General features: G+C 49.3%; 2 protein-coding genes and 1 long non-coding RNA gene across 3 annotated transcripts; all 3 read left to right on the top strand.

The window, feature by feature from the left end:
* The first annotated feature begins 45,123 nt into the window (after positions 1-45,123).
* Positions 45,124-51,589, top strand: LOC106728835. The gene is made up of 3 exons (XR_004314611.1): positions 45,124-45,386; positions 47,319-47,405; positions 48,506-51,589. It is a non-coding gene; the product is annotated as an uncharacterized LOC106728835 (long non-coding RNA).
* Positions 51,590-79,651: 28,062 nt separating this feature from the next.
* Positions 79,652-92,908, top strand: PRELP (proline and arginine rich end leucine rich repeat protein). Its single transcript, XM_032466714.1, has 3 exons — positions 79,652-79,829; positions 86,530-87,515; positions 90,314-92,908. The coding sequence occupies exons 2-3, from the start codon at positions 86,546-86,548 to the stop codon at positions 90,487-90,489; spliced, it is 1,146 nt and encodes a 381-aa protein (XP_032322605.1). The 5' UTR covers positions 79,652-79,829; positions 86,530-86,545; the 3' UTR covers positions 90,490-92,908.
* Positions 92,909-96,135: 3,227 nt separating this feature from the next.
* OPTC (opticin) lies at positions 96,136-104,349 on the top strand. The gene is made up of 8 exons (XM_032466731.1): positions 96,136-96,229; positions 97,360-97,567; positions 98,298-98,433; positions 99,943-100,101; positions 100,831-101,033; positions 102,352-102,447; positions 102,908-103,098; positions 103,989-104,349. Exons 2-7 carry the CDS (start codon positions 97,367-97,369, stop codon positions 103,076-103,078), a joined length of 966 nt encoding a protein of 321 aa, XP_032322622.1. The 5' UTR covers positions 96,136-96,229; positions 97,360-97,366; the 3' UTR covers positions 103,079-103,098; positions 103,989-104,349.
* Positions 104,350-142,547: the final 38,198 nt, after the last annotated feature.

Genomic DNA, 142,547 nt, shown 5'->3' on the forward strand with positions numbered 1-142,547 from the left:
ACAACCAGTTCTCGGGGAGGGGGTGCCGCTCTGCAGCGTCTGCTGATTCCCATGGCCTGTCCGGAACTGCCCAGTGAAGGCCCCGGGCACGGAGTCGGGGAGAGCTGTGCACTGGCATTTCCATTGTATAGTACTTCCACTGCATGAGACAATAGACGTGATCACAAGTGCAGTAAGATAATGAGCACGAGATGAATCGTGAGTGTCTATTACCTTTGCTTTTAATGTGATATCATTGCCAGGTGTTATCACTTAATTTCAAATGCTGTAGTGTGCCTTTAACAACTTGCTCACAAAGTTCTGGAAAGCTGGACAGGCCCTTCCCACAGGCCCATGTGGGCTGGTCCCAGGCACCGCGGCTGGGACCCCTCTTCTCCTCAGAGTTGGAGGATAAATGTATTTGTATTAAGAAACAGACTCACAGACATAGAAAACAATTTTACAGTTACTGGGGGGAAAAGGGGGTGGGAAGGGATAAATCTGGGAGTTTGAGAATTGCAAATGCTAACCACTATATATAAAAACAGAGAAAAAACAAATTTCTCCTGTGTAGCACAGGGAACAATATTCAATATCTTGTAATAACCTTTAATGGAAAAGAATATGAAAACGAACATACGTGTATGTATATGCATGACTGGGGCATTACGCTGTACATCAGAAATGGACACGTTGTAACTGACTACACTTCAATAAAAACAAACAAACAAACAAATAAATAGGTGTTAAAACCACTCCGAGTTGCTACCTAATAAAACTAAAAAAGGAATAAGTAAATAAAAATTTTAAAATTTAAAAAAGAAGGGAAGAAAAAGGAAGTTGAAAGGAAGGGGAAAAAAAACCCACTCCCAGTCGAAGCAGGGCCACATTGCCAGGGGAGTTTTAAAGAGCACTCCGTTTCCTTAAGGAGAGTCTGTCTTCAGAAGAAAGAACAGATAATTGCTTGGGAGAGAACAGAGATTGAGAAACACCACGTGGGTTTTTTGTTGTTATTCTACCCATACTGAGTGCCTGACCAGAGCAGCCTGACACACAGGTCAGGGGTCCAGCTCCCCCGGGCAGCTCCTAATTGCTCGTGTCTCAGCGCACACAGCTGAGATCGTTGGACAGCTTCTACTTTTGCTCCCTTAACATCCTTGTGCTCTCAGGCTTTCCCACTCTCCTGTGGGAAATCTTCATGCAAAAGAGAGACAATATTTTACTCAGTTGGGGTCAAGGGAGGCCACACATCTGCCCCAGCCTCTGATGTGAAAAATTGCTGAGCTTTATCCAAAGTACACAGGTCCAAAAGTGGCAAGGTGAGGGGAAAAAAAAGCATAAGGATTGAAACGTGGGGAGAAAATCCTATTAGAGGTGCTGCAGGGCCAAGAACTGAGGCCGATTTACAGCTCCAGCAGTTTGCTGAAGGACGTACAGAGGGAGCCAGGGACAGAGGTCAGACAGCAGATTGCAGGAAGCTTCTGAAGGGTTTAAAAGATGGAGAGGTGAGAGTGAACAGTGGTTATAGGTTTGTGTCTCCCATTTTAGGGTTGTCTGCGGTGGCCGCCTACAGACAATCAGTCTCACAATTCTTCATACTCATCAGGACCTTAGCTATGTTGGCCCTGAAATTCAGTGTCCCTCATTCCCTTCCCGTCATCGCTTCCCTCCTAACCCAGGGTAGATTCTGTGGTCCTTTAGTGTCATCATCCCTTTGTGTGTGTCTTTGTCTTTCTCCAACACACTGACCCAGCAAACCCTAACCTTAGGGAGACCCAGAACTCTATTCTGTACCATTCCCAAGCGAGCAAACGGGCCAGAGGGAACCCACAGCTGCATGAGCGGGTCTCCCACAAAGTCAGGACGACTTGTCTGTAATGCTGGTCAGCACTGCCTGGAAACGCACCTGTGCCTCCCAGTCCAGTCGCTCTCCCGAGCACCTGGCTGCAGTGGGGGTCCAGCCCCTGCTCCTATTGAGGCAGTTTCCTCCCCAAACATTGGGTGCATCCCATTTCCCCCGTCTACTAAAGACTCAGCCTACGTTATCCCTCTCTCTTCTGAAGCATCAACTATTTCCTCTCTATTTGATCAAAACTCTAAATTTCTTTCCTTTTTTTTTTAATTGAAGTATAGTCAGTTACAATGTTGTGTCAATTTCTGGGGTACAGCATAATAGTTCAGTCATACATACACATACATATATTCATTTTCATATTCTTTTTCATTATAGGTTATTACAAGATATTGAATGTAGCTCCTTGTGCTGTACAGTAGAAACTTGTTGTTTATCTATTTTATATGTAGTAGTCAGGATCTGCAAATCTCAAACTCCCAATTTATCCCTTCCCACTCCCTCCCCCTGCTGGTAACCATAAGTTTGTTTTCTATGTCTGTGAGTCTGTTCCTGTTTTGTAAATAAGTTCATTTGTCTTTTTTTTAGATTCCACATATAAGTGATATCATATGGTATTTTTCTTTCTCTTTCTGGCTTACTTCACTTAGAATGACGATCTCCAGGTCCATCCATGTTGCAGCAAATGGCATTATTTTATTCTTTTTTATGGCATTATTTTATTCTTTTTTAGTACATATACCACAAAACTCTAAATTTCTTATGTTAAGACTTCTCTCAGTCTCTCTTAGCCCTTCTTTTCTCTCTGCTTCAGGCCAGAAGCTGCAAGGGTGGCAGGGATGGAGGTCAGCTTATCTTCTATGCCCCACCTTGTGCATTTCCTCATCTTCCCCACCCTCACTAGGCTGCCTCTCTTTCCCCAAGGCTGTTGCTCAGGGAGAGGGAGGAGATGTAAGGGGCAGGGAAGCTCTTACTTGACTGATCCTGTTTAGTACAGTGCTGATGTATTCTGGCCTTGGTGGATGTTTAAAGGTGACTTTCTTCTTTTGGATCTTACACGCATTCTTGGTGATGCCCCCTCCGGGGTCCTTTGATGGTGCTTCCTCCGGCTGCCCATTTGCCATCCCTCCCTTAGCTCCTGGGTAACCTTTGGGCCACAGCACACATACTCTTGTTTGGGGCTACAAAGTTCCTTCAGGGAGTCATCATGGGTAGGGTCACCATAGAAAGTCACAGGCCACTGTCCCTGTTCCAGTCTCCAGCATCAGCCTTCTGGTCCTACCATCATGAGAGTACGGCTAATTCTCAGCACAGCTCTCTCTGCTCCACTATGCCAAGGCACTAGCCAGCTGCAGCCTCTTGCCTTCAGGTAGGCACTCAGCACCGGTCTTTTTCTCTGTCATATTCCCCAGGTGGTCCCTTGAGTCCTAATCACTTGGTTTCACATGAAAGCCAAGCTTCTCCTCCCCCCCCCACAACACTCCTACAACCTTCTCCAAAAAATCCTCAAATCGCCTCTCCCTCCATGTCAATCTCAAGGCTTTAATACCCTCAAGGTGGCTGAGGTGCTTAGGGTTTTAAAACAAAATGGGTTTTAAGATATCTTATTTGCGAATCCTTTATAGATGGTTTAGCACCTCACTCTGGAATGCGGAGTCAGTTTGCACCTACAGCCTTGTGCAAAGGCTTCGGGCTCTCAGTCAAAACCGAGGGGGAAAGAAGTATTTTAACATCTTGTTACACATCTCCACGCCTATCTATAACTAAATCCACATGATGCAGCGTCATATAAAGCTTGTGGGTTGAGAAAGAAAAGACGACACAAGCTAAGCAGTGCAAGTATTTGTTAAGTCACCATCTTGGTCTGCTTGGGCTGCTAAAACAGAACACCACACGCTGGGTGGCTTATAACAACAGAATTTTATTTCTCGTAGTTCTGGAGGCTGGGAAGTCCAAGATCAGTGTGCTGACAGGCTCGGTGCCCGAGAGCCCACTTCCTGGCTCAGAGACAGCCACCTTCTCGCTGTCCCTCACCAGGCAGAAGGGGCGAGGGAGCTTTCTGGGGCCTTCTTTAAAAAAGGTACTAATTGCATTCATGACGGTTCCACTCTCCTGACCTAAACACCTCCCAGAGGCCCCGCCTCCTAACGCCATCGCATTGCGGGGTCAGGATTTCAACGTACATGCTTGTGGGGACACATTCAGTCTATGACAGTCATTTTCACAGCGGATCACCAGAGCATAGGGGCACGGACACCCTCCAATTTCTGCTTCTCCTGAGGCCTGGCCATTCATCTCTTCCTGGGTTGCTGTGTACATTTCTTGAGACAACTCAAATGAGCTTCTTTTCCTTGCCTCCAAAAGCCCATCCAGGGCACCTTCCGAAACTAGGTTTGCTTCTCGCCACATACTCCTCTGCAGGGCTGCTCCTAGCATGCCCCGGCTTCATCCCATCCAGCCCTGCCCTCCAAAGCCAGGCCAGGGGGCAACGAGGGAGGCGTCACACCCAGGACTCGAGCAGGCTGGCTGGAACCTCTTTGCCTAGGATTTCCTGATTACTTGATAGGAAATCACTATTTCTGAGCGACACCCAAGGGGCGCGCGGTAGGACCGTTCCAGAGGACCTTGACGCAAGAGCGGCGAGGCTTCCCCCAGGCTCTCCTCCCAGAGGGCACTCCTAAGACGCGTTCTCATCCCCTGAGTTAGAGTGGGTGCTACCTTCTTTCTTGGGATGAGCTTTAATTTCTCCTTACAGCCCGAAAAGATGTTGCTCATTCCTCAGACCCTTTCCCACTGTTGATGGTTCCTTCCTCTTTTTGGTGGCATCGCCCCACCTCCACTCTGTGTTCTTTAGCAGGTTTTGTCTCTTCCAGTTTCCATCTTGATGGATAAGTATTTTCCCTCCCTGCCTATGTCTAGCTTTTTGGTTCTTGTTTCTTTACTAAAGACATTTATCCTTTTATTATTTTTTTCCCTATTAAGTTTTTGTTCCTTTGAAGGTCTTGGCTTTTACTTGCTTTTACTTATTCATGTTGCTTACTTTTTACACATAATTTTACTTTGTCTCCATATAAAATATGTAATTTTTATTTTGAAAATTCTTAAATGCCTAATTTTAAAAATAATTATTCTTAAGGTTTTTTTTTTTCCTGTTTTATCCTTTTCCAACTTCTGTTCTTGGCTCTAAATCTTTAATTTGCTTCTCTTCCTCTGATTTTTAAATTTATATTTAGTTTTATGATTTGTTTCTATCATAGGAGTAAGAGGGGTGGGTGCAGAAAGACACAGTGCAAGGGAATGATGGCCCCCCTTCCTCCTGTCCTTCTGAGCTGCCCAGAAGTCACCCTCAAAGCCTCCTGAAATGACCCCCCATCCCTCTGTGATTGACCTTTGCCCTGCTTTGGGCAGTCCAGCATCTTTTGAGCGCCCTCTCTGGCATCTTTAGGGTATCAGCTTTCTTATTCACATTTGTCACACAGTGCTGTGAAACCCACGATGCTCTACATTGGACACCGTATCTATGTTCCGGGCAGAAGGAAGGATGGAGGGGTTGAGTCTGTGTGCAGGAAGCATAGCTTCCCCATGAATTCCCTGCATGTTTCTGGAGAACTGTGCATCCCTAGCTCTGAGGGAGTCTGGGCTAGTAAGAATAATGTAAAACTCGCTGACTTTCTCAAAGCCTTTATTTTATTTTATTTGTTTGGTCTTGAAATAATCTCAGATTTAGAGAGAAGTTGCAAGTATAGTACAAAAACTTCTTTTCCCTGAGCTGCTGAGTGTAAGTTGCCAACTGATGCCCCAACATCCCTGAAAAATTTAATGTGTGTTTCCTACAAACAAGGATATTCTCCTATGTATTGCATACCTACAGCAGAGCTGGAAATCAGAAACCTGACACTGGGATAATTCATTTCCATCCCGAGATCCTGTTAATGTTTTGCCATTTGACCCAAGAGTCTCCTTTATAGCAAAAGTATCCAGTTTGGAATCACGTGTTACATTTAATTGCCGCTTCTCTTTGGTCTCTTCCATCTGGACCAGTTTTTTCTTGACTGTGAAATTCATGACTTTGACTCTTTTGAAGATTACAGCCTAGTTGTTCTGTGGATGTCTCTCCCTGTTTCCTTCTGATTAGATTCAGGTTACACATCTTTGGCAGGAATATCACAGGAGTAATCTGGGTTTTTTCCTGTTGCACCCTAAAAGTGTTACTTTATCCAAACTTGTTCTGCTCGCTGAACCACAGGCCAGTAAATCAGGGGACGAGATGTTGGGGCGAGGAATAGCAACTTTATTCAGAAAGCCACCAGACCAAGAAGATGGCAGACTAACATCCTGGAGAACCATCCTCCCCAAGTCAGAATTCAGGCTCCTTTTATTACTAAAAAGGGGAGGGGGTCTGGTTGGTTGTCACAAACTTCTTGGTGCAGGAATCCTTTGTTCTTGGAATTCTTTGTTCTTGCAGCTGTCCACATGGGTCAGGTCATGGTGCCCCTGTGAAACCTCTAACAAAACAAATGTTATTTTCTATTCTGCAACTTGTCACCTTTATATAAGTGCAAAAGTGTTAATATCCTTAAAGGTCAGAGCCTTGAGAACAGGCTCTCCTGTCTATTTCAGGCTAAAGGCAACATTGTTTTCCAAAAGGTGCAGAGCTAGCAAGACTAAGCCTAGGAAACAGGGCACAGGGTTAAAGTCAAAGGAACAGATGTAATATGGAGTCAGGTTTGTTCTTTTCTGTTACAAAAGGTGAGGCTTAATTTCAATTTGTCCCGTTAATGAAGAGGCTTTGATAACTTAAGTTGGTTTCTGCTGGGCTTCTCCACTATGACATTTTTCTTTTTACCTTTGTAACTAAAAATGAATGGCAGTACTTTGAAACTACTTAGATGTTCCATTCTTTATCAAACATTCAATTAATTAATTATTTGATTAATTGATTAATATTAGTTTAGACCAGGAGTCAGCAAACTCTTTGTGTGAAGGGCCAGAGACATTACTATCCAATAAATACTTTCAGCTTTGCAGGCCATGGAGCCACGTTGGGGATATTATGTAGCTCCTTTTAAAATGAGAGGGAAAAAATTTTCCACAAAATTTTCGCTGATGAAATTCAAAATATAATTATTGAGTACAATTCTATTTTAAAATAATGCATGTCTCCTAATAAGGATAAAATTCTTTTGGGAGCAGGGGAAAGAATATATTTAATTGAGGTTCAAGGTCAGTGTTCCCGACTATCAAATTGATTGCAAATATTCCCTACAAAAATCATTCTGAGCTGGTGGGCCATAAGAAAGCAGACAGCGGGCTGGGTTGGGTCCACAACCCATAGTGTGCTGACTCTCGGATTTGCCTTTTACTCTATATTAATGTGTATTTTCTTTAAACAGAGGTACTGGGGATTGAACCCAGGACCTTGTGCATGCTAAGCACACACTCTGCCACTGAGCTATGCCCTCCCCTGTTACTAACATGGATTTCGATGTTCAAATTGTCTGTGAGCTGACTAGTACAAGCCCCTTCAAGCTGGCCTCTGTGTCCTTTTGCCGCATCCCCATCATTCTTTGAGCACTTACTTGCTTTTGGCACAAGATGTTCTAGGCTTCTTTCGTAATTCCTCCACCCCAAATGCCTTGGAAGCAGCCTAGTGTCTTTCAGTGGAGGATGACATGCAGAAGCTGAGCTCTGGGTGGCAGGTGTGCTCCTGGCTCCTGGGATGTTACTCTTCCTGGGTCCTCTCAGGGCACATGGCTGGGATGTACACGTGTGTTTCCCAGCGCCTTTGGACCCAGGCGCACACCACAGGGCTGTTTCTACTTTCTCTCCCTTTCTGAAAGTTGTAACTCCCTTTCCAACAGAGAGAAACCTGGCTCCCTCTATAATTAAAATACATTCTCATTTAATCAGTTCCCCCTATTAGTAACCCCTTCCCATCCCTGTTGCCAACCCCCCTTATTAATGCCCTCTTCATCTTGCTCGGGCTCTGATAGCCTTCTTTGGGCCACCCCTGTGTGTGGCCATCTGGTCATCGTGCCTGGGCTCCGGCTCCCCGTGGCAAGCTGCCCTTTCACTTGGAACCTCTACTCGCCCTGTTTGGGCTGATGTCCCATGATGGACGCTACCTTCGTACTCATGAATACCTTTCTCACACCCCTCCCCTTGGATTCCAACACCTCTCTGGGGCTGTCCCCACTTCGCACTTTGCTTGGGCGCTGACTCCCCACGTCAGTGTTCCCCCTACCCGAGTGGATGCCCACTACTCTGCGCTGGCTCTGACACCCCATGGCAGGCTGTCCCTCTCCATGGATGCCCACCTTCCTCTGCCTTACCTAACAGCTTCAGGACTGAATTGTTCAGAAAGAGGAAGGAGTAAGACTGCTTTCAAAAATCTTTGCATAGTTACTCAGATTTTTTTTTAAGACATAATAATAGCTAATGCTGACGGAGCTGACTGGGTGCCGGGCATGGTTCTAAGCACTGTACCCTGAACCCAGGTAATCCTCACAGCCTCTAGGAGGTTGTATAATTACAAGCTCTAGTTCATAGATGAGGAAATTGAAGTGCATAGAGGTTTAGTGACTGTCCAAGGTCACACAGCTCATCAGCGATGGAACCAGAACTCAGGCAAACCAGTTCTGGAGTCCTCACTGTAAACCACCATGCTATACCGCACGCCACAAGCAAAACCCTTCACATACAGGTAAGTTCCCCAGTGAACTGTCTCTGATTTCATTCCCTTCCCAGTGCTTCCCAGAGAAACACTATGGTCATTTGTAATAAGTTATCCCTATGCATGCATTTATACTTTCATTATGCATTTAGTACTACTTTGCATGCTTTTAAATTTTATGAATATTATACTGAATGCATTCTTTTAACAATTTTCTTTTCTTCTCGCCACATCATGATTTTGAGATTTATCCAAGTCACAATGCATAGTTTTAGTTCATTCCTGGAAATTGCTGTGTAGTCTATTGAATGATTGTACCACAATTTATTTATCCAAATTCCTTTGGTGGATAATTTAGGTTGTTCAGAATTTTTCACTATTAAAAGCACTGCTGAAATAAACATTTTTGTCTTTCTATGCAATCATGCAAGTTTCTTTAGAATATGTGCCCAGCAGTGGAATAAGCTATGTGCATCTGCAACTGTGCCAAATTATTTTTCCAAAATGGTTTTACTGGTTTACGTTCCAATGAGGGATAACTGAGATCACATTTTCTTTTCACTTTCCTGCCAGTGTCTAGTATTATTAGGCTTTAAAATTTTCCAGTCTGACTGGGTATATATATTCTTATTAAGTTTCTAATTTACATGTCCCTGATTATTAGTGGGGTTGCAAATATCTTCACAAACACACAGAATTTGGGATTTTCTCTTTGGTAAACTGTCTGTTCACATTATTTATCTATTGGGTTTGTAATTTTCTTGCTGATTTTGAAGAGTCTTTCAAAATATAATATGGGTGCAAATCTTTTGCTCAGTTGTATGTGTTGTAAGTAGTTCTCTGAAAATGATTGCCTGAAAATTATAATCCTTTGCACAACAAAATACCATCTATTAAATGAAAAAACAAGCCACATTAATAAGAGAACTATACAGGAAGCAGTACAAATGGACCAGTCAGGAGTTAGCTCAGGGAACCAATAGAATTTTAGGGGTAAGTTCCACTTTCCTAGAAGTAAGCTGGTTCAGAGGCAAAAAGTGAGATAAAGCTGCTGGGCCACGGAAACGGATGGTGCTGGCAGGAGAGTAGTGGCCCTGCCTGGGTCTTTTTTATGGGGCTTCCCACCTCAAAATAAATGTTGTTTATAACTCACCCAGTTATGCTATTTTGTCACAGCAGCCTGAAGGGATTAAAACAACCCCACTGTGTGAACCAGACCTGTGACTTGTTTCTACCCAACAGAATGCAGTAAAGAAGATGCTATGTCATTTCTATGATTTTGTTCCATAAAATTGTAATTTCTGTCTTGCTAGCAGACTTTCTCCCTTACAGGCTTTGTTGAAGCAAGCTGTCATGCTGTAACCTCTCCTATGGGGAATGTCCACATGGCAAGGAACAGAGGGCAGCCTCCAGCCAATAGCCAGTAAGAAACTGAGGCTGTCAGTCCCACAACCCACAAGGAGCTGAACCTGAAAACAGCCATGTGATCTTGGAGATGGGCGGTCCAGCCAACACCCTGACTACATCCTATGAGAGACCACTGAAACAGAGGACCCAGCTAAGCCATGCCTGGATCCCTGACCCATGGAAACTGTGAGCCAATAACTGTGTTGTTTTAAGATGCTATCTTCGTGGTAATCTGTTACACAACAATAAAAAACTCATGCAACATCCATCATTCCCCAAAGTTTTCTTGTGCCTCTTGGCAATCCATCCCGTCCTTCCTCCCTGACTCCATCTCCTGGTAACCACTTGTCTGCTTCCTGTCACTACAATTTAAATCTAGTTTCTAGAGTTTTATGTAAATGAAATCAGACAGGATTTTGTTCATTTCTGTTTCGTTTCTTTCACTCAAGGTAATGTTGAGTTGTAGGATGTATCAATGGTCTGTTTCTTTTCATTGCTGTAGTATTCCATTATTTGAATATACCACAATTTGTTTATCTGTTTATTTCTTTGTTTTGTTTTGTTTTGTTTAGGGGGAGTGGAGGTAATTAGATTTTTTAATTTATTTTAATTGAGGTAATGGGGATTGAACCAGGACCTTGTGCATGCTAGATATGCACTCTACCACTGAGCTATACCCTCCTCCCATCCTTTCTTTTCTTGATGGATATTTGGGTTGTTTCCAGTTTGGGGCTTGGACTAGTGTTCTTGTTGTTTCTATAACAAATGTCCATAAATGTAGTGGCCTGAAAAACCAAAGTTACTCTTTTACTGGGAGTCAGGAGTATGAAATGAGTGCTAAAATAAGGTGTCAGCTGGGCTGGTTCCTTCTGAAATCTCCAGGGAAGACTGCTCCTTGCCTCTTCCAGGTACAAGAAGCTGTCTGCATTCATTGGTTTGTGGCTTCTTTACTCCAGGGTCTCACTTCTGTGGTTGCATCTCTTTCTTCCCTCTTATAAGGATATCCTTCAAAGTCCAACCACCCCCACTATAGATTGAATTCAATTACCAATGACCAATGATTTAATCAGTCGCGCCTGTGTAATGAAGCCTCCATAAAAACACAAAAGGACAGCTTTCAAGCTTCTCAGTTGGTAAACACGCGGGTGTTTGGGCTTGTGGAGAGTGGTGCACTTAGGGAGGATGAAAACTCTGAGCCTTTTTGTCGTACCTTGCCCTGTGTATCTCTTCCATCTGGCTCTTCCTATGTCATAGCCTTTTAGAATTAACTAGTAATATAATGAATAAGTGAGTTTTCTAAGTTCCGTGAGCTGCTCTAGCAAATCAGTCGAACCCAAGGTGAGAGTACTGGGAACCTCTGATGCATAGGTAATCAGCCATGAGTACAGCTAACAATCTGGGCTTGTGACTGACATCCTGAACTGGAGGGGGTCATTGGAACCTCTGATCTATAGTGGGATGGTCAGAAGCACAGGTGATAATCTGGGACTGCAACTGGCATCTGAAGTAGTAGGTGTGGGGAGTCTTGTAGGACTGAGACCTTAACATGTGGAGTCTGATGCTACCTATAGGTGGATAGTGTCAGAATTGATTTGGGTTTGTTACCAAAAAATCAGCCTCTGCACCCAGAAAAGTGAATCCAAACTCAGAGACAGAGTTTGGGAGCAAAGAAAAGAGCAGCTTTATTGCTTCGCCAGGCAAAGGGGAGTCACAGCAGGCTAATGCCTTAGAAACTGTGAATCCATTTTGGGGTTGGGCCTCAGTGATTATATGGGGAAACCAGACGCGGTGTAGCAGTGATGTCAACCAATGTTGTTCTTTTACAAGGTTTCATCAGGCATCACAAGAACTTCAGGTGGTCTGCCAAAGGGTCACCCGCCCCCGACCTCTCCTATCTTGATCTAATCTATTTGACGTCCCTGGGGCTTCTGGAAGATCTGAAAAATTTTCCTAAGGTTATCATTCTGTTACCTTCTTCTTGGAACATAGCTTCTGGATTTAGGTGCAGATTATTTAGGGTGAGGCCTTAAGTCACAGGGTTGGGGGTGAGAAGCATGTAATCAATCAGGCAAATCAAACAATGGTAGTAGCAGAAGGGAAAGCAAGTTAGTCAGCTAGAAAGTGAAGAAAGCAAGCTAATCAATCATAGTATATTCTTTGAGCTGCCTTAGCATCAGGAAAGCCATGTTGACTCCTTCAAATTCTAGGCAACTGGGGTTTGAGAATTGCTTGTTGTTGGTGTGGAGAACACTCCCCGCAGTGAAACTGGGTCCCAGAACCCCCAATATTCATGGGTAGGTATATATCTCTCCATTTGTTTAGATCCTCTGTGAGTTCTCTCAGCAATGTTTTGTACTTTTGAGTTTAAAAAGGTCTTATACTTTTTTTTTGGTCAAATACATCGCTAGGTTATATTTTTTATGCTGTTATACTTTATATTTTAAAATTTCAGTTTCTAGTTGTTTGATGCTAATATAGATACACTTGATTTCAACCTTGTATCATGCAGTCTTGCTGAGCTCACTAAAAAGTTTTATAGCCTCTTTTGTACATTCCCTAAGATTTTCTACATAGAATATCATGTCATTTGAAAATACAGTTAGTTTTACTTCCTTCTCTCCGATCTGTATGCCTCTTACTTCTTTTTCTTTCCTCACTGCATTGGCTAGGACCAAATTGTCCTATAAAGTCATTATGGCACCAAATTTACTGTCTTAAAGTGATTCATAAATCCCCATATTAACACTTTAATGTCTGTAGGGTCTGTAGTGCTTCCCCCTCCCTCACTTTAAAAAAAAAAATTGAAGTATAGTTGATTCACAACGTTCTGTTACTTTCAGGAGTACAGCAAAGTGATTAAGAATATATATATATATTCTTTCCAGATTCTTTTCCATTATAGATTATTACAAGATGTTGAATGTATGTGCTATACAGTAGGTCCTTGTCATTTATCTATTTTATACATAGTAGTGTGTATATGTTAATTCTAAACTTCTAATTTATCCCTCCCCAGCTTTTTCCCCTTTGGTAACCATAAACTTGTTTTCTATATCTGTGAGTCTATTTCTATTTTGTAAATAAGTTCATTTGTATTTTGTTTTTAGATTCCACATGTAAGTGATGGTATATGATATTTGTCTTTCTCTGTCTGACTTACTTCACTTAGTATAATTATCTCTAGGTCCATCCATGTTGCTGCAAATGGCATTATTTCCCTCTTTTTTATAGCTGAGTAATATTCCTTTGTGTATATATACCATATCTTTTTAAAAATTTTTATTTTCCATTGAAGGTAGTTGATGTACGATGTTAGTTTGCAGTGTGCAGCAAAGCAATTCAGATACATACATACATACATACATATATATATATATATATATATATATATATATATATATACACACACACACACATATTTTCAGATTCTTTTCCATTATAGCTTATTACAAGAAATTGAATATAGCCCCCTGTCCTATACAGTAGGCTTGTTGTTTATCTATTTTATATATAGTAGTGTGTATCTGTTAATCTCAAACTCCCAATTTATCCCTCCCTACCCACTTTAAACCACATCATTTTTATCCAGTCATCTGCTGATGGACTCTTCAGTTGTTTCCGTGTCTTGGCTATTGTAAACGGTTGTGCTATGAACACTGGGGTGCATGCATCTTTTCAAATTACAGTTTTCTCCAGGTATATGCCCAGGAGTGGGATTCCTGGATCATATGGTAACTCTATTTTCAGTTTGGTAAGGAACCTCCATACCATTCTCCATAGTGGCTGCACCAATTTACATTCCCACCAACAGTGTAGGAGGGTTCCTTTTTCTTCACACCCTCTCCAGCATTTATTATTTGCAGACACTTTGATGATAGACATTCTGACTGGTGTGAAGTGACACCTCGTTGTAGTTCTGATTTTCATTTCTCTAATAATTAGTGATGTTTAGCATCTTTTTATGTGCCTGTTGGCCATCTGTATGTCTTGTTTGGGGAGATGTTTATTTCAGTCTTCTGCCCATTTTTTGATTGGGTTGTTTACTTTTTGATATTAAGCTGTATGAGCTGTTTGTACATTTTGGAAATTAATCACTTGTCATTTGATCCCTCAGTCTTGATATTGCTAATTTGTGTCTTCTCTGTTACTTTCCTGATCAATCTGGCTAGAGATTTATCCATTTTATTGATTTTCTCTAAGAATTAGATTTTGGCTCCCTTGATTTTTTTCTCTGTTGTATTTTGATTTTCTATTTGTTTTCTGCTCTTTATTTTATTTCTTTTGCTTTGGGTCTAATTTTTCTTTTTTCCCGTAATTCTTTAAGATGGAAGTTGAGGTCATTGTAAATCTGTATACCTTTCTAACATTAGTGTTCAATGCTATAAATTTTCCTTTAAATATTGCTTTAGCTACACCCCACGTATTTTTATATGTCTTGTTTTCATTTTCATTCAGATCAAAGTATTTTTTAATGTCCCTTGTGAATTTTTCTTTGACACATGGATTTTTTCAGAAGTGTTGCGTAGTTTACAAAATACTTGGGGATTTTTCAGGTATCTTTCTGTTCTTAATATCTAATGTAATTCCTTTTTGGCCAGAGAACAAACTTTGTATGATTTGAATCATTTGAAATGTTTCGTGACTTGCTTAACAGCACAAATTATCTGTCTTGGTCAATGTTCCATGGACACTAGAAGGCAATATGTATTCTACTGTTGTATGGCAGAGCGTTCTCAAAATATTAGTTAGATCTAGCTGGTCAATAGAGTTGTTCAAGTCTACTATATCCTTGCTTTTATCTGTCTATCAACTATTGAAACAGAAATGTTGAAAACTCCGAAGCTAATTGTGGATTTGTCTATTTCTCATTGTATTTCTATCAGTTTTTTTTTCATATACTTTAAAGCTCTAATATTAGGTGCATAAATATTTTAAGAGTTTTTGCTTTCTCTTGAGGAATTAACCCTTTTATCACAATGAAATGATTCTCTTTATTCCTGGCGATATTTCTTGTTCTGAAACTTACCTTGTCTGGTATGAGCGTAGACATTACAGATTCCTTTTAAAATAGAAACATGATATATCATTTTCATCCTTTACTTTAATATGTCTTTGCCTTTATATGTATGAGTATCTTACAGACAGAAAATAATTTTTTTTAAAAAATCCAATTTGACAGTCTCTGCCTTTTCATTAGAGTGTTAAGACTAATTGTATTTAATGTGATTATTGATATTGTAGGGTTTAAATCTGTCATCTAGCTATTTGTTTTTTATTTTTCTCTTCTTGATTGTCTTCATCCTTCTTTTCCCATCTTGTTGATTATTTTTATGACTCTGCTTATCTCCTTTATTAGCTTATTAGCTATACCTCTTTGTATCATTATTATTATTATTATTACTGCTTTAGGATTTTTAGTATTCATTTGTAACTTATACAGTCTACCTTCAAGTAATATTTCACCACTTCATGTAAAATATAAGAACCTTACAAAGTATATTTGCATTTCTTCTCCTAAATTTTGTGCTATTATTGTCATACATTTTACTTCTACATATGTTGTAAGCCCTATAATAAATTATTATGATGATTTTTGCATTAAATAGTAACATTATCTTTTAAATGTATATTTTTAAATTATTTAAATTTTATATTTACCCAAGTATTTAACACTTCCAGTAATTTATTTTATTCTTTTATTTAGGTTCAAATTTCCATCTGGTATCATTTCCTTTTGTACTTATGTTAACATTTCTTACCCTGCTGCTCTACTGGTGATTTTCTCTCTTTGCTTTAGGACTTTCTCTTTATCACTAGTTTTAAGCAATTCAATCATGATGAATCTTAATGTGTTTTTCTCCATGTTTCTTCTGCTTAGGGTTCATTGGGCTTCGTGGATCTGTAAATTTATAGTTTTCATAAAATTCTGAAAATTTGTATTCACTATTTCTTTAAGTACATTTTCTGCTCCTCTTTTCTGGGACTCTGATTACATGTATATTATGCAGCCTGCTGCCATCCCTTAGTTCACTGATGGTCTGTTTATTTTTTATCAGACTTTTTCTTGGTGTTACATTATTAATTATTTCTATTGTTATGTCTTCAAGTTTTCAAAATCTTTTCTTCTATAGTGTCTACTAATACATTGTCAATCTCATCTAATATCTTTTTCATCCATGGAATTTGATTGGGTATTTTCTTTGTCCTCCAAACCTCTCCTTATCATGTACACTCAATTCTCTACATTCTTCAACACACAGAATATATTTATCATCATATTTTAATTGTTCTTGTCCACTTCATTCTATTACCTGTATTATTTATGAGTTTGTTTCAGTCAATTCATTTTCCTCTTCATTAAAGGCCATATTTTCCTGTCTCTCTGCATGGCTGGTAGGTTTTGCTTGGATGCCAGACATCATGAGTTTCACACTGTTGATTGCTGGATTTTTTTTTTTTTTTATGTATCTAAATAACTTTGAGTTTGTTCTGGGATGCAGTTAGGTCATATAGAAATAATTTTATTCTTTCCTGACTTGCTTTCAATGTTTTTAAGCAGGTCCAGAACAGCCTTTAGTCTAAGGCTAATTTGGCCCCACTGTTGAAGTAATACCCCAGTGAGGACTTGATTCTATGCCCCATGAGTCAGGAGATTTTTCCTTCTTGCCACTAGGAACAAGAACAGACTTCCTTGGGCTGTGTTAGCAATGGGGGTTGCTCTGCTTCTTCCTTTAAGTGATTCTTTCCCCAGCCTTGGGTAGCTCCCTCACATGCATGCACTGATCAGTACTCAGCTGAAAGCTTGAGGGAACCCTCTGCAGCCTCTGAAGATCTTTACGCGTGTATGTAGCTCTCTCCTCCCTAGCGCCCTGCCCTGCAAAATCTGGCAAACTTGGACTTCCAAAGCTGAATTCTGATCCTTAAATCAGAGATCACTTCACTTGTTTCCCTTCTCTCAGAAGTCATTATCCTATGCTGCTTGTTGCCCAAGGTCCGAAAACCATTATTTCATGTTTCCATTTTTTAAAAGTTGTTAAAGGTGGGAGCACAAATCCAGTCCCTGTTAGTCCATTACAGACAGAATGGAAGTCTTCACTATCTTTATTTGCCTGGTTGTCTACAACTCCAAGTACTGAGGAAAAAAATAAGATAATACATATTTGCAGAAGTAAATGTGACAAAATTCTAATACATTAGTACATAAGTCCAACAGTACTACCATTTGTGATCCTCCTCAATAAATAATGATCCTGGGGATGGCTCCTCCAATGGGGAGGATCAGGTAAGGTATGCAGCTTAGGAGACAGCCTATGATTAGTGAGAAATTTCTGCGCCTTTCCCACTCAGATCCTACCAGACTATAAGTAAATGAGTGTGATGTTATCATTGGGGAACTCTTAAAATGGCTCAAAATGCAATAATAGCTCCCATTTAAAAAACTAAACAAAAAGCCTCTCCCTTGGTTGTACATTCCTACACTCTGTTCTTCTTACAGCTAAACTTTTTTTTAAATTGAAGTATAGTCAGTTTACAATGTTGTGTTAATTTCTGGTATACAGCAGACTGATTCAGTGATATATATATTCCTTTTCATAATCTTTTTCATTACAGGCTATTACAAGATATTGAATATAGTTCCCTGTGTGATACAGTAGGACCTTGTTGTTTACCTGTTTTATATATAGTAATTAGTATCTGCAAATCCCAAACTCCCAATTTATCCCTCCACCATCCTCACCCCCTCCCCATAACCATAAGTTTGTTTTCTATGTCTGTAAGTCTGTTTCTGCTCTGTAAATAAGTTTATTTGTATCATTTTTCTTTCTCTTTCTGGCTTACTTCACTTAGTAAGACAATCTCCAATCCATCTATGTTACTGCAAATGGCATTATGTTATTCTTTTTATGGCTGAGTAGTAGTCCTATTGTATAAATATACCACAATTTCTTTATCCAATCATCTGTCAATGGATATTTAGGTTACTTCCATTTGTCTTGCCTATTGTAAATAGTGCTGTTATTAACATCTTTTTGAATTAGAGTTTCCTCTGGATATATGTCCAGGAGTGAGATTGGTGGATCATATGGTAAATCTACTTTTAGCTTTTTAAGGAATCTCCGTACTGTTTTCCATAATGGCTGCTGTGTAGGACGGTTCTCTTTTCTTCACACCTTCTTCAGCACTTATCATTTGTGTACTTTTGAATGATGGCCATTCTGACTGGTGTGAGGTGATACCTCATTGTAGTTTTGATTTGCATTTCTCTGATAATTAGCAATATTGAGCATTTTTTGCATGTACCTATTGGCCATTTGTATGTCTTCATTGAAGAAATGTTTGTTTAGTTCTTCTGATCACTTTTTGATTGTTTTTTTGTTATTGAGTTGTATGAGTTGTTTATATATTCTGGAAATTAAGCCCTTGTCAGTCACATCATTTGCAAATATTTCCTCCCATTCCACAGGTTGTCTTTTCATTTTGTTTATAGTTTCCTTTGCTGTGCAAAAGCTTTTAAGTTTAATTACGTCCTATTTGTTTATTTTTGTTTTTATTTCTATTGCTTGGATAGACTGCCTTGGGAGAACATTGCTAAGACTTACATCAGAGACTATTTTGCCTAAGTTTTCTTCCAGGAGGTTTATAGTGTCCTGTCTTATGTTTAAGTCTTTAAGCCATTTTGAGTTTATTTTTGTGTATGGTGTAAGGGAGTGTTCTAACTTCACTGATTTACATGAGGCTGAATACAGTTTTCCCAACACCACTTGCTGAAGAGGAACAGCTAAACTTCTTGAAAGAGGTATCTAAACTTGCTTCCTCATCTTCTCTCTGTTGCGTCCTTTCTGGTCAGGCTTTGGCTTCACCATCTCACTGAAAGTGTTCTTGTCAGAGTCACCAGTGTACTCCATGCTGCAGACCCAGTGGCCGTTTGTCATTCCTCATCTTCTGCAGCTTCTCATTTGGACATAACTTATCACGCCCTCTTTCCTGAAATCCCCTTTTTCCTTCGGCCTTTGGGAAATGACTCTTCCTACTTCACTGGCATCTCCTTCTCGGTCTCTTTTGCTAGTTCCTCCTCACCTTCCTGGCCTCTTTTTTAGCTACACTTAGTCCCTAGCTGATCCACCAAGTCCATGGCTTTAAATACCATTTATATATTGATGATTTCTAAATTGACATGCCCATTTCCAACCCCTGTCCTGTATTTAACTCCTCTCTTCAATTCCTTACTTATGATACACCTCCACTGGATATTCAATAGGTATTATAAACTTAACTCTCAAACTAAACTTGATCTTCCCCTTCAAATCTATGTACCCTGTAGTCTTCTCTTCCATAAAGGCATCAACACCCTACAAATTATTCAGGAAAAAAAATTGGAGGTTAGCCTTTTCTTCTGTCACATGCACATGCAATCCCAGCAAATTCTGTCAGCTACACCTTCAAGTCCAAAAATTTATTACCACTTCTACCAGTGCAGTCTAGTCTAAATTACCACCAAATTCTCCTAAAAGCTTCTTATTTCACTCAGAGCATACTCAAAGCCTTTCCTGTGGCTCCCAAGGCCATTCATGATTACTCAACCCTGCTAATTCTCTGACTTCGTCTCCGGCTCTCCCTCCTTCCCTCTGATTCTCACCACTCTGACCCCTCCCCCTGTTGCACACTCCCTTCTTGTGCATTTGCACCTACTATTTCCTCTTGCTGGAACATGTGTCCCCCAGCTAGTCCCATGGCTTGCTCCATCACTTCATTTGGATCTCTACTCAAGTATCACCTTATCAAAGAAATTGGATCATCTTTCTCACTGTATTCATCTTTCAACATTTATAACCACTTGCCATGTTATTGAGTAACTGTTTCAGCCCCACCTCCCAGCCCGACTAGAATGTACCATGACAGCATGACTGAGAATTACTACCATTGGCTATATAGTAAATTACTTAAACACACACACACACACAGTAGCAGAGAGTGATCAAGAGGACCCAATGCATTAGTGAAGTCCAAACTGGTAAGTATTGGTAACAAAAAAGTCTTTTGGATTGGGCAGCTGGGGGGGACTAGCACCTCTGAGGGCAGTTTTTGCAGGTTGCTGTTGGGTGGAGTCACCAGATTGCAGTGGGTCGAAGACATCCTTTCCTTCAAAGTCTTCTAGTTCCCTCAGAAAACTCTTCCTCATCCTTCACAGCTCTCAGTCCTAAAAGTCACAGCCATACCTGCGTACTAAACACTCCCCAGGGGCGCTGTCAGTCCCTGCTCCCCAGCAGGACACAGTCTGGTGGAGGAGGGCTCAGGGGGCTCCCAATCAGATGGGGTGTGTGTGTGTGTAGAAATAATAATAATTACTTAGTAAAATATAAAGTAAAAAAGAAATCAGGAATGCACCTAAAGTCAAATGAATGCATGCTAAAAGAATGGCAGAGAGAAGAGGCTGACTCAGGGAAGGAAGGCAGGGAGCCCCTCGCTGGCTCTCGAGCTCCGGGACCGACTGGGATGTGACGTCCATAACTCATAGCCGATCAGTCCTGGGGGGCCCAGTGCTCTGACCTCTTTGGAAACTGCTCTCTTCTCTGACAGCTGAGCTCTTCTCCTCAGAGGCCCAGGGCAGGAAGTTTTCTCTGTGAGATGTCCTCTTGTGCCCTGCAGCCAGGATGATGGATGAGGAGGAAAGAGCTGCTCAGGGAAGTGAGACAAATGGGGGGCTGAGCAGAGAGGGAAATATGACAGCAACATGGCTCTGTGTGTAGAGAATGCTGAAGGCCAAAAGGCAGAACCCTGGGGAGCACCAGGGTTAACAAGGGGAGAGTATGAAGAAAGCAGAGAAGCTCTGTCAGAAAAAGATGGAGAAAACAAGAAATGTGAAGCAAGAAGCACAGAAGCCAAGAGAGAAAACAGCTTCACTGTGAGAGGGGAGACACCAACCGTGACCGTTGGATGCTCCAGAGAGGTCCCCGCTCTAAGGCCTGGAAACACCTCCTTTGGATTTGATCATTAGGAGACCCTGGGGAAGTTGGGGTGAGCAGTATCAGTGGAGAGGAGACAGTGCCAGAGACCAAGTTTCAATGGGCTGAGCAGCAAATGGAAAGGAGGAAGGGGGACAAGGTTAGTGGGATTCCAGATGTAGCAAATAAAAATGGAGGCTGCCCAGTTAAATTTGAGTTCATCTGAAATTTGAATTTCAGATTAACCACGAACAATGTTTTTTTAGTAGAAGTAGAATAAACTAATTATTCATGGTTTATCTGAAATTCAAATGTAACTGGGCATCCTTTACTTTGTGCGGCAATCCTAACAAGGTGGCATGTGGACTTTGCTCTCAAGCAACGTGGCTGGGAAGATGAGTGTTAGGGTCACAGCTGGAAGGGGACCCAGGTCAGTGGAAAGTTGTGTCTAGGATGGGATTGCCTGAGAATGTAGAGCTGATGACAACGTAGCCTGACAGGAAGGAGCCCACAGTGGAAGAGGCTAAAGGTACAGTTAGGGGAATAATTGATTATATAAACTATGGGCTTCTAGCCAGGAAGAGAAATCACTTCCCATCCAGGAAACGCCGACAGCTCCTCCCCAACCCTCCACTCCACAAAAAACTCAGGAAACACACATTGACAATTTTAATTCGCCGTGGCTTGCTACTACTTTGAAACTGTGAGATTGTGGATTTAATACAAGATCTTGCCAGCAACATTTTTTTCTTTTGTTCTGTCTTTTTCTTGGTGTTTTGCTGAACCACCATAGCTGAAAACATTTTTCTAAACAGAGCAATCCACTTTGCCAACTTCACTTCTTAAAATTCCATCACCAGAGCGAATCATTTTTAATGGCTAGATTCTATTGCCAGCTCAGGCCACAAACCTGGGTTTTTTAAGCAAATGAATCAGATTAGTGCTGTAATCCAGCTCCTCCTTCCTTTTTCTCTATTTTTAATACTACAAGCAGTGAAGTTGTCAAAGCCTCTTTGGAGGATGAAAGCATGATACCACTGGCATCTTCTCATGATACACCAGATTGCAGGGTCACATCTGGTTTGGAAAACTGGACAACTGATGATCCTTTGTTTATTTTTGCTCATTGTCCTCTAATTCCTTGGATTTCTGCCAAATTGGTAGCCTGTCTGAGTCTTTTGTTCCTATGCTTGTGTGACAGAAAGAAAAAAAAGGCCTTCTTTCCATAAATACTAACCCTAAGCCTGTCTGGGTTTGGGCCAGCCCACCAAGTCTGAGTCTCTGTTTGGATTTAGGCATGTAGACCCCACAGCAGAAGTAGCACCTTGGCTCTCACTGCCTTTCCCAAGAACGTCCCTGGCTGCTCGTCAGATGTTAGCTAATGTCCCTCCTTCATGAAGGTCTCTGAGACTTTTAGTAAGAAAAAAAAGAAAAAGAAGACATGGGGTACACAAATTCCTTGTTTCCCAAATTACTTGTTCTATATTAGCTTCAAGACAAGAGTTCACCAACTTTGTGTTAAAGAAAGCACAGTGGACTGCCCCAAATACTGCTTGTTCCGTTTCTGATCAGCTCCAGGCTTTGGCAGGATCCATGTAAGTGAAGAACAATTGTTTTGAACACCTATTCTCAAGATAACCCATAATTTTGTCATTTGCTTCCTTTCTGTTAGTACTCTGGTTAGACGTGGTCCTCTTTGATACCTGGAATTCAGGATTGGGTAGGGGGAGGTTATTTTTGGGACCTGATCTCAAATGAAATATCTCCACCCAGTTAAAGAATACTTTAAGACTTTCTGTGGTGCTTTCCCAAAAAGTAGACAAGTGCAGAGGAGGCTGGAGCTAAAGCTGGGGCCAGGACAGGGCAGGAAAGGAAAGTTTCTTTATGGATCAAAATATTTGCAGAGTTTCAAGCAGGTGTGCCCCTCTGGGTGGCTGCTCTCCTGCTAAGCTCACCAGGGTGTCAGGGTGGCGTGGCTCAGGGTCAGGGAGGACGTCTCCTGGAACATGTGGCCTAAAGCACCTTATCTGGAGGTTGAAGATCTTAGACTGTCCAAGCCAGAAAGGGCTTTGAAGTCTCTGTAGCCAGACTTTTAATTTCATAGTCTATTACGACTTGGGGATGGGGTCGGGGAATAATGTTAAAAACAAAACAAAACAAAACATACTGTCAATTTTTATTTTGCCAATGGAGCAAATAAAATATACATCTTCTGTCATCATTTCAGAAAAGGACACTTTAACATAAAAAATATGAAAGACTTACACTCTTACTCTTAAAAATTATTTCTGTATTTATTTATTTATTTAATTGAAGTCAGTTGTAATGTATCAATGCCTGGTGTGCAGCGTAGTGCCCCAGTCATTCATATATATACATATACTCAGTTTCATTTCATATTCTTTTTCATTGAAGGTTTTTACAAGATACTGCATACAGTTCCCTGTGCTATATTCTCTTAGTCTTAACAGAAAGAGTATATCCCAGTCCTTCCCCAGAAAGTCAGTGTCAAACTGACGCCAACGTGACACAAATATACTAGAATACGTGTGTGTGGCATCCAAAGGCACATGCTCGTCATCATCCTCTTTCATTCTTCCTTATCACACAGGCAGCTGTAGGGCGCTGATTTAGCACCTGGGCTCGGGGGCCAGGATAGCTGAGTTCAAATGCAGGCTCTAATACTCACGATCTGAAGACCTTCGGAGGAGTTACTTAACTTCTCTGAGCTTTGGATTTACCATCTATTATGAGAAGATGATTACACACTTTTTCCAGAGTCGTTATGAGGATTAAATCAGTTAATATGTGAAAAGCACAGCACAGAGGAAACATCCAGTAAACGGCCAGTATTACTGAATTTCCACAGACCAGGAAGTCTTCATTAACTGGTCTTGTTACTGAGTCCAAACTCATTCTGCTCACTTCAGGACAGGCCAATAAATCAGATGAAGTGTTGGGGCAAGGAATAACAACTTTATACAAAAAGCCGGCAGACTTTAGTACAGCACAATGAGGTTAATCAAGAGTCACCAGGAAGTCTGGCCACTGTTGCCCTCTTTTCTCTTTCCTCCAACCCCAGAGAAAAATGAAAACAGGAGTAGGTTACTGCCTGTGGGTCAGGGGCAAGGGAGTCCCTACTTGAGGCAAGAGTAGGTGGGTAGCAATGCACTTTGCAAGTCTTCCTCCTTCTGTGTTTAGTCCTGTCACAGAACACCCACTGAGCTTCTGAAGTCCCACCTCTCACAACTCCGCTGGTGGTCCCAACTGTGGGCACAGTCTGCAGCAAGGAAGTCCTGCCCTCCTAGTCACCATGTTACTGAGTCCAAACTTGTTCTGCTTGTTGGAGGACAGGCCAATAAATCAGGAGATGTTGGGGCAAGGGATAATGACCCTGCTCAGAAAGTTGGCAGACCCAGAAGATGACAGACTAATGTCCTGGAGAACCCTCTTACCCAAGTCAGAACTCAAGCTCTTTTTATACTTAAAAAAAAAGGCGGGGGGTGTGGTCGGTTGCTGCAAACTTCTTGGTGTCGGAATCCTTTGTTCTTGCAGCTGTCCACATGGGTCAGGGCATGGTGTCCCTGTAAACCTTCAACAAGACAAATGTTATTTTCTATTCTGCAACTTTTCATGTTTACATGAATGGACAAAGTGTTAATACCCTTGAGAATAGGCTGTCTTGTATATTTCAGGTTATTGGCAACATTGTTTTACAAAAGGGGCAGAACCCCCAAGACTAAACCCAGGAAACAGTGCAGGGTTAAAGCCAAAGGAACGGATCTAATATGGAGTCAGATTTGTTCTTTTCTATTACAACCAGTCACAGAGAGATGCTCTGACACTCGGATTTGTTTTTGCTGTTGTGGTTCAGGGGCTAGTCCTATTCCCTATTTCCTGAGCCTTGTCAAGGGCCAATGCGGGGAGCGTATAGCTCAGTGTCTATAGAGCACATGCCTAGCATGCACAAGGTCCTTGGTTCAACCCGCAGTACCTCCATTAAATAAAAAAATAAATAAATAAATAAATAAATAAACGCTAATTACCTCCCCCTCCAAAAAAAAAAAAAAAAAAAAAAGGTCACTAGGTCAGGTAAGATTGTGCTCTGTGGCTGGTAGCAGACCCCTGTCAGTGAGGCTCCTTTTTGATTTCACGTAGCAGGAAACCAGGCTGCCTGAGGCAGACTCCTTCAGTCTCTCTGCTCCACCATCCTTTGCTTATGACTTTCATCCTCATGATTGCCTCCTGATCACATGTTCCAGGCAGGAAGACAGAAAAAAAAAAGGAAAAGGAAGGGGTGGGTCTCTATCAGGAAATCCAAACTTTCCCACAAAACCTCCAGCAGCTTCCGCAGATGCCTCATTCATCGGGCAGAGCTGTGTCACAGTTCCTAAGTGCAGCAGAGGCCAGGAAATGTCATGTTGTGTCTGGGCGACAAATTGTGTTTTACCAGGAAGGTAAGAATGGATAATGGGTAAGAAACACTGTCTGCCAGGAAGGTGTAACCAGAATAAAATTGAGCCTTTTTGTTTCCCTTCATCTCCACAGTCTGCTTCAGCAGGTCCATCTGAAGGAACCATGAGTCCAGCTCCAGAAACCTTAACTGAAACCCCTGTGCACATGTGCAGTCAGTCACACAGCACACATCACCCAGCCAACCTTTTTCACGAATCTCTTTATTTTTTCACCTGCCTCCTCCCAGGATCTGCTCCAGTCTCCCTCTCTGCTACACAAAGTAAAACAGACCAAAAAAAAAAAAAAGACCAGCCCACAGCTTGACCAGCTCCTCCCTTCAACTTCTCACACCTCCAACCTCCTCTTCTATTTTGTTTTAAAGAAGTGGACATTTAAAAAAAATTATTTCTAGTCTTTTTTTTTTTTTTTGAGGGAGGTGATGGTAATTAGGTTTATTTATTTATTTAGTTTTAATGGAGGTACTGGGTATTGAACCCAGGACCTTGTGCATGCTAAGCACTCACTCTACCCCTGAGCTATACCCTCTCCCCCCAAACTCCTCTTCTACGTTTCCATGTTTTCCCTCATTGGTTTCCATGCCCTTTCTTGTGGAAATCAATTTGGTCTCTCAGCTTTTACAAATCTAGGCCTCTACCCATTACCCCTTATAAGTACAACCAAGACTGAAAACAAAGACTCTGGGAGGTTATATTAAGGCCTATGAAATATCCCGAGGTTTCCCTGCTACCCAGGCAATGTGTGGGCTAGTGCAGACTCCTGCCCTGCTTACATGCATGCAAAACCTGTAGACACCTGTCAGGAGGCACCAAGCCCCTCTCTGCATCCCCCTGGACACCTGCCCCATCCCTCCCCCTCAGCCTCCTTCTCTCCTTGCTCTCAGTTTTAGCCCGAAGTGCCTCCCTCACCCGTGTTCTGTTGGTTTCAGCCAAGTAATTTTCATCTGCTCCTTCAAAGGCCCACTGAAGACTGACTCTGAGAAGGCTCTCTCAGTTAACCTCACTGCCTCTAAGCCGGCCAGTCCTCTGTGCTATGCTGAAAGTCAGTCCTTGGTTTATAGCATTTTTATTTGACTTGATATTCAACTTCTGGATCACAGGTCTGTTTTCTTGGTATCGGTTCTGTCTCCACCGTGAGGCTGGGAGCAACCTGAGGGTAAAGGTAGGACCTGGGTGGAGACCCCTCAGAACAACGGTTATTACTCTTTTTTTTTACCCCCCAGCTGGTGTGTTTTGGACACCTTCCATGTGTCAGGCGCTGAGGTAGGTGCTGAGGACGTAAGGCCTCCCTCAGGGTGTGACTCTTCTGGTCCTTTTCCTGTCCCCAGGACAGCGCCCTGCCTGATCCACGGGACGACTGATCACTGTCGTGACAGAGATGAAGAGGGCCGCTGAGATTCAGCCCCAGACATGAGCCCCATCACTGCCTTCTTGGACTCCAAGTTCATACCACTCTGGCAGCTCCTCTGAAAAGGCCCCAGGCCTCCTCCCAGGATGCCGGTGTTACTGTTGGCTCTGCCTGCCTACCTGCAGCCCAGCCAGGCACTGAAGGAGCTTTTATTCCAAACGAGGGCAGTCAGCTGAATTTCCAAATCACAGATTTTTTCCACTTCAGTTTTTCTCCTTTGCCCAAAGAACACATTCGTTTCGTGGAAAAGGGATGGGGCAGTTCTCCTGCTAAGGGTTAAAGACTTGATGAGGAATACTTGGGGGGATGGACAGGGCTCAGCCAAAGCCCTTTTCCCGCTGGGAGTGGAGGAAGAGGGAGGAACAGAGGACGCTCCAGCTCCCAAGGAAGATGGAGGGGATGAGATCAAGTCAGGGGGCCACGCCTTTTCTCCTCCTACCCTGTTGTCCCCCCACCATTCTTCCATCTCTTACCCTTTTATCTTCTCTTTCTCTCTCCCTTCTTGTTTTCTTCTCTCTCCTTCCTCTTTATTCGTGCATTCATTCATTCATTCATGCATTCATGCATTCATGCATGCATTCTCTCAGCAGGCACTGCTTGAGCAGCCGCTCCGAGTCAGACACTGTGCTGGAGGCTCAGGACACAGTCAGAAAGTCAGGGCTCAAGGCTCTTGACAGTCTGTGGGGGGTGGGGCACACAGATGACAGGCTGGGGTGGGGAGTGACACTTGGCAAAGAGAGCTAACTGGTAAGCCTCCAGGCCCACTCAGAGTCGTAGGCAGGACATCTAAAGCGGGGGAAACTGTGGGATGGAAAGAGACAAGACTCAGAGAACCTCTGGTGGGTGTCTGTGCAGCCTGGCTCATTAACCTCTCCTATCCCATCCTAGACAGAGGCATCTCAGTGGCAGCGAATGTGGACTCTGAGCAGGCTGTCCCCCTATTAAAATCTAGGTCTACCACTTTCTGCAACCATAACAAGTCACTTAATCATTATTATTAACTTATTTATAACAGATTTTCTTTTTTTTAGGGCCATTTTAGGTTCATAGCAAAAATGAGCAGAAAATGCAGAGTTCACCGTATATACCTGCCCCACCATGTCCACAGCCTCCCCCGCTATCAACGTCTTGCCAGGGCAGGACATTTGTTACAGTCGAGGAATCTACGCTGACACGTCATTGTCATCCAAAGTCCAGAGTTCACCTTCAGGTCCACGCTTGGTGTGGTACGTGCTATGGGCTTTGATAAATGTGCGAGGACGTGGACCTACCAGGATGGTGTCATACAGAATACTTGCGCTGCCCGAAACCCTCTGCTCTGCCTTCTCTTTGGTCCTTTTATCCTCAATTTCTTCTTCTTTGAAATGGGAGAAATAACTGTCTCGTGGGGGCGATCATGAGGATAAAACGTGATAACATACACGAGTGCCTTGTCCAAGTGTGCATTCTTTATATGATATTTCCATGGAAAGCCAGTGGTCCTCACACGGGGGCCCTGATGACAGTGCATGGTATTGGAGGAAGGTATGAGCCAGGCAGCGAGGGGTGAACTTTCTCAGAGCAGCAAGGTGACCTGCTGCCTCATCTGGTTTGGGTGGGAGGCTGCTTGGGGAGCGGCAGCGAGAAGTGGATACTCAGGAGCATGGGATTCCAAAGGGACTCTGGACTGTTCTCTGCTCCCGAAGGAACCCATCCAGATTTATCCAGGCAGTCCTCTGATTGCTCTTGGCAGGAGTTTAGAGAGCCTGCGTGAGTCAGATCCACGTGGCTGCTGTGGGGAGGGAGGGAGGAAGGGACAGCGCGGGCTCATGCCCAGGCTGGGCCACGCTGGCTTGGAGAAATTGTTCCTGAAAGTCCCTGGCAGGAAGGGGGCTGCCGTGGGCTGTTAACCTGCCTTGCAAATTGACGAGTAAACAGTCTCCAATGAGAATCCCAGATGCCTGCCTCGTTCATTCCAGAGACCCAGCCGCTCATTCCGGGCCCCAGGTGGGGGCCATCTCGAGGGAGCCCTGCGCACAAGCCGAGGTGGGGGTGCTGGTCTCTGGCGCCTCCCGTATCCAGACAGCGATGCTGCCCTGGGGACCTCAGTCTCCTGCACGCAGACAGGCACAGGGAGACGGAGCCCTGGCAGTAGAGACGACGCAAATATATCGCCCTTCCTTCAGACGGGGCAAATCATTCTGGGGTCTGCTTGGGCTGTCTAGACAGAGCAAATGAACTAGAAACATGGGTGGGCTGTGTGGTGGGCTTGGTGCGCACCCCTAGTCACCACCAGTCGGGTCTGTCACCAGGCAGGGCACAGCTGGGTCTGGAGGGGTGCCAGGTGCTTGCTGTATATACACTCAGAATTTATTGGCCTGTGGTTAGAGGGGTGTGGAGGGAGAGGATGGAATGGAACACATCTGGTGACCTGATTTTTTTGTTTTTGTGCTCTTGGTTAAGGGCCCTGGCTGTGCTTAGGGCCGGAGGAAGAAGTCAGGGATGAGGCCCTGGAAGGGAAGATGAGAGCAGGGAGCGCGTGCTCCGTGGCTGGGCTCAGAGGGAGAGAGCTGGTCTGATCCTGGGAGGGCCTCTACACCTATGCAGTTTCTCAGGGTGAAGATTCAGTGAGGGAAGAAAGCGTGATCACGTGAACATTTAGTAGCCTCTCCAACAATTACACATCTTGCTTACACACAGAGCGCCACTGAAACACACACAGACGTGCTCATCGAGACCAGAGGGAGCCACACTGACCCTAAAGGGCAAAACCAGTGTGCCTCGAATCATCATCACCCCTTGGATGTTGCAAAGTCTAATGCCCACCTCAAGTCTTCTGCATTCTTCCAGAGGGCCTGCCTGCTTTAGAGGAACCATTCAGGCGAGGGTCCTCCGGCCGTTCCTCCTCTGTTCCACACTGCCCCCATGCAGACGGAGAACACGGCAGAAACACTCACAAGGCTTCCTCGATGTGGCAAACTTAGGGAGATATGAAGACATGAAGAGATTGATATTATAGCAACGCATACAACGTAAACAATAAGATATTTCTTTTCTTGTTTTAAAAAACCCACGATCATTCTCACAACTTTGGATCCAGACTCTCTCCATGTTATTCAGCAAATCTTCTTTCCTTTCTTCTCTGTTGTCTTCTTCTCAAGGGCAAAATCCAAATTCCTCTCATTTTTCACAGGGAGCAATCCAGCTGTCTCCAACCTCTGTCCCCAAACTTGGCTGCTCCTGAACCCCCTTCGCATAGCCCAAAACCCACTGGAGACTCTGAAAATAGCCCCTGTGGCTTGCTGATTAAACTTCTAATGCAGAAGCCATCTGCCTCTCCCATATTCCTCTAGCAGGGGCAGTTTATATGTTTCTAGTTAGACATAACTATGCAAATACAAGACACAGGAACCCAGAACTCTTTATCCGGTCCCCAGAGGGGTTAGGCAGAGGATGATCCTGCCTGCGTCACGCTCGGGCCAGTAGGCTAGGTCTAACCTTCTGCCTCCTCCCCAACCCCTGTCCACTCCCAAGCTCAAGGCTTCTGTGGGCTTTTCTCACCACGGACATATTCACTCATGAAGTCAGCTATCACTGAGAGCCAGTTTATGCCAAGAACTCTTCGTGGAATACAAAAATGAATAAAACAAAGCCATGTAACACAAGAAGCTCAAATCTTAGCTGGAGGGGCAGGTAAGTAACATGCAATCATGATGTGATGAGAGTCAGCCTGTGATAGGGAAGTAAAATGCTGCTGGAATACAGACAAAAAGCAATTTAAACAGCCTGGCGGTGAAAGTGTGAGGAAGGGATGCAGGATGAGTGAAAGGTTGTCACTTAAAGAAGAGGGGGTGTCACTGGGGACCAAACCAAACCATCGTTCATTCATTCATCCATTCGTTCATTCACCCACTAATTTTTAGTACTGTCCTAAGCAGCGAACAGGACAGATACATTACCTGATAATGGAAACTGTGGACTTTAACCAATGTGTGAGTGTTCCGGAAGGGGAAGCTGAGTAAGATCAGCCTCTCTAAGCGGGTGACATGCAGGCTGAGACCTAGAAGAAGGAGAATTAGCTAGATGAAAGAGAGTGGGAACACATTCGGGCAGAGGGAGGGTCATGTTTGAATCTAAAAGCGCGAAAGGCTTTCATGCTCATGAGAACCAGCAAGAAGTCTGGCGTCACTAATGTGATGCTAAGAGACATGGAAGAGGATGGCATGAAATGAGGCTGAAGTAGGCAGGGTCCAGGCAGGGGCAGGGGAGTATTAAGGGATTCCCCCAACACATACACTTCGTCCTGATACGGAGAGCTCAGAGTTAGGGGGAACTCTGAGAAGGCAGAGGCTGGAGTTCAACGCTCTGAGTTGGGTTTAACTATGAGAGTAAGAGGCTTTGGGCTGGGAGCCCCTCTGCTCCCAGTCACCGCGGTGTGGGAGGCATGACCTAGGAAGAGTACAGGTGAAAGCCGGCGGAGCTGGAGCCCTGGGTGTGCTGTAGCCAGGGGTCACGTGGAGGCATGGGATCCTCCTCCCCTGAAGACTCACCATCACGGCTCGTGCAGGGACACGGATCCGCAAGGATGTCATGCAGCATCAGAGAGGGATGCATCAGTCAAACGTGACCAGCCTACAAACAGAGGCACCAGACAACACTCAATGGTGGCCAAAAGAAAGGATCTGCTGGTGGCCTGGCGTATTCGCAAGTGCCCCCGTCTGTCAGCGTTTGAAAGCAGACTGACTCTTTTAGACTGAGCAACCACTGTGGTCTTTTGGCCTCAGAGGGATACAGATTGGAACTCAAGCGGTTAATATGAATAGTAAAAAGAGGCAAGTTCTTATTTTTATTCCATGCTGGTAACGTTAGTCATACGAGTTACAATGTAATCATGGCCTGATGGTGTCCCATCAAAAGCATTTAGGCTAGAAAATGTGAAGATTAGAATTATGTTTGTAAAGGATTACTTTGAGTACTGTGTGAGGAACGGATGAAAGGAGAGGAAGAGAATAAAGCCAGACAGACAAATTAGAAGGTTTTATGGGTTAGAAATGCTTTCGGCTTCAAGTAAGAGAATACCTAACATAGTTTTAAACCTGTAATGACGTTTATGGTTTACCAGTAAGAAGTCAGAAAATAAGGCAACCCCAAGCGGTGGTTGCACAGCTCAGTGTCATTAAAGACCAGGGCTTGTTCTACCCTTCCACCCCACCCCTCTCCATGTGTTGGCTTTTTGTTCTCTTGCTTGTCCCCTCATGGTTGCAGGATGGTTGTCTTGCCTCCAGACACAATAGTCTTATTCAAGCAGGGAGAAGTGGGAGGGAATAGTGCTAGCCACCATCTGTTCCTTTTCTCAGAAAAGCAGAACTTTCCCAGAAACTCATCACAGATGTCTTTTTTACAGCTCATTGGTCAGAACTGGATCACACTGCCCCTCTCACTGCAAGCAAGGCTGCCAAATCAAGTATCTGGGTGGTACATTATAATTTGGTACCTGAAGCTAGATATATTGCTGGCTGGAGCAAAACTGGGGTTCTGATGGCCAGGTAAGAAGAGAAATGACCGTTGGATAGGAAATAAACAGCGGTGGTCACAGAGGCAAGAGAAGAAGTCCCCGAATAAGATGGTGACATTGGAGACAGAGACATTTAAGTGGAATTTACAGAACTTGGTGGTGGGATGTGGTGAATAAAGGAGGAAAAGGGGAAAGGATGATTTTCAGGGTATCAGTTGGGGCAGCCAATGGATTATGATGTCATCTTCCAAGATGGAAAATATGGGGAAGAAAGACAGATGTGGGAAAGATGAAAAGTCTGCTTTTAGACATTTTGAGTTTGAGGTATTTGCATACATCCAAGTATTAATATCACATATGCAGCTGGATAGATCATTCTGGAGCTCAGGAGAAAGGTCTGGGCTATAGATACGGACTTGAGAATCATTAGAAGCTACGGGAGTGAGGACTTTATTAGAGGGGATGCTTTGGGTTACACAGAAAGAAATACAACTCAGCCAAGGTTAAGGAGAGAAAACCATAACATTTTTGGCTCACACAGCAGGAGATGCATAGGATGGGGCTACATTTTGGCCTAAGAGCATCTAATTCTCAAATTGGAAGTTGGTTTTTTCCCCTTTTCCTTATCTTTTATTAGATAACAAATCATCCCTGTGTGTATTATTTTATTATATCCTCATGATTATCCTTTGAAGTAGGTATATTATTGTCCCCATTTTAAAGACGAAAAGTCAAAGTCTGGAAGATTAAGTGGCCTGTTCTCACTCAAGAGAGGAATGGAATTTGGATTTCCAGTCTTCCAGGATCTTGAAGAGCTCCTGGACCTTCAGCCCTGAGCAGAAAGGGGCTTTCAAAGATGCTGTAAATTATTTCCCCTTGTAGACAAGCATGACTGATCATTGTCTCTCTGACAGCAACTCACTGAAGGTTGGCAAAAACTGACCAACACAATTCAATGTCTCGACATTTTTATACCAAGTCCCCTAAATCACCACTCCAAGAGTTATTCGATTTTTTTTTTAAATGGGAGTGATTTGAGCACATACAAATAATGAATAGGATCCAGGACAGCAGAAGAAGGTTCAGAAAATAGATGTGCCAAGGTGGTCGAGCGTGGGATCCATAAGGCCAGTGGGAAGACTGGCCTCCCAGGTCACCTTCCATAATCACAGGGAGGCAGAAGGAGAGAATGGGAAAGGATGCAGGGAGGATTGTGCCTGTATATATTGGCTTAGTCTTTCCTGTTTCAACCCCTTTTTATATTACTTTCCTCTGTTATAGAGGCTGGAAAGGAAAAAGCTGAAATTTCTGGTGTCCATGGGATGAGTTCTAGTCCATGGGAGTAACAGAAATCCCAGAGGAGGTCTTCCCTTCCTGAATCAAATGGCAAAGCATCTCTAGCGGTGGACTTTTCCCTTCCCACCTTTTTATTTCCTTTCCTTGTCTTGCCTGAACATTGGCTTTGATGCCTGGAGATCCAGCAGTTATCTTGCGATCATGAGGAGAAAGGTCACCCACTAAGAATGATGGAACAGGAAGATAGAAAGAGCCTGGTGTCTTAATGACCTCCCTGAGCAGCTTCCCATGCCCTGTGCTGTCTACCTCCATATTTCTTGGTGCAATGGGGAAGGAAGGAAGGGAGGAAGGGAGGAAGGGAGGGACAAAAGCACTTTCTTAATTAAGCCACTGTCTGTCAGGGTTTCTGTTACTAATAACTAAACATGAACCTGGCTTCTGTATCCCCCTGGGGTCTCTGGGATGCCTCCTTTTATTTGTAGATGCACTCCCCTGGCAGCTGTGGATACAATACTGATGCCAGCAAGTGCTGGAGATGAGCAGGGCACTGTGGAGAACATGTGACTATCAAGACTCCTGTAGAAATACAACAGGAGAGCAGAAGGAGTTAGGTTAGCAGACCCAGAGGAGCCTCTCTACCGGAAGGAGTAGTGTAGTGAAGTCAGCCTCAGCCTCAATCTGTCCATTGACAGATAAAAAAGTTGTGGTACATTTATACAATGGACTACTACTCAGCCATAAAAATGACAACATAACGCCATTTGCAGCAACATGGATGTCCCTGGAGAATGTCATTCTAGGTGAAGTAAGCCAGAAAGAAAAAGAAAAATACCATATGATATCGCTCATATGTGGGATCTAAAAAAAAAAGAAGCTAAAAAATAAAAAGAAGGAGAAGAAGAAGAAGACAAATGAACTTAAATATAAAACAGGAACAGACTCATAGGCACAGAAGACAAACTTGTGGTTGCCAGGGGGGAGGGGGGTGGAAAGGGACAGCCTGGGAGTTCGAAATTTGTACTGACAGGTATATATAGAATAGACAAACAAGTTTATACTGTATAACACAGGGAAATAGATGCAAGATCTTGTGGTAGCTCACGGTGAAAAAGAATGTGACAATGAATATATGCATGCTCATGTATAAATGAAAAAGTCTGCTCTACACTGGAAATTGACACAACATTGTAAACTGACTATAACTCAATAAAATAAAATTTAAAAAAGAGAGAGAGACACACTGGGGGTTGGGGTGGAGGGAGGATATAGCTCAACTGGTAGAGTGCATGCTTAGCATATACAAGGTCCTGGGTTCAATTCCCCAGCACCTTCTCTAAAAATAAAACAAATAAATAAACCTAATTACCTCCCCCCAAAAAGAGAGACACAGTGTGTAGGAGAAAGCAGCTGACTGGGATTAGCCGTCCTGGTCCTGGCCCTCAGCTTGTCGCTAACCAGCTGTGTGACTCTCTGGGCCTCAGTCTACAGAACAAAGGATGTGAGCTGGAGCAGGGGTTCCTACTTTGTAACTGTCAAAAAAAAAAAAACCAAAAAAAACCCCATATATTTTTAAGTTTTTTAACTTACCTAACTGCATTTATGAAAAAATCATATTCCCATGAGACTACCCTGTTGCTATAATCCAGCCAAACACAAAGAAAAACAACCTTTAAATTTAGCCTGTTATGAGACTGACAGGCATAGAAAACAAACTTCTGGTTACCAGGGCGGGGAGAGGGTAGGGAGGGATAAATTGGGAGTTCGAGATTTGCAGATACTAATATACATGAAATAGATAAACAGCAAGTTCATACTGTGTAGCCCGGGGAAGCTATATTCAATATCTTGTAGTAACCTATGGTGAAAAAGAAGAAGAAAACTAATGCATGTATATTCTTATATGACAAGCATTGTGCTGCACACCAGAAATTGACACAACATTGTAAACTGAATATACTTCAATAAAAATACATTTTTAAAAAAATCAGTCTGTTTTCTTTTCTTTTGGTTGGGGTGGGGAGGACTAGGTTTATTTATTTGTTTGTTTGTTTATTTGATGGAGGCACTGGGGATTGAACCCAGGACCTCATGCATGCTAAGCACATGCTCTACCACTGAGCTGTCCCCTCCCCCCTAAATTTAGCTGTTTAGTCTTAACATAGGATGAAATTCCCATTAGTTCTTTGGAAAGTTGGGAAGGTCTCTCAGGTCCACGTGATTAACTAATGATTCCTACAAGATCACTGGCCCAGGAGCTGGCTGGGCCCAATTCCATCCCCCATGACGCTGCAGCCTGTGCCCTTTAGCAGCCAGAGGAGGTACAGTTCCACCCTGCTGCTAGGCGCAGTTCTGATTTCCAGTGCCAGGAGCTATCTCATTTCCTTTATGAAAAACCAGCTTGTCCCAACGGCACATTCATACTGGCCTGAGGGTACCTCATTTGGCCTGCGTTTCTGCCAGCCCTCCTCAAAGGCCATCTTCTCCCACCCGCCTCGTCACCCCAGGAGAAAGCTGTCTCACCCAAACCTTCGTCTCAATTACCCTGCTGTGCGACCTCCTGACCTGAGAGAGCTGGAGACCCTCTCAGCCCTGGTCCTTTCCCTCAAGTAGCTCCATCTACTGCTCAAGAGAGAGGGCAGAGGCTCCACCCAGCTGAGTAAATGCTTGGTGGAGAATCCAAGATGCTGCTGAAGCACTGAATGGTCAGTTCTGCTCGGACAAGGGAAGGCCAGGGAGACATGGGAGAGGAGGTCAGTTTCTGAGTAAGGCCTGAAGGGAGAAGGAAGCGCCAGGGCGACATCTGAGGGCCAGTGCCGCACAGCAAGGCTGGGTGGGCTGGGAAGGGCAGGCCTGGCTTGCTGGTTTGTAACTCGTTTGTCTCGTTTCTTTAAGATCTCCTTCCCTCCCCTCCTTCCTCCCATAAATATTTATTAAGCATCTTTTCTGTGCCAGGTATCCTGTTAGGTGGTAGAAACAAATAGGAGGAACACACGCCCTGTCTTAAAGGAGCTCGCAGACCAGTGGGGACACAAGGATGCGCACCATCCAGCTCCTGGTCCTACAAGTAAGGGAAGTCTTTTCAAAGAGACAAACCTTAGAGCCCAGATCAGCACTGACATATCCTTACGATGCCATCAAACCTCAGAACAGCCTCAACAGGTCCTTCCTTGCCCCAGGCCCTCCTACAGTCTGCATTCGCCCCGTCTAGGTTGGAGAGTTACCCCGAATCTTCTCTGTCTGCTCTGGAAGCTGTAAAATTGTTTTGCTTGGAGGCTGGAGACTGGCCAGATGACCTCCTCTGCTCCGTGAGCATCTCTGTAGGGAGAGGGGCTCTCCTGAGCCTGCCTCTGCCCTCACGCAGCCGTCTCAGGGAGGGGGAGGGAGAAGACACTCAGGAGGCCAGGATGTAACTGCTCTCTCTAATCCTGCTCCTTAGAAGTGGGTGCTGAGGACTGTTCTTCCCCACCCGCCCTGGCCCCACACCTCACTGCCCTGGAAGAATCTAAGCCTGGACAGAGGATGGGGGACACACTCAGGAGGTATGGGCAGCTAGTGGAGAGCCCATTATGCGACCACCACAAAATAATCCTCAGTGGGAGGGGGCGGGCATAGCTCAAGTGGTAGAGCACGTGCTTAGCATGCACAAGGTCCTGGGTTCAATCCCCAGCATCTCCTCTAAAAAAAAAAACAAAAAAACAAAAAAAAACCTAAATAAGCAAACCTAATTACCCCCCCCCCCAAAAAAATAAAAAATAAATAATCCTCAGTGGGGCCACAATCCTAGTAAATCCTGGAGGAGAGAGACCAGAGCTCATCAAGTGTGATCAACAGTCTTTACCAAGGATCTCGTAAGGCCAGGGCTGCTGTGGGGGTCCCCGGAGAGAGGACAGATCCCTTGCCCCTCAGGCGTGCACACTGAAGTTGTTGAGACAAACATGTAATGGGAATGTAAGAGAACTTCCCTTGGAGAGGCACAAAGAACCAGGTGAGCTCAGAGGCGAGGCGAGGAGGAGCCCACCCAGTCAAAGTGGTTAAAAATGGTGAGAGCAGCTTTTGAGAGGAGCCTTCATGTCGGTTAGGATGGCATTTGGCTGCATGTAACAGAAACCTGATGACTGGGGATTAACACATAGAAGTTTATGTTTCTCTTGTAACAGGGGAGGCCAGTGCAGGTCTCCAGGGTGTCATCAAGGATGCTGTCTTCCGGACCAGCATCCTTAACATGTGGCCGTCATGGGTTGCAAGCTGGCTTCTCCACCCCCAGACTTCCCATCCGACTTTCTAGGGAGCAAGAAGGGAAAAAGCAAAAGACACATCCCTGACACATGACAGCTCTGACTCCTCCTTTTTTGTTAAAAACAAATGTGGATTTCATTGCCCAGAACTGTGTCCCCTCACCCCCTCTAGCAACAAGGAAGCCAGGAAATCAATATTTTTAGGAGGGGACATTGATGTCCCTTCTCCAGACCAAATCAGTGTACTATAAATGAGGCAGAGGGGGAAAGACATAAAGGCTGGACACTGAGCAGTGGCTGCCAGAACCCTAAAGGACCGGTAGAATCCACTGGGATGAAGCACAAAAAAGACTTGCCGGCAGAGGAAACAGCAGGAGCAAAGGCTCGGGGGGGGGGGAGCACCCCCGGAGCATCTGGGGATCAGGAACAGCCCAGTTCAGCTGGAGCTTAGAGCGTGACTGGTGGGAAGCACGGGCAGGGGCGGTTCACGTCGCCCTCCCATCCAGACACGTGCTGTGCTGTGCGGTCATCAGCCCTGAGGGCAGCAATGGCAGACAACAAGAAACGTCCTGGGAAAGTCAAGTTCACCTTCAACAGGAGACAGTGACTGAAGTTCCCAGAAAAGTAAATGATGGCAAATCTCTTGAGAGCCTGGCAACGACAGCTTCGGACAGAGGGCTGCTGGGCTGGACGCCTGGACACTTTCTAGCCAAAGCAGTGCCCCCAAAGCTACCCTAGTGCCCCTCACTTCTGCCTGAATCAGCCTTTAAATTAAATACATGCATTGCCTCTAGCCTGAGGTCTGTTTATCATTGTCATTCTTCCTCTCCCGTCTCTTCTCCACGTCTTAGACCTTCCAGGCTGCAGTGACAACAGGGAATTAGGTGGCACAGAAGGATTAGTGTGGAGGACGGTGAGTCCGACACTCGGGTGTGGGTCACCCCTTCCTTGGACTCTTCCCAGAGATTCCTGATGGGGCATCTAGAGTGCAGAGGAGATGCAGCCACTCGTGGCGGAACCCGCGTCACAGGCTCCTGGCTTTCTTAACTAGGAAGCATCTGAGCTGCATCCTCCCCTTGTTACCAGCGATGCTTCTTCCTCCTGCTGGCCTCCCAGGAGGCCGACAACAGCGGGCCAGCATCCCCACGCAACACCTCCCTGCCGCCGGGCGTGCCGTGCGCCCTCAGCCTTCCCCTTCCCAAGCAGATTGCTCCTCTTCCTGGGTCCTCTTCTGACCTTTGCATACTTTGCATTACTTTGGGGGGGGGGGCCTCTTCAGTTTCCCACCTTTCATTGAAGGACAGTGCCCAGGTGGTGGGACAAGGAGGGGTAGGGGCATCATTTAAGGTGCAGGGAGTGAGGCTGTGGTGCCACTTTGATCAGGACTCGCTCATCAGGTCTTTGGTTTCCAGCAGGGTGCCAGCCCTCTGACCCATGGCGGCGCTGGGCTGGGGTACAGATGTCAGACTCTTCCTCCTGAGAAATGCCGGAATGGGGGGACCACATGACAACACATCCCATAGCAGAATTTCCCACCTGTTCCAGAAAACCCTCCACAGCATCCCTGCTGATTAGAAGGAAGTAAAATCTTCTTCATGCTGTAATAACAGGCACTATCGGGGCACATCCCCTATAGCAGGCACTTGACTGACACTACGTGGAAAGGCCCCACCCAATGGCACCCTGGCCCTGAAAATTCAGTCTGATCCCCACTTCACAGATGAGGACACGGACCACAAGAGAGCTTGAGTAACTTGCCTTGGTCTCAAGGCTGGTGAGCGGCACTGCTGGGATTTGAGATTAGAACCCAAAGCCTGTTCTCTTTCCACTACATCCATGACATTGACCACGGCGCTTCTGACATCTGGGCCTGGAGAATCCCTTTGTAGAGGGGCTGTCCTGTGCACTGTAGGCTGTGTGCCAGTGCCCTGGCCTCTCCTAGCCACTGTATGCTGCTAACAGCCCCCTCCAGCTGGGACAGCCAGTCGTCTCCAGACAGTACCACATGCTCTCTCGGGGGAAACCCTGATTGATTTCCCTGCATTACGTGACATGTTTTCTTTCTCTCTGAGCTCAGTTACTTCCCTTCCACTGACTGGCCCCCGGTCTCCCCACTGGAGTCCCATGGAGCATCTACTTTGTCTTTCTATCCTTCATAGTCCTTCAAATAACAATGAGGCTGTTCCTTGTCTCCAAGTCTCATCTCCTGATCAAACAACAAAGTTCCTTCATCTTTTCCCGATACACTCTGGTTTCCAGGCCCTTCCCCATGCCGGCTGCTCTCTGCTGGAAGAGCATCCATTCTAAGGAGAATTGGGAGCAGAGAAAGGTTTACTGCAGGGCCGAGCAAGGAGGACAGGGTGGCTCATGACCAAGAGAACCCCAAACTCCCTGAAGGGCTTTCAGCAAAGCATATTTAAAGGCCAGGTAAGGGAGGGGGGTCGCAGGGTCGGTGATCAGCTCGTGCACAGTTCTCTGATTGGTTGATGTCGGGGTAACAGTATGGTCAACACTATCAACCCTTAGGTGCTGGAAGGTCTGGGGCCGCTCATTCTTTTTCTTTTCTTTCTTTCTTTCTTTTTTTTTTTGGAGTGAAGGTAGATTTATTCAGAGAGATTGAACTGAAAGGCAAGAGAAAGGCCACGAGGTGTGGGGGGTGGGTGCTCAGATTAAAAGTAGGTACACACTCCATAGGCAGAGTGTGGGCCGTCTCCGAAGCAGGAGAGAGAGGGGCGGCCACGAGGCGCTGTGCTGCTGATTTTTATGGGCTTGGTGGCTTCATATGCTAATAAGCAGAAGGACCAGTCTAAGGAGAAGGGGCTGGGATTCCCAGGGAGGTGGCCATTTCCCACCCTGTGACCTTTTGTGGCTAGCCCTGGGACTGCCACGGTGCCTGGGGGCGTGTTATTCACCATGCTCATATGTTACAATGGGCATATAATGAAGCTCAAGATCTGCTAGAAGTTAAATCTCTTCCTCCTGTACCTCAAGGCCTCCTGGGGGTTGAATCTGTCACCATTTTGATGTAATTGCTTTGGCATTCCTTGAATGGCTGTGCCCTGCCCCCTTCCTGTCTCATTCTCCCCTCAGAGATTTTACTCCCATAATGTTATGGGGTTGCAGAGGGGCGAAGGTCCGTCTTCTGAAACTGCTTCCAGGCTGAGTAGGGGCGTTGACCCTGCCTATCAGGGGGTAAAAATCTCTGAATGCCTAATCTAGGGGGTGGGGCCAATCACTCTTGATCATCAAGTAGTTAATTTCTTCCCTTTGGTGGTGGTTTTAAGCATCTGAAAAACTCAGGAAATATACGTGATATACTATTATCTGAGTACTTCAGAGAGGAGCCGCAGCAGGGGCTATGGGGGAGGGGTCTGAATCTGGAAGGCCCCCCAGGGTCCTGCTGGGTTACACTCCTTTGGTCTCCATTACTCTTTTTGTCCAGCTTGAGTCCTCATCATTTGTTTATTCTGTCCCCCACCCCACCCCGACTGAGGTTTTTCTCTCCTTCGGTTCTAATTCATCAGTACATTCCTCTTAGCACCTAGCAGGTGGCCTGGCACATACAGGCTCTCACTAAAAGTCTGACAGATGAATGGGTATATAATAATAGCACATCTTGAAGGTTGAACTCATAGAAGCAAAAATGCTTAGAAAAGATACAAATCACTCCACAGATACAAAGGGTTTGCATTTTTCTTCTCTATCCTGTCTCAGCCCCTCTCTCCCCCAAATCTTCTCCAAGCCAGACCAGCAGATTGGCAGAGGAAATTAATCAGGGTTTACTCGAGGGATGAGATACTTGGGAAAGAGGGTACCTTCTAGAATTTCTTTCTCATGCTCGTCTTGGTGAGTTGCTCCAGCAGGGTTAACGTGTGGGTTGCCAGCCTTAGAATGTAACAGTATTGGCCTTCCCCTGTCTCCCCACCCTCCCAGTTACTTGTAAGCCTGCTTCTGAGGGAAATTCAGTTCTCCCTAGAATCTACCATTTGGAAAAATACCTCTCAGCATACACGGCGAACAAAGAGTGCATTAACAGGAGACAGAGGCTAGTGGCAGGCCCTGGACGAAGGCGCCCATCAGTTCTGGAATCTGGGTGAGCCTTCCAGTCGTACCAAAGGCATGTTGTTGTGCCTGGCCCGGAGGGCAGCCACACGCGCCTGGCGTCCGGATGTGTCCCTCCACTCTCCACTCCCCCAGAGCCTGCAAGGACTGCAGAATCAATGGGTCATTGCTTCGCTGGGCTTCTAGGTTTGGCTCTCTTCACAGGCCTTTGCTAAGCGCCAGGCCTTCAAATTCTGCTCTGTCCATGAACAGAGCCCGATTGGTGCTTGGAGAGCCAATGGAGAAGCAAAGGAAGTCCTGGGCTGCACGGCCCTGGGGGCTCTCAGCCTGATGGGTGCCCTGTCCACCCTCAGGAAGTTAGGGAGGAAGGCTTGTGGAGAAGGCATCCAGGATGGTTGTGCTGGGCCAACCTGAGGCCAAGGCAGAGTCCCGCTGTGTCCCCAGCACCATCTCGGCCCTGACCTGCCCCTGCCTCGTCTCCAAGGCCAGGGCCTCTAACCAGCAGGCAGAAGCACCATTCATGGGCCCCTTGTCGCCCCTAAAATAAACTCAGCCTGCATTACGCGACCTCTCTCTCACTGCAATGAAAAGGAAACTGACAGGGGCTGGGGCCAAGGGCTGCATTTAACAAAATGAGATTTAACAGGGATCAGTGTCAGGCCCTGAACTTGAGTTTAAAAATACAAGTGCGTGAGCCCAGAATAATGGAGGTAGGGCTTAGAAGTGGCACGTATAGGAAAGCTCGAAGGGTTTTCGGGGATGATAAGCTTACAGTGACTTGAAGTGCTGGCAAGGATGAGCATTCACCCTATGAATGGTTATACTCCCAGCGCGCCCACCACAGTCTTAGACTATCCGTAGAATAACCAGCGGGGCAGGTGCTCCCCTCTTGTTTCCACTTTGCAGAAGAGGAAGTGAAGGCACAGAGGGATTTAAACAGTTTTCTCAAGATCTCACAGCTAGTAAGTGGCAGAGCCAAGATTCATCTGGACCAGACCCTGAATGCTTTGGGGTGGAAGCGTAGATTTAGATTAGAGAGGCAACAGTCATTTTGTGATCTGTGCTTACAAGAACCCGTGTTCAGGAGTCCTCTATTTTGTTCTAAGACAAGTACTCCAGGTCCTCATTAGAGGCAAAATGGAGCATATTCAGACGAGAGTGTCTAAGAATGTTGAAGAAAGGACTGCTTGCAAATGTTACATTCTCCATCTTCATCCACCCAGGTGCCCCAGCCACAACTTGGAGAGGCATCCTCGACACCACCTTCAAACCCATTACCCCCACAGCCACCCATTCCCAGCCCCTTGAAACACACCCGGCTTAACACCTCTTAACCGCCTGAAAGCTCTCTCACACATGCTGCTTCTAAACCCTGCTCCCTACTTTCGAAACGCATCTCCACTTGACCCATTTCTCTGCACCCACAGCCGCTTCTCCAGCCGGTCACCAGCACCTCCCGCTTCGATCACTGTGTACCCCTCTAACCACTCCTTCCACCCCTTCGCTACCCAGCCGCTCTCCACACCACAGTCCGAAAGTGGGTTCCAAAAACCAAAATGGGGCTGTGCCCCTTCACCGCATAAAGCCCTTCCATGCATCACATTCTACGAGAGAGGCAATCTCAAATCCTAACTCGCATTCTACCTGACTCTCAGCATCCTCTCTCACACCCCCACTCCCTGGGCTCGAGCCACGTTGCTTTCCTTCATTTCTGCTACACGTCAGACTCCATCTTGCCCCAAGGCACACCTCCTCCCTCTGCCCAGAATGCTCTTCCCCATCCCCCAACTCCTGTAGCCACTCCTTCTCATCCTTCAGGTCTGGGCTCAGTGTCATTTCCCCATGGAGGGGCGCATAGCCTCCTGCCCGCAGGTAACTTTGCCTGGTTAACCTCTTGCCCAGCACCCTGCTCTTTGCTTCCTTCCTGGCACACCGCACAGTTTGAAATGATGTATTTATTTGTGCATTTACTGCAAATTCCATGAGCACAGGGGCCATTTAGTTCTGTTCATGTATCCAACCCAAGGCCGAGCATACAGGCACATGGTAAGTGTTCAATAAATATTTGTTGAGCAAATAGAAAGTCTGGAGAAGAAGAGATTCGGGGAGCCATGGACACTGACCGCACCTGGGGGAAGGGCTGGGATCTGGGCCATCCTGTGTCTCAGAACTGGAATTAACTCACTGGGCAAACACCAACATGGCTCTTACTATGGACCCGGCACTGTGCTAAACACTTTCTAAATAGCAATCAATTAGTCCTTGTAACAGCCCTGTGCTACAGATAAGGAAACTGAGGCACAGAGAGGCTAAGTAGCTTGCCCAAGTTTCCACAGTCACTCAGAGCAAAGCAAGATTTTGAGCCAGAGTCCATGCCCCCAGGGAACCTCAGTAGGAGGCCAGTGTGTGGAAGCTTCTGGAAGTCCTCTGGATCCAAGGAAGGCATGCTTTCTAAGGGGACGGTCCAAGATGCCAAGGGTTAGGCAGGCATTAAGCCTGGGGACAGCTGACCTCCGTGAACTCTGAGGCCTGTCTCTCTACCTTACACCCTATCCAGCGCTGCTAGGGAGCTAAAATGAATGGGAATGAAGGTGCTTTGACAAAGTTGGGCCAAGGTCGCGCCATTCCCCCGGCTGGCCAACACCGGAACATCAGTGAGGTCTTCTAGTGAGACGGAAAGGCAGGGACACTGCCAAATCAATCGGTTACTTCCCTGCCCTCCATCCCCCACCTTCCCCAACTTGGGGAGGGGGAGGGGGGAGTGAGGCCAACAAGAAGCAAAGAGGCAGTCAGTACAAGAAAAGACAGGCTGCCCTAAACAACACCCCGAACTCCCCTCCTAACTGGTGAGGTTTAGTCCACGGTCTGAACGTTTGGGTTAAACGGAAACCCTCTGGCCCATCCTGCCCTGCTCGGCACAGGACTTGTTTTCTTGGAAGATTGCTTTGACCTGCCCTGAAATTTTTCTGACAAGGGGTCAGTGCTGCCCAGGAAGAGGGCCTGGGCCAAGGAGGGCTAGTCGCACCCATCTTGCAGAGTGGGTGGGGGCCCTGGGGATCACTGGTATTTTGTCTGAGGAGCCAGGAAGGCAACCTCGATTCTTACTTGTTCCCGAGCAGACATCAGGGTGAGACAGCTGGCAGGGCCCCGCCTGCAGACTCACTTCCGTTGTTCTGTTTCTGCTCTGTCCCAGACTGGCTGCCTCGGGAGCTGTCATGTGGGCGGCAGAGATAAGCTTTCCGCCAGAGGCGGCCCCAAGAGCTTGGCTGGGACAATGTCTGGGTCTTGGTGGGGTGGGGTGGGTCCCCGTGGGACCTGTGTGCAGGAGACATCAGCTGCCATCTACAGGCGAATCACAGGGACGGGGAGGATGGAGAGAATGGGTGGAGGTGGCTCCTGAAGCCTTGGGGAAGGAGAAAAGGAGGCTAAATCTTGCAAGACAGTGAAGAATAAATAAAGACGCAGAGCAGAAAAAGGAAGGAGTGGAATCCTCCTGGAAGACATCCTCCTGGAAGACAAAATAGAGAAGATGGCTTCACTCCTAAATTGCAGCGAGAAGCATCAGGTTAGATCTTACACGTACAGAAGGTTTCCCCCCAACTTTGTCTGCTGGCTTGGCTATTTCCTTAGATGCTGAAGGGAGGATGGGGTGATTTGGAGAGGTGGGAGGGATGGGCCCTGAATACATGCAGGGAAATGGGCCTATGGACCTCCAGGAGCCTTTCTAAGTAGACTTCATGATTTTCTACGAGCCAGAGAAAGGACAGAAGCAAGAGCTGGGAGGAAGAAGGGCAGAGCTGACACTGACTGAGGGCCACCGTGTGGGCTCTCTGCTGACGCTGTGTCATGGAAGCCACACGCTGGCCCCTGTGCGGGGGCTGGATCTCTCTGTCACAAGGGATTCATCTGAGTGCTAGACAAGGCCAAATGGCAATTCAGTAGCAGAATCAGGATTTGAACTCAGGTCTGGCAAATGCCTGTGATCTTTCCACCAGGCTACTTCTTGGCAAAAGGCTGTGGGAAGAGACTTAGTGGTGGTTGAGGAAAAGAGCCTGCCATAGTGGAGAGAACGCTGAACCTCAAAGACCAAGGCCAAAGGTCTGGGTCTGACATGCAAGACATGTCCTGTGAACTTGGACAAATAATGTCCATATCTTGGTCTCAATTTCCCATCTCATAAAGTAAGAGCTTGGACCACTCTTGGGTGCTCTCTAAGGCCTTTTCTACTTCCAGACATACAGTGTTTATTTGGAAACTTGTCTCTCATTTACTGCAGTAGCCTTCTTTTTCCTACTTCTGGTATTATATTCTATGCTGGTCATATGTTCTAGGCATGGGTACCCCTTCCTGCAGCCCATTCAGGACTGGGGGCAGAGACTGGAGTTATGACAACAACTTCTCGAAGTGGGTGTGATCAATTAATTAACCAAATAAATAAACAATTGTTTATTAAGCTTATCATGTGCTTGGTGTGGCACTTAGTCGGTGACACAAAGAATGAGACTTGATCTCCAAGTCCAAGGTACAGGCTAATGGGAAATCCGCACCCACCAAGGATGCTTGCCAAGCGCGATCAGAAATCGCTAACGCTTTGTGGAAAAGCCTGGTAAGCCATGCCCATTTCAGCCCGGCCTCTTCCACTTGGAGAGGAGAAGGAACGATCTGTGGGCGCTAAGGTCAAGGGTGCCTGGGACCACACCTTTGTTTTGTCAGCTGCGCCTTCAGCTTCTTGGATGCTGGCCGCCTCTGACGTTGGCACCCACGTTGATGAAGTTGTAGTTAGTCGCCTCTGATTGTGGTTGGCAGTCTCTGGGGGAATCTGGGGCAACTTGTACATGGCCACTGGACAGTGATAAGTGCTGGCGTGGGGCAAGCATGGAGTGCTGTGGACACACTTAGGACGGCTGACCAACCTGACTGCGGAAGGGAAGACCCTGGGAGGAGAGGCCACTGATGTAGAAACAGAGGTGGAGGGCCTTCCTGCCAGAGGGGATGAGAATGTTTACGGGCCTGGAGGAGAGACAGCACGAGTCTTACTCTAAGGACCTCGGATACAGACTTGAGTTGCCTGGAAGGCAAAGCCAGCTTTGAAGGGGCTTGTGAGTGATGCTAGGGGCTTGCACTGTATCCTGAGAGTAACAGGGGAGCTGTTCCTCCTGCCCTGGTCCAAAGCAACCCTTCTGTGCCCAGTCCCCTCTCTTGTTTTTCTTTACAAGGTTTGCAGATGCCAAGCATAAGCTCCCTTTAGCCTGGCCTATCAAATCCTGCCCATCCTCCAAGGCCTTATTCAAAGTCCCTTTCCTCCAAGAAGCCTTCTGGGACTGCCTCATTTCATTTATTCATTAATTCAACAAATGTGCCGTAATCTCCTCTTGTGGGCCAGGTGCTGTGCTGAGCACTGGCAATGAACAGCAGATATGGCTCCCAGTCCCGTGCAGCCTAGGGGGTACAATGGTTTGGAAGCCTCAGTGATATCTCCTCTTTTGATCTCCTCTAGGTGCCCAGCCAATGAGGCTGTCAAGGACCCTTCCGTGAGCAGTCTTCTCCCTCCTCGATGCACATGGCCGCTCAGGGCAGAAACCAGGTCTCCTCATCTCTGTATTCTGGGGGTGGCTAGCACAGCGCTGGGCACTTGGGGTGCTCAGCCCATATTTTAGAGAGATCTGGTTCTCCAACAACCTTAAACAAAGCAAAAAGCTCTCCCGGCCGACACCCACCCCTTTCCCTACTCTCCCCCCATTGCAGCACAGAGCCTCTGCAGGGAAGGGAGATGGATGCTCCAGCTGAACCTTTGGCCCCAAGATGCAGAAAGAGAAGAGAGAAGGGAGGAAGTAGGGGAGAGGGGAGGAAGTAGGGGAGAGGGGAGGAAGCGCCTGGGCTGGATTTCAGCCCGGATGCCTCTGGCCAGGCTGGGGCTTCTTGGTCCTCGGTGCTCTGGAATGTGACAAGGGCTTGCCAGGGTATCTTGGAGCAGCTCCTCCCCAAGCCACTGGCTCCTCACCCTGGACAGAGCCACGCTGGCAGCGTCCCCTAGGCTCTCCTTGTGGTGCTCTGGTGCCCCACGGTGGACAGAAAGCAGACCCTGATCTATTCCTGAGGGTTTGTGTCTCGCTGATGGAGAGGGCCCAGAAGCCCTTGCATGGGGGTGAGCCTTGGGCATGGCCCCTGTGCTCTGTCCACTCTGACCTCTGCACTCACCTGGGCTCTTGGGGTTTTTGCCTGACAATGTGGCATACTCATCATCAGGAGAGGCTGACCCCATCCCGTGTTGTCTTCCTCCAAATCAGGCACAGACCTACCACCTGCTGGTGGGCAGCAATCTTACAGGAAAAGCAGGCTCCTCGGAGGTCAGTCTAGATGCCCAGAGAGGGGCTGGGGCACCCTGCATAAGCCCCCCACCTTCAGAGGTTGGGGAAGATGAGAGTGGTCATGCCGGCAGAAACCAAGGCTTCTGCCCACCTGCAGCTCACCGTCGCTGGAGCTGGTCCTCTGCTCAGGCAGAGGATGGAGGGCAGAGTCAGGGGGGCTGATGACTGGGAAGCCATTGAAGCTGGGGGTGCAGAGGTGAGGTGGAAGGCTGGAGAAGGATGGGGTTCTCTTGTGGCTCAGACGGAGCCTTGGAATGCCATGGACTGGAGAAGCATCAGTTTAAAATTTTTAATTTATTTTTTTCCTTAATAACAGGCTGTGTGCAGCTGCTGGAAAGAGATGGGTGTTAACCTTCCAGCAGCCACCGAGTGGACAGCCCTATCTCTACAGCTCATCTCTGGGCTCTGTGCTGGCCCCTCATCTCCCATGGCCTGAGCCTCGTGGAGGGACACTGTCACAGTCCTACCAAGGAGGCTGAGTTGAGCGAGGTACATACTGCGGGGAAATAGAACCAGGGAGCAGTAACCAAGACCGGAAGATGTCAGGAGGGAACGAGGCCAGAGACGAGAAGGACCGTGCAGGAGGGCAGCTAGAAGAGAGAAAGTGTGAGCAGGACTGAGTCCACCCACCGAGGAAGGGACACTGAGCGTCCGAGCCCACGTGTAAGGGCTGTGTCGGGGCCTTTTGGACACATACCATTTAACCCTCGTTGCAGCAAGTTCCCGACCTCTTGTACAGGAGACTGAAACTTTCGTAAGGAATCTAAGTCACTAGCTTGAGTTTCCATGGCTACAGGGGCAGAGCAGGGATTGGCCTGCAGATCTGTGGGGTTGCAGGTGGCTTCCCCGTCACTCCATCTTCACCGTGAGAGGAGGCAGCGCTGGGTCACAGGAGACAAAAGGGTCTCCAGAACTCTAGAAACTTAGGACTGATTTCAGGGTCTTTTTTGATTTGTTTTGTTTTCGTTTTCGTTCGTTTGTCTCTTGTTTTTCACTGAAGTCCGGTCAGTTCCAATGTGTCAATTTCTGCTGTACAGCATAATAATTCAGTCATACATGTACATACATATATTCGTTATCATAGCCTTTTTCATCACAGGTTACTACAAGATACTGAATATAGTTCCCTGTGCTCTACATGATATCAGGGTCTTCTACACCAACTCTGCCTCCTGGAGAAATTAGATTTCAGTGAAAAAAATATCATGTCTTAATTGTAGCCAATTAATTTTGAAGGGAGATCACAGAACCTACCAGCTTTCCTTCCTTCCCTCCCTTCCTCCCTCTTCTGTTTATGGAGCAATAACAAACTGTCAGCGATGGTGTTAAGTCTGAGGGACAAATAAGAACCAGCCCTTGCCCTTGGGGAGCTCACAAGCCCTTGAGAAATTCCAGGCAACTGAAGCAGCTCTATACACAGCCCCTTCCTCTCAGGATAAATTTCCCCTTTGTCTTTGCTTCTGAGTTCCTAGTAGGGGCCCAGCAAAGCTCCTGTTTCTCCCTCCAGCCCAGCTCCCTCTGTTTTGAAAGACAGACAGTCAAACTCCCACCAAGCCCCTCCTCTCCCAGGGCCGCTCCGGGGGTTACAGCCGGAGTGGTCAGTGATGCCACAAACAGATCTGAGCCTTTGGGTGCCTTTCATACATCTGGACATAGCTTGGCCTGGGGCAGCCCAAATTCTCCAGCCGTAAGTCACACTGACTTCCAAGCCTGGAACAAATGAACATTTCCTTGGCTTCCAGCCTCTTCCCCTCACAGTCGCTGACCCAACCATCTCCTCTGCGATTAAGCACACTCCCCATACCCCGCTCCTCTCTGATGTGAAATCACAGCACAGCACCCCGCGAGCCATCTACCACATGGTCCATACTCACAGTGGTTGCCTTCAGATAAACTCAGTCTGGCAACCAAAAAATGTTTCAAAATAACTCAAGTTATTTGGATGCATTCTCAAATACTATGAAGGCAATCAGAACAATATTTCTCAAAATCCTGCTTTTCCTCTCCCATTTATTTCTCTGACATACCACATCCAATCCTGGACCTCTCCTTTCCAAAACTCCTGTCTCCCAAACCCCCCTTCCAGCTCTAGCCACACACCCCTTCTCCTTCTTCACTCCACTTTCCTCCTGATCCTGTCGACCCTCCCTGGGAAGAGGGCAGGGGAGGAAGATGACAGGTAAAGTCCTCTCTCAGGCAGGGGAGAGGGCAAAGGCTGAAAACACTCATGCGGTTGTCACTTTCCCCCATCACAGTAGCTGTCACTGATACAGGAAAATGAATGTGAGGTGAGAGGATGGCCGTGTCCCAGGTCTCGGTTGAGTCCCTAGGACAAACCCCGCCGAGTGCAGGTCCTTGGCTTGCTGCAGGAAGAATTCAAGAGCTAATCACAGTTGAGTAAATGTAGGTTTATTCAGAGAGATACATACTCCATAGGCAGAGTGCAGGCTGTTTCACAAGGCAAGAGAAAGGCCACGAGGTGTGGGGGTTGGGTGTTCAATTGATACACACTCCGCAGACAGAGTGCCGTCAGTCTCACTTAGGAAGGAGAGGGGCTACAAGGTGTGTGGGGGGGGGGGGTTAGTTTTTATGGGCTCGGTAACTTCATATGCTAACAAGCAGTAGGATTGTTCCAACTACTCTGGGGAAGAGCTGGGATTCCCAGAAACTGGGCCACCGCCCACTTTTATGGTCAGCCTCAGAACTGTCATGGTGCCCGTGGGAGCCATCTAGCATGCTCGTATATTACAATGAGGGTATAATGAAGCTAAAGGTCTACTGGAAGTCAAATCTCCTGTCATCTTGGGCCTCAAGTCCTGTTGGAAGTTGAATTTTCCACCACCCTGGTGTTAATTGCTGTGTTATTTCTTGACTGGCTGCACCCTGCCCCATTCCTTCCTGTCTCATCACTACAGATGGGCATTACAGATCACACCAAGCCCCAGCTGGCAGGACAGCTTCTGCACCAAGTGCCCATACCAGCCTGACTGCTCTGGTCAGCCCTGGTCTAAATATTTTTTTCCAATTCCAAGCTGCAGTGCGCTACCATTAGTTAATCGCCCCAATTTTGAACTGGGAAAATATGGTCACCGTATCTCTAACCCACCCTTCCTCTTGGCAACCCTAATATATCCTGACTGTATGAAACACTTTCTGTATTGCTATAGACTGAAAGTTTTTGTTCTCCCCTCCACCCCACCACCACCAAAATCATATGCTGAAATCCTAACTGCCAGTGTGATGGTATTTGGAGCAGGGGAGCGTCTGGGAGGTGACTAGGTCTAGTGAATAGATTAGTGTTCCCATAAAAGAGACCCCAGAGGGCTCCCTTGCTCCTCCTGCCGTGCGAGTTCACAGTGAGAGGACAGCTGTCTATGAGTCAGGAAGTGAGATTTTACCAGATGCCAAACTGCTAGTAACTTGATGTTGGACTTTCCAGCCTCCAGAATGATGAGAAATAAATTCCTGCTGTTTATAAGCCACCATATCTAAGCCCAAATAGACTCAGACACATATCACTGCTGATTCCATCAGTGTCTGCTTGGTCACCTGGAGACCCAGACTATGTTTATTCTCATTCTGTCCTAAGCCTCATGAGCCAGTCTGCTGCAAGAGTTAGCTAATGCTGCATAACAAATCATCCCAAGTATTAGTGACTTAAAACAACAATAATCCTTTATTATCTTTCATTGTTTCTATGGATCAGGAGTCTGAGAGTGGCTTGGCTGGGTAGGTCTGACTCAGCTCTCATGTAGTTTTGGTCAAAATGTCGGCCAAGGCTGCAGTTTCTAAAGGTGTGACTGGGTCCGGAGGAGCCACTTTTGAAGTTGTCTATCACATGGTTGGTGAATCAGTGCTGGCTGTTGGGGGAAGGCCTTGGTTCCTGTTCGAGGGGACCTCTCTGTGTGGCCTGGGCTTCCTTACAACATGGTTACTGGGTTCCAAAGGTGCCCATCTTGAGACAGAGTGAGCCAAGCAGAAGCTGAATCTTTTTGTGACCTCATCTTTGGAAGTCACATGGCATCACTTCCCCTGTGCTCATTGTTCAGGGCAGTCCCAAGCTACCGCTAATTCCAGGAGAAGGAAGCATAAACCCCGGCTCTCACTGGGAGGAGTTCCAGTCACTTGATAAGAGCTCGTGGGATGGGATAAACATATCGGTGCGGCCACCTTGGGAGAACACAGAGGGTTTCCATGTCTCTGGCCCTTGCGAGTCCATAACGAATGCTCATTGGTGGACTTTGTATTCACTGGTACCTGGAACTGAAACAACCATGTCACAGGGGGTGGTGGAAAATTAATTCAGAGTCCTAATTCTTCGCCCCTCTCTGTATCCACATCTTTTGCTGTGAAATCTTAGGTGTCCTCCCTACACTGATCCCGGCCCCAACCACACAACTTGCCTTGACCAGCAGCTTGTTAGTAGACGTGAGTCCAGCAGAAGCTTCAAAAAGCACTGCCACATTTCTCCTGGGGCTCCTGTCCTTCTGCCCTTGCCGTGAAAGAAAGCCTGGGCTAGCGCATGAGGGATGTGAGATGGGCGGACAGTCCCAGCTGAGGAGGGCTGACCCACAGATATGTGAGCAAGGCCAGGGAAGATGAGACCCCTCCCCCCCAGCTCCCCGCAGGCTTGTGAGCCAAACAAATGCTTATGGTTTGAAGGCCCAAGTTTGGGGGTCGGTCAGTTATGCTGCATTTTTGAGTCAGTAAGTAACCAACATAGCCCGCTCTTCCTACTGGCGCAGGAAACACCTTATGAGCTGGGCCCCTGCGCGCCAGGTCAGGCTCACTATCTGGACGTAGCAGACAGAATCATGAGCTCCCATGTCTGCGTCCTGATCCTGGGAAACTGAATATGTTACCTTATGTGGCAAAAGGGACCTTGCCAATGGGATTAATTTAAGGATCTTGCGGTGGAGAGATTATCCAACATGAGCTGGGTGGGCCCGATTTAATGACAAACATGCTTATGAGAGGGAGGCAAGAGGGTCAGAGTCAGAGAGGAGGCGCGGCGACAGCAGAGGCTGGAGTGTGTACTCCAGTGTCAGAGGCTGGAGTGTGTACTCCAGTGTGGAGGACGGGCCCGCAGCCGAGGGCTGCAGGCGGCCTCTAAAAGCCCCGAAGGCAAGGGAACAAATTCTCCCCTGGAGCCTCCAGAAGAAACACCATTCTGCTGAAACCTTAATTTTCACCTGTAAGACACCCTTCACTCTTCTGGCCTCCGGAACTATAAGAGAAGAAATTTGCTGGCTGCAATCACGATGCTTGGGGTGAGTTGTCATAGTGGCAATAGGAATCTAGCACGGGGTCCAACAACTGTATGTCCTGGAAGCAGTCAGGTGCCACTGTGAGACTCACTTATTCTTTCTGGCAAATGGGGATGTGTGGTAGATTACAGATGGTCACAAATCTTGGCCTCTCCTCTTTTTGTGATCTGGGTTGCCCTTCAAGGCTTGCTAGACCCACAGAATGTGGCAGAAGTGATGCTCTGGAACTTTCAAGGTTTCTAACAAGAAAACTAGCTTCTTCCTAGGTCTCAAATCACTCTTTGAGGAGCCCAGTCAGCAGCCCCTGTTTCAAGCCAGGTCTGTCTGCTAGGCTGCTAGTTACTCTTCCTCAATTTTTACCGAAATTTTACCAAAGTGTCTGCCCCCTAGTGAGTTACTGCCCCCCCTACGCCCACCCCCCTTCAGCCCTTTCAGATTTTTCAGGGAGGTCCCAGAGTCAAATCTTCGGAGAAGTGGCCACTGATGAACTGGACAGAGAGTCCAGCTTTCCCCCCAGGTAACAACTTAGCTCTCTTCCTCTGTGTATCATTCCTTCTACTGGCTTCTGGAGACAGGGCAGCACTGACAGTTGCCCTTGGAGCTGTCATCCTGGCCTCGGCCCCACCCTGCCATTTCCCTGGAGGCCAGTGGGTTAGGTCTGGAGTTTGGTGGGGTTGAACAGGGAGGGAAGTATGCTTCAACAGAAGATCTGGGAATTAGAGAGTTTAGAATTGGAGCTGGGCTGGGACAAGGGGGAGGGGAACAAGCTCCCGCCTTTACTTAGAGGAAGTGTTGGTGCATTCCAAACCTTCCAGCTCATTTACTCCAACTTCCCTTTTCCACAAGCTTTTTCCAGCCATGACCTCCATGTCCGTATTTGTCAAAGGGAGGAACAGCCATCACCATTTTCAACAATGAAATTTTCAACCTTTCCCAAAAGATGCCACCTATAGTTTAAAAATAGATTTTCTACCTCCCTTCTTTCCATGTGCTAGTCTGACGATTTCCCAGTTTTAGGTAAGTTTTGCCTCTCTGCATTCTCTTTAGGGAATGGTAGCATCTAAGTGTTAGATGGTGGGCTTATCATTCAAAAGTCCACAAACAATAAATGCTGGAGGGGGTGTGGAGAAAAGGGAACCCTCTTACACTGTTGGTGGGAATGTAGTTTAGTGCAGCCACTGTGGAAAACAGTATGGAGATTCCTCAAAAGATTAAAAATAGGCTTACCATATGACCCAGCAATCCCACTCCTGGGCATATATCCAGCGGGAACCTTAATTCAAAATGACTCCTGCACCCCAATGTTCTTAGCAGCATTATATACAATAGCCAAGAGATGGAAGCAACCTAAATGTCCATCAACAGATGACTGGATAAAGAAGCTGTGGTATATTTATACAATGGAATACTACTCAGCCATAAAAACCGACAACATAATGCCATTTACAGCAACATGGATGCTTCTGGAGCATGTCATTCTAAGTGAAGTAAGCCAGAAAGAGAAAAATACCATATGATGTCACTTATATGTGGAATGTAAAAAGAAAAAAAAAAAGACAAATGAAGTTATATACAAAACAGAAACAGACTCACAGACATAGAATACAGACTGGTGGTTGCCGGGGTGAGGGGGCTGGGAAGGGATAAACTGGGAGTTCGAGATTTGCAGATACTGACTGGTATATATAAAATAGATAACAAGTTTATACTGTATAGCACAAGGAACTATATTCAATATCTTGTAGTAGCTTATGGTGAAAAAAGAATATGAAAATGAATATAAGTATGTTCACGTGTGACTGAAGCGTTGTGCTGCACACCAGAAATTGACACAACGTTGTAAACTGACTGTATGTCAATTAAAAAAAAAAGAAGAAGAAGAAAGAGAAAGATGGCGGGCTCTCGAGCCAGAGGGACCTGGGCTTACATTCCAACTTGCCCCTTAACAGCTGAGTTACTCAGCATCTGTGAAGCCTTGGCTTTCTTTTCTGGAGAGTAAATGATTGCCCCTACCTCACAGGGCTGTTTGGAGAATGAAATAAGTCAGACGACATCAAGGGGTGGCATATCGCAGGCACTGTTATTCAGACTCGCTTTGCTTGCTTAGCTCTGAATAAGTCATCACACAACTGACTTCCTCCCTGGTTCTTTACCTGGAGGACAAGGACCTGGGGAGACGGGGAGACAGGCATGAATGGCCTTGACCCAAGGCATCTCTCGTTCTCCATTCCCACCATGGGTAAGGTCACAGGGGGCGGGCTGGTGAGTTCGGAAATATTCCTGAATTTGACGAGAGACCCTGGGACCTGGGCTAGGCTGCCATCCTCCCTGCTCTGTCCGTTTCTCTCCTCTGGTGACAGACCTTCCAGCCTCAGTCTGCTATTTCACAGGGCAGGAAAAACTTCTTCAAGGCGGGGCTTAGAAAGAAAAGCTGGCTTTGGAAGACTGAGCATCATTTAGAGGTTTGGGAGAATAAAAATATATGCCCGTGTGTATGTCCGCATCTGTGGGTGAATTTGAAAGTGGAAGAGACTTGAAAAAATGCAAAGCTGAATGATGGCGTTAACTGAGTGAGTCACCCGTGCTTGCAGGCAATCTGACCTGACTCCCAGTACCCATCAGGTAGGTAAATCCTGTTTCCCTTTTTGTGTTTTTTGGTCCAGATGATGTGGAAATGCTCCCCTACATTGAATGTAAATCCTTGCCATGCAGCCAGCTTAAGCACGGTTCTCCCACCCGAGATGTCAAGACAGAGAAGAAGGAGTCAGAGGGGCCCTCTTCCTCAGCAAGGACGTCGTCCAGGTCCATGGTTGCAGCTCACCACAGTGGGAAGCCACTGAAGACAGGAGACTCCATAGCTCCACCTCACAAATTGTTAGAGGAGGGATGGGTCCCGGACTCGCCAGGACGCCCTTCAGAGGAGCGGGTGAGACGGCTACTTCAGACATCACGGCTGCTGGGGCGTTAGATGCATAAAGGTCAGAGGAGCCTGCGTCTGGAGCCTCCTCTGGGCTCCCCATAGCAGCAGCACCAAACACACTGTGTTCATGACCCATTACACCAGCGGAGGAGCCACGGCCATGAAATTGCAAAACATTTTCCGTCCTCAGCCCCTGTTCTGGTAACTTCACTTCTCATCGCTCAGATTTCTAGATTTTCCATATTTGCCTGAGATGAATGAATGACTAGACTCAAGAGTTTTGTTTGGGTTTTTTTTTTTTTTTTTTCAGTGGAATGTTTGGAAAATTACTGCTAACACTACAATGATCCTCTTTCTCTGGTTTGATTTTTTTTTTTTTAAGAAATTGGGGTTGGAATAATTTTTTCTTCTTCTTCTAAAAGGTACCTAAAGATTTAGATTTGTAGTACAAGGACCACCTGTCTTATATTTTCTCAAAAGCCCTAGTTTTTTAAAAAGGCAACTTGTGAAATCATACTCATAATTATGATTTAAATTGTATAAATCGTTATTCACAAACTCATGTGTACAAGAGATGTGTGACTCTTTTTTCTTTCATTTCTATTTTGAATTTTTATTCAGTTGGGCTGGCAGAATCAAGAGCCAGCCCCTTTCCCCAGGGTGGTGTCTAATGTGCCTGGATCCGATTCTCCACGTGGCCTGTTTGCAGAAGCCTCCTCCGAGACCTTGGCCGCCCTACCTGGTCTTGGTGGGTGGGACTCTCAGATCTCAAATAGATAGATGCCCTTTGGTCTACCCCCTGGTCCTTTCAGGCTGATGGTTCCCCCTTCTATTCTCTGCCACTTTGCAATGATTCTGGAGCTCCAACCACGTGCTGGAACAAACAGCAGATTCTTTAGTCCTTTATCTGTCCAGACGTTCCATGAAGCGACTGACCCAGTCTATGAAGCCCAAACCCCCTGTTCTTGGATCTTTCTTATCTCCCTGGCATTGTCCCCTCTCTGGGGCTCAGCCCAGTCACTGAGTGAAGAAATAAGTGCATGGCCAGCTTCTCCAAAACTCATCAGTTTCTCTGCTCTTTTGTCCCCTTCCCCCAACCCCATACACCTGAATTTTAGGAAGTGTCACCCTGGGCAGGATGAGGGGAATCTTCTATTTCTTGCCCTAGTCTTTTATCTAGCCTGCTTTCTCTAGTCAAGGGGACAAAGCTGGGCAGAGGGTGAGTTTTGCTCTGATGATACAACCTTACCCGAGGCAATGAAGCAAGAAAGATCTGGCTTTGGAGAGGAGGAGGGCAAAGAGGAGAAGGAAGTGGGGACAGAAGTTAATAGTTGTGAAGGTCTTCCTACCCCGCCTAAAGACTCACAGCCCTTTAATATGCTGACCCATATTTTCTATGACAGTTCCCAGTTTGAGTCATTTTATTCTTTAAAAGGAGACTCTGTCAAATCTGCAGCTAAACTTGTTTTAAATTGCATCCTTTGGCAGGGCTTTGTATATAGGTATGTTCAAGAGTGCCAGTGCAGGGGCGGTGGGGGCGGGCAGGAGGACGCTGAGGTCTGCTTCTGCCGGCGCGGTGCTTCACGACAAAACCGAAGCAGCGAAGCAGGGTGCTGGGTGGACCCGACTGGAATGAGACATTGCTCAGAAACTCTTCCAGAGAATAAGGGAGTGTCCCTGAGCTCCCGAAGGACAGTGCAATTTCCCTCAGTCTCCTTTGTATCCCATATTCTGCTGTGTCACATCCACCAGTGGTCTTCAGTCGGTGCATGACAATGGATGGACTTGGCAGCGGGGCGGGGGATGTCCATGAACCTCCTGAAATTTTATGCAAGATTTTGGGTGTTTATGTATTTTTGTTACCAAACACAAGTTCGTGTGCCCGCCACACCACGAGGCCAAACAAACTGAAACACTGAAGTTTGGAGTAGAGAAAGGTTTATCGCATGGTTGAGCAAGGAGGATGGGGTGGCTCATGCCTAAGAAAACCCTGAACTCCCTGAAGGATTTCAGTGAAGCCTATTGAAAGTCCAGGTAAGAGGAGGGAGGTGGGTCACAGGGCACCTGATCAGCTGGTGCACAATCCTCTGATCGGTTAATGTGGAGGGAACAAGGCGGACAACACCATCAACCCTCAGGCGCCAGAAGGTCTGGGGGCATAGTGCCCTCAATCATCAAGTAGTTAATTTCCTCCCTTTGGTGGTGGCTTTAAAGCCTCTGAAAAACTCAGGAAATATACACGAGATGCTGTTATCTGAGAACTTCAGAGAGGAGCTGCAGCGGAGGACAGGGGGAGGGGTCTGAACCAGGGTCCTGCTCGGTTACCTTTCCTTCCTGCAGAAAGATATGGGAGATTTTTTTTGCTCCTGACTGAAGAGCAAAATGACCCCTGAGCTACAGAGTCAAGGCTCTGTCTGTTTCACTGGCTTCATCTGTTAACAGTCCCTCTCTGACCCCCAAGCCCCACAGCTCCTCAAGCTGTGCTCCTGGGCAGTGACTGCCTCTTGCGGTCCCTGGAAAATGCCGTAAATGTGATGTGTGCCGGTCTCCTGCTGAAGGGTATCGCCCGCCCTCTTTGCCTGCAGCCTTCGGGCAGTACGAGAGAAACTAGCAAAACAGTTCTTGAGTGGTTCAGGCCTGTACTTGCAGCTAAACTGATCTCACGACTAGCACGCTTCCCGCCCTGTGCACTCTTTTCTTAGAAGAACTTATCCTTTTACGCTAGACGTCTTGAGACTGAACATCAAGAAAACGGGCAGATCCTCCTACATTCCTCCGTAACAGCAGCACGTTCTTATCGAGATGAAGAGACTGTAACAGCCTGTAAAGTGCCCTGATTGCTACCAACTTTTCTGTTCCATCCAGCTTTTCTATAAAATCTCAAGACCCCCAACCCCAAGAGGGGCTCACTGCCTCTAGGGCATGAGGCTGCCATGGCTCCCCTCGCCTGGCAAGGCAATAAAGCTGTTCTTTTCTATCCTCCCAAAATTCTGCCTCTGACTCTCTGTTTGGCTAGTGCAGAGGCTAATTTTTTGACAACAGTATCACCTCCTCCAGGAAGCCTCCCCTGCCTGACTCGGGCAGAGCTGATCAGCCCTTCCCTAGCGTCCCACCTCCATATGGCATCCATCATACTGTAGGGCAGCCTCTTGCACCCTGGGTGTGCCTCAGAATCCCCTGTGCATCTTTTAATAACATGCAGATGCTCCAGCCCTGCTTCCTCCCCAGTGAACCAAAATCGTGATGAAGAGAAGCCCCTAGGGGACTCTGAGGTACACACCACATGGGTGGCTTAGCCACAGTTGTTGGGCCTTTCTTTGTATCCGTGTTACGTGGATGCACCAACTAGGAACTCTTTGAGAGCAGTGATCATGCCTCAGTCACCTCTCCCATCCCTGTGGCGCTTAGAACAGTCAACACACGGTAGAATGAGCCAACCTTCACACGGTGCTTCCTGGGCGCCAGGTACAGTTCTAGGGTTTTCCATATCCTTCCCATTCACAATTTCCCCATAAAATACATCACTGATCTCACTGAGGGATGAGGAAATATTTGTGAATGAATGAATGAGTGAATCATACTTTCTAGAGAGCTGATTGGCTTCGAGAAATCTGAATATGATTTATTTCATAAACATGACTTTTTACAGGGGCAAAAAATTATCTCACTCTGCTCTGATCATGTCCAGGGAGGGGAGAAAGAGAGAATCCGGTTAGAGATGTGGTTATTTTATGGAAAAGAGACCTACTTGTGTAGTGGCAGAACAAGACCGGGGCTGCCGGAACCTCCCCCAAGAAGCCCCAGCCCAGCCCAGCCCAGCCCAGCCTGAGCCCACCTCTTCCCAAACACAGGGGGGTTGGCGCAGGGCAGACCGAGAGGACCCCCGTGGGAGGGAGGGCGGCATCCCCGCTTCCCGCCTCCTCCTTCTCACGGGGCTGAGCCCCGAGGCCCAGCCTCTGGCTGCCATTTGGCCTCAGGAGCAAAGTAATCAGGAGCGTGATTTAAGTCATAAAGTTATTATAAAGCCCCTGCCTACATAGGAAGCAGGCCACTGTGCCCGTTCACAGCTGCCCGTGAGCTGAACACGGCTTCGGAGATCACAGATTCCTGCTTCTCACCGTGGAAGTAACGGTGGCAGCGCTCCCAGCCAGAGGCCCGTTGGAAAGGGCAAAGGGCTCAGAAAACAACGCAGAGAGGTGGGCGGGCAGCGCCCGGATCGCACCGCAACCACGGCACCTGGGGGACTCCCGTTTTTGTTCCCTTCTCATTTTTCAGGGCTCTGTGCTGCAGGGACCACCTCCTCCAGAAGCCTTCCCAGAAAGTGCACACGGTCTCCTCTCTCAGGCGCGCCACCCGCCCCCTACTCAACAGCGGGCTCTCCCTCCTGCGGACCCTTCTCTCCTCCCAGCCCGCGGGGCGCAGCTTCCCCCGCCAGCTCCGAGCTCCTCGCGCCTCCTGGGCCTCCTGTGGGAGCTGGCGCCCCCGTGGGAGCGCACGGAACCTGACGTCCTGCTTACCGACGGGCCTTAAAAACTAAAACCGCTCCCTGTAAAACAACAGCCGGGGGTGTCTGAGGGAGCAAGTGGCCCTTACGTTTTTAAAAATTATTTTTTATTTTTATAAATAAATATAGGCCGAATGACCTCCCTCTCCCCAGTCTCGCTGCATTCTCTAAGCAGCCCTGGGGTGGGAGAGAGGTCGGTGCTGGAGAAAGAAAGGAAGGAAGAAAGGAAGAAAGGTGAGACTAGGGGGAGGATGTTAGGTCTATTATATTTACTTATTATTAGGGATTTTTTTTTCAGTGGAGGTACTAGGGATTGAGCCCAGGATCTTGTGCACGCTAAGCACGCGCGCTCTACCACTTGAGCTGTACCCTCCCTCCCTGCCCTTACATTTTAATGTCAATTTTAGGGTTATCCCAGGAGATTTCTAGAGAAGTAACATAGCAAGGGCTTAAAAGGGTCCTGAATTCTAGACCTAGGCTTCTTGGGTTCAAATTCCAGCTCTGCCACTTACTAACTGTAAATTCACAGGCAGAGTCCTTAACCTTGCTGTGCCTCAGTTTCCGCATCCATAAAATGGGTATAATAATACCACCTGACGCATAGGCACAGGGCTGGTGTGGGGAGCGGATGAGTTAATGCAAAGGGCTTAGGACAGCGTCTGCCACACAAACAGGAGCTTCTACTGGGATCCTCTCGTTAATTAAACGGATGTGATTCTCACACGACCTCACGTGATTCGCACAATACTAGAAAGCAGGTAAAGATTTCTCTTCTTCACAGAAAAGGAAGCCAGGCTCAGAGAAGTCACAGCTAATACAAGAGCACATGGTTACTCAGAGCCAGGATCCTGAGCCCCACAGACGTGGCATAAAAAAGCCCTGAACTCTGGCATCCCCACCGTCTCCCCCTTCCCTCCCCTGGCATTCCTGTGGCCTCCCCACACGTTCCTGAAACCTCCCAATGACAGTTGGCTTTCCCACCTCAAGCCCACCATGGGCCAGGCAGGGGGAATGGTGTCCCACCCGCCACACTTACTTTCCCGGTCCTGGGCAGGGAGCCACACAGGAGCCACTCTGGGCTCCGATGACAGCGCTGGTGGGCGCTGTGGGCGGGCAGGAGCCCTGGCCCTCGCTTGGCTCTCCCAAGATGTGGCCTACACAGGATCCTGTATCTCCCGGCATCAACCTGCCAGGCTTTGCCAGGCTTTGCGGGCGCAGCTGCCCACGGCCCAGGGCAGCGGGGCTTGTCAGAGGGGGATGTCCTGGACCACCATACTCTGCCAGGGAAGGGGGCTGGGTTTGTGTCCTTGGACAGGCTGAGGACAGAGAGTGAGTTAAGAAGCTTGCTTTATATGGGAGCCAGATGTTATCTGAGAGGCAGAATGATGTTAAGTAGAAGGCTTAGGTGGGACCCTCAGACTGGGCCGACCTGGGCAGGGACACACCAGCTGTTGTGTGAATGCTGATCCCTTCAGGGCATCCTGGGCTTTGCAGCTCACACAGTCCGTTCTTAAATGTTGCCTCGCTAGGTCTCAGATGCCCTCTGAGGTAGGTATGGTTACTACCTCTGTTTACAGAACTGAAACTCAGAGCTCCTGTCTCCAATTTAGGGTCTTGCTACTAACCTCACCGTTGGAGAGACACAGACCTAAGCCAGGAGACCAGGCAGGTCCCAGACACACGTGGGAGCGGGTGACAGCGGTGGGGACAGGCGCTGCTCAGGGCCTTGCAACTGTTGCCAGGTGGTTGTGCAGCCCCAGGAGCACAAGGTCTTTGGATTTTTCCAAAGAGGCTGGAAATCTGGATTTTTAACATGTGAAGTTGCCCATTTTTTAATGTTGGCAACTAATTTAATTTAGTTTAAAATGTCTAGTGGGCTAAACAAAACACATTCTTGGGCTGGACTCAACTGAGGCTGCCAATTTGGAGACTTGGGCCAGCACACTGCCTCTAAGATGCCAGTAAGGCTGGGATAAGCCCCCACCCTCCTCAACTGAATTAAAATGTCCAAATGCCCTGGGAAGGGGGTGGTTAATACACAAATACTGGTCAACACAAACCAGTGAGTGAGCAATTATTTACTGAGTGTCTACAGGTCAGACTTAGCCTTGGGTATATGGAATATATCTCAGAAAAAACAGACAAAACACCAAACTTACAGAGTTTATATTCTAATTGGAAGACAGATGCTAAAGATAAATTTATAAAATGTATAATGTGTTAATAATAACCGCTAAGGAGAAAAAGAAGGTAGAAAGGGAACTTGAGAAGTTTTGTGCAGGAGTTTCAGTTTCAGAGACAGCCCCTGAGAAGGTGAGATGTGATTAAAGACCTGAAAGGGAGGAGGGAAGGAGTCATGCAGGGGGAATGTACAGAAAGAGAGAGTAGCCAGTGCAAAGGCCCTGAGGCCCAAGGAGAGTAGTGGAGGGGCTGAGAAACAGGAAGGGAGCAGGAGTGCCTGGGAGAGGGCTGAGCAGTAGTATTAGAGGTGAGACAGGTGAGAGGAGTGAAGAGGAGGAAGCCAAAGTAATTTGGACCCTGGGCCTCACTCTGAGTGAGCCAGGATGCTCCTGGAGTGGCAGCATCGTTCTTGCTGCTGTGCTGAGGCTCGACTCTAGAGAAGCAAGGGATGAAGTTGAAAGAGATTTTAAAAGGCTAGTGTGATCATTTTGGTGAGGAAATGGTGGTGGCTGGGGCCATGGTGGTGGCTGTGAGGTGAGAAGGGAGCAGACTCTGGACATGTTTTGTGGGCGAGCCCAGTGGTGTGCTGGTACAGGTTTAACCCAGCTCTTGCAGGGTGCTGGCTGGTGTCCACGGCATAAATATTCCTAACATGGCTGAGTCAGGCTACCAGCAGGCTGTCAGCCGGCCCCCAAGATTCCTAAAAGTTTTACGCTTGGCTCTTGCAAGCTGATACAGGCCAGCTTTGTCACACTTGGGTAGAACTAACGGGACTTGCTAATGGGTTGCATGTGGGAGGTGAGAGAAAGAGAACTCTGAGCTTTGGGCAAGTGATAAAAAAGTTACCATGTATTTAGTTGGGGGAAGAACACAGTGGGGTTTGTTTCAGGGGAAATACCAGAGATCTCAGTTTGGACATCGTAAATTTGAGAAACCCAATACATTTTCTTAAGCTTCACAAGACATTCTTATTACTGTGTCATATTCTCAGGGCTCATTTAGATGTACGCACACATTTGCCATTTTATTTGCTCTTCATTCCTTCTTGCCTCTCAGACCTTCCATCTGGGGTCATTTATTTGCCTTCTGTCTAAGGAGCAGAATTTCCTTTAGTGAGAAACAGTTGGTAGCAAACTTCCTGCTTCGTTGGGATTTTCCACTTTATTTTTATCATCTGAAAGCGTCTGTATTTCACGTCATTCTCCAAGTGTGTGTTCACCTGGGAAAAGGATTTTAGGTGGGCAGTTACTTCCCTTCAGCCTATTGAAAAAAAAATGTTTAAGATACACTTTCTTTAGGGCGAGGATGTAGCTCAGTGGTTGAGTGCAAGCCTAGCGTGCACGAGGTCCTGGGATCAATCCATTAAAGCTAAATAAATAAATACAAATCCAATTACCCCCGCCCCACCCCAAATCTGTAAAATACATTTTTAAAAAAGATAATCCGTCTTTAATATTTTTATTCATCTTTTGAGTCACTAACATTTCACACTGATGTGTCTGGCTGTGGATCTCCAGCTTGAGATTAATTTGTTTTCTTGAACTTGTGATTTGTTGTTTTTCATCAGCTCTGGAACAGCATTAGCTACTATCTCTTTCCATGTTGCTTCTGACGCAATTTCTCTCTCCTGTATTTCTGGGACTCCAGTTAACCGTATGTTGGTTCTTCTTATTCCACCCTCTGCGGCTCTTCCCTTTTGTTTTATAGTTTCCATCTTTTTGTTCTCCTGTGCTGAATTTTGGATAATTTCTTCTATCTTCTAGTTTACTAATGCTCTCCAGTTGTATCTTTTGAGCTTTCGTTTTTAGTAATTGGATTTATTACTTCTAGAAGTTTGATTTGGTCTTTTTTCCAAATGTAAATCAATTGTTATAGTCTCTTATTAACTGCATATATTTTCATGCATGTCTTTTATTTCTCTGAACATAGTAATAATAATTACTGTACAGTCTGTGCCTGATAAATACAAACCCTAGACTTCTTCCAGTTTAGCGTCTGCTGTCTGTTGTATCTATAGGTTCTTACCCATGATGACTGTTTCATGGTATATTTGGTTATTTTTTGTTTGCTACTCATCATATTGAAAAATCAATTTGGTAAATAGTTTGAGACATAGAGGATGAGAGTGCCTGGCTCCAGAGAAGTGCTATTTTTTGTTTGTTTGTTTTGTTTTTCGCTTTTCCCAAGCACTTACGGGCAGTATGTATCAGGACCCACCTTAAATCAAGTTCAAGTTCTTGAGGCTCCCTGAACCAGACAGTGACGAGATCGCTACTGAATTGTTACCACTCTGGCTTAATTTACCTTCAAGGGATCATTCTATGGGGTTCTTGCTTTTGAGGAAGAAGATCTCCCCATCTCCTTCAGATCTCAAGCTTTGATTCTATCCGCCTTGCCCTTGCAGGTACCAAAACAAAAGTTCAGATTTACTGGAATCAGCAGATACCCTCAGGGCATACTTTTAGTTTCCATTTTTCCTTCAATTTGTCCTGATTGTTCCATTCTGTCTTACTCTTTTGTTAAGCTCTTATTTTTTAGGGGAAAAATATTACTATTTTATCCATCACTTCTACATGTTTTTGATGGTTGTGTTGGTCTGAATAACCTAGTCCACCTGGCATAGTGCCGGCCATATAGTGGGTGCTGGATGAGCACTTGCGGGAGGAAGGGCCAGCCTGGGGGTGGTGCTGGGACACCGCATAAGCCTTCACAGGGCTTCTCCTCTCAAGGAGAAGCTGGAGTGAATTAAGTAATTCCTCTGAGGGCAGTTCTGAGATCTTATTGAGAGCAGAAGGTATCAGGCAAAGGGCCTGAGGTGAGGAGAGAGGGACAAGGCAGCAGAGGAAGACGACAGTGAGACAGGAGGGAAGGGGGCAGGGCAGAGCCATTAAAGGAATGACACACCAATTAGCACCAAGATGGCAGAAGAGTCAACTCCCAAGAAACCCTGAGGCCCAAGATGGCCAGAGAGTCTGCCTCCAGTGGACCTTGAACTTCATCAGACACATTGTAAATGTACTAACATGGTGAATGCACACCCACAGGCACCATGACAGTTCTGAAGCTGACCATGAAAGGTCACAGAGAGGGCAGTGGCCCAGTTCCTGGGACTCCCCACCCCTTCCCCAAAGTAGTTGGAATAACCCTCTCATTTGTTAGCATATAAAAACTAGCCACACTGCACCTCTGATTTCTCCGTCTCTCCTGCCTTCCAAGTGGGCCCCACTCTGTCTTTGGAGTGTGTCTACCTTTACTTCAGCTCCCCATCTTGCTCTCCGTGTACATCTCTCTAAATAAATCTACTTTTATTGCACTATGGCTCATTCTTGAATCCTTTCCTGCATGAAGCCAAGGACCCTCACTTGGTGGGGCGCATCCCAGGGACTCAACCTCCTCCAGCACAGCCCACTTTTCCCTGTATCAACAGGGCTGGCACAAGAGGCTGATGGGGAGGCAGCAGGGGCACCAGAAGACGGGGCAGCAAGAGAAAGGGCCCAGCGCTGGTCTTAGAAGCCGGGAGTGGGGCCAGGAGGGTGGGGGTGAAGTTCCCAAGAGGGAGGTTTGAAAAGTGAGCGTCCTGGAGCCACCTTGGCCCCCACCCACTGCAGGCTTGCGACGGGGGGAAGGGACCCAGCTCTGGGTCATAGGCACTGGGTGGAGTTGAAGGGGCCAGGAGCTGAACTGAAGGGTCGGGTCGGGAGAGTCCTGGCAGACCTGCGGGGCTTGGAGGCGCCTGGGGCTCTCAGGGCCTGGTGCAGAGGAGAGTGGGGAGCGGCCAGGATGATTTAATCCCTCAGTAACGTGGTGGCTAATGAATTTCATATCCCCTCCCTGAGCTCAGCCACAAGAGGAGCTTGAAGAACAGGGAGCCAGGACTGGAGTATAAAGAGGAAAGGAGGGGAAATGGAGGGATGGGTGGAAGGGAGGGCAGGACCAGAGGAGAGGGAAGGGGAGGGGGGGGGGGGGGAGCAGCAGGGTCTCCTGACAAGAAGGATCAGGGTGACAGCCTCACAGACCAAGTTATCCATGCCACACTCCTGTGCCCCAGCGGGAGGGGGACCATCCTAAATCAGGTTCAAAAATGCCAGCGTGATGGGGAGACACAGCTTCTGTCTGGGGCAGCATCCAACCGCTAGTCCAAGGGCAGAGCCGCACCCTAGGGCAATCATAGATGGCTCCCCCCTGAGTCTTCCCTTCCCCCTTCTGCCCACTCCTCCCCACCTCCCCATCTCCCCTCTCCCTTCCCCTCCCCAGAAGAAACAGGAGGGAGGTGGCTCCCTGCCCAGAGAGCTACTGCACTCAGAAGAGCAGACGGATGAATAACATTCATGAAATAAAAGCGCTGATGACAACACCTCCGTTTACCCAGCGCCGGTCTCCAAGGAACCCAAAGCTCCCTTCATATCCAAGTCCCACTTAAGGCGGAAGGGAGCTTCTCTGTCCTCCAATAAAGATCTAAATACATGAAAGGAGCCCCCATTCCAGCATGAGAGAGGCAGGTAGCCTGAAGGAAGGACTTCCCCACAAGGTCATGTCAGCTTGACATGCTAGGCTGATGAGGACTCTGGGAATGAAGGCAAGGTGGGGTGGGAAGCCTTTACTTCCGGGGGTCTCCAGGGACAGCAGAGCCACCCCTTGCCCACGCTGCCCCCACAGCTCCCCATGCCTCTTCCCTAACTCCATAGCCTCTCACTGAGCCCCGGCCCACGGAGCAGACAGTCGGGGCTGCCAGCCACCTTCCAAAACATGTTTTGCCTTCTTGCCTTCATTCTGTGGCTTGGCTCAACCAGGCCTGAAAATTCTCCACACCTGGGGTGGGCCAAGACGGGATGCTCCGCTGTTAGCATCACTGTTTCCAGCTTGAAAGCCCTGCTCTGTCCTCAGAACAGCCTTATGGGACAGGACAGCATGTCCTGAGGCCACAAGATCTGTCAGGGGCAGCTTCCAGGGCCACACGGGGGAAGGGGCATCAAGAGACCACGGCTTGGAGGCCTTGGGTCTTGCTGCACAGCCCCGAGTCCCACCCCAGAGAGCCTCCCAAGGAGCATCCATGACGGTCTCCCAAAGCCTGGCTGGGGGGGCTGCCTCAGCTCACCACCGAGAGGGGACAGGACTGGAGGGGCACCATTTGTGACCAGCAAATTACTTCCCAGCTCCCAGCCCTCGGCCCAGAGCTCCCTTGGCTAAATCTTCCGTCGATGGACGCCAAGGCCAGTGTAAACACGACAAAGGAAACACAGTGTCTCTTGGCAAAGACACTTCATAACAATGCTCTGGATTCTTCCACGAGGCTATTTCATGAGCCGCAGACATAAAAAGCCTCCTTTACTGTGAATCTTTGGGTTCAGACAGCCCTTATGGGCCTTGGTGCCCCGGTTGCCCTGTCTATGTGTGTGTCGCCCGTTTTAGACCGAGAGTCCGTGAAGCACTTCAAACACGCCCTGAGGCCCCCACTACCTGCCCCGGGCACCGGCTGGGAGGCAGCGATGAAGCCAGTCGTGGCTCCTCTTCCCCACACCCGTCGGCTGGGAGAGTCCCTTCTCACACTGCTCGCAGGCAATGCCCGTCTGATGGGGAGACACAGCCTCTCTCTGGGGGAACTTTCAACCTGAGAGCTAAAGGCAGGGCCACACCAGACAGAGAGCAAAGGAGACTCAAGAAGAAACCATAGACAAGCAGGTGTGAGCAGAAGGCAGGGTGCGCGCGGGGCAGAGGGGCCCAGGGAGCTGCTCAGGCGGGCTGCCTTCCCTGCAGGCACGAAGGATGCTTAACACAATATCCCAGGCCAGATGGTGGCTCCACTGCGGAGAAGCAAGCTGGGGCCCATGACAGCTAGCGAAGGGCGTTCTCCTCTCTCTCCCTCTGCTTCAGCCTCCTGCCCTGTGTCGACAGCCTCAGGAGACACAGAAGCCTCAGGCAGTGGGTGGGAGTTCATACACGCATTGCTGTGACAACCCACAGTAGCCTGTCTGAACCCAGCAGACTGAGAAAGGAGAAAGCTGGGGCTGAGAACATTGGCTTCCACCTTTGCCTCTGGCTGGGTCCTTTCCCTCTGGTGGGGCTGGAGTGGGGGGGGGGGCCAGGGGTGAGCAGCCACGTGGCTCGACCTCTGCGCCCTGTGATTTGGCTCTGAATAAGGCCAGGGCTGTTCACGGGAGCAGGGAGGAGGGGTCCGGGAGGCAGGAGGGAGATGGGGCACCACTCCCCGAGCTGCAGGCCAACCAGTCATTTTTCCAGACTGGGCAAGCAGAGCAGAACATAGGAAAAATAAAAGGAAAGGAGGCTGAGGCTTGTGGGTAACGAGAGGCGTGGGCAAGGGTCATACCACCTGCTGGAAAGGAGAAGACCACTCTGTTATCTCAGTAAAAGCCACAGACGAGGTCTCAGGAGAGCAGGATTCCAGCCGAGCCTGACACCAGGAGTTGTGTGGGTAGGAACTGAGTTATATCATGTTTCACTAATTAATACCACCACCCACCCAGACTCACCGTGAATTACCATTCATTCTGCAAACATCATCAGCACGGTACAGGCAGCAGGGACTTGCAGCCAGGCTGCCTGGGTTCAAATCCCAGCTTTGACACTTAGAGACTATTTAATACTCTTACTAAATGAAAGAAGCCAGTCTGAAAATGCTACAAACTGTACGATTCCAACCAAATGACGTTCTGGAAAAGGCACAGCTACGGAAACAATAAAAAGGTCGTAGTTTCCGGGGTTTGGGGAGAGGGAGGGAGGGAGGGATGAATAGATGGAGCACAAGGGATTTTTAGGGCAATGAAATTATTCTGTGTGATACCATAGTGGTGGCTACATGTCATTATGCGTTTGTCAAAACCCACAGAATGTCCAACATCAAGAGTGAGCCCTAGTGTAAACGGCGGACTTTGGTTGATAATAATGTGCCCACGCTGGTTCATTGATTGTACCAAATACGCCACATGGATGAAGGATGCTGAGGGTAGGGGAGCATATACGGTGGGTGGGGAGGGCTGTGTGCAAACTCTGTATTTTCTGCTCAATTCTGTTGTGAACCTGAAACCGCTCTAAAAGAAAAAAGTCTATTGGAAAAAAAAAAAAGTAGAGGAGGGAGGAGCAGAACTCATTGAGAAGCACCCAGGAAGCAGGAGAAGATTGTGGGAAAATGCACAAAATCTTAAAAAAAAAATAAGACTGTCTAATACTCTGTAAAATGGGGATGATAACAAAAATACTACTGTGGCGGTTATGAGGATTAAGGGAGCTGATGCACTGTAAAGTCATGGCACAGAGTAACCTCTTAGGAGTGCTAGCTAGTCTGACCATCACTACTTCTGTGAATGAAAAATATTGCCAGTCATGCCAGTAAACAAAGCACACTGCGGCCATCAAGCCATCAGCCACTGCTGCCCACCCCCCCCCCCCGACAGCGAGCGGTGGGAGCTCAGGATGGAGACCAGCAGGCAGCCCCCTCTGCGGCCGCCCCCCAGTGGTGCCCCCTGAGGGAACTCAGGACGGGAAAGAATAGGACACTGGCCCTAGATAGCTGGGCACGTATCAGAGGAATGATTTCAATAAGCCTGGACCTCTGCACCTCCCCATACAGTAGAAAAGCACTAAATTCTTCAGCTTGATGTATCTGGTTTTCTTTTATAAACAGTAATCCTTTGATGTTCCGACTACTGGGTCTTTGTTGCAAAAACCCATATATCCTGGCTGCCTCCTTGCCACTTCGGAACAGTCTCTTAGACCCATCTGAGAGGCTGCCTGCTGGGCGCAAGTCCTCAGAAAGTCCACCGAATAAAACATAACTTTCAACTTTTAGGTTGTGCGTTTTTTTTATCAGTTGACACTTGTCTGCCAGATCCTTGCCGGGAGCTGGGTTCCTTGCCTTGGAGACCCTCCGATCACACAAAGGAGGCAGGCAGGGAAACCAGCAGTGCCGGCACGGTAAGCGCAGTACCAGAGCCGCAGCCCAGGGGAGCAAGCTCAGTCCGCCTGTGGAAATCGGGGAGAGCTTCATATAGGAGCTAACACTTGATTTGGGTCTTGCAGGGTGAATAGGAGTTCCCCAAATGGAGAGGAAGGAAGAAGGACATCGGAACCTGCACTGAGCAAAAGCCTAGACACACGAAAACCCAAGAACACCTGACCTCGTGAATCTGGCTCTCAGGTTCTGGAGGAATTATGGAAGGAAGTGAGAATGGCAGGAAAGCCAGGTCAGGCTGCGGGGCCTCAGGGGTCATGCTAAGGCATCTGACCTTTGTTCTGTAAACAACTGAGATGCCGCAGAATTTTAAGCAGGGGGGGTTACGTGATCAGGTTTGTGTTTTGGGAAATAACATACTTGGTGGGTCACGGAAAATAGATTAGAAAGTGAGAAGGCTGCAGAAAAACACGCAGGATTTTGCAATGGCTTGGACAAACATAAAAGAGGAGAAATTATTCTAGAGCTTCTGGGCTGGCTGCCTGGTCACACTGGGGCCAGGGTGCAAGATAGTGACTCTACTGTGTGTCAGAACCATGCCAGATCCCAGGGCTCCAAGTAGGAGTCAGATTCAACATAGGCCCCTGGGGAGCTGGTGGACCAGGCAGACAGGAGGACATAGGAGGGCAGGGAAGTGGCACAGGTCCTGGGTTGGACACACACTAGGGGACCACTGGAGCACATCTGTCAGCGGATGGAGGGACCCTTAAATTAGGAAGCCCACCAAAGTGTGGGTCCTTGCTGCCGGCTGTGAAAGAATTCACGGAGCAGAGGCAGAGGGACAAAGTAAGAAGCTGCTTTATTGTTCAGAAGGGGAAATGTAAAGAAAATGCTTGAGCAGAGAGAAGGAAAGAAAATCACTTGAGTGAGGAAAAGACACTAGAGGGGGAGCCGTCAGCCGTGGCCGGGAGACACAGCTCCAGCCTGAGTCCAGCCACGTGGACTTTTACGGGAGGCTTCTGCCGTCACGTCCTCCTTCTGGGTGTGATGGAGCCAATCAGTCCTCGTTCGAGGTTTTCAGTCCTTGCATGGGCTTTTCCGGTTGTTGTCATGGCAACAGTCAACTGTCATGGTGCTGGTGGGTGTGTCATTTAGCATGTTAATACACTACAGTGAGTGTGTGATGAGGCTCGAGGTCCACTAGAAGTCAAGTCCTCCACCACCTTGGGCTCTGTGTTCTAACCAGTTCTTGCGTCTTCTCTGCAGCTCCCTCCTGAGACTTGGATAAGAGTAGTTGGTTTCTAGTCGAGGGAGGGGCAGGGGTATGATCCTGGGAGCAACAACCTTGGAAACAAAAAGGAAAGTTGCTTTTCACTGGAATGGCTGCAGTATGGTGTAGTCAGCATTTCCTCCGACCCCAATCTCCAAAGATTCCGTTCAGCCCTGGAAGTTCTAAAGGGAAATGAGGGAGTAATCACAGTGAATTGCTGAGTGAGGTGGTCAGAGTCATTGCCATCCCCCAATGTCTGCAGGCTTGTCCTCGTCAACTGCTTGAATCTGCTCTTCTAAGACTCAGGGAGGCCTGGCGACATCAGCTTTTCTATAAACAAGAGGCAGGGGAAGGGGTGGGGGAGCACCAGGTCCTGCCCTCTTTCACTTGGACAAGTGCCATTGCCACCCCCAGGGCTGGAGAGAGAAGTGCTGTCAGGAGAGCATCCTAGAAGGCGCAACCCCTGGGGGAGGGAGCGGAGAGCAGAGGTGTGGAGACGGGAAGCAGCCTGGAGCGTTCTGGTTGTGGGGAGACAGTCACATGGTTGGGGCCTAGAGTCTGAGCAATGGGGCTGGAGCAGTAAGCGAGGGTCCAAGTGTGGAGCCTGGGCTGCGTTCTGTAGGCCTATAGTTCTCAGCCAAGGCTGTGGATCCCATCTCTCTCACTGTGGCAGCCTTTAACAATATAGATCTACTCAAATCAGCATCTCTAAGAGTGGGGCCTCGGGCATTTTTAAGAGCTCTCAGATGAATCTGACAGTCACTGTGGACTAGAAACTATAGTTATGGGGACACGTGGCCGCTGAAAGGTGACCTGGTCAGATCCATGCCTGAGGAAGAGGCAAGTGGAGGGTGGAGAGCAGAGGGAGGGGCGAGGCAGGAAGACCCATTCAGGACTCCAGCAGTGGTGCAGTGCCACTGCAGGTAAGAGTGGGGACACTGCCAAGGCCATTGGAGAGGGAGCGGTACAGCTCAGTGCTAGAGGGCATGCTTAGCATGCACAGGGTCCTGTGTTCAATCCCCAGGGCCTCCATTAAAAAAGTAATAATAATAAAAATTTAAAAATCTAATCAGCCCCCCCAAAATTTTTTTAAAAATAAAAAGCCATTAAGGAAGTAGACAACGGACAACTGACAACTTGGGGAGTCCATGTGGGGATGCGGAGGGGTGGGGGGCAGTAAGGAAGAGAAGGGTTGAGAATAACTCTGTATTTTAGGAATGAGAAATTGAGGCCTAGATCACACAGTTTCAAGTGTGAGGATTTCTTTTCAACATAGAAAGAAAGAAGGAAAGAAAGAAAGAAAGGGAAAGAAAGAAAAAAGAAAGAGAGGAAGGAAGGAAGGAAGAAAGAGAGAGAGAGAAAAAGAAAAAGAAAGGAAGAAAGGAAGAGAGAAAGATGTGATGACAGTTAAACTGCATTAATAGAAAATACCCAAGGACACCAGCTACATGGACTTAGAGATTATGTTAAAGATTCTGCATTTTATTCATCACAACAGCAGGGATGAACACAAACAAGAGCACTGGAAGCAGAGCAGCCTGGGTTCAGTCTTATCTCTGCCACAATTCGATGTGTGATGAGGCACGTTAACTACGCCTCGGTCTCTCACCTGTAAGATGGGTATTTCAGCGGGGAAGGTCTCTCACCCGGGGAAGGACTGCCGCGTTGTGCGTGTAGAGGGCTGAGAAGGATGCTTGAGCTACAGCAAACCTCAACAAGCCTTAGCTGTCACTGTCACTGTCACTCCGTTTAAAGATGGTGCTTGGTGCACATGCGGATGTGAGGACCGCCAAGGTCATATGTGGTGGTCCCTGGCAGGGCGGCCTTGCTCCTGCCCTCCTAAACTTGGCAACATGGGGCGTAAATAACCACATATGTCCACGTGCTATCACCACATGGCTGCAGTGTGACCGTGTCTACGGAAGGCAGTGTCGTTACCCGATACTCTGTTGCGCGGAGCAGGATGGCATCGGTGACTTATCAGAACTATACCTGGAACCTGGATACTAGATCCAGGTGATGTGACTTGCAAAAGGCAGTTTTTACAGCATAATAAAATTAAGTTAGACTGGATTTCCAGGATGATGTAATCGGAGGGCAGAAGAGGCATGCAGGACCTTGGAGGACCTCATCTTGGAAGACAGAATGCCACTCGTTACCCCTCCCCCGAGCCTGGCTTCTCGATGCTCTGGGGAGCTCTGGAAACGATGCTGACCGAGCAGCTCCCAGGCCAGCGCTGTCAGTCACACCAGCTGATGGTGTAGCGGGACTGCTCAGCTGGCCCACAAACCGACAGCCTGTAGACAGGACAGTGGACGAAGAGCGGAAAGGGATTTCAGGGTCCTCCTGCCCTCCCTGCGTGGCGGCAGACACGTCTCATTTCTTCCCGCCGTCTCTGCCCCTCCATTGGGTTGACACGAGCAGGTCAGCTCTGAGCAGGTCAGTCCCGTGCTCCCCGCCTCAGCGGAGGGGGAAACGGAAGCAGCCTAGGAGTTCTTTGGCTTCATTTTCCACAAGCCAGAGAGCCCTTGGGGGCTTCTGGGCATAAATACAGTGTCTTGGCCAGAAGGAAGGGGGGCAAGGAAGCTTCCTCCGGGGAAGAAATGGCCCAGGTCAGAGGAGAATCTGGGGTGTGTGGGGCCTGCACCCCTGGCAGAGTGCCAGGCAGCCAGCATGGCTCCAGAAAGGAAATGAGAGTTTTGCAGAAGGTTCCTGTCCTCTGAACACAGCCTCAGAAAGTGTCAGAGGGCTGCTGGACCAGAGGGGCCTCCCAGCACGGCGGGCGTGTCCTGCAGCCCTGGAGGCCAAACATTAACTGTCTCAGGGCCTGGACAGCCCTGGGGGAGGGACACCCAGGACTGCGATGGAGTTTTCCACCATCCCAATGGCACGCATGTTCAGTTTCAGAAATTAAGTTAAAGTTTAAATTACAGAATAATCTCTACCTAATAAAACTGAAAAAGGCAAAAAATAAAAATAAAAAAGATGTATTAAAAACTTAAAAGAAAATTTAAAAATACATTACAGAATAATCTGATAGACTGAGTCAACAGACTGCCACTGATGTCTGCTGCACACAGATGAGAAAACTGAGGCTCTGAGAGGGCCGACGAGTAGCTGAGGCCACCCAGTTAGGACGGAAGCGAGGCCGGACCAGAACAGGACCCCAGTTTGTGAGACTCCAAGCCCAACACTGCCCACCTTAAAGATGGGGTCGGGTGGAGAGGAGCCCCAAGCCCAAATGTCCACCAACAGGGCCTGCTGAGAGGGGGGAGGGTATAGCTCAGTGGTTAGAGTGTGTGCTTAGCATGCAGGGGTCCCAGGTTCAATCCCCAGAACCTCCATTTAAATGAAACCAACCAACGAACCACTCTAACTACCCCACCCCCGCAAAACAGAGGCTGGTCAGACAAATATGGGGCAGAGAGAGAGAGAGAGAGCTTTAGGTACCAACATGGAGTGATTATCAAGATATCCTACTGAGTGAAAGCGAAAGTCCATGGTTACCTGTACCTGTTGTTTGTAGGGGCATTAAGGCAGCCCAGCAGGACACAGGAAACCGCGATGCTGATCCTCTCCTGGAGGAAACGATGATGGGGAGACCGGCAGGAGGGTAACATTTTCCCTGGTGCAACTTTTTTGTACCCTTTGGATACTTTTGACTCAAAAGAAAGCATTACCTATTCATATTTTTAAAATAATAACATTTTAAAAAAGAGAATCTCCTTGTTCAACCCTCTTAAATGGGATGAAACAAACTCTCACTGAGCACCCAGGGAGTGCCAAGCCCCGGGTGGGTGCTGTGGGTTACGCCGTGATGAGCCTGTGTTGTCTCTGCCCACCAGCAGCCGCTCACCCCGGGCAACCCGGACCCCCCAGGCTGAGCGGAGGCACAAGTGACCACAGGACTCCCACCACAGGTCCTCCCTGTTGAGCTCATGCCCAGACCCCTGGCCACCCCAGGCTGTGAGCCTCAACTGGGGAGGGGTGAGGGTCTGCCCCAGGTCCAGTCCCCGTGGATCTGATGAGGACAGAGCACGCTGAGCCAGAACCCCTCAGGGCCACACTGCTCCTTCCCAGCAGCAGCGTCTGCAGACAGGGCCGCAGCCCATGGAAAGGATCAGACAAGACTGCGCCCTTTCTTCTCTTGCTTTAAGCTCTCACTGCTCGTCATCAAGCAGCAGTTACTGTGCAGATCAAATAAGCCATGAGCCGCCAAGATGGGATTTCAGCCTGGGTGGGAAATGTGAGCAGGTCCTGACTGTCTGGAAATGTAGCTTTTGTCTACCACACTGGGGAGCCCCCTCCCTCCCCTGCCTCGTCCTCCTGCACTTTCTGCCCCCGCATTGTGCCCCAAGCCCCATCCTAGGAGGCGGCAACCGCAGAACCCCAGTATCTTGACTTTCCACCCCTTTCCCCAGCAAGGACAAGCCTTTCTAAGGATCTGGCTTTCTGAAGCCAATGAGTCGCAGAATGCTCTCCCAGCCAACGCTTCCAATGGTCGTCGTGCTGCCCTGGGTGTGCCCTGAGCAGGCGATGGGGCAGGGTTATTACCTTTGTCACGGGCATGTTTGAGACCTGCTCACCGCATAGGCAGGGAGCAGCAGACCTAAAATTTTAGCCCCCGTGTCCAGGCCCCAGACCTCAAGCTCTCTTCACGCTGCTGCTAGAGGAGAACTCAGAGGTCCCTTAGTGCAACCTTGAGTTTTCAAACAATGAAGTGAGGCCAGAGAGGGAGAGGGACATCTCCAAGGTCATACAAGCTGGAAGAGGCAAAGCCAGGTCTTAGACCCCAGTCCCCTGCCTCCCGCTGTGGAGGCTGCGTTGGCCTCTGTCCCGGGATGAGAAAGGTCGGTTGGCTGAGACAACCTGACACCGTCCCTCTTCATTACAGCTCCCCGATTTGTCCCAACTGCATTTCTCAGTGTTGCCCCTAGACCAGTGGTTGTGACCCCGGCTGTCTTCAAGGCCTGGCAGGTGGGTACCTGAGTGAGGCAGTCTAAGCCCTCAACCCCAGGACAAGAGTGCATAGAAGGGCATGACTGCATTCACTGGGAAGCGGTCTCCTGGGCTTAAAAGCTGCAAATCCAGTTTTCTTAAAATTTTAATGTTTCAAAATATACCAGTGGTGTTTGTGCCGGGGGGTGGGGGCAGGGGGTGGGCGCGGACAGAGCGAGCTGGGCCGTGAGTTAGTGACTGATGGGGCTGGGTATCGGGTCCAGGGCATTAGTAACACCCCTCTGTATACATGTGTATATATTTAAAATTACCAGAATAAAAAGTTTATTACTATGCTATCAAAAACCATATTGTGTCCTCAAGCCCTATTAGAGCCACATGCTCCCAGTTAGAAAAGTCTGCTCTTAACATTTCCGAACACCTGCCTGGCCATCTCCAACCTTCCTTTCTTTTTTTTTTTTAAACTTTTTTTTACTTTTTAAACTTTTTTTAAACTTTTTACACATTTTTTACTTTTTAAAAAATTTTAAAACTTTTTTTAACTTTTTTAAAACCATTTTTTACTTAAAAAAATTTTGCTTGTTTGTTTCTTTGGTAGGGGAGGTAATTAGGTTTATTTATTTTTATTTATTTTTTAATAGAGGTACTGGGGATTGAATCCAGGACTTCCTGTGTGCTAAGCATGCACTCTACCCCTGAGCTATACCCTCCCTGCTAACTCTCCTTTCAATTCTCTCTGCACAGCCTAGGACAGGGGAGGGGAGGGAGAGACAAAGGAGACGTATAGGCTTGGTGAGGGCTTAAAGCTGGTCACCATCGATGCCCAAGAGCAGAGACTCTGGGGATTCAGATAAATCCCATAAAAATGGATGTGAACCACACCACCTGTTCCCCATCTAACCCCACCCACCCCTAGCCCCTACCCATCCTTCCTGCACCTCACTGTATCTCGCTCACCTTTCTCAAACTCCGCTCACCACCCACCACACCAGAGGAAACAGGCAATTCTAGGGTCTGATGTTCTCAGTCTGCAGAAGGGGACATTATCATTTGGGTGAACAACACAATGATGAGTAGCCCGACACATACAGGGTTAAGGTGACATGGAGGGCCGCTGCACTGTCTCCCAGCAAGACCTCGCCAGCCAGCGCCAGCAGGTGTGGAAGGCACAAGGTATGGGGTGGAAGGTGGATGGGAAAAGAAGGCACAGGTTTGATTTTTTTCTTCCCCATTTCTTAGGCTGACACCACTCACCATAATCCCTCTCCTAAATCCTGACGTCTTCCTAGTTTATAAAGTGCTGTCACGTTTATATCATTTAAACCTCCCAATACTGTGAGGTAGGGATTATCCCCATTTTACAGATGAGGAAACTGAGGCTCCACATGATCAAATGACTTGCTCAAGATCACATAACTTGTAAGGGGCAGAGCCCAGGGCTGCTGACCCTAATTTTAATGTTCTTTCCTCTACCCCAGACTGGGGAGGGGTGGAGGGAGCTCCCCGTCCCTGGGCTCTGCGGCTCTCCGGGGACCTGATGATAGAAAAAGTAAATATCACTGAGTTTTCTAAGCAGTCCACGAGGTAGCAGGATGTTTTGATGGGCTGCTACTTAACATTTAGCTACAAATGTACTGCAGTTTTTAAATTGAGGAGGATTGTTAGGGGTAACGGTTACTTGAATGGGTCTTCAGGGATGACACGGACAGGGGACATTTGGATTTCCCCACGCACTTTGTGTGATGACCTTACAGCCCCCAGATCTCTTCTGAGTGTGACCTGTATGCAGAAGCTGAAAGAAGACACTGACACTGTGCACATGGACAGTGACTTTAGGCCTGACATCACATCTGAATTCCGCCTTACTTTGGTGGTGTGACCCCAGGCCGGACTTCACCCTCGCTGGTCCTCACGCACCCCTCCTGCAGCCAAGCCAGGCTGTCCTCTTGCAGCGCGTGCACTGCGGGGCTCCGTTCCCCTGGCGACCTCCTAGGGCAGGTGGCTTAGGGAAGGGCTGCCACTGCTCTGAGAAAACCTCCCACAACGACTCACATTTGGGAATTTAACACCAGGGGAGCAGGAGGCATCAGAAGCAAGGCAGTCATTAGGAGGAGGACCGAAGCAGCCTGGGGCTGGACCCAGCCATCCAGCTCTCCGCTGCACAGAGGTTGCTTTTCATTCCTTCTCCTCTGTTAACTTGGCTTGTTTTCCAAACATGGGTCAAACAACCTCCCTCCCAAAAGCAGCAGCAGAAGGAAATGTTATTAAAAACGGGTCTGTTAGTGGGCATGGTGTGTGGATGAAGTCTTTGGGAGTTTTGGCTGCTAAATAAAGACTTTATTGTTGTCATTCCTCCTTTCCCGAGCTCCCTCCCTCCCCTCTCTCCTCCCTCCCTCCCTCCTCCCCTCCCTCCTTACGATCTGCCCCGCCCTCCCCCTAACCTAACCTCCCCACCCCAATAGGATCCGGTGGAGGGAAGCCGGGCAAACTCAAGCACGCACACACCACTGGGAGATCAGATCTTCTAGCTGGCTCTCTGCTGCCACAGCTCCACCGAAGGGTGGGGGGAAGCGGAGGGAGGCTTGTCGGAGACTAAACCCCCCCGGAACCTAGAGGAGAGGCAGGTGGTGCAGGTAAGCCCAGGCGGGGGATGAGGAGGAAGACTCCTGCCTCCAGCCAGTTTCCTCCTGCTCCGCCCATCCTAGGTTACTGATCTCACCTCGAACTTCTTCCTTCCTTCCTTCCTCCTTTCCTTCGTTCCACCAAAATTTTCTCCTTTCAAAGGAGCTCAAATTAGTCTCCCTCATTTCTTTGACACCCTCTTCCTCCCCCTTCTCTTCCTCCTTCCACACCTATGTAGCTGCTTGCTGCAAAAGTTAAACTTTCTTGGTACAGACGACTTGGCGCGCAGTTGTGCTGGACACAGTTATTTCTACAGATCAGGTTCCCCTAGAAACCCAATCCTAGAACCCATTCCTCTGCACCTTTCATGTTGTGTCACACATTGTCACAGGCACACACACGTGCCACACAGAGGCTGCACTGTCACATCACCTGCACACACACAAATTACACACACGGGATGAAGGCATCCTGTCCATTCACCTCCATCCTGACTGCGTCTGACACGCAGAGCTAGACCACGTAGTGAATAAACACTAGCAGACACACACACGCGCTGCATCTTGTCTCTCTCCCTCTCACACGCTCCTCAACTGTGAAAAAGAAAGTGCGTCTTCCCACTGAGATGGCTGAGCCAAAAGAAAGTCATGTGTCCAGAGTCAAGGCCGAGCAGGAGGGGATGAACGGGAGCAGGCTCTGGGAGCATTTCTTGGTTCTTTAGAACCTCCTTGGGTGGGAGAGGGAAAAGTAGCTTTCCAACCTGCACAGTGTCTTCCCAGTAGCTCTGGATTTTTGTGTCTCACTGGTCCAGACCACTTGACATTTGGGGAAAAAAAAAAAGAAGAAGAAGAAAGAAACCCTGTTTCAAGCTTTGGAGGTACTAATTCCTAGCTCTGGGGCAATTTATTTATTTTTTTTCAGCAGGCAGCTAGGAAAGATTCCTCTTTAAAATCACTTTGAAATTATCCCAAGCTGGCAAGGGGTCCCTGTGGGAGAGGGAAAAAAGAGACAGTAGTTCCTTAAGCGGTCAGGAGGGGGAAACTGAAGTCAGTAACTCAGGGGGAAGGGTTTCCAAACAGGGTGGACCCCCTCCACCTCCCCAGCTCATTCCTCTTCAACCACAGAGAGCGTGCTGTCCCCAGGCAGACAGGGCATGGGCCGGATCAGGGTCCCCAAATACAGATGATCTTCAGAATCACCTGGGGGGGGGTAGTAGGGGGCTTACGCACCTACTGGACCCTTTGCCCAGACCCACTGGCTGGAGACCCAGGACTCTGTTGCTGTTTTAGGACTTGAGGGTCAGCTAGGGCTTGAGAACTTGAACCAGGGGCCTGAGAGAGACCTGTGCGGGGTTGAGATGGCAGTGCTAGCTGGGCAGAAGGCTGTGCGGTTTCTGGACAAGGGCTGTCTGATGGAGGAGCTCCTGAATGTCCCAGATGGGCCACCCTCTTCTGCAGAGTGTAAGCAAGCACCCGAGGGGTCAGGAAAGATCTGTGAGTGCTCCCCCTCCTTTGTCCTTACAAGCACTGGCAGCCATATCACCGGAGAAACATTCCAGAAAGCAAGTACCCCCAAGATAGCTCAGAAGAGCTTTTGTTTCCTCTCACCTGTGGATCTGCCTGCCCTGAGCCCCCAGGAGCACCGCGCTGGGCTCCTCCCCTTCCCTTCTAGATTCTTCTGCCTCCTGCCCAATGGCTGTCTGTCCTGCTGGGCTCACACGGAGGATGAGCTGAGCAGCAAGGTCCACACTCCCCCTCCCCGGGGTGCAGCCCCCTTTACTGGGCCTGTGAGGGAAGCATTTGCGAGTTGGAAGGGGCAAAAAGGCAGGTGCAAAAGTTTGGGAGGAGAGTCGGGGAGTGTACAGCCCAAGTGGTAGGGTGCATGCTTGCTTAGCACATATAAGGTCCTGGGTTCAATCCCCAGTACCTCCTCTAAAAATAAGTAAAAATAAATGAAACTAATAACCACTCCCTTGCCAAAAAAAATTTTAGGAGGAGAAGTCATGGATCACAAGGGGACTCCAGGGCCCGCTGAGGAAGGGGACTCCCCGGCCAGCATCCCTCACCTACTGCACAGAGCTCGGAGTAGGGTCAGTGAGCTGGAGGGGCAGAGCTCCCCAAATGGCTGAGAGCTGCTATGCTGTCTTTAATTAGTTGCTTCTAATTAGTCTTGTCTCTCAGTCCCTAAAGGGAAAGAAGCCGCTCCGTGTGAAGGAGCTGGGGGAAGTCCATGAGATGTACCCACCTGCAAGGACCCCTGCCTTCCGGTGGACCTCTGGCCATTCTGAAGGGAAAGAGACACTACTTCCTTTGAGATAATGCCAACCACAGCTTAACATTCACTGAGCAGCACTCACTTTTCCCACATTCACTCATTTAACCTTCAAAACAACTTGATAGGAAGGTGTTAGTGTGCCCATTTTACAGATGAGGAAGCTGGAGCTTAGTAGAGGGGAGAGATTTCTCAGGAGCACCCAGCTAAACAGCTGCAGGGTTGAGACCCAGATCTACAAGCGCCCAAGGCATCAGATTTGTGAAGGCTTTCTTCAGGGGGTGGAGATGCTAGGGGACGGAGGCAGAGAGAAGGACATGGTGAGGTGACAGTCTGTAAGAGGACTGAGGGCCATCTCACCCTTGTTTCTTCCCCGGGCCCCTGGAATGGAAAACTTGCTCCTCTGGACTAGTGGCCTGAAGCCAAAAAAGCTTCATTCTGTTTACACGTTGCCTTGTGCTAGACACTGGGGAGACAGATGGTCTCTCCGTGATAGTTTTACATGTATTTTTAGCACTTTTGGATCTGCAGCACATTTTAAAGTCACTTAGCACACTTGCTTCGGAAAAAGGCTGGATAAAGAAGACAGGGATGGAGAAGATTTTGTTCCCCGTTTTACAGATAAGGAAACTGAGGCTGAGAAGAGGGTCGCGTCACTTGGCGGTGGGGGCCCGGGCTGAGACCCCCACCCCCTGTCGAGATGCACAGGATGCTCTCCCACCACGGCCCCAGTCAGGCTCGCGCCTGCACTGCTCTCATCCCCCAGGAGAGGGGACGTGCTGGGTTCACGCGCCTCCATGCCAGCCCTTTCCTTGCCGCAGGGCCACACAAGCCCTGCTTGGCGGCCTTGGAAGATTCTCGGGCTCTGAGTGGGCCTGCTTCACTCCTCTGCTAACAACTGGGCAGAGACCACCTGATCCTCCTGGCTTCCGGCTCCCTTCCAGGCCTTAGGAAGACACAGAAGGAGCAGGATGGCTCTCAGAAGCCTAAGCTTAGGGCAGAAAGCAGGGAGCAGAGAAGGGAAGGGCATGGCTCAAATGGTGGAATGTACGCTTAAGCATGCACAGGGCCCTGGGTTCAATCCCCAGTACTGCCTCCAGAAATAAAGAGATAAATCTAATTACCGCCCCCCAAATAAAATAGATAAATTTTTAAAAAAGGGAGCAAAGAAAGAGGGTCATCCCCATGTGCGAGGGCATGGCCCTGTAGCAGGGGCAGGGGCAGCCCTGTCCTCCATGGGAGGGGTCACTGGCTGGGTTAAGCCACAGAGACTCAGGGGTGATCAGCTAGATGGGAAATCTGACAAGAAAGAACACCAGAAAGTAGTGTAGAGTCAGGGAGACACACCCAACTTCATTCCCAGCCCGGCCCCAACCCCAGGCTCTCTCCATACAAAGCCAGTTACTCTTAAACTTGCCCTAATGACTTGGCAAACCCATACGGACCTCTGCGCAGCCCTGCCCTGAGGCTAACCATTGCAAGGGTCCTATGCATCTGAACCTCATGAGCGAAACAGGGACAGGGCTATCTCATTTTAAAAGTCAGAACCTCTCTAGAGAATGTGTTCTTTTATAAACAAAAAAATGAATAAACAAAACCCCTGCCATGTGAAGAGATTTTATGCTCAACAGCATGCCTTCACGCACGTGATCTCCTTTGATTCTCACACAGTTGGGGAGCTGGAGTTAGAGTAGGGTCAGAGCCAGGATTCAAGCCCAGATCTCCAATACTTGGATCTGAAATTTGAATTTAAAACTCTCTTATGGGGGGAGGGTATAGCTCAGTGGTAAAGTGCATGCTTAGCATGCACAAGGTCCTGGGTTCAATCCCCAGTACCGCCAATAAAATAACTAACTAAATAAATAAACTTAATTAACTCTCCCCTCAAAAAAACAAACAAAAAACTCCAACCTCTCTTAGAAAACATTCTTAAGTGAGAAAGTGAATTTGAGGTTGGGCAAAACAATTGCTCTTCCCCCAGGAATGAGCAACTTTTGAGAGCCCACACTGGTGAGCAGGGCTGTGGGAGGTCGGTGGTGGCAGGTGGTCATCATGTGTTCATTGACTGAGCGGTAGGCACAGCCCAGCAGAAAGCTGGGAGGTGGGGAGGTGTGCTTGCAAAGGGATAAGAAATTTTAAAATCACACATGCTTATGACCCACCCTAAGGGAGCTTATGACTGGACAGAAGGTTCTGGAAGACAGAGAGCTTAGGGCTTTGTGGGAAGGACTGTGATTCCCCTGGAGTCCAGTCTGTCACAGATTCTGGTTTGGTGACTTAGGCTGCGGGGGGACTGGTCAAGCTCTAGCAGGAAGGGGCAAGGCCCGATGAGAAAAGCCTTAGAAACGAACGCTATTTCCTCAAGAAAGAAGCGTGCTGCATACACACACGCACACAAACACACGCGCACACACACGCGCACACACGCACACACAGAGTGGTTCCATCACAGGGCTCAGAGAAGGGCAGGTGAACAAACCCAGTTTCTCCACGGAGCAGGACCACGGAGCTGCTCCCCGGGAACTGCCCCTCGCCCTGAGAGGAGCTTGGCCAGCCCCCAGGGGTCTGGAGTGCAGATGGTCAGAGGACTAGAGGGAAGATGAGAGAAGCTCCCGAAAGGTCTGGTGCGGGAGATGGGGGACAAGGAAGGCCTGCATTCACCGTGGACGGAGGGCGAGGGAGGCAGGCCTGCCAGGAGGAGCTGTGACTGACCTGTGCCCCCGTCACCCCTGCCAAGGGGGCCAGGGGCTGCCCGGGCTCAGAGCCACCCAGAAAGGCCCCCTGCAAGGACCAGCTGCCTGAGTCACTGTGCCTCCCAGAGCGGTCTTCTGCAGGGAGCTCTGCTAACCTCAGGGCCCAGTACCTGGCTGATGCTTTTGGTGACAAAAGCAATGAAGGGACAGAGGGAACCACAGCCAGGGCTGCTCGCAAGAGATCTCTTGCTTATTGTCAGGCTTCTGGGTGGTCAGAAAATAAAGAAATGCCCAGGCGAGAAAACTCAAGGTCACCGAGATCGGATGGCTTCTAAAGATGCTTCCTTTTAGTCACTAACGCTTTACCCACTCCTTCAAAGTCTACGTGCAATACGGCTGTGCTATTTTCAAGAAGGTTTTGGGACTTGTAAGATACTAAGTCATGGCTCACGACTTACAAGTGGCATGGAGTCAGGTAACAAGACTCAAGTTTAGTTTTACAATGAATGTCTTCTCTTCTCAGTTCTTTTGGTGTATCCCCAAGACTGTTACGTCCTCAGCTGGAGATAAAGTCAGGAATCTAGCTGCAAGGTCCTTCGTGATGGGAGTCCCAGGGAAGATGGCAGTCCTGGACCCCCCTTGGAGAGGCCTGCCTGGGAAGGGACCACCTCAGAGGGAGGTGGAGAAGCAACAGGCTGCAGGACAATTTCCTCCTTCCTCCCTCCTCGTCTGTCTTCCTTCCTTCTTTTCTTCCTTCCTTCCCACACTCAGTATTCTCTATGGGGACTCACACACACACACGCAGAGGACAGGAGACCGCGTGTTTGCTTATGTGAATGGTTCAGGCAGAGGAGTGCTGTGTGTGTGAGAGCATGCAGGCCGGGTGTCCAGGGCGTGTGCAAGGAAGATGTGGGGAGACACCCTCTGCCCCTCCGAGGCTGAGCAGGGCTGACTGCAGCACCTTCCTTCCTTCCCACGCTCTCCACGAGCCCACGGAGCCCTGGGGTTTTGTCCCAGGTCTGCTGTTAAACAGCTTCCTGGCCTTGGCAGGTCCCTTCTTTCCCTCCAGTACTCAATTTTTTATAAATAGTCGAGCCTGGATTTGATTGGTGAATTTCAAAACATTTTTAGCAAAGCAACTTTTTTTTTTTCAACTGAATGCTTTGGCTAAACTTCAATATATAAAACAGATTCAAAAACACAGGTTGCTTAGGCTGGCATGGGAGTGGATTGGGGGTGCCCATGAACATCCCCTCGGTCTCCCTCCCTCAGGGGGACTCCACAGAAATGAGGGCACAGTTTGCAAACCACTGAGTTACGGGATCTCTAAGGACACTTCCAGATGTAACATCTCACATACAGCTCACATGTCCTAACATCCCCCCATCAGGGCAGGGGTGAGTTTCACATGCTGCAAATAGGGAAATGGGGGGCTAGGGATCTGAGGGTCTTTTCCAGGAAACCCCAGGACTCCTGATTCACAGCCCAGTGGGCTTTCTGCCAGGATGGCTCACACTCTCCAGAGCAGGCTTAGCACCTTCAGGGGCTAGGCCCCTGGGCAAGGGATGCAGACCCTCAAGCCCTCATTACTTTCTCACCTGCTGGATGCAGGCAGACAAGGAGATGCTTCCGGAGGTCCCTCCCACAGCTCCCCTGGAGCCCATCCTGGCCAACTCTAGCTGTAAAGACATGTCCTCTCATTACTGAGGCCTGGCAGGCTGATAACTTCCTGTGTTCCTCCCCGCAGGTGCATCATCTGGATCATGAGGTCATCCTTCTACTGGCTCCTCCCACTTGTCCTCATCTTGGCCTCAGAGGCCCAAGGCCAGGCAACAAGACGACCAAGACCCAGACCAAGGCCCCGGCCCAGACCCCGACTCAGGCCCACACCCAGCTTTCCTCAGCCCCATGAGCCATCAGAGCCTACAGACCTGCCTCCTCCCCTCCCACCGGGCCCTCCGTCTGTCTTTCCTGACTGTCCCCGGGAATGCTACTGCCCCTCTGATTTCCCGTCTGCCCTCTACTGTGACAGCCGCAACCTTCGAAAGGTCCCGGTCATCCCATCCCGCATCCATTACCTCTACCTGCAGAACAACTTCATAACTGAGCTCCCACTGGAGTCCTTCAGGAATGCCTCCGGCCTGAGGTGGATCAACCTGGACAACAACCGAATTCGCAAGATAGACCAGAAGGTGCTGGAGAAACTGCCCAGCCTGGTGTTCCTCTACATGGAGAAGAACCAGCTTGAAGAGGTGCCCTCCGCCCTGCCCCGGAACCTGGAGCAGCTGAGGCTGAGCCAGAACCAGATCTCCAGAATCCCGCCCGGCGTCTTCAGCAAGCTGGAGAACCTGCTGCTCCTGGACCTCCAGCACAACAAGCTGAGTGACGGCGTCTTCAAGCCCGACACCTTCCAGGGCCTTAAGAACCTCATGCAGCTCAATCTGGCCAACAACATCTTGAGAAAGATGCCACCCAAGGTCCCCACGGCCATTCACCAGCTCTACCTGGACAGCAACAGGATCGAGACCATCCCCAGTGGGTACTTCAAGGGCTTCCCCAACCTGGCCTTCATTCGCCTGAACTACAACAAGCTCTCAGACAGGGGACTCCCCAAGAACTCCTTCAACCTCTCCAACCTGCTCGTGCTCCACCTGTCACACAACAAGATCAGCAACGTGCCTGCCATCAACAACAGGCTGGAGCATCTGTACCTCAACAACAATAGCATAGAGAGTGAGTGGGGGCGGGGCTGGGGTCAGCGGGGCGGGGCGGGGCTGGGGTGGGCGTGTTCCCAGGGAGGGAGGTTGGAGAGTCTTCCCGCCTCTACACGTTCGGTTCGTTCGGTTCGCAGGGACCTGGTGGGAGTTGCAAAAAGCACCCAACTTGGCCCTGGTCTTCACGTCTTGGTCTTACCACTTACTATCTGTGTGACCGTGAAAGGATACTCCACCTCCCTGGGAAGTTTCCTCCCCTATAAAATGAGCATGGCAGTAACACCCTCCATCACAAAGTCGACGTGAGATTTAACAGTTAAATTTGGAGAAAGTGCACAGAATACCATACTTGGAGGGTAAATAGCTTTTCTTCCTCCACCCCTTCTCATCAGCCCCAGCTTCTTTGCCCTCCAGATCTATAGGTAGGGTAGACATGGAATACAGTCCTGGACATTCTCCTAAAAGCAGAATGGTGACATTTAAATGCCCACTCTGGAAAAAAACAAATAAACAAAAAACAAGGTTAGTATAGCTAATTTTTATAAGCATATTTTTCATTTTACTTAAATACATTTTAAGATGGCAAACTAAATTATTTAATATCATTTAAAGACATTTTTATATCTCCTTAATCTGTAGTAATTCTCTCTATAACAATAAATAATAAGTGAAATTTAAAACCAAAAAAAAAAAAAAAAAAAAGCCCACTCTGGGGACAGGCCCAGGACATTTCTGTCCCCTGCAGAAGCTGGCAGCTGTAAGAGGAAGTTTCTTCCCAAGCCTGAGCCTAGGTTTTAAAGAGTCTGTAAAAAGCATACACAGAGCTGTATACTCAGGGCATACCACTGGTTAAAAACATGGCAGCCAGAAGAACATGTCCGAATGGGGATGCTTTCCAAGTCTACCTGGAAAGCTGCAAGACTTCAGTCATATAGGACAGTACGTTTAAGGCAGGATTGCCTAAGCTTTACAGGGTCCTGGGCTTGGGGTAAAAATTTTAGGCCAGAGAAGAGGCTGGAAGTCACAATTTTGCTTCAATCGAAAATGTGAACTCTGAATAGAGCATCAAACATTTATAAGTTTATAACTTATAACAAAGTTTATAAACAAGAGAGAGAATGTTGTCTGACCCCTAGACAAAATCAGGCTACATCCACACAAGGAATGCAGCAGCTGTAGGGATGAAGGAGACCCTGGGAAAGAGGGGCGCTCTGAAAATCATGCTGGAATCCCCAGTTTCCAGCCAAAGGACCAGAGGGAGCTTTTTGAATTTCTATAGTCTTGAAGAACATGGATAGAAGAGTCTTGTTCACTCATCTGCAATAATTACACAAAGTGGGGGAAGGCTTTTTAAAATCTTGCAAGAAACAAATTCAGGAAGAGGGAAAAGTGTCTGATTGTCCCCTGCAGGTCGTAAACTGATGGAGCAGATTACCTCTAGGAGGCTGTAGAAGCCAAAATTACAGATGGAAAAGATAACTTGATTAATAAATGCCTACAGATCTCGCCCAGATTGTAGAATAGGATGCAGGGGGTGCGATCCAGCCTCCTGAGGTGGAAGACAGAAAACTCACACACACTCTCACCGTTTCACAGACCTGGGAGCTGAGCACCAGGGGGGGAAATGATGGTCCAAAGTCCCAAAGGCCATAGGAAGAAAATCCGGCAGTGTCAGGGCTCTTCCTGCTTCTCCCATGTTAAAAAGAGAAGAAAGGGGAGTGAGGGAAGACGAGGAAGAGGAAGAAGATGAAGGAAAATGGCACACCGACAACAGTCCACAGATGACAGGAGAAGCAAGGCTTAGGGAGAACGAAGAGCATCACTTAGAAGATGACGTACCTCGTATCCTCTAGTAAGACGAGAAGGTGCAAACGGAAACTCATTTTCCATTTGAAAGCCCACCAAAATTTGTCCATAACTCACCTTTCCAGCTTACTTTCCCCAGAATCAGTAATCACTGGAGATTCTGTAGGTTCATCACGTTCTAGGGCCCCATGCCCTTCCCAGTCCCCCTTTTCTCTTCCTGTCATCAATCTTTCATTCAGTTAATGTAACCATCTTCTGTCCATGCTCATGCCTCACATCCTGTTCACAGGAAACCTCCAGAGTCATTCTCCCATCCACCTGCTGGCTTCAGATCTTGCTTCATTCACCCATTGTTCCTCCACGCTGTAGCTAGATTCATCTTTATACTGTATAAAGCTGATCAGAGGACCCTTCCAGATTTAATATCCAGGATGCTACACCCTACCGTCATTTATCCTACTACCTATCTCATAACAGCAGTCCTGCCCAATGCCATTCCTCAGGCTGGAAACCAAAGCCCCCATCCCTGGTGACATTTTGGAAAGCCTACCGTAATTGCTGGCCATGACTCACCTTCCCAGCTTACTCTCCCTAGTACGTCACATTGTATTATTTACTATTCCCAGACTCTGTCATGAGCTTTTTGGCCTCCACAGCCTCATTCATGTAGGTTACACCATCAGAACACTATCCCCAGGTGCTAATCCTGTCTTTGAAGGTTCAGCTCCAAGTTGACTTCCTCCATGACTCCTCAGAGTGAATTTCCAACAACAATTGTTGGTCCTTTCCAACTTAATTCATTTTACAAATGAGTAATTAGAGGCAGGAGGCTGGGGTCGACTCATTCGTGGTCATATGTTCCCAAAGTCAGCCAGTTCCAGAAAGGAGAACTCCAGAGCCGTCATCCTCAGTCGTCCACCCTCTTCTCCTTCCTCGTCTTTGCCTCCAGCCCTGTCTGTCCTGACCCCCTGCCCATCGCTCCTGCTGACTTCTTTCCTTCTTTCTCCATAGAAATCAACGGGACCCAGATTTGCCCCAACGATGTAGTCGCCTTCCACGACTTCTCCTCGGATCTGGAGAACGTGCCACACCTCCGCTACCTGCGGCTGGATGGGAACTACCTGAAGCCGCCCATCCCGCTGGACCTCATGATGTGCTTCCGCCTGCTGCAGTCCGTGGTCATCTAGGCCTCACTCCACCCCCGGAGCGCCTCCGACCGCACTGGAGTGCGGTGGTCCAGGCGCCTGTGCCCATCATCTTTTCTCTGTCTCCTCTTCTTGCTCCCAGCTTCGCCTTTCTTATCCCATCTTCCTGAGGCAGGGACAAGCCACATACTCTGCTGCAGCCGCAGCTTCTAGAGCAAGACTCCTAAAGGCTTGATTTGGTCCACCCAGCTCAAAGCCACCCCCTGCACACCCAGATTTCTGGCCCCACAAGCACAGATGTGTGTCTAAAGATTTCATATTCTCTTCTCTCTCCTCCTCCCCTCACCACTCCTGGGTAAGTCTGAGCCATGGACTGACATCTGGATCTTGGTCCTGGCCAAAGCAAACAGAAGACAGTCAGGGGCAGCCTGGAGGTGAGGTTTGGAAAGTCCTGCTGGAAACCCCTCATCGTGGGCAACTCTGGCCCCAAAGGGCCGAGCGACCCGGGTCCCCTTGGCCAAGGATTCCACCTCCCAAAACTGCCGCTCCACCGCCCCGTTTGCTGGCTCCAGAAGTCTCACCGGCTCTCTGCCAGCCTGTGTTCTCCAGAAGAAAGTGCAAGGGAGCAGCCGAGGGAGGGTGGAGGGTCAGGGGTTTGCACAAGGGCCTGCATCCGGCCTTCTCTTCACAGGAACGAGATGGGGCCCTTCTCAGCACCCAGCCTCCTGGCTGGGCCTCTCTATTCCAAGAGTAAGAGCAGGGAGGAACAGTCAAGAAGAAGGATGACTCAAAAAACTAGGAATCAGCCAGTGGGAGAGGGGTGGGAGTCAGGGCCCCAGGGTGGACCCTGGTGAGTGCAGATGAATCTTTCAGCATCCTTGGCCACTCTGGACAGGAGCCCTGATGCCCTGGGGAACATAATGTCCACAGTGGAGGGTACAGAGCCACCAACCTCGCCCCACCATCTGTTGTCTATCAGTGGGGATGGCCCAATCCTTTCCACTCCCGGGGAAGCAGCTCCCACGCAAGGGGCGGAGCACCTGGAAATCTCCCAGAAGCCTCTGCCTCTCGTGCAGATCGGCTTCTCCTTCTAAGACAGACACAGCAGTGACACCTGGTGGCCGGTACAGGTCACAGCTGGCTCCTGTCTTGCTCCACATCTCTCACTGGTGTCAAGGAGTTGGCCTCGGGTTCCAACTTGAGACCCATGGGCCATGGACATGGTCTCTATCTCCTCTGGGGTCTAAAGGGGACAAAGATACGGGGGCGTCGAGGGGGGGGCCCTGATTACCATCATGAATGAGTGCAGGTGGGGAACCTGCAGGAACCCAGGTGAGGATACAGTTTGTTCCCATCTGCTGTCTGACCTTGCGGGTCCCTTCTGCTCTCAGCTTCCAGATCTGTCAACGATGGAGGTGGATGAGGCCCCTCCAAGGACGCTCCAGCTCTCCTGCTCCTGTATGCAGCTCCGCCCTTTAGACCATGTTCTGATGCAGGCCAAGTACAAAGGATTATCCCCTTCCCTTGCAATAATTTATTCCCTGTATGGGCGGTCCTTCCCTCTAAGCTCCCACGCTCCCCACTGGCCCAGGTGAGCACTGTGACAGGCCCCCAGGTGGAACCTGGATCCCGCAGGGCTGACTCACCTCCGCTGTCCCCTTCACTTCCTCTCGGAGATGCTGCCCCTCTACAGAGCCTTGAGTGTATGATGGTGGGGGGGGGTGGGGAATGTTCTAGAAATGAGTAGGATACAGGGCCCACTCTCAAGTTGGGTTGAGAAAAAGTTCAGAGATTCTTAAATTGGATTAAGCTGGGTCCCCAGCTTCAAGAAATTCCTATTATACTCTTTTTCACCTCTCTCTTTTGCTAATTTACAGAAATGGGGGCCCATTTCATCACAGCCTCCTTCCCCCATGCTCCCACACAACTGCTTCATTCCTTCTAGCTGCAGCTGGTTTCTCCAAGGCTCCTGATTAAAGTCAATATAGTATTGTGGCTGGAAGCAACCTGGTGCTATGGCCTGGATAAGCCCCCCTTCCCACATGCTCCATGGGCTCCCTGGGGCGGAGGAGTCATTCCCCTGCTCCTGCAAACCTGAACAGTTTTCTTTAAGCAACGCAATCATCCTCATCCCATTGCCCCACCAGAATATGTCTGTTTCCTCCATTGCTCTCTGCAGCTGTAAACCAGAGGAAATTACATTGGCTTTACAGCATCGCCACCCTCACCATACACAAAATGTGCTGGTTTCCCTTGGATTTAAGGAGGCCCCCTCCTCCGTACACAAATTCATTCCTTCAGTGCTGTTGGCATTTGCATATACAGGTGTGCAAGTAAGTGCATATGTGTACTCTGTACATGTATCTATTCATTCTTACAGACCACGTTAACTTTGTGGAACAACTTTACATTCCAACACGCTTCACAGCAGAGGAAATAAAGTAATATGAAAAATGCCCAACTTGAACTTGACAATGTGAACAAGTCGAGAATAGTACCTTAAAGCCATCTGGCCGCCCTTCTCCCCCAGCATTCCACCATTTACTTGCTCTGAGAAGATGGGTGGAGAAAGGACCTTATTCTTAGGAAACTTTAGAAAATGACTCCAGACTTTTCTTGGTGAATTTCCCCCAAACTCACAACCGTCATGAAACATCTTCCCTAAAATCTGACAAGAAATCTGACAGCTACATTTGAAGCCAAAGCCTCAGGTTCTTTCAACCCACAGAGACCAAATTGTTGAGGGTCTCCCAGATTCTCAGGACTGAGCCAGATACAGAAACACACAAAAACAGACAGCGTTCCTGACCAGAAAAAGCTTACAGACTAATTGAGGACGTGTAGGGTGAGACACACAAAACCGTGGCAGATGTTAAGGGTGGAGAACAAAGGACAAGCCACCCCATCTGGAGTGGTCTACAGGTCACGCAGATGTCCACAGAAGGGCAAGAGCAGGTGCACCGGACTCTCTCTCCAGATAGGAGGTTGGTTCCAGAACCGACCCAGTAATCCTCCCGGCTTACTGCATCTTCTTTCGGATGAAAACTGCCAGATGCTGTTCCATCCCTCCCACTCTGCCTCCTAAATTCCCACTTCAGTGCAATTCAGCAAGTTTTCAGCAGGTATCAACTATGTGCAAGGTTCCCAGCTAAGAATTCAAGGAGAGGTAATATAGACCCCGTGCCCTTGAGGAATTCATAGCTTGCTAAAGGGAAAAATCCATGAATTAGTCATTGCATGTCTTCAGTGTTTGCAACAATGCCGAGTACAAGGAGCGTGGAGGACAGGACCGCTGCCCCTGCCTGGGAGAAACAGAACAGCCCCTATCATTTGAGCTGCGTCTTAAGGTTTGAATCAGATTTTGCCAGGTGGGAAACGAGGAAAAAGCACATAAACGGGAAGGCAATCAGCATAAGAAAAGGTTTGGAAGACACGGAGTGTACCATGTATGGGTGTGTGTGGGTGTATCTGTGTGTCTGTCTGAGGAAGGGCGAAGAACACGTCCCAGTCAGGGTCGCGTGGCTACAAGCCCTCAGCAGGGAATATGCCCCTAAGCCCAATTTCCCTGAAACTTCCAGCCTCGCCTCTCTCCCTGCCCTCGAAAGGGGCAGCAACAGGGTCAGCTGGCCAGACTTCTGTCCCCACGGCCTGCCACCTCCATTCCATCATCATGCCTCGTGCTTCTCCTAATGAGATTCGGATTAGACCGGCTCCCCGCACCTCCCGCCCCCCTTTCCGGGCTCCGTGGGAGCGGAGCTGCCTGGAACAAACAGCACGATGCTCAGACGGTTCCCACGCAAGTCACACATACACATCCCATGGACCCTCCCCGAAATCCATGGGAACCAGAGCGGGTGACGGGCGTGCTTGTGAAAGGGAGAGTAGAAGCTGGGAGAGGGTCCAGGATGCGCAGCCTTCGTCAGAGGCGGCTGGGTTCCGGGGGTGGGGGTGGGGGAGTCGGCGCATGCGCGCCTGAAGCCGGCTGCGCGAGTGACGCAGGGCTTGCCAGCGTGTTGGGGAGTCCGGACTGCAGGGGGCACCTCGTTAGAGCCCGGGTAGCAGGGGTACTGGCGGGGGTGCACCACTGAGAAGGTGGGAGGGAGAGTGGGAGCAGACTGCAGGGGAATGAATGAACAGCCGCTTTTGCATTCTTCGCGGGGAGGTGGGGGGTGCGGGCTGGGGGGTTGTGGGGGAAGGCATCTGGCTGCGAAGCCCGGGCTGTGGAGAGAAAGTAGAGGAAGACAGCCCGCTTCATGGTCGATCTGCTCACTGGGCGCCCTCCTGGCTCTGGGGCTCTCTCCTTCCACCCAGCAGAGCCCTTGTTTTTGTCTCTCCCCAGGTGGGAGGGCGCTGTCAATGGCACAGGAACAAGTGTTGCTCTGGTGACCCGGTGCTTGGGCTGGGGAAGGCCCTCCAGACCCGCTGGTGCCCGGGAACACTGTGGGCCAAGCCCCTGCCCCTTGGGCCAGACTGTTAGCTCTGCACCTTCACCTGGTGTGTCAGGGCAGAGCTGAGCTCTGCCAAGGCCGTCTGTTCTGAGGGCGCCAGAACACCTGGTCTCAAGACTCACGGGATGAGGCAAAGACGGGGAGGGTCGTATGAATGCAGGTGACTTCTCTGGCCCGAGAGTCGGGAAATCTGGGAACTGGGCCCGTCCCTGTGTGACCTTGGACAAGTAACCTCACCTTACTGGGCTTTGGTTTCCCCACCTGTACAATGAAAGTTTTGGATTAAATGATCTTAAGGGGGACCTTGCAGCTGGAATTCAGTATCTGGTCAGTGGGAGAAAGGAGGGTGAAGGAGCATCATTTGAGGACCTGGGCAAACGTGTGCAGACTGGCAGGATCTTGGGGACGACATCTCAGCCCCCTACCCCTGCCTTCAGCAAGGGCTTGGCCTGCAGCAGCCTAAGGCACCAAAGAAAGCAGAGTCTCTCCTGATGAACACGTCTCTGGTACAGGACCACGGAGGTGGGGGGATTCCCCTCAGCCCCCCAAGGACCCCACACAATGCCTGCTGGTGTGTATGATCAGGAAGCTTTTTCCTAGGGCCCGGCCTAGCAGACCTGGAGAGCTTCCTGTCTATTCCTTCCGATTGTCATCAGAGAGCTTGAAGTTGGCTTTCAAATCCTACCCCATCCCCCATTCACCTTCTCTTTGAATCTCCCTCCCTCCGGTGACTTTTGTTCAGTTCTGGTTCCGTACTGGGGCTCCAGGTGGTGGGTGGCAGTTCGGATCAGAGCACCGCAGCTTAGCCTTTTAATCTTCGGATTCCATCTGTGAAGCCAAAGCCTCATCGTTCTCTGGCAGGAGAAAAAAGCTGGAAAGGCAAGCCCCACCTATCCACATACCCTCATGCTGCTTCTCGGAGGGTACAGAATCTGAGGGGTGGGGCTCCCCTTAGGGGATGGGAGCTGCCTGCCCCTCAAAGAGAGTGGGCCAGACAGAGAGAGAGGGCATGGACAGAGAAAGAGAGGAAAAGATGAGGATGGGAGGTGGGGAGAGGTCTGGGAGTGGGGTGGGTGGAGGGAGGGAGAAAAAAATTCTCTGGAACCAAGAAAAGGAGTGGGATGGGGGGGACCTGCTGAGAAAAGAGGAGGGGAATCAGCTGGACATCAGGAAAAAGAGAAGTCTGATTGGCCACACACCTGCCTTGGCCAACTCCCCCATCCTCCCCAGGCAGCTGTCTACCCAGGCCCCTCTGTGTGTCTTGACTTGTCCATCGGAGTCCCCACCTCTCTGGAAGCCTTGAGGCTGGACTTGGAACTTGAAGAGTCGACGAGGTAAGGTTCAAGATCTTGAGGCTTCAGGCCCATTGGCACAGCAATGAGGGGAGGGGGCCTGGACTGGGCAGGAGAAACCAAAGAGAGGTTGGTGGGGAGGCAGTAAACTGTCTTAGGACTATTTGTTTAAGATTTTTTTTAAGATTATATAATTTGGTTTGAAATAAGTTATGGGAGGTAAATTGAAGAGACACCTCTTGCTACTGATGGGGGCTTAACCCCTTGCCCAGTTAAAATTAAGAAAGGGAGAGAATGTACTGGAAACTCTGGGGAGGGGGCTGCATTCTCAGAAATACACTGGGTTCCTCACACCCACACCACACACATTCCCTGACCCACTTGTGCATACGTGGATGAACTTAGGTGAACATTTGAACTCACCTGTACACACTTTCTGGCTGTGTACACGCTCCCACAACCACTCACAAAGGGCTCTTTTGTTCCTGTACTCATTCATTTCTTAAAACCTGCATTTATAAATCTATTTATAAACTAACATTATCTTTTACACTGGAATAGGTTTTTAAGCCTATGTCGCTTAAATGAATGGAGTAATGCCGGGACCACTGGTCTGTTTCTGCAGCCCCAGAGACAAGTCCAGTGCCTGCGGCTAGTAAGAAACCCACACGTGTTTGTTGAACAAAAGCACGAATGAATAAATAACCTTTTTAAAAACCACAGGACTCCTTGATGGTGAATTTTCTCTAAATCTAGTTAGTGGCTAATGGCTGTACTCTGAGTGGTTGTGTAAGAGAGAGCATCTCTGTAAATGCCCAAGTGTGTGCCTAGTTCGCAGCGAGGGATGTAGACAAGGGGACATGCATGAGTGTGTCTGTGCTGAGATGGAGAAACCAGCCTTTGCCAGGTGCCTGCACGCATACGTATCAGTGTGTGGATGAGCATGTAAAGAGACTTACGTGGACTGAGGGGGGCTGGCAGGAGATACCGGCCCGGTAGCCCCAGCCTTGAGGTTGCGTGCACACGCAATGAAGGCACTGAGTGTGTGACAAATGGCTTAAGAGTCTGCAGGTGTGGGAGTGGGAAGGGGGGGTGAGTTTGTGAGCTCCTCCCTCAGGAATGGACACCAAAGTGATTTTTTTCCCCATTCTCATCCCACGCCCCACCCCCAGGCCCGCCATGAAGCCCCCGGCCTTCCTGAGCCTGCTGGTCCTGATGCTGCAGGGAGCAGCGTCTCTCCCAGAGGAGGAGAGGGGCAGCAGAGAAGGCCAGCTGGGTGGGGAGGGGGACTCCGACACAGCTCTGCGTCTAGGGGACGGCGTCCTCGCTAACCTGAGCCACTATGATGAGCCCGCGGACTCCGAGGACCAGCTCCTCAAGGTGAGCGGTGTGCAGCAGCTCGGCTGCCCTCCCTGCAAGAAACGCGGAGCCAGAGGCCTGGCGCCTGTCCACCTCCATGATGCAGGTGCCTCAGGCCTCCGTCTTTTCCTCGGAGGTGGGAATTCTTGTCTCTCCAGAGTACCCACTTAGATATTACTCAGACAGAGGGCACAAAACTTCCATTTTTGTGTTTGTTTTTAGCAAATTTGGTGGGACTTCCCTTAGAAGTCAAACATCCCCCCCCTCACCTTCAGGTAAGACCACCAGGCCCCGCTCACTGGGACGCCAGCCGTCTCCCGTCTCCTTAGAAAAAGAAGTCCCGCAGCCCCTCTTTTCTTAGACCGTCTTCAGTCTGAAGCTCTTCCTCAGCCCTTGCTGGCCTTCTCGGGGCTGCTCTGAAGCCCGAGCTCGCCGGCTGTCTGTGTGAGCCTGGTCAGCGCCAGGGAGAGGGAGAGAGTCCTGGGAAGTCTGCAGATGTGGGTTCGGGCTCCTCCCCCAGCTTGGCCACCAGCTGGCTCCTTGGTCTCAGTCCCTCTCTGGGCTTCCATTTCCCCAGCTGTGATGTGAGACCCGATGCTGAGAAGGTCCTGGCCCTGCTCACTCCTTCTGCCGCCCCTCCCTCCTTCTCCACAGTGACTCTCGGTCTATGAAACTGGTTGCTGAAGTTCCCAGAGTCCAGAGTGAAGTCCCTCTCAGGCAAAAGCTGGCTTATCGTGTGCTGTGTTTCCAGGTCAAAGGGACCAGCCTGGCTTCTTCAACTGGGATGAGTTCTGCTCAGAGCACGAGGGCTCCAGGGACAGCCCCTTCAAGCCCCACAGTGGCCAGGCCCACTGTGCTGGGCCTGCCGGCACCGCCGACCAGCCACGGTGCGTTCACGGGCACAGGCCCCCATATCCACGGGTCGTGGGCCACATAGCCGTGACCCAGCACCAGGGCACCAAGGAGGAGTGGAGTCAGGGCTAGGGAGTGGGGGGTCAGGGCTAGCCCTTGCCCACGGGGAGAGAAGGGGAAAAAACCAAAGGGAGAGGCTGGCTGTCCCTGCCACTTCTGTCTGAGCGCACGTACTGGCCAGGAGGCAAAGGAGTGCAAGAATTCTGCTGTGCTGAGCAAAGCCACCTACCTTAATTAACAGCACCGCTGGGGGAGCAGGTTGAGTGGTAATTAGATTAGAGACAATTAAAAGCCTGTAGAGAAGAATAAATAACTTCACGGCTGCCATTTGGCACAGGGGCCAATGAAGCAGTCACACTGCTTGTCAGCTGGAATTCCCTCCTTAGCAGTTTCCCCCTCCCTGAGGCCCTCCCGGAAGCCCTCCTGGAGCCCAGGATGCTGGGGTATCTGGAGGAAGGGGTTAGCACCCTGCTGGGGATCAGAACTGAGGCGGAGCGGGATGCAGTTAGCTCCTGACTTCCTTGCTCTCAGGTCCCAGTCTCTTGAGATGTTCACTTTGGGTGGGCAGAGCTTACTGGGGTATCAGGAGAGAAGACACTTCGGTCAGGATCCTGGGTTCTCCCAGGCTTAAAGAGACCAGAAAGGGCCTCAGCTGGACCTGCCATTCAAGGCCTGGGGATGAGAAGGTGCTGGGGCCTCTCTGCTCCAGGCACACTGTCTGGTCACGACTGGTGGAGAAGAGCTGTCTCTTCATCTTGGGTCTGTGTCAACGCCGACTGAGCTCCCCCGTGAGTTGGGCTAACGGTGTCTCCAGTCATCTCTGTCCCTTGTAATCACAAGAGATGGAAACCTCCTGCCTATTCAGCAAAACCTTCCCAGCTTTGTAAAGCCAACCTGAGTCCAGTGGCCTGGCTGCAGGCTCGTGGCCACTGGTCATGAGCCGGGGGGTGTGTTTCCCACTAGAAAACCAAGGTGCTGATACCATCAGAAGGAAGAATGAACGCTGGGCAGACAGCGTCCACTCTCCCTTGGCTCTACGATGCTTTTTGGAGCCACACAGAACGTGTGTAACTCCTCGCCCACAAGGCAGAGAGCAGAGCCAGCAGCCGTGGGCCATTCCACTGAATTCTAGCTTTATTTCATTTTGAGTGCACCATTTGAGATCAGAGAGGAGCCCTGTGGGAAAGAGTCTGATAGATGGCCTAGAAACACCCACATAGGCCGGAGAAACCTATACAGGACCAGGGTCTGATGAAGGCGCTAGTGAGCATGGATTGTAAGGGGTCCAGGGCTAAGTGCCAGGCTGGGAGTGGCCAACAGCATTGCCTGCTGCATCGTGGCAGACAGTCCAGGCAGCAACCCAAGAGGACACGGAAGGCCATGGCTCAGACACTCCCTGGGGCAGGGTCGTTGGTCCCAGAGGCTGAAGGGGGTCTGACATTGGAGGGGGGCTCTCCCTTTGCTCTGCCCACCACCTGTTGCAGGCTTGCCCACCTGCCTGGTCTGCGTGTGCCTTGGCTCCTCCGTGTACTGCGACGATATTGACCTGGAGAGCATCCCGCCCCTTCCCCAGACGACGGCCTACCTGTACGCCCGCTTCAACCGCATCAGCCGGATCCGGGCCGGGGATTTCAGAGGGCTGAGTATGTCATGTCCTGGCAGAAGAAAAGAGTGGGTGGGCAGAGGGAGCCCCCGGGGTTCTTCCCCTTGCCACCCAGCCCCAGGGAACAGTCAGCAGACGGGTGCCCCACCTGGGCTGGCCTTTCCCTGCTAGCTTTCAGTCTCTCCAGAGATCAAATGGAAGTAGCTCCAAGTCTCTCTACTTCCTTTCCTTGAAGGCTTTTGATGGCAGAAGTGACCTGTTCTTATCTGTTCTCCCAGTGGCTCTGGGAAGCTGGGGAGGAGGAGGTACAATCAAGCCGACGTTTTCAGGAAATCCCAGCAACTGTAGTTCCGTCCCCTCCCGGCCTCTGGACAAGACCACGCTAAATCTGGAGACCGGGTCTCTAGGCCACATTCTGCCACTGATTACTGACAGCCTTCCTGGTCCTCTGTGTCCTTTCGTGTAAACTGACAGGTGGAGGTGGGATGGATCCAGGGAACCCTGGGCCTGTGGGGTTTTACCCTCAGAAAGCTTCTTCCAAGCCAAGCCGAGGTGGGCAACCACCGCACAGGACAGAACACCAGGGCGAGTGTTGCGGAGTCTGAGGGCTTTCCTAGGTTTACAAAGTTACTCCTTCTGGTTTTGACCTGGACAGGCAGGTGGCTGGCTAGCATCCCCTTTTTTGAGAGGGAGGGAGCCGGGCACAGGCAGCTCCGGCAGGGGAAGATGGTGTGCCCTGCATCTCTCTGCTCTACCCTGCACCTCTTAGCCAAACTGAAGAGGATTGACCTCTCCAGCAATCTCATCTCCTCCATCGAGGACGATGCCCTCCGCCTGCTGCCTGCTCTGAAGGGTCTGATCCTCCCTGAGAACCAGCTGGCAGCACTGCCTGCGCTGCCCGCAGCCATCGAGGTCCTGGACGTCCGCCGGAACCGGCTCCAGAGCTCAGGGATACAGCCTGAAGCCTTCAGGGTGAGCCAGGGCCGTGGGCCTGCCACCTGCCCCTGCCACCCCTGCCCACAACCACACACACACACGCACACCTTGCCCTCATGGGGTATCTCAGCTCCAACGCTGTGCTGGGATACAAAAATCAAACCCCATTTTTCCCCCATCTATTCCCATTTGTTTTATTGAAGATTCTTTTTGTTGCAGGAAACTGATTCTCATTCAAGGAAAGGGTGTTTCACAATCATGTCATCCCAGGGGGAGGGTATAGGTCAGCGGTACAGAGCGTGCTTAGCACGCACAAGGTCCTGGGTTCAGTCCTCAGTACCACCACTAACAAAATTTTAAAAAATTAACTAAATAATACACGAAGAAACTTAATTACCCTCCCCCTCAAAATACAATATGCCATCCCAGAAACCTCTGTGAAAAGGGAACTAGACCTCCTGGGCCTGTTACTGGGCCCCAGGCTTGGGTGGTGTCAGAAACCAATGTCAGCCACTCTCCGTCTCCCTCTTTGGGGCACATGGTCTCTTGACTTCTTTCTGTGCACCTGCTGCATTCACATCTCTGTGCACCAACGTCCTGCACACACTGAGCATCTGCTCCCCTGAAACTCTGACTTACAGGTGACTTGACTTGCAGTCATCCTGGCCTCAGCTTTAACTCGTATCCTTTTATTTCCAAAGCCCGCTGCTAGCTGACTGATCATTGTCCTTCCATGATCAAGATTCTCAAGAGAGACCAGCTGCTTGGTCACTGGCTGGCCGGTTTTCATGGGGAGGGTTAACATCTGGCACACACGTGGCTCCCCGGGGCGGCCCACTCCTCAGGGCTAAGAAGAGCCCTGGGAGCAGTTCTGGTGAGGAAGTGAAGAGGGGTGTGGACAAGATGGACACCCAGCTCCGTCAGGCACGCACGCGGTTTGCCCCAGGTGTGCCAGGGACTCTCATTCGGCTGGCCGGAATACTTCCTGGCTGCGCTTCCCATAGCTGCTCCAGATTGAGCATCTGGAGACATTTCATTGGGGAAAACTCCTTCTCATAGCAAAGATCCCTGCCCCTTGTCTGCTCCCCGTTCTTTCTCCCTCCCCAAACGCTGGCGCCTCCCTAGCAGTGACTTTTCCTTGTGCACCCAGTGGGAGGCAGTGCCTGTGAGCTGGCCTCCCCTGTCCCCCGCTGTACCCCCTGCTGCCACCTCCTTGCCCCCCTCCCACGGTGCCCAGCTTGGAACCTGGCACATGACTGAGACCCTGAGCGAACGAACAGGGTCACATCCCTGCCAGGGCCCCACAGCACCCACAACCTCCCACCCCCTTTGCCTGCCCCCCCCCCCCCGCCAGGCGCTGGAGAAACTGCAGTTCCTCTACCTGGCTGACAACCTGCTGGACTCCATCCCCAGGCCCCTGCCCCTGAGCCTGCGCTCCCTACACCTGCAGGTGAGTGGGCTCCCCAGGAGCAAGGGCGGGGAGCAGAGCACAGGGGGTGGAGGTCAGACTGTAGGCAGCAATGATCTCCTTCACGGGGAGCCAACCAAAGATGTGCGTCAGTGGGTCTTGTTCGGATCAGTGTCTGCAGCCTCAGTTTAATTTCTTCTAATTCCTCCTCTTAAAACACTTCGCCCTCCCTGTCCTTTTCCCATCTCACCCCATGGCTTCTTCCTTCTCCCCCTTCCCTCACCCTCCGTCTCTCCTCTCCCCTTCATCCCTCTTAATCTCTCCTCTCCCTCCATCCATCCTCCGTGGGTCTCCTCCCCTCCCCTCTTGTAGTGTGGACGCTGGCTTTCTGTGCCTCGGTTTCTCCAGTTGTAAAGAGGAGGCAGAGCTGGTAGGAGAAGCTGACTGAGCTGGGCTGAGGGCAGACCCTCCAGGCCCGCAGCTGTCAGCGTGTCCTTTCCAGAATAACTTGATAGAGACCATGCAGAGGGACACCTTCTGTGACCCCGAGGAGCACAAGCACACCCGGAGGCGGCTGGAAGACATCCGTCTGGACGGCAATCCCATCAACCTGAGCCTCTTCGCCAGCGCCTACTTCTGCCTGCCCCGGCTCCCCGTTGGCCGCTTCACCTAGAGCGCCTTCCCCCTTCCCGGGTAAGAGCCCTCGAGGACCGTGGCCAAGGGCGTGGGCCTCCTGCGCCCAAGGGCCCGGACCCTGTCTCTGAACAGTGGTCTTTCATCCAGGCGTCAATCAGCCTCGTGATCCAAATACAAAAATTCCCGCTCCCCCCTACCCCATACAGCGAATGACCTTCAGGAGCCACATTTGCTTTTCTCCATCCTTTTTCCTTAACACCTTACAGCTTCTGGCACAGAGAATAGCAAAAAGGTCTGCATAAAGGTCTTTCCCGTATTTGCCATCCCTCCTACCCACACAGAATGCTAGGAAAACCATGTAAGGGGGGAGGGGGACAGAAAGACAAGGAGGAAGGGGGAGAAGCAGTGGTGTGCTGGAGCCCACTCTCACTACCAGGCTGGAAAGAACTGGTTATTACATTTTCCTGAACTTTGCAGGCCAGTTGTTAAACACAGCTATTCTTAAAAATTAAAGTATATACACTCACCATTGAATACATGATGTTGAAAACAAACGTCGTCCATCCTCATCACTTCCCAATTATTTTATCATGTTTTACTGTTAGTCGTGTGCTTGAACGTATTTACATCCATGGCGTCTGTCTGGGGGACACACTGTACTGCGCATCTCTCCCCAGCTCCGCTTCCAGTGACATCACACTGGCAGTTTGAAATTGGCCGTGGTGGGAGTATTTATGCCATGGAAATCAGTAAATGTTACACATTAAGATTTTTTTTGAGAGAGAGAGAGAGAGAGAGAGAGAGCTGGTTGTTAAGGGTCTGCCAGCACACCACTGAGAAGAAAGACTAGCTATTTAAACTAGCCCGCCCCCCTACCTCCAGGCCACCCCACTGGGGGAAGGGTGGGGTTTCTACTGAGCTTTTAAAACCTTTCTCGCTTTTCCTAGCCCAGGGCTTCCTGTTAGATTTGGAGTGAGCCATTCATAAGGATGAAGAGCTGACGGGCGTCTCCACCTGGATGCTTTCCTTGTGACACTTCCCTATTCCTGGCTCAGGGACCAGCCTCTGAGCTGGGATTCCTCAGCCCGCCGGTTCCTGGCCACGCTCTCTTCCATGCTTAACCACCAGGGGGCAGCCCTGTGCAAAGATAAATAAATAAATACAGCAATTACGCACCTGCAACCTTGGATTCCAGGTGGCGCCTGCTGTGCTAGGAAGATGGGAAGACAACTGTGACCCAGCCACCTTGCTCCTTGAATTATAATGGGAGGGTAGATGTCACCCTTCTCCTGCTTCTTGTAAGGACATTTTGGGCAAGGGGGTGTCATACGTGGGTGCGTGACATCGGGTGTTGACTGAGGCATTAAAGGGGTCAGGCAAGCGATTCATAGATTTATTCAGCAGGGATTTTACTGACCACCTCCCTGCCACGTGCAGATGGCATGCAAAAGACATAGTCCTTTTCCTCACAGAGCTTAGTCTAGAGCAGAAGACACGTGTTAGACAAATAACCACACCATTCAACTCATGATAAATGCTCTACAAGGAAATTACAGAATTCTGTGAGAGTTTACCAGAGGGGACACAGTCTAAGGGTCCAGGAGACCTTGAAGAATCAATGTCTAAGCTGAAACCTGAAGGCGTAGGAGTTTGCCAAGGCAACCACTGGAGGTCCCAGGTGGTCCCCAAGTCTGGATGGACAGGTGTGACCCACATGGAAGGGAACCCATTTATCTGCCTCCCCTGCCTGTCTGGCACCTCTCCAAGCGCTGTGGAGCCTCATGACAATCCTGTCAGCAGACCAGTCAGGGATTATCATTCACATCCTTCCAATAAAGAATTTGAGAACTAAAGAAGATAAAGCACTTGCCCCAGCTCATGTGGCTGGCTGAGGCTTGGACCAAGACCCAACACACAGGCTGGGAGTGCAAGTGGGAGGTCCCCAAAGTGATGAGAGGGGCCGGGTGTTGTTGCTGCTCCCCTCCCCTTCCTCTCCCCAGGGATCCAAGGACTCCAGGACCCACGAGGCTCCCTCTCTCTCTCACTCCGCCATCCCACCCTCTTCCAGATCCTGCTTTATTTGATTATGACAAGGCCTTGTCATGCAACGGCTGAAAGTCCCAAGATCCCCATGTGCAAGAAACCCTGACTCGAAATAATCCAATGAAAAAAGCAGAAGAAATTTTCCAGAACCGGGGCCCCTGGATGCTAGAAGCCACATCATACCCACACGCCCCGAAGTTACTCTGTACTAAAGACAGGAAGTCGTCTGACCCCTGTTCGGTGGTGAAGAAGGGGGCTAACAATGTCTAGATTCCCGGAATTTGCCAGACACCGAAGTAGAAGCTTTTAGGTGCATCAACTCACTTAATCCCAACCACCAGCCTAGTTGGTAGGGATGCTGATCTCCATCCACGCTGTGGATGAGGAGACAGGCTTCTGAAAGGGAGGAACCCAAATTCACACAGCTGATAAGCGGCAGAGCCAGGATTCAAACCCAGGTCCCTCCAGACCTAGGTATGGAGTCTCCCTTCGCAGCCCGTTTCAGTGAGGCGCATTGGCTTTCCAGGCCTCTCAAAGGCTGTAGGTTCTTGACAGTGTCTTCCCCGAGGCCCCGGCTACTGTGCCAGAAGGATTTCCCCCAGGGCCTGCTGCCTCCGCAGCTGTCTCCTATCTAATCCCCCATTTTTGGCCTGGGAACCCTGAGGAACAGAAAGAATGCCCTCGTTGGCCACCTCCCTGAAGAAATTCTCAGCAGTGCATCTGTCCCTCAACCCCTCCCGAGACCCAGGGGTGGGGGCGGGGAGAGAAAGCCAAGCGTTTCCCAGCAGCTGTTACACCTTGATGTGAAGGAACTGGGGCTTTTACTCCTCAGGGACCTAAAGAAGTTGGGGCTGGACGCTTGGCAGGGGAAAGAGAGACCAGCACCTCTTTATCCAGACAGAGGGTCTCCTGTCCTGCGGACCGGACCGGGGAGGATGGCGAGGGTGGGCGTGAGCCAGCCCTGAAGAGCAAGGTGGTGGGGGCAGAGGGGAGGGGGCTGCGGGGGCCCCTTCAGGCCAGGAGGGACCTCACTGCTGACATTGGTGGGCGGCGCTGCGTTGACTTTAAATCTACCTCTTCCAGGGTAGAGGGTACAGCTCTGTGGTCGAGTGTGTGCTTAGCATGCATGAGGTCCTGGGTTCCATCCTCAGTCCCTCTATTAAAAAAGAAAGAAAGAAAGAAAAACCTAATCACCCTTCCCCAAAAAAAGGAGTTTAAAAAATGTGCAAAGTCAATAAGACAGCTGAAAATAAATAAGGTTTTGTAAAAAATCCACCTCTTCCAAAAGCCAGACTTTCCAGGTCCTTCCTGGTGGTCAGCACCTGTGTTCGAGCTTGGGGACCTCGGTGAGGGTCCTTGCTCTTGGGAGGCTCCCTGGTGGCGCTCCTGCCAGCCCCGAGGGAAGGGGAGCGCCTCTCGCCTCTACAGCATCTGGTGGCCTCTGGGGTGGTTCTAGCTCCAGGCAGGCGCCCTGACCTGTGGCCCCGACCTGTGGCTGCCACAGCACAGAAGGCGGCCACAGAAAGAGGGGAGGGTGAGTTTGCAGTGACTGCCCGCCACCCGCCCAGCCTCGGCCCCACGGCCAGGCCCAGGGCAGGAGGAGGCTGGAGAGGGGGCAGGGGCTGCTGCAGGGGCTGGAGCTGACCCCTCCAGGGGCCAGGGAGCGTTTCCCCGCCCTGACTTTGCCTAGACTTCCTTCCTGCTTCCTTTTCCTTTTAGTTTCCCCCTGAAGGATAATGGCTATGCTTCTGTTGTAAATTTGTACTTTGCAGATCTCTTGGGCATGTGGGATTGAATGTACAGTCCCAGTAACTCTGTGAGGAAGGTATTATTGTCTGTACTTTACAGATAGAAAATGGGAGGCTGAGTGATGTGTTCAGGAGAAAGATGACAACATACAAAAACACAGGAGTTGGGGGAGGGGAGGGACAGCCATCGTTTCTTGGGAATTCCTGCGGGAGAAATGGAAATCCCATCCCCAGCTGCTGAGCAATGGATTAGTAACCCCGCCCTACTACCCCCACCACCGCCCAGAGCGAGCTCTTTAAAGAGAAGGGGGAGAGCAACTCTCAGGCTGGTAGAGTGGGTGCCACCCGCAGAGATGCTGGCCTGCATCCTGATGGTGAAAGGGAGGTAATGAGGAGGTGGCTTCTGTGAGCCCAGGAAAACCCCGGGGCTCACGGACACACTGCCCCCCATCTCTGCCCCCCACCCCAGCAGGCACGTGGACGGCCAGCACCCACGTGCCCCTGTCTGTGTCCTTCTTGCTTCCAGCCAAAAGGAGGGAGGCAGACAGACAGGAGGTGGACACGGCTCGGCCCCGCCCCCTCCACTGTCTGCATCTCTCAGCTTTCTCCCTCCTCCTCGCCTGCCCCTCCCCTCCCCCACACCAGACACCAGCTCGGTTTGGCCTCTCCTCTCTCTCAAGGTCGTCTCTCTCAGCTGGGCCGGCTTCACATTCCCCAGCAGCCACCACCTCACCACCTCGCGTGCCTCCCTCCCGCGGCTGCCGTCAGCTTGAACAGGGGGCTCCATGTGGGGATGGGGTGCCGGGGGGGGGGGGGCGCTGGCTTCTTTCCTCACGTGTCCCTTCTCCTCCAAGAGTGACTAAGCAACCAAAGGACCACCTCCTTCCCGCCTCCCTGCACAGCTGCCTTCCTGTCTTCAGGCCAGCCTGTCCATCCCTCCCAGGCGTGGCCAAACCTGTGGCCAGGACACGCATGTGCACACCCTCCAGTACATACACACAGAACATGCTACTCCTGCTCTTTGCTTTCCTCCCCTCTGCAATTCCTGTCCCCTTTCCCATGTCCCCTTCTGTGCCCCAGGCATCAGGGCAAACTATTCTTAGCCTTCTCCTGGTACCACTGGTCCCAGCCTCGTGGCCCGGAATCCCCCTCTCTGGTGTGTGTCTGACACCTGGTTCACACACCAGAGGAAGTGCAAAGCGTTCTGTGCTGCAGCCACTTGCAAAGGAGCCACGTGCTGGGAGCAAGCACTGGACTGAGCCCAGAGCCCCGAGTCTGCCCACCCCGGGCCCTGGCTTGCTCTGTGACGTGCACCCAGTCACACCAGCATCTTACTGTCTGCCTTCCTCCTGGGGCTCCCTCAGCCCGGTTCTGTTGCTCTAAACATAGACAAGCCCCACTCCCCACCCCCGTGACATTTCTAGCCTAAGAACAAAGAGCAGACCCTTCCCCACCGTCCCCCAGAGCGCAGACCAGCGTGGACAAAGAGACCCCGACGGTAAGGAAGGAAAGAGGGGAGCAAGGAAAGGAAATGCAGACCACACAGAACACTTCTAGCCCCACCACGTCGAGGTTGCTGATCCCAGATCAGCCGCAGCCTGGCCCTAAAGCTGGCTTAGCTGCAGGCCTTTCTGAGCCCCTCTCTGGTCCTGCAGAAGAGGAACAATCCAGGCTCTCCTCCCACTCAGGCTCCGGAGCCTGGGACAAGGACACCCACCCTGACCCCTCTTGACTCAAGATTGAATCTCATGTTGCTGAAGATCGTGTCCACCCACCCAAGCATGAGCAGTCCGCTGTCTCAGGAGAGCTGCTCCCTCCCCCCAAGGGACCCCCGCATCCCAGGAAAGGCTCTCTCTTGGAGATCTAAGAAATCCCCATGGAGCTGGGTCCTGGGAGTCTGGCAGGATGGCAGGCTGCAGCCTTGGGGACAAGCGATGGCAAGTGAGCCTGTGGCCTTCGGGGGAGTGCTGGGGGGCGGGGGAGGTGGGGATTGGCGTGGGCAGAGGAGAGGTCGGACCTCCCCTCCAAGCCAAGCATGAAAAATAGCAGGCCAGAGAAAAGCACACAGCCCCCATGCTGGGAATGGTCTATGAAGCAGGGAGTCGAGCTGATAACGCAGATGTTTCAAGCTGAAACACCCCGCAAAGGAGAAAAAAAAAAAAGTAAAATGTAGCCTGTAGGGATTCGAGTCTTGCAGATCATTTGTGCAGTGGAGTGAAAGTCACCTTGCCCGTGGGGATGCTGGTACCCCTTTGAATAAGTCAGTCTGAAAATAGGGTCCATTTTAAATTCAGCAGATCAGGATGTCATCCCTGCAGAGATTATGGGAGGCAGAGAAAGATGGGAAGACATTCAGCGTTCCAAAGGCCTTGAGATCCCTCAGAGCCCTTCGGTCCGAGCCCCCGTGTCCAAGCAGGCCTGTACCTAGTGCAGAAGGCGGCCTCCCCTGGTTAGAGGTCCCGGCTGCAGGAAGCCACCATTTGCAGGACACTGTGCCAGGCTTTGGCCAGCCCTTTGCATTTGTATGCAGTGTTACATTTAATCCCCATAGTAGCTCAGTGAGGTGGGCCCTGTCCCAATTTTGTAGAACTCTGAGGTTAAGTTCTTTGTCCAAGGTCACACAGCAAGTAAGAAGCAAGTTTAAATGGCCATTCAAACTTGGCCTGCCCTCAAAGCCCTCCAGCCCTCTTGGATTGGTGCTGGGTGTCTGACATTCCTGGTAAGTCACAGGCCACCTGTAGGAAGCTTGCATGTGGAGCACACCCTGTAAACACCCTGTGGCCGGCTCCACGGCGTTGGGGGATGCAGGCTTCTACAGAAACCTGACCATCCGTAGCTCCTTTTCTGCCCCTCCCTGCCCCAGTGGTGGCACCACACACCTGGATTTCTCCTCCAAGCTTTTCCAAACTGGATCTCCCTTCCCACACCCCCTCCCTTCCTCTCCATTGTCCAGGAGCCCAACCTCTTGGCCCCTGAGCTCCTATTCATGGATTTCTTTCCGCTCCTTTCACCCCAGTACAATAGGCCCCTTCCCGTGTGTTGGTAAACACCATCACAGCAAGCCCGAGGGAGGCGGGTGGGTTCCAGGCCAGGTATGAGCTCATCTGGGAGCCTCTCGTGCCACAGTCTCTTCCTAATGGGGGACAGGACCTCCTGAAGAGGTGGCCCGGCCTGGCCCCCCACCCTGCCCCTCTGCCTCTCCCATCTCGTGCGCTGCAGCGTAGGGGGCAGGTGGTCAGCGCCAAACCTACGGCATCTTTTTTTCCTCGGGGAACTGCTCACTCAGCTCCTGCCTGGAATACTGGAAGACGGATGGGAAGGGAGAGGTGTTTGTTTGTGTTCTGAGCCATCACCAAGCAAGTTCCCACCCCCCCACCCCCAGGGGGAGGTCTGAACGATGTTTTCCAAGTAACCTCCATGACAGCCCGCGAAGAAGCAGCAAGAAACAAGGCAGAGACATCATTCAGCACCGCAGAAGGAAGACACACCCACCCGAGCAGAGCAGCAGCCACAGCGCCTCCATCACAGGGACTGATGGAGACCCCCTAATTCTTGAACCGCATGGAGCCTGAGCCTCAGTTTCCTGAGCAGGGTGGACAAGGAACCCCTGAGTCTGCAAGGCCCCATCTTCCAAGAGATTCGCCTAGAACCAGGCCCTCCCTCCACCTTAACCATCTTCAGTGTCCTTCACTGATTCTTTGAGCAACCCTTTAGTAAGTGCCTAGCACCGGGGACATGGTAATAAACAGACCGACAAGGTCCCTGTTCTCAGTGGGGGAGGCAGGCAGTAGTGGAATTAACAGCCAGTAACAGCTCAACAGTGTGCTTCGGGCAGAGGCAACAAAACGGAGGTGATGTGGCAGGGACTGGAGATCAAGGCCGGCAACATCAGAAAGGGTAATTAAGGAAGGCCTCCAGGAGGTGGTGATGGATGGTCGAGCTTGGACCTTCAAGATAAGAAGGCAATAGCCATGCAAAATGTGAGGGGAACGCTCTCCAGGCAGAGGGGAGGGAAGAGGCAAAGGCCCTGAGCAGATACAAGCAGGGCAGGTCTGAGGAGGAGGGGGAGAGCGATGTGGGCACCCAGGCTGGGGGGGAGAGTGGGGGACAGTGGGCTCTGAGCATGCAGGTGCTGTAGGGTTGTATCGTAAGCGCGACGGGTCCTTCTCCAAGGAACGCAAACACCCTTAGAGAAGGTCTCTCGGTTAGTGGTGCTAAAAACACAAGGACGGAGTGGGGGAAGCATGCTTCACCAACTGGAGATGACAGCGGCCACAGCCAGTATAACCTTTCAGGGAGGAAGGATCTGTTGCTTGGCTACCAGGCCTGGGGAGGGTAAGGGGTGGGAATGGGGCGCTCAAGTGGAGAAAGAAGAGAGGAACCCGGAGCTGGAGGAGGGGAGGGTTGAAAGCAGGAACTCCTGCGGGGGTGGGGAGCTTAGAGAGGGAGTGGGGGACAGGAGCGGCTCCCAGGAGGGGAGGGGACTTTGAGGAGAGGGACAGAGCATTTTACGGAAGGTTGATTGGCTTTCATGCAGTGCAATTTCCCCTTGGTCGTCCTCTCAAGAAGATCTTGTGTTAAGGGCTTGACTATGTCGAAGCTTTCAGAGTCTGATGCCAGCTCCCTTGGGATGTGTCTGTAGCTTGAGGTGCGCCTCGGGGGAAGCAGGGGCCCGGTGCTGAGGGAACCACTTGGGATTGGAACACAGCTGAGAAGGGTCCCGGCTCAGACACTCATGTGCTGTGTGGCCTCGGGCAAGTCTCTTCTCTCCTGTGTCCTCCCTCTGGCCATGAGAGGGTTGGGTTAGATGGTCTCCAAGGTGCCAGCAGCCTGAGACACCAAGATGCCACAGGTCCTTTTGTTTACTCAACAGAGACATGAGAAGATGGGGCTCAGATGGTCAGAGGAGGCCAGTGTGCACCAGCCCCCTGACCTCCGGGGGGGTTTCCACACCCCTCCAGCAGGCCATCCTGCTCCCTTAGTGCCAAGAGAGGGCAGTTTTAGGGGCATGCCCACTCCCCGACACCTGGACACTGCTCAGACCCCGTCTCCTCCAAGGAACTGCCTCTCCCCCAGGGACAGGGACTCCCAGAAGCTTTCATAAGCAGTGATCTTTGGTTGCCGGGCCTGGGCCAAGAGCATCCCCCAGCAAGGGTGAGAAAGGTTCCCAGTGGCCATGTAACCCCGTCCCCAGGGAAGGCGGCGCAGGGGGGGTGAGACACCCCCTGGGGAGCAGAAGAGCCCTGCCCCCTTCCGGAGAGGGCGGGGTGACCTGGGACCTGGTGGAGCCGTGAGTTCAGGCCCTCTCTCCTCCTCACCCTGATGCTTCAGCACCAAGCAGTCTCCAAACCCTGGCCTGCCCTCTCCTCCCGGCTCCTGGCCCCCAGCTCGGCCTGGGAGCCAGGAGCCGGGCACAGCTGCTTTCTCCTGCCCAGCAAATGCTTCTCCACTTCCACCACCTTAGTAATCAGCACACGTAACAAGAGCTCTTCATCTCCTCCCCCGTCTCCCGCCTCCCCTCTCCCCGTCTGTCCCCCTCCTCCCCGTTACCCTATCCTGCCTCCTCCCCACCCCTCAGAGCCACTGCCACCTCCTGGGAAGCTGAGAGGGTTTAGCCTCAAATCAGGCTTTGTCAGAAGGAAAACAGGTTTATTTTCCTCGCTTTGAGAAGGTGCTGACAGAAACAGCCAGGGAAGGGTGTTTTGTATATTCAAAGCATCCATCAGTCCACCCTCCCTCTCCTCCGCCCCCGTGGCTGAATCTGGCGCTGTTTTCTCATTTTCCTCAAAGACTGCTCCTCTGATCTGCCCCTTGGGTCCCCCATCCCCTCCATCCTCACCTGTGAGCCTTTGCCCACAGGACCCATCCACTCCTAATCTCCTAATCAGTCCTTCGCTCAGGTCATTTCACTCATTCAGTAATTTAGAGTCATTGCTTTCATGTGCCAGGAACTCCAGGTGCTGCGGCTATGAGACATCTGGGGAAGGGGGGGCTGGAGTACACGGATGCATAAATAAACCATTAAAGTACAAAGCGGTAACCGCGGAGGCAGAGGCGGCCCACAGCGCCAAGGTGGGGCGGAGAGCAGGGAAGGCATGCTGAAGGAGAGGGCGGTGATGCCCAGGCAGGCAGCCTGAAGCCGGCATCCTGCGATCTGGCGAGAGAAAAGGCGCTGCAGGCCCTCCCAGCACAGCCAAGTGCCCTGGGCATGGAGGGGCGCTGAGCCGGGAGATGCGGGAGCCAGGGATTTGAGCAGAAGGAGCAGGGGCAAGAGAGGGGGGCTGGGAGAGGCGTGTGAAAGGAACCCCTGCTGGGTTGCACATGGGGGGTCAGATGGGTCAGGCTGGTGTTCCAGAAGTCCTGTGAAAGGTGGTTTTGAAGGGGACACGCCTGGTACGGGGGCCGGGGCCAGTTAGGAGACCGATGCCATGGGAATTAGAAGACAGGAGTGAGCTCTGAGCTGAGAACAGTGATGGGACGGGAGCAGTCAGAGGAGCCATCAACGTGGGAGCCTGCAGCAGCTTCAGGGGCTGGGACCCTCCAGCAGAGGGGCAGCTGAATCCAGAAAAGGGCGTGAACGGGATTACTGAGCACACCCAGGGCTGAGCCCAGAGAAAGGCAGAGAGGGGCAGAGAGTTCCCTCCAACTGGGGAGGGCCCCTGGCCGGGCGGGCGTGCAGGCAGAGGAGACCTGTTATCATTCACAGTGACCGCTGGGAATGAGCATCAGTCAGGAGCCAGCCTTCCAGCCAGGCTCTAGCAGACGGGAGAGGCACAGCTCTCACGCTCAGAGAGCCCCCATCTAGTGGGGGAGCGTGTGCACAAGATCCCCATCCATTAAGATCTATCAGGAATGCACCTGAAGTCAAAAGAACGCATGCAAAAGGGATGCCAGAGAAGAGGCTGACTGGAAGGAAGGCAGGGAGCCCCTCGCTGGCTCTCGAGCACCAGGACCGACTGGAATATGACGTCCATAATTCATAGCCGATCAGTCCTGGAGGACCCAGTGCTCTGACCCCTCTGGAAATCACTCTATTCTCTGACAGCTGAGCCCTTCTCCTCGGAGGCTGAGGGCAGGAAGGTTCCTCTGTGAGATGTCCTCTGGTGCCCTGCAGCCAGGATGATGGATGAGGAGGCAAGAGCTGCCCGGGGCTGAGCAGAGAGAAGATATACTGAGAAAGCAGCTCAGAGACACTCAGGGGCTGGATGCGGGTGGCGAGGAACTAGGTCCCTCTCCCAGCCCTCTCCATTCACCTGTCTGCCTCTCCACCTGGTCCCAGGTTCTGTGACACAAATGTCGCAGAGAGGTTGGGGACAATTGAGAGAGGAAAGTGAAAGATCAAGGGTCCAGAGGATCATCTGTCCCCTCTCTTCAGGGTCATGGGTGTCCTGCAGGGTGGCTCACCCAGCAGCTGAGTCCTCAGCCCTGTCCCAGTGCCCCAGTGCCCTAGAAACGGGCCCAGCCCCAGTCTCTCTGGGCAGAGATTCAAGTTCCCATTCAACCTCATTCCTTCAGGCATAGGAGATGCTGGGACCAGCGACTAGCAGAGGGAAAGACACATTTCCTGGGATTCAATCCAATCAAGACTCCATCCCAGGGTCCAAGTTACAATAGAACTGCAGCCAGTCTCTCTGGGAGGTGAACCTGCCATTCAAGCTGCCCGGCAGTCTCGGTGGCCCATAGATGTGATGGGTAAGTCCTCAGTTTCCTCTTCTCCATTGCATCCCAATTGTCTGGGCCTCTGGGCTGTCCTGTATCCCTTCCATGCACACACAGGACAATGGGGATGCCAGCAGGTCACCACCGTCTTCCCACTCCCATCAGCTGCTGGATATGGGGGAATCAAAGAGACAGAAAGTCATGGGAGCCCCCCACTTCCTGCTAACATGAAAAGGATGCTGGGCTCAGGGGGAGCAGGGCCTGGAGCTGGGGCAGCTGGTCCAATAGGCAGAAAATGACTGCATCATTTGTTGGGTAATTGAACTGTCTCTTCTGGAGCTGAGCACCAGGCAGTAGGAATTTTACAGCATCTCTAACCTGAGCAGCCCACGCTTTGGGTTCCCTTACTCCTAGGTTTGAGGGTTATGCTGGCAAATCAAACATGTAGCCTGTCCTGGGCCGTTTACTGCAAGGCCAGGGCTGCAGGCAGTAATGCTGACAGTGTGAGACGGGGACACCCAGGGGAGGAGGGTGCCGTGGGCTGAGACTCTCTGGAAGCCTGCACACAGAGGAGGCAGCATGTGAATTGTCCCCCTCCTCACTCCCGCAGAGGTCCACTGCCTCCTCACTCCCCTGGGCCAGGTGGCCCACACAGACAGCTGCTAGTACAACTTCTGCGTGGCAGGGACAGGCCTCACACACAGTCCAAGCACAGTGCATATTTATAGAGAGGAGAAGACACTGCTGGCCGTGAGAGAGTCTTTCTGAAGGTAAGAAGCATGAAGGGTCCCGCTCCCGCCCCCCAGGTCGGCTCGTCTTTGCCCCTCCCTCTCCTCCACTCCTTTTTTCAGAGGTGCTGGCTTCTCCCTGACTCCTCCGCACCTCTCCCTGGCTCCCTCCTGACCTCCAGGTAGGCCCCTGTTCAAGTCCAGAGCATCCCCTGGGTCCCCGAGGGGAAGAAGCTGTGGCTCTCACACCCAGGACATCGGATGCTGCTGCCGCCCTGGCTGCAGGCAGAACAGCACCGTCTGCATCCCCAGCCTGACCCTTATCAGGCACCTGGAGCATTACGGCAGCCCCGGTTCCTCAGAAAGTTCCGGAGGGGCCTGCATTGAATGGCCTCCCTTCACAGCTTCCCGGGTCCCCCGCTCCATCCTGCTTCACCCTGCTGTGTGCCCTGTACCTGGAAGACTGATTTCTAAGCCTGCACCAGTCAGGCTCCTCGACCTCCAGGCTCCAGTGGGATCGGCTGTCAGAGACCAGACGTGGGAGGAGACTGGGCAGCCCCTGTCCTCGCATTTCCCCACACCCCCTGCGGCCCGGTTCCCAGAGCCCTCATCTAGTGGCAGCCTCCTCCCACAGCTCTCCCCGGGTTCCAGGGACGTCGCCTTTCCCTGTCCCTTCTGGGCGTCTCACCCCCTCCTCACTGGCTCTCCTTACCCAGCCTGGCTGTACATGCCCCTCTTTCCTGCAGGAGTACGACGGATGCGCCCTTCGGCCCCTGCTCTCCTCCCCGGGGAGGAAAGGATGCCTCGCAGGGAGAAGAGACGTGGTAGACGGCAGCCCCGGATCAAGGCCTGGTCTGGTTACCCTGGAGGTGAATCTAGGTTGGAATCTTAGTTCTACCACAAGGTCAGTTATCTTTCCTGTGTTCCACTCTTTCCATCTGTGAAATGGGAACGCCACTCCCTCTTGGGGTTGTCATGACGATTAAGGTAAACAATGTACCTGCACAGTGTTTACCGTTATTGGGCACGTAGAGCTTGACAAACAGAAATGACTGTTGTCATGTTTTAAGAGAAGCACGGCGTGCCCTAAATCCTCCCTCTCTGAGCTCCCTTTGGGGCCCATCCAGCAGTCATGGTGACCAAGGTGTTGGGGGGCTGTTCTGGGGCCTCGGAGAGGCTGCAGGACAGTTCCTGGAGTATGGGTCCCAGACTCCCCTTCCTTGAAAGGATGCCTTCCCAGGAGACCCCCGCCCTCCCTCTGGTGCTGCGAGAACCGCCCAGGAGCAGCAGGGGCGGGTGTGGGGCAGGGGTGGGGGCAATTCGCAGAGACCCTTTGTGTTGGACTCCCCGTTGCTGAGGGAGCGGCCTGCCTCCCTGGCGCACTTCCAAGTTTCATGATGATCATCATCACCCCAAGACTGCAGCGCCAGCTCCTCTCATTTCCATGCTTTCAGCTGCTGTGACTCATTCACCAAGTCTCAGGGTGCTTTAGGAGCCACTGAGGCCAGGTGGATCCAGATGCATGACATCCTGGGAGTGGGAAGTGGGAACTGAGGCCCGAGGCCCCAGGTGGCACAGATGAAGCCAAGGTGACAGCAGCCCCCAGGCAGCGTCGGCCTCCCAGGTGCTGGCTGACTCCCAGGTCTATCGTGTCTCTGCCCCAACCAGGTGCTAGAAGGTCACAGATTAGCTAAAAAGAGGGGAGAGAAATGGGGAGCTGGGGCCAGTGGACGCCTCCTGTGCCCCAGATGTTGGGTTAGGCCCTGTATACCCACTGTCTAATTTGATCTGTGCCTTTAGCCAGGTGCTGCGTCCATTTCACAGATGGAAAAAATCTAAGGCTCACAAGGGTGATGTGTTTGCTGCCCAACACACAGCTAGTCAGCGGGGTTCCAGCCCTGCTCCTCCGCTCACCCAAGCTGCACCTCCTCGGGAGGAATAACACGTCCTCGCCACGAGCAAGTTGGGCGGCCGGGTGGCTGTATCTGGGGGTTCCGGCAGGGGAGGGTGATGGAGGTCAGTGGGCAAGAGCAGGGGGAAGCGCGGTGAGCTGGTCGGGCTGGTGGTGGTTGGGCCTGAGTGGCAGGGGCCATGAGCAGCACACAGGTTGGGGGCTGGGCGCTGGGGACAAGCAGCACCAGAGGCCCCTTGGGTAGGGAGCTGGGCCCAGGGTGCCTGTGTGGTTCTCTGAAAAATGAGGGTGAGGGGAATGGCAGAGAAAGAGGTGCAGATCAATAAAGAAACAGCATAGGGCTGGCTCCAATGCCAAAGGAGACTCAGCCCTGGGGTTGAGGGCGGGCAAGGGTGGCCGAGGCTGGGGCCGCCCCCGTTGGAGTGAGAGCGGCCCCAGCAGGGATGTGGGTGACCCTGCTGGAGGCGGGGAGCCCTGCCTGCTGCTCTCTCAGTGCGACCTCAGAGACGACTCAGGAGACAGGGAAAGGGGGAGGGGGTGGGAAGCCAGGGAGACGGGAGGACAGCCGGGAGCACTGCCACACCCTGAGGAGGAAAGGGACCCCCTCCCAGGTCTGGGGGCGCCCTGGAGGTACTCATGTGCCTCCCCCATCCTGTCATCTCCCAGAAAGCAGAGGGGCCTGGGTGAGCACCGTTCTGTGCAGGGACAAATCCCCACTACAGGTGACCCTCCCGGGCCCTCCGGCACGAGCAGGCCAGTGGGTGGGCCCCCAGAAGGACCCAGAATTCCCCAGTGTCAGCCACTGCAATCATTTTTAACTGTTGATACCTAATCCACTGAGTATTTTCAGTAGAACTGAAACCTGTCCACGTCACCCCCCTCGTTCGTGGGGTGCAGGAAATCCATTTTCATAATGTGTAATATGTTTTGGTTTATTGGAGTTTCACTTGACTTTCATTGGCTGCTCTCCCCCTCTGCCCTTGCTGCAGGTGCTTCCCAGGGCAGGGCCACGGTTTGCACAGATTCACCCAGGAGACAGGATGACGTCCTAGGCAGGAGGAGAGTGCCAGGTGCCATCCTGAGGCAGGACCCTGGGACCACGAGGACCCCCAAGGCGGAATGGACAAGGGCTTCAGCCAAGCAGGGTGGCCTTCCCTTCAGCACATCAGTGGAGGAGGGGACCTGGGATGCACACCGGGAGCCAGAGCTGAAACCCAGGGTGGGGGCCAACCCCTGAGCCCAGGCAGGTGGCTCTCACGTGGGACACGTTTCATCCTCCTGGGATCAAGGGCACGATGAGCCTAAATCTCACTGAGCATCCTCAGTGCCCGCACAGAACAGGATCGGGCAGTGTCGGACCGACATCAGCAAAGATTCGGAAGATTCCGCCGCCACCTGTCTCTGAAGTGGAGCTCCCCTCGCCTGCAGAAGTACAAGGCCAAGTCCAGCCCCAGCTCCACCCCTTCCTAGCTGAGTGACCTCTGGCTAATCCCTTTGTTTCTCTGAACCTCAGTTGCCTCCGTAAGATGGTTTTTAATAACATGCCGTTGGAAAGGTTGATGTGAGGATTAAAGAAAGTACCATGGGCAAAGCTCCAGGTACTAGGTTTGACACATAGTAGGAGTTCAACGAATGTTCATTCATTCTCATTCTCATCCTCACTCTTAACCCCAAGAAATGGTCAGGGTGTCAGGGCCGCACCCACCTCACCCCCATGGCTGCTCCTTCCTGGCTCTGCAGACACCGGAACACCACTCAGTTCACCCTCCTCCCCACACACCATCTGGTTGGGATGTGGTGAGGAAGCTGGTGGCCCAGGAGGGAGGCCAGGAAGAGAGGGCACTTGGGTTAGGGGAGGCGATTGGTGGTGTCGACTGAAATAAATGCAAATAAACGCGCAGCCTACAAGTTGAGAGTTATGTTTTATTTGGCGGGAGGACTCAAGCCGGGATGACAACCTCTCAGATCGCTCTGAGGGGCTGCTCCCAAGAGGTAGGGGAGGAGCTAGGATATATAGGAGCTTTACAACAAAGACCTGGTAGTCAGAACAATAAAAGATTACTTGTTACCTAAAGAAAGCCAGGCATCTCAAGTTACAGAATTTAGTGCTTTTCTGTGTATGGGAGGAAGCAAACATTTGGGCTCACTGAATTCATTCTTTTGACAAGCACCTAGCTGTCTAGGGCCAGTGTCCTGTCCTTTCTCATTCTGAGCCCCTTCAGAGTGCACCATTGTGAGTGGCTGCAGGCTTGTCTTCTCTGGGGGGTGGCGGCAGACACTGATGACTTGATAGCTTCAGCGTTCTTTGCTTACTGATATGCTTGGCAGTAGTTTTTGTTCACAGTGGCATATCCAGCAGAGCCAGTCCCAGCCATGCCCCAGCAGGAAAAAAGTGCCTACCAGCCTCTATGGGGAGAAGCCCAGGGTGACACCATTCCTCTTTTGTCCCCCACTTCCCTGCCACCAGACTGAAACAGGATGTTTCTAGGTTAAGTGCGCTGTGTGACTCTGGAACCCTGGGGACCCCACCTGCCTGGCTGCAAAGGTCTCGGTGCCCTGCTCCGCATCTGTCCTGGGGTCCTCAGAGGCTTGTGTTCCCAACAATAGCTGCAAATCCCTGATTAAGATGCTGCAGCAGGGAGAATCAATAACCATTGGCAGCTGAGCCTCTAATAAGTATAATAATCACCATTAAGGGAAAGAGGGGGGCAGTGAGTGGGGCTGGTGACACAGTGATTATATTAATCTGCCTCCATCCCTGTCTGCATCCGCCTGTTGGCATGCTTTTGCCTGGAGCCTATTGGGAGGGACAGGGGCTGCCAGCAAAAGCAGGTGACCTGCCTTCACCGGGCTCCCAGCCCTTGTGGGCTCCACAGCCCCCAACACCCACTTCATCCACTGATCTGAAAAAAAAGTTCCCTGCCTGGATGGGAGGAAGCAAAGTGAATCTTGGGGGTGAGGGTAGGGTGGAGGGTGGGGGGAGAGGGAACATGGAGGGCTCCACACCTAGGGGGAGGCCTGGGCTGCTAACAGGTCTGAGTCTGCTCAGGCTTCAAGAATGTCTTGCTCTGTGAGCTCCACGGGGCCGATAATTTATTGAATCTCGTTTAACAGAAACTTGCGGCGTGCTTACCATGTGCCGAACATTAAGCATTTTGCAAATGTAAACTCACTTAATCCTTGTGACAACCCACAAAGTAGATGTTCTTCGGATCCTCACTTTGCAGATGAGGAAAGGGAGTCACAGAGCTGGTCACATTTGCCCAAGGTGGCTGCACCTGGAACGGTAGGTCCCGGGCTTGGACCAGATGGCACACCTTTCCTGTGTGTGCACTGCGCCCCAAGTCGTTGTGGCCTCTGGAACCCCCGTGCCTGACACGTGGGAGACACTCACTGGCTGTCTGGAGCACTAAGCTGCCCCCTGGGTCCTATCTCCTCACCGTCTCACTCCCAGTCCCTCCCGATAAGGACATTCAGCACTACTCGCCCCTCCCCCCACTCTGTCATATCTAGCCCCCGCCCAGGGGCTGGAGGTGTTCCCAACACTTCCCAGCAAGCACTGGTGAGTGTGAACAAGGCCTGTGGGGGCACACTCTCTCGTCGTCCCTTCTCCCCATCTCTCAAGTTGTGAACACTGACCATGCTCTCCTCATGGCTGCGGGGCCATGACACCAACCCAGAAGCCCCCTAGAGTCACGTGCCTGGCCATTTATGTGTCTCACCTGCTCTCAAAAGCCTAAAAATTAAGTGAGCTGGAAGCTGCCATTTTCCAGGGGCAGATTTTTCTCGGGGCAAAAGACAATATGGAGGGGTTCATTAGAAATGGCCAACCCTCCTACACTGTTGGTGGGAATGTAAATTGGTGCAGCCATTATGGGAAACAGTATGGAGATTCCTCAAAAAACTAAAAATAGACTTACCATATGATCCAACAATTCTACTCCTGGGCATATATCTGGAGGAAACTAATTCAAAAAGATACATGCACCCCAGTGTCCACAGCAGCACTATGTACAACAGCAAGGTATGGAAGCACCTAAACGTCCATCGACAGACGACTGGATGGAGAAGACATGGTGTATATACGATGGAACACTACTCAGCCATAAAAAAGGATAAAATAATGCCATTTGCAGCAACATGGATGGCCCTGGAGAATGTCATTCTAAGTGAAGTAAGCCAGAAGGAGAAAGAAAAATACCATATGAGATTACTTATACGTGGAACCTGAGGGGAAAAAAAGGACACAAATGGACTTATTTACAAAACAGAAACAGACTCACAGACACAGAAAACAAACTTGTGGTTACCAGGGTAGGGAAGGGGGTGGGGAGGGATAAACCGGGAGCTCGGGATTCAGGGATACTAACCACTGTATATAAAATAGATAAACAACAAGTTTATACTGTAGAGCACAGGGAACTCCATTCAGTATCTTGTAAAAGCGTGTAATGAAAAAGAATATGGAAAGGAATATACGTATGGATGTATAAATGAATCACCATGCTGTACACCAGAAATTAACACAACACTGTAAATTGACTATACTTCAATTAAAAAAAAAAAAGAAAAGAAATGGCCACACCCACCTCATTTATCTGGGACCTAGCCCCCTCCACCCCCAACGTGCAAAATCAGGGCACACGAGACATCACAGTTTATATTACCTCAGACAGTTTAACTGGGGCCCCTAAAGCTGCAGCTCCCCTAGTTCGGATCAACGTCGAGGAGAAGCAGGCCGGCCCCCAGGTCTGTCGCGTTTGTGCTGCTGTGCGGACCCCGCCCCGTGTCTGGTGCGCAGGTATCTGTTTCATGACACGAATGTTCAGATGAATGAGCAGAAGTTCTCTTTGTTCTCATCCAGTATCTCACATTCCAGGCGCCAGACACGTTCTATTTAAATGAATTGGGTTTTAGGAAAAAGAATGTTTAATGTCCTTAATTTTCTTCAACGCACTTTTTAAATTGTGTGCGATATACGTAACATAAAATTTGCTGTTTAGCCATTTTTAAGTGTCTGGTTCATTAGCGTTAAGTACATTCGCATTGTTGTACAACCATCACCACCCTCCATCTCCAGATTTTTTTCATCTTCCCAAACTAAAACTCCATACCTATTCAACAACAACTCCCTATTCCCTGCCCCCACACAACTCCGAGTAACTACCGTTCTTCTTTCAGTCTTTATGAATTTGACTACTCTAGGAGTCGCATAATTGCACAAATTTGGGTAGATCATAATCTCATTAACTATTCTTTAAGGGTTGATCATGCAGATTGTTCCCAGTCTTTCTTTAGCATCAAGAATGCAGCAACAAATAAATTTGTGCAACAAGACTTGTGTGTGTTTAGGATTATTGCCTTGGGTTTGATGTCGGAATTGAGAATTACTCTGGGGAAAAATAGCTTAAACCTATTTATGTTTTTGATACGTATTGTCAGTTATCCTAAAGGATTTTGGAGCCCATATATTACGTCTTCAACATTACACCAGCAATGTATAAATGTACCCATTTCTCTGTATTCCTCCTACCACCACTAGATTTTTAAAAAATGCTTTGCTAATTTTTTAGGCAAAAATCTATACGTCATTGTTAGACTAAAAATATGTCATAGCAACGGGAGTTTAGTGGAAAGAGGACTGAGCTGAGAGTCAGATCTATTTTTGGAAGGTGAGTGTAAAGCAAAATGTACCCTGAACTGAAAGGAAAACAAACAGCTGCTACCATCCTCAAGTTTTCAGGCCCTAAGTGGGGCTGAAAGAAGGAAAAGCAAAGGATGGAAAAGAAACCAGCATGGATCCACCGGGCGCTGCTTTGGGCGCTGGGGGCTCCGAGGCAACAAGACAGTCCTTCAAGGTCGGGAGGGTGCAGCTCGAGCGGCAGAGCGCATGCTTAGCATGCATGAGGTCCTGGGTTCAATCCCCAGTGCCTCCTCTACAAATAAGTAAAATAAACTTAATTACCTCCCCCAGCCAAAAATTAAAAAAAGATCCCTAGGTCTTCTCTCAACTGAACAGACATTTTTTTAAACTCCATTTTAGAGACATGAAAATGAAAGATGAGCGCTAGCTGTTAAAAGACTTTTGCAAAGTCTTACAACTCATCAGTCACAATATCAACTAAAAAGTATCAACTGTCAACTACACATTAGACACTGTGTGAAGCCCTTTGTGTAGATCATCTCATTTATTCATTACCTTCCCCAATCCCAGAAAAGCTGGTCCCCCTAGTCCCCTTTAATAGCCTTCCCAAGATCACAGAACCTGGCTGCCTGCTTCTGCAGTCTTGTTGCCGAAAGATCGGCTCCCCCGTCCCTGACAAGCTGAATAACTCAGAGCCAAGGACTCGGAGCTTAGAAGAAAAGAGGCAGCTTTATTGCTTTGCCGGGCAAAGGGGACTCACAGCAGGGCTAGTGCCTTCAACACTGTGAACCCGTCTTAGGGTTAGGGCTTAGTGATTATATAGTGAACAGGTTGGGGTGTAAAAGGGGGTGTTAATTAACAAAAGTCTCTGGTAAAACTTCCTCCGAAATTTTGGTGTGTCCGTCTGGTGTCACGGGGCTGTCTGGTGGTCTGGAGGGTCATCGGCCCGTGACCTTCTCTATCTGATCAGACTCATCAGGCGCCAGGAGGAACTTCAGAGGGTCTGGTCATTCCCCTGAGATGATCATCCCAAGACTCCCTTCCTGGGGGAATGACTCAAAATCCAAACATGACTGTTGATTTCGGTTAGCAGAGTAAGGCGAAGCGAACAGGGAAATCAGCAGCTCCGACTCTGACAGCGGGCCTGGGCTGCGAGCAGCGGCAGCCAGACTTGCTGATCACTCTAAAAGCAGTTAAGTAGAAGGCCAAGAATTAGTTAACCTAAGCGCGGCCATTTTATTGTTTCTCCTTCAAAATCCCCACTGTCAGTTTCCCTCATTCCACTTCTGTGGAAATAGGGAGGTGGGCGTCATGTTCATCTGGCTGCATCCCGCTGAACGGGGCGTCATCTGGGGGCCTCTGAGATGGAAAGAGCGAGCCTGATCTGGCCATGTAGCCGGAAGCCTCAGGAAGGTCTCAGCTGTACGCTTCCCACACATTACACAACAGAAGACTATCAGTCTAAGTATTATATATACGCCTACTCCCCTACTCCTATTAAGAGTGGTCGTAACAAAACCTGAAGGATCCCCATAACGATGGATCTGAGACCTTGGGGTATCCATGAAAACACGCCAGAAAACCAAGTATTGACTTGAGATGTAACTTCTCGTGCATAAGCACCTGAATCCCTTACATTATGTGTTTGCTGCTCTATGTCCTCCAGGGCAGTGGTGATGTTCCTGTGGTGTGCAACAGGCAGTATGAATCCAGAAACTCAACACCTACAAGAGAACTCAAACCCATAAGGCTGCAGCTACAAGTTGCCAGCAGACACTGCTCTGAGAGTGGCGTCCCCAACCACTCAGGAAACTCAAGTTCTCAGCAATACAGAAACTTGTCTGAAGTCCCGTCTACAATGGTTACCTAGCTTTTATCTTGAACGTCTGAACTACTGTTATTCCGTTTTGATTTTCAAATGCATTTCTCTCCTTAGTGGCCAAAGCAGATGCCACCATCAAAGATTTTAGTGCTTTTCTAGATATGAGGAGATGCAAGATTTGGTGCTCATAAAATCTTCTCCTGAAAATATCTAACTCTCTGAAGGCCTGTTCAGCCAGTTTTCCAAGAGCACAGAGCGCCTCATTCCTGACCTCCATCCTGAACTCCTTTCAGGGTATGTTGGAGGTCGGCAGCTGCAGTGGCTCGTGATTTAACCCAAACATAGGTGGATGGCAAGTGCCAACATGATCCAGTCCTTGCAGAGGCAGATGGCGAGGGCCCTCATCATCATTAATTTGACCATGGTTGGCATGAGCATTTTGTCCCACGGTGCTAGGAATGCTTATTCCTAGGTCAGGCGAGGATTTTTATTGCTAGGCCACTCAGTGTACTATTATGGGACTAGGCCTTATTAACAGTAGCAAAAGTCTCTGCACCACCTGTCTCACTAGTCTGTTATGGTCCAGGAAATTATTTCCTCCGGTTGCTTCTTCCCGCGTCTAGAGTCGCGCTATTACAGTCATTGGTCTCATACAGGGGTATATATCTGGTCTACTGTTTCAAGTTGCCTAGTCATTATTTTATCAGAGGTGCAGTCACATTTGATAATGCAAGAAAAATCAATTTTGTAAAACAGGCAAAATACAAATAATATTGTTAGCAGTATTAGTAAGGTCATAAATAAGAATTTAAGTCAAGAACTTCCATGAGGTGTGGCTCGGTGTATCCCCAGGTCATCTGACTTGGTCTGCTCTGTACCGATCATTATCTTCAGTGAGTATGAATGCATTCTCTGCTGCTCCAGATTTGGTCCATTCTGAAGTCTGAGGAATTTCCAGCAAAGGTGAATGAAGCAGGGCGGGAGGAAACACAGAGGCTGGAGTGATTCCTGGGGCAACCCTGAAATCCCCGGCTCCCCACTCTCCCCACCTGCACCTTGACCCTCCCAGACCTGCTCACAACCATCACTGGAGCGCTCAGCAGGGAGGCGCTGTGGAAACACAGAACCTTCTCCTGGTGAGAGGGAGGTAATTAAATTTCTCTGCTAACAAGCTCATCCCGGAACAGCCTCCCATCCAGACTGGTCCCCTGGGGAGAGACCTGGCTGTTTCCTTTCTCTGCAGCGAGAGCCAGTGTCTGACTGGAAGTGTAGGAGGCCCAGGGAGCTGCTGGCACACAGTGGGAGAGAAAGCGGGTCTGGGGGGTGGGGGGCCCTCGGGGTTTGCCTAGAGCCCAGGACTGACAGCTTCTCCAGGGATCCAAGCCACCAGGCAAGGATGCAGGGATTCCAGCCTCTGCTCAGAAACGGGCCTGCCCTCTCACCACACCCAGCGCCCCAACACTTACAGGGTCCCCAGCAAAGCAGGAACACCCAAAACAATTCAGGTGGCCTCCTGCTTGACATTCTAGTTGTCGGAACTCTTTTGGAGCTCCTTGCCTTAATTTGTTTCATTTTCTGTTACACGGGGATGTTGGGGCAGTTGAGAAGGCACCATAATCTTTTTAAGGCTCAGGCCCTCCTAAATATTTTCATCTAGCCCTGGCAGGCCCATGTCCAGGGATGGGCACCCCCCGGCGTTAGGAGGGCAGAGAGGAAAACTTCCTGAAGGGGCTGTGAAGAGAGCTGTCTAGGGGGAGCCCACTGAAGTCAAGCCCCCATGAGGGGCTGCAGCTCTCCTTTGGCCTGGGAGGGTGCCCAGCCCTTCCTTCTGGGACAAGGCCCCCATACCAGGGCACCCCTGCGGGCGGGGGCGGCCGCCCTTTGCACAGCCACAGCCTTGTGGGCTGATGGCAAAGTCCTATGTTATGAGCCACATTCCTCGCTTCCTGACAGTCCATTTCTGGAGAGGACGGTTACCAGAGGGGGAGTGGGGAAGGGCGGGAGGAGGATGGGGGGGAGTGGGGAAGACTTGAGTTTTGCCTTGCAGGATGATTAGTCTTTCCCCACTAAAGTCTTTAAAGATCAGGATGAAATTTTTAAAATACAAAACAAAACCAGCAAGGCAATTACTCTAAAGAAGCTTCCCTGAAAGAAAAGGGGGGAAATCAATGTCTAATTCAGACTTCATTGATTTGCAATTTGGGTACCACACTTAGTACTCGATTTTGTTCAGGCTTCTTGGTGGGAGATTATTATGGAGTCTCTGGCAATGGAGACTCAGGGCCTCAGGGAACGGCTGGGCTGGGGGACAGAGAAACAGGGGACTTTCCCCAGAGTCAGCTTTCCCTGTCTGCTTCCGTCTCTAGCTCCAGGTGCCTCCCCTTCCTGAGAGCTTGGGGACAGCAGGCTGAGCATGAGATGGCAGCCGCCAAACCCAGGGGAGACGTGAAGAGAATATTTATGGCCCCTTCTCCTGCCTCTGAGTAGAGCAGTGTCCAAATCCTCCCCAAAAGAGCTGCCTACACTTAAACACACACACCACCACCGCCACCACCTTCATCATAAAAAGTGCTCTACATTTTTAGAGATGCAAACTGAAGTAAGTAAAGATGAAAAATCACAGTGTCTATAACCTACTGTAAAATGCACAAGAAGGAGAGGGAGGGGAGGGGGGAGGGGAGGAAGAGGAGGAGGAGGAGAAGAAGAAGGAGGAGAAGGAGGAGAAGAACCAGAAGAATCTTAGAAAAGAATTCTCAAAACTTCACAGTCTCACCTAACCTAATCTACCTAAAGTCTAGCCTAAATCCATGTTGCTGCATGTAAAGCAGGGACCACTCTGCTCTAACTTTGGCTGGCATGGAAGTTGGCTGCTCACCTGGACCCCACCCGCACTGCCACCGCAGGCCCCCAGACAAAGAGGCAGTGACTATGTGCTCAAGGAAAAATTGGATATCGCCACATACATGCTGCCAAGCTATCAATCAGTCAGCCAGTCAGCAGACACAGTGGCACCTGCCCTGCTGAGCAACTGGAGGTGGGGGTAGGGGGATGCGGGGCTGGGACAGAAATGGGAGAAAAATGAAAAAGTATGATTTTTGGTCTTCTCCGCCACACTGCAGTCTAGATGGGAGCATACACCTGCAGCATCCTGGATCAGAGACCTCCAAGTCAGCAGTAAATGACATATTGCTGCACGAGTGGGTTAAACAGTGTTAAATAAATAAATAACAAAGACACACAAAATTCTCTCCTAGCCCTTCAGAAATTGTTACAATTTTCAGTGTTCTTTTGTATCTATTAACTTCAGTTATGTGGGGCCAACTGGCAGCCTTCAAAGTCCAACGACCCCCATTCCTGGACTCTCAGACATCTGCTTGCGATCCCTTAGCAGATAAAGTACCGGGCCTTTACCGGGCCTGTCTCCCCTGACAAACCAATAGCCCTAGGTGACGCCCAACCTCGCAGTAGCTCAGGCTGCTTCGTTTCAGCCCACCTTATCAGAGTCATAAACCCCACTGCCCTTCACGGACCCAAAATTTCTTACCTCACCTACAACCAATCAGAGGCTTGTGCACAAGCCGATCAGGCACCTTGTGACCGAACCTTATAAAAGACCCCAACAACGGCCCCTCAGTGCTCACACAGGCACCGCTTGTCTGTGTGGCCCACTGCTGTCTACGGCAGCGTCACCTAATAAACTCCTCTTCTATTTTCATTCTTTGTTTTTGGTAAATTCTTTTACCTCCCGTGACAGTGGCCCACCTTGTCCCCCGACAAGTTGGTTCTTGTTCAGAATACTAGGAAATGGTTAGGGCTGGAATTATTTGTCCCCATTTTACAAGTGAAGACGCTGCAGCCCAGGAAGTTGTGTAAATGAGCAGCACAGATGCGTCAGTGGCGGTGCTGGGACCCAGGCCACTCCCCACGCCGCTGCCTGAGAGGGCTTCTGCCTGTGCCTCAGAGAGCCTGAGTCTTCAGGCTGGACAGCCTCTAGGCCATCTTCCCCAGCTTTCCTCTTCTCTCAGCCCAGTAGCAGATCCAGCCAGTGGCCAACTACTCTAGCCGCCTCAGAACTTCCCTGAAAGCTCCCCGCGGTCTTGTGCCACTGAGCCCCTCCATCACGCAAGGGTCATGGAGGTGCAGCCTTGGTACAGGAGCGTCCGGTGTGGGAACAGGACCTGGCTTCCCAGTCTGGCTCCACATGGGCACGTCCAGGTGGCTGTCCCACTGTGAAGCGCCAGGACTCCTTTGGCACCACCAGTTCTCTGTGTCCTTGTCACTTCTTCCCAGCCTCTGAAACATCCCAGAGACTGACTTAGTCTGCCTACTTTCCCCCTCAAAACCTGCCACCATCCACGCATCCCTCGGGGTTCTCCTTTTTCCATGCAGCTCCTGTTTCCTTGCTGCCCCCCAAATATGCAGATAAGTGATTTTCTTTATTAGGATTTTATGGCTCATGGCTCAGGGGAATGGGTGGAAGACAAAATTGTCAAGCAAGGGGAAGTGACAAAAGATTGCAAAATCTATGGGCATTTGTGCAGTCCCAGTCCTGGCCTCTCCTGTCTAAAGATTTTCTTTTTTCTGAGATTGTAAGAAAAAACAGGGCCCACTTGCTCCCGCCCTCTGGTTGTGTCACCCTCGGTGGGCTATGTGACCTTCACCACCTTCCGACAGGCCCTACATTGCCAAAGGCCACACTGATTCCTTCCTCCTGGTCCTTCTTCTCAGGACTTGAGCTTGAAAAGGCAGCTAAGGCAGCCCCTCTGGCTACACCCAGTTCATTAGTTCTCTGTCTAAACCAAAAAATGATTCTTTCTCAGCATTTCCACAAGCGCTATGTGGCCTTGGCCAAGGCACCAGACTGCTCTAAGCCCCGGGTTCCTCAGCGGTGAAATGGGGCCCAAAATACCTACTTCCCAGCGCTGAGATAATGGACTTGAAATTGCCTTATACATTACAAAGGGTAATTCTATCGTGAGCTATTTATTGTAGCTAAGAAAAAAAAATCAATGGCTCTCATTAAGAGTTATAATTTATTGAATGCCAATGAGATGCTACTTACTATATTTAGTGTTTTAAATACATTATTTCCAAAGCTCACAAAAGCAATAAGTAATTGACTCCATTTTATAAATAAGTTGTCCAAAACATTCAACTAAGTGATGGAGTGGAAATTGGAACATAGGTGTGTCTTCTTGCACAGTGTGTATTTTTTCTCTACCCCAACAAAAGCACACATGCTTCCATTGCATTTTTCTTTATCACATTGCATTTTTTTCTCCCATTTTTAAAAAACTGAAGTATAGTTGATTTACAATGTTGTATGTTTCTGGTGTACAGCATAGTGATTCAGTTTTATATATATATATATATATATATATATATATATATATATATATATATATATATAAAATACACATTTTAAAAATATTCTTTTCCATTACAGGTTACTACAAGTCATTGAATATAGTTCCCTGCACTATAGCATTATACAGTAGAACCTTGTTATCTGTTCTGTACTTAGTATCTGCCAATACCAAGCTCCTAATTTATTTCTCCCTCACCTCTTCCCCCACAGGTAACCATAAGTTTGTTTTCTATGTCTATGAGTCTCTTTCTGTTTTGTAAATAAGTTTGTTTGGTCATTTTTTTAGATTTCACATATAAATAATATCATGTAATGTTTGTCTTTTTCTGACTGACTTACTTCACTTAATATGATAATCTCTAGGTCCATACATGTTACTGCCGACGACATTGTTTCGTTCCTTTTTATGGCTGAGTAGTATTCCATTGTATATACACACAACATTTTCTTTATCCATTCATCTGTTGGTGAACGTTTAGGTTGCTTCCATGTCTTGGTTATTGTAAAAAAGTATCACATTGCATTTGTAATTTTGCTTGTTTTTCAATTTTCTCCTAGAAGACCTTGAACTCGTAGAGGACTGAGACTAGACATCTTGGTTCTACCTCTGTGATTGCCAAATAGTAGGCGTTCTCTGAGTGTTTATTGGTTGATTATATAATATGGCTATTCACCTGATCTCATTTCCTCCTGAACATCTTCAGAGGTTCACTATGAGGGTGGAAGCGGGGGGGGGGTTGGTTAGAGATTAGGGCACACAGGCTCCCTGCCATTCTCTGCCTAGGGAACTCTAAATCCAGAAGCTGTCCCCAGTAGCCTGCCTCTTCCCAAAGTTCTATGAGCTCATACATAGTCATAATGGGATAAAACACTGAGAAGAGATATTTATTTGGTTTATTAAACTGGCATCTTGGCAAATTTATAGCAGAAAATGAGTGTCTGTTTCCTGTGTGCTTTCATGGTCTGAGAGTTGAACTGATGGTGCCTGGCAGTCAGAGGAAGCGGGAGATCTAGGCCACACCCAACCAGAGAGCCTGGACCAGCGCCTTAGGCAAAGATGGGCTTTGCCAAAAGGAGAGGATGCTCGTAGGAGTTTGGGAGGCTCAATAAATAATGCCTCTCTTTTTTCTACCTAAGTGAAAAAATAAAACAAAACAGAGGACAGATAGACCCAGGAACCACAAAGATGGAGAGAGCAAAAAAAAAAAAAAACAAAAAAAACCCCAAATTGTTTTAACAAAGTGTTCATATGTGCTGTGCTTGCCAATATCCCCTCCCCCGGTACTGAATTTATTCCTTAGTAAGAATTACCCAGAATTATCAAAGACTTGGAAATAATGCAAAAAGATGACTGCTTATTCTCTCAGTGTTATACTGGACCATTGCCTAACAGCCCCACCAAGATTTATTTAATTCTCTAGGAGAAATGAGTCTTTGCTGGGCTTTTATTGACCATGTTTGGGGTCCAGATTCATTAACATTTATTAACATTACACGTTAATATGTAGACTTTTGTCTGATAAAGATGCAAATGATATCTGTTAGAAAAGATAACCACAGAGACGATCGTTTTATTGCATAGAAAGATATTAGCCAGTTTCTGCATCTAATTTAATAAATGTATTTCAGCATTCCTTTCCTAACTAACTCTGCAGATTTCTTCACCAAATGCTCTTAAGAACCAGCTTTAACATTTTCTTGTTAATGAGTTAAACAGATCTTTGGCACATACTTATTCTCTATTTGTATGGAAGTGATGTTTTTAATTTTTTTGAAAATTATGCTGTGAGCCCCCTCTCTCCAACCCCCACTCCCACCCCAAGCAGCAAGCATTTCTGAAGGGTCAGCTACTGCTCCGCTAAGCTCACCACAGTGTAGACAGAGCATTTCAGAGTGTGGATCGCAAGACAGACCCCAGGAGGTCTGGCCATTTCTATTCAGCTCCTTTGTCAAAATCGCTAATCAAGTAAGTCAATCCCTTGCTCCTCAGGTGGAATGAGAGACCAGGAGTGATACCTTAGAGAAATCCTTTCTCATAGAAACATGAGGATTGGCAAATGTGTCTCCATTTTACTGGGCCCACATGAGGAACAGCCACAAGTCCAGTGGGAAACTGATGGAGGAGGGCAGGCAATGGACCGTTCCCAGGGAGGCCACTAGGGTCATAACCCCAAGGTCTCGGCCAACGGCTATTAGGGATCCATGCATACAGGCTGAGCCTTCTGGGCTCAAGTCTGGGTGGGCCCAGGGGGCTATAAGTAGCTGGAGGTTCTGGAAAAGAAACAGATTCTCTGAGCATCCTTGCTGCTTGGACATCCCTAACTATCTCCTTCCCCGCGATACTACCTGGGTTACCCTCAGATCCTGGAAACTTTCAACATGGTCTCACGTCCTGGGGAATCAGCCCTGCCACAGCTCAGATGACTGGTCTTTCATTCAGATCCAGGAAGAGGCTGCATTTCAGCATTAATCAGGGTAGGGGAAGAAAATAAGATTAATTGAAGACCTTCCATGTACCAGACATTGGGTAGGTATTTCTATGTATTTTATATTGTAATCCTCATGACAATTCTGAGAACTTATTACTTGCTAGATAAAATAAAACTGAGAGGCTTGTTCAAGGCCACAGAGCTAATTAATACAGAGGTGGAATCAGCATTTAGGTGTGTGGCCCCAAAGACTACATCCTTAACACCGCACTGCCTCATTCAAGCAAGTAACGCAACATCTCCGGGGTCAGAGGTCTGCAGATCCACGCTGCAGCGCCTCCCGCTGTCAGACCTCAGACAAGCTCTGACCTCGCTTCTCTTCCATGAGCTGCTCTGCTTCTGACCTCTGTTTCCACTTCCATGGAGAACATAATGTTAAACGTGGTCCCAGAAGCTCGGTTTCCATTGCCGTTTCTGTTGGGGTTGACTTTGTTTCTTGGCCTGAGAGGTTTTCTTAAGAGCCAGCTGCAGTCAAAATAATTAATGACTGGGGCAGACTGAAGTCAAGATGGTCATTTGGGAACTCGCAGACCAGGCTGCATCACCTCTTTGGTGGCCAACGGATCTTGGGTGATAACTCCTCACCTTCCCTGCTCTTTTTTTTTTTTTTAATTTTTTGATGTCTTTTTTATATGAATCATTTGTTTATGAGGGGGAGGTAATTAGGTATTGATTTATTCATTGTTTGATGGAGGTACTGGGGATTGAACCCAAGACGCCATGCATGCTAGGCACGCACTCTACCACTGAGCTCTACCCCACCCCTCACTACCCTCCTGCTCTTGGCTGACCCATCCACCCTTGGCAAAAACCCTCCCCAGCCAAGAGCCTAAGAATCCTCTTCTAGGCGTGGAGGTGATGCGTTTACAGAAACAGTCCATCCTTTTCTCCCTCCCTCGCCCCCAATCCGGGAGGGGCCAGAAACAGAGGCAGAGAGAGGGAGGATGAATAAAGGGAAAAGGTTGTCATCACTCAGCCCCCTGCCCCAGATAGCCCACCTGGAGCAAGTGGCCCAGCCAGACAAGGGGCTGTATCTTGAGCTGGAAGCTTTGATTATTACATTAATTTCTAAATTGGGCCAGAATTTGACAACTTAACATGACCCAAAAGGCTTATCACCCAACAGTGATCAGAAAGTCCTAAGACTGCGTGAGTTTTTGTGTAGGAACCGAGGAGGAAATTTCTCAGCCGAATACATTTTAAAGGGAAGTGGGAGACAAAATAAAATCACTCTGGGATTGTGGCCCTTGAGTCCTGGGTGTACAACTCCCAGAATCACTTCATAGAGGCCGCATGTGATCTGTGCTCAGTGTTTCCAGGCCTTTGTCCTAATTGTTCCCTGCAAAGACTGCCCACCCCACACTCTTGCCCTGTCAGAGTTCTTTCCTTCCATCAAAGCCAGCCTTTTTCTTGTCCATAGATGTTTGGCAACCAGTGGCTGCAGTTTTTTTTAAACATCAGTCCCCCAAAATCACAGTGCAATTGCAGACACAGAATAAGTCATCATGTTCCCCCAATATTCGGTGTTGAGGTTCTGAGTCAGCATACCTCGGAATGTGACTGTGTTTGGAGATAGGGTCTTCAAAGAGGTAATTAAGTTACGATGAATCATTAGGGCAGGGCCTTATCCAATAGGACTGATGTCCTTATAAGAGAAAATTAGGTGACAGACACACACAGAGGGAAGACCTGGCAAGGACACAGAGAGAAGACAGTCACCACGGGCCAGAGAGAGAGGCCCCAGAGGAGACCAGCCGCGCCCACCCCTTGAGCGCGGACTTCCGCCTCCAGAGGAAATAAACTACTGCGAGGAAGTCAGTTTCTGCTGTTTAAGCCGTTGGTCTGGGGTCCTTCGTTTCAGCAGCCCTAGCGAACCAGTCGGACACCTGCCACCCAGATTTGCTGAATCCCTTTTGAATAATACAAAGTTTAAGTATTATTTTCAATGTCTTCCTACCAATTCATTTTCACATTTTATTCAGCCAGCTCCTGTTGGACTTTTGATTGCTTCCAAATGCTCTCTACTATGTAGAATGCCTCCATGAACAGTATTGTTCAAAGGGCGTTTAGTGTGCCATTGAATGATTTCCTTAAAGCATAAATTTTCATGAGCAACAATACTTGTCAATGTGTTTATGGCTCTCTAGGACTACACCAATTCAGAGCAATACCAACATCGAATGAAAGCACCCATTTCCTGAAAGCCTTACCAGACTGAAATTCATCATCTGAAGCCACTGCCTTCTGAGCCAGAGTTGCTGCTTTTTCCCACTCCTTGGCTATTTTTCCCATTACTTCAGGGGTCCTGGCACCCCCGTTGCCAGCTCATCTACCTGCCCAAGTTCCTGCACACGTCTAAACTTTGAAGAGAGTTCTCTCTCTCCAGGAAACCAGTCCCAGTTTATCTGGCATGGCTCTGATCTGATCTTCCCTATATTGACTTTTCTCACACTCTAAGCCCTTGGCGCTGAGGTTGTTAGGCAATTGTGTGTAGCAGAAACAGGGAATGAGAGAAGAATGGAAGGTTCTGGAATTCTTGGTGACAAGGGCACTTTAGGCTGAAATAGGGAGACGAAACCAGTAAACGAAACGTGGTTGGATTGTACCTAAGCTGGTCAGGCAAGTTGTGATGGTTGCAGAGGCTTTTATGCGTGCTGGAACACTGGGGCTGGGGATGGGAATGCGAGCAGGTGGTTCCAAATGACCAGCATCCCGGTGCCAGTGAGGAGTGATGACGACTGGGGCCGTCAGGGCAGGCTGGGACCACACAGTGAAGAGTCTGGTCCCATGCTCATGAGTTCAGCTTTTCACCAGGGAGACAGGAGGAGCACTGAAGCATGCACACAGGTAAGGGATCCGATCAGACTCAGCCATTGTCTGTCCGGCAGCCGCAATCCGCACGGGGGATGAAGTAGCAAGGGGAGGTACCAGAGTGAGGAAGTCTGCCAGGATGTTGAATTCCTCCAAGGGAAAGATACCCAGGGGCTAAGTATCCTCCGTGTTTTCATGGGTGCTGCGCTGTCTCTTCGGTGAGTGAACTCGTGGTGGGCAGGAGTCCCGGGGTGGAGGACCGTTTTCCTTATGTCCCCCTGAGAGGGCTGCCTCATGTTCACTGTGCAGTTGTGAATGTACAGAGCCCCTTCCCAGGCCCTGGGCTGGGGGTAGCAAGTGTCCAGGGGGAAGGGGCCACAGTTTCCTCTAGCTTCAGGGAGCTTCCAGTCTGTGTGAGAGAAACCATAGAATGTCATCATTCAAAAGGACCTTGGAGATCATCTAGTCAAACACCAAGCACCTTGACAGATGGGAAAACAGGCTCAGAGGAGGAAAGTGACACAAGACTGGAATTCAGACCGCCTGGCTCCTGGGCAAGGGCAGGAGCCCCTTCAAACCGTTTTCGATGGAGGGCACAGGGCTCCCGCTCTTGGGAAATGTCCAGCCAGGCATGGAAGGCCCCACATGCAGCCAGCTGTGAAGGGGGAACGCAAGGCCCAGAGGCTGAGCACAGCTGAGTGAGCACGCGGGTGGGGCGTGAAGCCTTAGTGTGAGCCAGACACCGTGACCGTGGCTTTCACCAAATGCACTGGCCGTCCTCACCACTCCTGTGCGAGTTGACATGGTGGTTCTCTCCCACGTAGAAGATGAAAAAACGGCAGCTCAGGCTGATCAGGGTCAGAGCCCTGACTCAAACCCAGGCTGGTCGCCTCCAAAGGCGTTCTCTCCCTGGGGCACCACGCTGCTCCACTAGGAGGCGCTGGTTTGGGGGTGATGGGACTTGGCCCGGCAGCAAGCTCACGTGGTGGGGCAGGAGGGACACGGAGCTGAGAACACACGCTTGGGTCTGCAGCTCAGCTCTGTCCTGCCGCATGGTAGCCCTGGGACTTGGGAGATGACTTCCCCTCTCTCAGACTCAGTTTGCTGTAAAATGAGGTTAAATCTGTCCCACCTACCTTCAAGGTAGTGGAGATGCTCAACCAAGATAACATGTCAGAAATCTGCCTGTAAACTGTACGGAAAGTGCTGTGGCGGTGAGCGGGAGCCCGAGGCTCGGAGCGTCTCCCGGGGTCTGGCAGCCACAGCACTGCAGGGGTGCGGCCACTAGCTGCATTTGATGGGGGCCTCTGCTAATGGCTCTGGGCAGGGCTGACACGGAGCCAGGGCTCTGCTGCTTGGCTCCATTTTTCATGCAGCTAAAGAGCGCCATAAACTAACGCATTTGCCAAATGAGCAACTTCCACGGGAGCATTTTCTGCTCATTGTTTATAATAAGCCTCCAAAAGCCAGAACCAGCTTCTCCATCAGGTACAGAGATCGTGGCCTGGGTCTGGCCCAGCAGTGCCAGAGCTCCCAAGAGGAAGGAGTGACAGCACATGGGATGACAGTGGAGAGCTGGGCAGTCTGGAGGTGGATTCTGGCCCTGCCACTTGCTTTGGGGATTTGGGAAGTCACCTTAACTTCCTTGAACCACAGTTTTCTCATCTGTAAAATGGTGGAACACTAGAAGTCTTCTCATTGAATGGGACTGGGACGAGTGGAAAGTAGGTTATCTTAAACATTTAGTTAAAGCAAGAAATCATTTAAAAATGCGCATTTGCTTTAAACATTTAGTTTCACCTTCAAATAGCTAAAAGTATATGGATAGGTTAATCTTTTGATGTAAGGCCAGGCCTCCTGGGTTTGCTGATTGGACTCGGAGATGCTTTTCTTGCCTGGACCATGTCGATGATTTCTTTCCAATGGAACTAGAGCTTAAAAGACTCTTAAAAAGAAATGTAACTATGAAATTATTTTAGATGTTAATGATTTCATTCCAAATATTTTACCATTTTCTGCCCTACACCTACTATAATGGCCAATTTTGAGAGACTCACTTTTACGAGGACAGGCTTACCTCGCTTTGCAGTGCTTCACTTCACTGCTTTTTTTTACAGATTTAAAAATTTATGTAAAATCCTGCATCAAGCAAGTCTATCGGCACCATTTTTCCAACAGCACACGCTCACTTTGTGCCCCTGGGTTACGTTTTAGTAATTCTCGTAATATTTCAAGCTTTTCTGTTATCCTTACATTTGTTCTGGTGATCTGTGCTCAGGGGCCCTTGGTATCGCTGCTGCAACTTGCTCAAGGTTAAGATGATAGTTAGCTTTTTTTTAGCAACAAGGTATGTTTACATTAAGGCATATACACTGTTTTTCGACATAATACTATTGCACACTTAATAGGCTACAATATAGTGTAAATATAACTTTTATATCCATTGGGAAACCAAACAAAATGGTGTGATGGGCTTTATTGCAATGGTCTGGGGCTGAACCAAAGGCATGCCCGTATTTCCAAAGTCTTTAACCTACTTGTGCTAATTAAAGAAACACAACTTGCTCTAACAATCAAACCCCAATATGTATAATGGTTCAAGAACAATATAATTTTTTTCTTATTCACATAAAGGCCAAAACAGTTGCTCCTAGTCGGTAAGGGGCTCTCCTCCAAGCATTATTCAGGGGTGCAAGGTCCTTCGGTCTTGGCTCTACAATATTCAGCCTGTGGCTTCCAAAGTTGCTGGTTTGGATGCAGCAAGTGAGAGGCAAGGGAAAAAGAGGGAGCGAGGATGCTGAAGGCACCCCCATCCCTTACGACCTCAGCCTAGAACAGATGCCTGTCACCCCTGTTCATATTCCCTTGGGGAGAAGTAGCAATATGGTCGCATCCAAAGCAAGGGAGTCTGGGAGATGAGGTCCAGCTGTGTGCCCAGGAAGTAGAAGAAACCGGCTGGTGAGGGCCAGCCGGTCCCTGCCATGTCAGCTATCACAGACGCAGCTCTCTTTATATTTGTACACATATAATGATATCATTGATTTATATCAGTGCCATGATTAAGATATTCTGATTTCTGTAATATGGGACTAAATTACATAATTACAATAATAGGAAAATTAGGAGGTCCACTGACAAAAGCAAGTTGGTAAGCACAGCTGTACGGATGAAGCAGATGTACAGAAGCATTCGAGCCAGTGGTCAGCCTTCAGCATTTTGTGTGTGATGGTCATCACTCACTGTGCTTTATGGAGGAAAGGGAGGGCGTCAGTTAATTGGGTTAGCAAGCTGATTTAGTGCAAGTCGACTAAGAGACTTGCTACTGTTCCTACGTCATAGGGTTTGGGGGGATATTAATGAGATAATCCATGTACGATGTTTTATATCACCTTATATCAATAGCCAACCTGGGAACAAATGCCAGTCTGGGCTGGCTAGTCCTTTGTTGTGGGGGCATGTCCTGTACGTTGCAGGTTGCTTGGCAGCATCCTTGGCCTCTGCTCGCTAGATTGCCAGTAACAGCCTCCTAGTTGGAACAACAAAAATGTCTCCAGACATGGCCAGCTGTCTCCTGCAGAGTAAAATCAGTCCTGGTTGTGACCCACTGCATTTTATGATGCCAGGCACTTAACTAACAACGTCTTCTGTTCTGGTTCCCTTCCCCTGCGCATCCTCTACCTCCACGCCTCACACCCAGGATTCCTCTGCCCCATCAAGGTGATGATGAGTCATTAGGAGCGATAGCCCTCTTGGCTCAAAAGTAGGAAAGGAAAATTGATAACATATTGAATTCATGTGGCATGTCCCACTTCTCTAATTGTTTACACATGAGTGCTAGAAAACAAGATTGCCATCTGAGGGTTAAAATAGTAAAACTCATACATGGTGAGTGTGGGAATAAGCTGAGACATTTTCAGGCAAGTGGGACTGGGAGCTGGTAAACGCCCTCCAAGCAAAGTAAAATGAGCATAATTTCAGAAAGATGACATTGCAATTTGTTGAAGGTAAACTTAATCAACTGCACTCTGTTCAAAGAAAGACTGTGTAACAGAAACAGACAATGATCTAGTTTTTTCTGGGTTTTTTTTTTTTCCTTTTCTAATTAGTGCTTTTATTTCCTTTGGGTAAATACCTAGAAGTGGAATTGCTGGGTCATATGGTAGTTCTTTTTTTTTTTTTTAATTCAATTGAGGTACATTCAGTTTACAATGTTGTGTCAATTTCTGATGTAGAGCACAATGCTTCAGTCATACATGAACATACATATATTCATTTTCATATTCTTTTTCACCGTGATCTACTACAAGATACTGAATGTATTTTCCTGTGCTGTACAGTATAAACTCATTTATCTATTTGATATATACCAGCCAGTATCTGCAAATCTCAAACTCCCAATTTAGCCCTCCCCACCCACCTCCCCCCAGCAACCACAGTTTTTTATTCTTGCAAACTACTAAATAAAACATCTTCTTTACCCATATATTACTTATGATTGTACACAGATAAGTGTTTCTATTGGATGAATTCCTAGAAATTGAATTAAAATGTAATAGATATTACACATTGCCTTCCAAAAACTTGGTATGAATTTAGATTTCTACTCCTACCAGTGATGTGTGTAACTGCTCATTTCCCACAAGCATGAATTGTATATTACTTTGCTTTTTACCTTTAGCCAATGCGATGGGTAGAAAGTAGCAAATCAGCCTTATTTTAATTTGCTGGTTAGATGAGTTTCTAAGTTGCATTCTTTTATAAATTATCTTTTAAAATATTTGCATTGTTTTTCTTGTTAATTTGTAATAACTTTTTATATGTAATGAATAGTAACCTATTCTCTTCTCTATATGTTGCAAATATTTCCTTCCATTTTGCTGCTTGTGTTTTGATTTTTGTTTATGATGTCTTTTTTCAAAAATAAATTTCTATCCTGTCAAATCTGACAGTGTTTTCTTTTATGGCTTCTGGTATTTGTGGCTTACTTTAAAAAAAATTTCCCTGTTACAATGTGATTTTCTTAAACTACTTGAATAATTCGGCAATTATTTTTCTTTATATTTAAATGTTTAATTCACCTGGAATCTTATTTCTGGATATGATGTGAGCTGTAAATCTCATTTTATTTTATTTCAAAATTAATATCTAATAACCCCAATACCTCATCCCCAGTGATTTGAAATGCCACTATAATCATTTACTAAATTCCTATTTATCTAGAGTTTCTGAATTGTTTATTCTATTGCATTGATTTATTTATTCTTCTGCTAATACATGCTGTTATAATTACTGAAACTTTGTGGTATGTTTTAAGATCATCTGTCATTATCCTATTTAACTATTTCTTGGCTATCGCACATTTTCCCCCAGATAAGCATTAACGTCTAGCCTTGTATTTCCCATCGTAACTATATTGATGCTCTGCTTCCAGAATGTGGGCGTTCACTTCTGGCTGGTTCCTGGCAGCTGCAGGCAGAGTGAGAGTCCCTGCCATGTTTGTTTGCATCGAGCACAGAAGTGTGCTCGTTCCATAGAAACTAGGTGGGCTGTCTGTCTGTTCTAAGGAATTCTGTTGGTTATAAGCCAGGGACAGAGATGTGTTGGATCAGACTGCTTCCTCCATGTGTGGCCTGCTTTGTTGTTCAGGAACAACACTTCAGTTGGTTTGGGGTGACCACTTCTGGGGGGGGCTCTGTTACTTAGTAACATCTGGGCTGTACCCGAGTCTGCCTTTGTTTCTTACTTTCTTTTCTTTAGAGGGAAAAATGAACCGGATCTCCTTTTTCAGGTCTGCTCTCCAGCTTGACACCCAGACCTCACTATGCACCTGGTCAAAGGATGCACTTTACAGGGGACTGCAACGTGACCAAGGCTTACAGGGCATGCAGTGGAGGCTCTCCAGAGGGACCCAGGTCCCCCACTTCTCCGTTATGCTTATTTCCAGTTATCAGGATCTCTCTCTTTTCTAATCAAGGCATTAACTTGAGCCACAGAAAGGAGATGGCAGAGAATTCAACTGTTAAAATTTGGCAACATGAGGAATTAATCATTTCTTAATCATCAGCTCAGAATCCCCACACTGGCAGAGCAGGAATGGCGTCCCACAAGGGGTTAGCTACATAATTGCACTGTGCGCTTCCAGCTGAGCAACCTAGATTGGACCGGAGTTTGTCCCCCTCTTGCCATACACAATGCAAGGCTTTAAGAAAGAACCAGCAGTCAGTCTAGATTTTGCATCTGTACAGTTCCCCAAAGCCTTGACCTCGGTGAGCCAGACCATGTCTAGGTTCCAAGAGGCTGAGGGCACTAAAGGCTCACTGGTCACTTGTCTTGAAAAGAGGACAACTTCACACCCCACCCCACCTCAGCATGAACACACACCCCATCTCAGCTCCACAGCCCATTCCGTGTCTTCTCTGTCAGTCTACTGATTACAAATCCTCTTCCTCATACTATGTTATGTCTTAGTAAAGCAAAGCTCCCCAAATGTGGTGCCACAAATGGCCCAGGACTGTGCCATGCAAGTATTAGTGTGTTCTGTCTGCAGTGGAAATGTTTTAGGAAGCATGGTATAAAGAATCATTCGATTGGAAGAAGTAAAATTCTCACTCAGACTTGCTTTAGCCAAAAAGAGGGGTCTACTGGAGGACCATGGAGGTGTCGTAAAACCAAGAACAGGAAATACAACGGAAGCTCAGGAAGGATGGGAGCTGGAAGCTCTTCTCCCTCCCCCAATCCTACTACCCAGTAGACCTTTTCTGTTCCATTTATTTGCTTATTAAACCAAACGTAGCTGCCTTAGACCCGAATTCACTTAACTTGCCCCTTTCAGAAAGTTTAGGATTTCTGAGCCCCTCCATTTCAAAATCCTGAAACAATTTAATTGAGCCAGCATGAGTCAGGTGACCACTCTAGCCATGCCTGCTACAAAACGCACAGACAAGGGTCGCAGGGTTTCATACCCCACCGGCCTCTTACCGGGGCCATGAAAGGAGACAAAAGGCATTACACAGGCCTGGGAAGGGCAGACGAACTGACCCACCCCTCTGCCATGAAGGTTTGGGAACACCCAAGGTAAGGCCCCCTCCTGGGCCTCAGTGAACTCACTTGGGCAATGGCTCCTTTAGGAAGAATCTGGGTAGAGAACCACTGGTCTTCCCCAGGGACTCCTCCATGAATGCCCAAGAGGTGCATTCAGTTTTTAAAAACTCCAGCCACCTTGTGTCAATAAAGAGCAGAAAAGGAGCAGTAACAAGTGTCTTGGAAACCCTCTGCCGGAGGT

The sequence above is a fragment of the Camelus ferus genome, chromosome 23 (genome assembly GCF_009834535.1).
Source record: "Camelus ferus isolate YT-003-E chromosome 23, BCGSAC_Cfer_1.0, whole genome shotgun sequence".
Classification (NCBI taxonomy): domain Eukaryota; kingdom Metazoa; phylum Chordata; class Mammalia; order Artiodactyla; family Camelidae; genus Camelus; species Camelus ferus.

What these genes read in the sequence shown, in the direction of transcription:
- PRELP (XM_032466714.1), top strand. Translation starts at nt 86,546, where the DNA reads ATGAGGTCATCCTTCTACTGGCTCCTCCCACTTGTCCTCATCTTGGCC. An exon ending in CAACAACAATAGCATAGAGA is followed by an intron (nt 87,516 to 90,313) that starts GTGAGTGGGGGC and finishes CTTTCTCCATAG; the next exon opens with AAATCAACGGGACCCAGATT.
- OPTC (XM_032466731.1), top strand. Translation starts at nt 97,367, where the DNA reads ATGAAGCCCCCGGCCTTCCTGAGCCTGCTGGTCCTGATGCTGCAGGGA. An exon ending in CGGGGATTTCAGAGGGCTGA is followed by an intron (nt 100,102 to 100,830) that starts GTATGTCATGTC and finishes TGCACCTCTTAG; the next exon opens with CCAAACTGAAGAGGATTGAC. An exon ending in TACAGCCTGAAGCCTTCAGG is followed by an intron (nt 101,034 to 102,351) that starts GTGAGCCAGGGC and finishes CCCCCCCGCCAG; the next exon opens with GCGCTGGAGAAACTGCAGTT.